At 40.0% G+C, this 144,179-nt stretch overlaps 1 protein-coding gene and 3 pseudogenes across 4 annotated transcripts; 1 reads left to right on the top strand and 3 right to left on the bottom strand.

Annotated features, from left to right (window-relative positions):
* Nucleotides 1-24,241: 24,241 nt before the first annotated feature.
* LOC123634799 lies at nucleotides 24,242-32,594 on the bottom strand (annotated as a pseudogene).
* On the bottom strand, nucleotides 30,052-104,733 carry LOC123635150 (T-cell surface glycoprotein CD1b-like). 4 transcript variants are annotated; one of them, XM_045547025.1, is made up of 9 exons: nucleotides 104,581-104,733; nucleotides 104,203-104,283; nucleotides 103,109-103,387; nucleotides 102,642-102,920; nucleotides 102,159-102,252; nucleotides 38,587-38,791; nucleotides 32,354-32,650; nucleotides 31,464-31,742; nucleotides 30,052-30,349 (listed from the first exon to the last, which is right to left on the bottom strand). In XM_045547025.1, the coding sequence occupies exons 1-7, from the start codon at nucleotides 104,639-104,641 to the stop codon at nucleotides 32,636-32,638; spliced, it is 1,014 nt and encodes a 337-aa protein (XP_045402981.1). In that variant the 5' UTR covers nucleotides 104,642-104,733; the 3' UTR covers nucleotides 30,052-30,349; nucleotides 31,464-31,742; nucleotides 32,354-32,635. The 4 variants fall into 4 exon arrangements, with proteins under 4 accessions (XP_045402981.1, XP_045402979.1, XP_045402978.1 ...); XM_045547023.1 differs by having other exon boundaries at nucleotides 102,159-102,210; nucleotides 104,017-104,283; XM_045547022.1 differs by having other exon boundaries at nucleotides 104,017-104,283.
* A 3,211-nt stretch (nucleotides 104,734-107,944) lies between these two features.
* Nucleotides 107,945-110,508, top strand: LOC123634800 (annotated as a pseudogene).
* A 30,100-nt stretch (nucleotides 110,509-140,608) lies between these two features.
* Nucleotides 140,609-142,578, bottom strand: LOC123634801 (annotated as a pseudogene).
* Between the last annotated feature and the right edge of the window lie 1,601 nt (nucleotides 142,579-144,179).

Here is a 144,179-nt window from a genome sequence, read left to right on the forward strand (position 1 = left end):
TGGTTGTCTCCCAGAATCTGTTTTTCATCTTCTCTAGAATAAACCTAACCCCAATTAATAGCAGTATAGAATAAAAGCTACCTTTCTTAGCCACTCTTTGAGCTGGTCATGGTCATATGATTACAATCTAGCCAATGGAGTGTATAACTTCTACAAAGGACTTCTACAAAGGAAGGGAAAGGCTCACCTCTTCCCTTCCTCCTTTTTGGGTGGCTAAAAGGGAGGTTTGATGGGGGAACTCTGGCAGTCATCTCAGATTAGGGATGACCTTTTGAATGAGGACCAACCATGGTAAAGACCAAAAGAAAACAAGCCAAAAAATAAAAACTCCACTCAAACAAAAGAAGAAACTGGGAACCAAGTTCCTCATACCATGGAATGCCATAACAACCTGCACTGACTACTTCCAGTCTTTCTTTTTTTATTTCAAAATATTAAGGTTGTACAAATATTTTTGTTACATGGATACCTTTTATAATGCTTAAGTTAAGGCTTTTGGTGTGCCTGTCACCAGAATAGTGCTCATTGTACCCCATAGGTAAGTTTTTATGCCTCACACCCCTCTCACCATACCCTCTTCTTGGTTTCCATTGCCCTTTATATCTCTTTGTGTCCGTGTTTACCAATCATTTCACTCCCACTTATTGGTGAAAACATATGGTGTTTGTTTTACCATTGCTAAGATAATTTGCTTAGGATAATAGTCTCCTGTTTCATTGAAGTTGCTGCAAAAGACAGTTTTAATTTTTTTATGGCTGAGCAGTACTCCATGGTGTGTGTGTGTGTGTGTGTGTGTGTGTGTGTGTGTATGTATGTATATGTATAATCACGTTTTCTTTTTCCACTTGTGAATTGATGGGCACTTAGGTTGATTCCACATCCTTGCAATTGTGAACTGTGCTGAAATAAACATTCAAATGCAGCTGTCTTGTTGATAAAATGACTTCTTTTCCTTTGGGTAGGTACCTAGCAGTGGGATTGCTATATCAAATGGTAGGTAGGTCTACATTTATTTTTTGGAGGAATCTCCATAGCACTTTCTTATTTATTTATTTATTTATATTTTTAGGAGAGACAGGGTCTTGCTCTTGTTCAGGCTTGTGTCGAACTCCTGACCTCAATCAATCCTCCCACCTCGGCCTCCCAGAGTGCTAGGATTATAGGCATGAACCACCAGTCTCCAGTCTCCAGCATCCAGTCTCCATAGTGCTTTCTATAGAGGTTGTACTAATTTGCAGTTTCACCAACAGTGTATAAGCATTCCTTTCTCTCTGTATCCGTACCATTATTTTTCACCTTTTAATAATGTCATTCTAATAGGGATAAGGTGCTATCTCATTGTATTCAATTTTGTATTCCCCTGACAATTAGTGCTGTTGAGCATTTTTTCATATACTTTTTGGCCATTTGTCTATCTTCTTTTAAAAAACTTCTGTGCATGTCTTTTGCCCACTTTTTAGTGAGATGCTTGTTTTATTCTTGCTTTTTATTTCAGTTCTCAGTAGATTCTGTAATAGACAGTCCTTTCTCAGATGCATAGTTTTCGAGTATTTTCTCCCATTCTGTAGGTTGTTTATTCACTGTGTTGAGTATTTCCTTTGTTGTACAGAATCCTTTTAATTTAATTAAGTCTCATTTATTTATTTTTGTTGCTGCTGTATTTGCCTTTGGGGATTCAGTCATAAATTCTTTTCCTAGGCCAATGTCTAAAAGATTATTTTGTTTGTTTTATTGTGGAATATTTTTACTTCCAGTCTTTCTATCAGAGAAATATAATAACATTTTTTAAAATACATTGTTAGCTTGGGTTTTCTGTCACTTGCAGCCACATTTATTCCAAGTAATGCAGGATATTAGCTGAATATCAATTAAATTTTGGTAATAACCTTGGTTTATGAGAGCTTTGCCTTTGGCTCTTTCTTTTTCTGATTGTCATGACCTATAGGGTTTAGCAAATTTTTGGTAATGCGAAATCAAAGTTTTGACAATAACATCCAAGCTATTTGTATGTTAGTTCACTTTACCTGTATATTTTCTAAAGTAGGGGAAAAATGCTACAAAAGAGCTTTAACTTAAAATAAAAAAGAAAAAACAGGGAACCTCAATAAATTATAATAAAACATGGAACAAATTTTTACCTAAATTTTCACTAATTTTGAGTATGATGAAAGGTTAATGTCTATAGTTTAGGAGAACCAGTTCAATTCAGGAGAGAATCAACAAAGGCTTCTAGGGTCTTTGGTAGAAGACAACTGTGGAGAATAAAGATTTGGGAAACAGAGAATGAAATAATGTGTGCAGAATCTTTTGACACAGCCAATGTAAGTGGCTTTTGGCTTTGGAAATTAAGGAATGAGTCTTTGACCTTGTTGGTGTGCAGTAGCCTATATGGTTTAACATGGGTCTTTGACCTTGTTGGCTTGCAGTGTACTACGTGGTTTAACATCACTGGCTTTTATATGTGGTGCAGCTGCCTCTCTACTGTTGTGGCCCGGACAGGCAATTGTAGGACTATGTATCTAGTGTCCATTTCAGGTTTTTTACTGTGACAGATTGCTGCCCATTAGAGTGACTCTGTCCAATGCCAAGTGGCTGTTTTTATGTAGATGAGTGTCTCAGGTCAATTTTTGAGGAAACAGACTCAGATGGGCACGTATCTGCAGAATATTTATTGGGCAGAGCTCTCTAGAGCAACACTAGTAACAGGGAGAGGAAAACAGGACTGAGCGGAGGGAGAAATTGAGCTGTGATGCAGTTGTAACAAGAACCTAACCAATCTCATAAAGAGTTGTGGAGCTAGGATGGCCCTTCAAAGGTTTTCTAAATTGAGGTAATTTTTGGAGTGGGACCCATCTGTGAGTGGTCAGTACTTCAGTACTCCCTGAAGCTGATTCTGAGGACTGAGCACATTTGTCCTGAAAAGGGTATACTGGTAGCTGACCACAGCATCCACTAAAGCAAGAATGCGTTCTTATGGAAGTAAGCGTTTCCTTAACAGAGCTTAAGTAAGCGCCTAAACCTCACAAACAGAGCCAATATTGAAAACACAGGCCACAAGGCCTAAGCAAATCTTGGGAAATGTGCATAGAATTCTATCAGCAATGGCCTTCAACCAGGCAGCCTCAGCATGAAACCCTGAGACACATATTCTATTAATGGAATCAGAGCTCTTGGATATAGATTTTTTAAAAAACAGCAGGAAGCAAAATAATTAGTGCCAGTTTTTGCCTTGACTTTCATTCCAGACTAGGGATACAACCTACATGAGATGTCTCAAGTGTGCTTTGTCTCCTATATTATTTTGAAGGGAGTTTGGGTCAAGAAAGAGACCTGTAAAGGAATTAGCCTCGAATTTATGTGGCTTGTACAGAGGCTCATATACCATCTCCCACTGCATAATCTCAAGTTGCCTCTACCTGTTGCTTAGATTTTTGAGGCACAGGTTGTGGCTTCACACTTATTAGACAAGTTACAAAAGGTGAATATAAAAAAATGATGTGAAGATTCAGGGATATGACAATGCCATCATGCACGGAAAATGCAATTGACAACATCTAAAAATGTTTGTGAAAAACCTGTGATGTTCCTTATTTTTTGATCCATTCTCATTCTTTTAAAAATTTTGGTAGTAAAAGATCGCATAAAAGTTTATCTCTAAATGGTGTTTTAAAAATATCATACAAGAATGGCATTACTTTTCATCATTGATGCTTCACAAACTACAGATTTTTTATTTTGACTCCAAATCCTTCTACATAACAGGGAAAACAGTGGTGGACTAGAGGCAGCCAGCCAGCTCTCCGTTCTTATGGAAAGAAGCGAGAGGTGCAGGCAGCTGCCTCTATAGGGATCACTCGCCCCAGAAGCAGCATTTTGAATTAATAGAGAAGCAATGTGGGACACTCAGTGTGGAGAAAACATGCTGGGGTGATACATATACAAAGATTAGAGAACGCGAGGAGAACAATGGGAGAACAGAGGATGGGAACACCGTGCTAGCCTTTCTGGGGCAGTGTGGACTCAACTGCAAGTTGGCACCAACCGCCCCCACAGACAGCGACCTGCCTGGAGTCTGCGCAGAGTCGTTGCACTAGACAGGGTTATGGAGATCAGGCAACAGCTAAGGCCATCCTGAACTCCCGTGTGCATGGTGCTCAGTCTACACCTGGTTGGGAAAGGACTGGACTGATATGTGGCTTCCCTGAACATATCCTGGAAATTAAAGCCAGGCACTTCACCCCTAGAGCCCAGCAGGACCTGGGCACGGAATTGAACAGAGAGCAGCAGGTGCCAATTTGAGAGGCTCTGGGCGACCACATCGGGGAGTTCTGGGTGGGGCGTGGAAAACTGTGACCTCTTTGTATGTCTGATCTGGCACCCGTGGGACCCTTGTGCCTAAGAATTAGCCTGCAGCCTCTTGGCCCCCATTCCGCCTTCCAGGCCCCACCCACCTCCTGCCTGCCTGGCCTTGACTCCGCCCACCAGGTGAGGTAGGCTGCCCTCTACATGACCCATGGTCAGAGGGTTTGCTTCCAGCTCTGCCCCTCTTTCTGCTCAGAGACTCTCATGCTGAGGCCAGCAGGCTGTCTGGGTGGCTGCTTCGTCAGGTACTGAATGGACCCTGGAGAGCTCTGTGGTCCCTCGCCACCAGAGCCAACATCAGTCTGCTTGACTTGGCATTGGTCGGACCCCCTGGCCTGCAGAGCAGCCTACTGTGGCTTATTCAGCCAAGACTCCGCCCTCCGGCCACAACTGCCTCCTGCCTGCTTGGCCCTGACCCCGCCCTCCAGGTCACATTGGCCTGCCATCTGCACAGCCCTGCCTTTGGCACAAAGGCCTTGTGGCAGAGGTTCTGCTCAGAACTCCTTCCTAGTCCCAGCTCCTTCCTAGTACCATCTTTGAGTAAACACCCACAACATGGGAACAGGCAGCAACCTTATTCAGCTGCTGTGGTTATTCTGTGGGGAGACCCTGGGTAGAGCAATCCCCACAACACCAGCCTCAGTAAAGAGAGTCTTGTTCAGCTCCCAACTTGAATATCCTACAAGTATCTGGAGAGTTCCCAGCAAGGAACAGGAGCCCTGGAAATCTATTACCCCAGAACTCAGAAAGGAGCGTTCATATGAGAAGGAACCAGAAAAAGTACCCTGGCAACATGAAAATTCAAAATAGATCGACATCCCCAAGAGATCACAAGGGAGCTATAGCAGTGAACTCCAACTACAAGGAGATTGTTGAAATCACAGAAATAGATTCAGAATATGGATGGCAAATAAAAGGTGTGGAATTGGGGAGAAAGTTGAAAACCAACAAAAAGAAGCCCAAAAACTATTTCAGGAAATTAATGAAAAAGTTAAAGGATATAATAGAACTTAGAGAAATGAAAGAGTCTTTTCAGGGATTTTCAAAATGCAGCAGAAAGTTTCAGCAACAGATTAACCAAGAAGAAAACATCTCAGAGTTTGAAGATTTTCACTAACACAAGCATTTAAAGAGGCAGAGATAAGAACAGGGGCCGAACCGATCACTTAAAGAGATACAGGAGTATGTGAAGTGAACAAACATACAAATTATAGGTATCCCTGAGAGAGAAGAAGAAAGTGCTAAAAGCATGGAAAATCTATTTGAGGGAATTATTGTGGAAAACTTACCTACTATTGGGGATGGCCAGAGATCTAGCCAACCAGATACAAGATGGCCACTGAACACTGGGAAGATTCATAGCAAATAGAACATCTCCAAGACACATAATATTCAACCTGGCCAAAGTCAAAGTGAACAAGAAAATTCTACAAGCAGGTAGACATAAGCAACAAGTGGCCTACAAGGGAAAACTCATCAGGATAACAGCAGACTTCTCAGCTACCATTTGATCCAGCAATCCCACTATTGGATATTTACTCAAAGGCAAAAAGACATTCTATAAAAAAGACATCTGCACTTGAATGTTTAAAGTAGGATGATTCACATTTGTAAAAATGTGGAAACAACCCAAGTGCCCATCAATACATGAATGGATTAATAAAATGTGATATATGTATACCATGGAGTACTACTCAGCCATAAAAAGTGGTGAACTAATAACTCTTGTATTATCCTCGACAGAGCTGGAGCCCATTCTTCTAAGTGAAGTATCGGAAGAATGGAAAAACAAACACTGCATGTACTCACCATTAAATTCTTACTAATTGATAAACATTTATGTGCATATGTGGAAGTAACATTCATGAGGATCAGTCAGGTGGGAGGGGAAAGGAGAGGATGGCTAAATTGACACCTAATGGTTGTGGGGCATGCTCTCTGGAGGATGGGCACATTTGTATCTTTGACTTGGGTGGTACAAAGGCAATTTATGTGACCAAAGTATTTGTACCCCCATAATATTCTGAAATAAAAACAAACAAAGGAAAAGAAAATCCTACAAGGTAAAGTTAGTTTTGCTTTGCATATTAGGACTGAAAAACTTCATCACAAAAGCTGAAACCATATAAAATGTTCTCAATAATATGTACTGGAGAAAATTATGATCAACTACTGACCTTCAGAAACTTTTGTCAAAATACTCAAAACTCTCTTACTATTGGTTATAAATATACAGAGAAGTGAAAAATAGTAAGTATAATATTTACTTATCACAATGTAATTTAAAACATTAGAAAGATCCAGAATTAAGATATTTTTTCTCCACAAAAAACTTACCAAGAATGTTTTAAATAGTACTTGCTTTTCCCTCACCATAAATCTTAAAGATACAGAGTATCATTTTATGCCTTAGTGAAATTTCATCTGCCTTCCTAAGTTTATATCAGCCTACAATACATTATACTCTGAGTTTCTGTTCTTGGGGAATATCTCTGAGAGTTCTTCTAATGGCAAGTTTTCTGTTGCTGTTACTTCAATGGGACACCTGCATTCTTTTCACAACAACCACTTTCCTGTTTAGGTTGGTAAGTTTGTCTTCATTCAGTTCCTCTAGCTTTATATTGAGTAGTCTCTGAAACAGTGGCATTATCAACATTCCCACAGTCAGCTTTTTCTTCTGGAACTTCTTTTATATTTAATTCAAATCTGACTTCCAGCATTGTCACTTTTCTTTTCTGAACATTTATCTTTGTTGCCCAATTTCCACTTTCCATTATCCATCCATGTAAGATGTCACATGGATTTATTACTGGGATACAAGGAGACAACACAACTACATGCCATGCTGTCTTTGCACAGAAAAGATTAACAGCCACTGTCAACCTTTGGAATATGCGATGTACTTGCTCACTGATCATGATGTGCATTTGTATTTCCATGGTGATTCATGGACTGAAGAACTAGTAGTAATTTGTGCTTCATGCAATCAGTAGCAGTTAAGATATTGTGGCAAGGGAAATTTGTGCCTTGTTGGGGAATTTGTGTTGTTTAACTCAACCATGATAATTGAGATTTGTTTAAAGTGAAACTGTGAAAAGAAAAGAGTGTCTATTCACAAAAAATGATTACATTGACTGTAGATTCCCTAGCAATGAGTTTTGTGTTTGCTTTCGGTGAGTGACATAGTGCTATTACCATGATGGTACCATTTTTTATTTCTAATTCTTTGGATTGGTCATTTTAAGACAAATAAAATATTTCTTAACTCCAAATTCATGTGAGGGCAAAGCTGTGATTAAATAGTTTTGTTAAAACAATTAAAAAAATTCTAACCAGAGCCTAAGGTGACCCTAAGATTCCTTGTTATCTCTTAGTTCAATTGGATGAGTTTTTCCTAGACCAATTTTATCAAAAGTGTGGTGGAAGCTTTCCCTGTCAACTTCTACCTCTATTAGATGTATCTACTATCTCTGCATATCTAACTCATTACCCACGTGGATACAGTAGTCAAGCCCTTTGTGTACTAACTCTCAGTGACAATGTACTGGGAAGCTCAAGCATCAGCTTATATTTCCCTTTCTAAGTTTTAATGTCATATTTCCTTTTTGCAGATTTCCTTATCTTGTGAGTTCAATATATGCATGTATAAATAATTTTTAAAACTATAGGTGACCCAGTGTATTTATATGTCTTGTAGTTTGTTTGTTTTTCCTTGTCTTCTATCTTGCAGTAAAAATATTTTATCTGTAGTTCAGATGTTTACACACGGAAATCTAAGGATCAAATGAGGCAATACTTTAGGTCTCAAAATTTAGCCAGTGTAGTGCTTAGAATGAACGTGTAGAGAGTTCAGGAAGGCTTGGTGATAAGATAGACAGGAGACCCAAGGACTCAGATAAAGAGTAAGTACAGAACAATATGAGATCACAGAAAAGGAACGAAGCAGAGAAGAGAAAGAAAATACTACACACTCAGAAATGAACCGGCTGAGTGAAAGAATGTTAAAGTTGAGATTGAATTAGACAATATAATCTGCTTCTAATCCCGTCATTTTTCAGTGGGGGATTAATGCTTCTATTATATAAGTGGGCCCATCCAGGAGTTTATCTTAGCTCTCAGGCTGAAACATTGTTGTTTAGGTGGGAGAGGGAGGAGGACACAGGCTACAGATAGAAACTGCTGCTGGGTTCAGAAAGGGGGAGACTCACTTGAATCAGAGCTGAAGGGGAAATGAAAGTCCAGGGAGGAGGCATGTTGTTGTGGGAGTCTTTGGGTTTCCCTAAAGGGGAAGTGGGTGAGGGGGTGAGGTTTCTGATGGTGGCAAAAGGGGTGACAGAGCAGAATGTGAGACTGTGTGAGGTGGGGACGTGTCGTCTGATTTCTGAGGAGAGCTCTCTTTAGGGAGTGGCCAGATAAGAGCCCAGGCAAAGGTGGACAAGAGGATGTGGGGTCCTGTGTAAGGAAAATGTCATACCACAGCCAATCATTGTGCCTTTTGCTGTGGTAACTGGTTCGCTTTTCATCTTCTGTTCTGCTTACCTCTCTTTTTTCATACTACTTGTCCTTCTACCACCCACAGTTGTCCAGAAACACATCTGATTCCATCTCATCCAGAGTCATCCTTTGACAGCCAATCCTGGGCACAAAATCAGGGCTCAGGGTGGCTGGATGAGTTGCAGACGCATGGCCGGGTGAGTGAATCAGGTACAATAATTTTTCTGCATACCTGGTCCAAGAGGAACTTAAGCAATGAGGAGTTGTTAGACCTGGAGATGCTGTTCCCTGTCTACTTCAATGGATTAAGTCAGAAGATTCAAGACCCTGCCAGTCAATTGCAGTTTGAATGTAAGTTCAGTCCACTCAAGTAAGGGAATTTTCCACAGTGTTCTCTTTCTGGGAAATATTCTCTACTCATTTCTGGACCATTTCCCATGATCCTGTCCCCCCACAAATGTCTGCATGCATAAACCTCTCAGGGGATCTTCCACATGTTCACTCCCTCAAATCTCCTGTACACTTGCTACGTTGGCATACTTTTTCCTTATGCTTTTTTCCCTACCCCCGTGGTCTACCTCTGTGGCCCACAATCCACAGGCACACATTGTCCCAGTTTGTGCTTGACTTCCTTAAAATATGATGTCTTCCCTCATTCAATTTCTTCAGAGATCTAGGTCCATAGTCCAACAGCCATTATGAGCAACCTCATGCATCATGGAAAGAAAGCTGTACTGCCACCTCCCTCACTAAGTTACCCCCTCCCTCTACTCTAAATTATGTGGCTCAGCTATCATTTCCTCCTGTAAGTCTCCTGTTAATTCAAGGCATTTATCTCTTATTGCCTATCTTCCCTATCTCTATAATTTTTCTCTATTCCTGATCCAATATATCTTTGGCTCACTCTTAAGCCCATATGAAACCTTCTTGCTCCCCTTCCTGTTAAGGTCCTAGATTTTCATATCATTGCTCTTATTGTTTAAACTTAGCTCTTTTTCTCATTTCTTCCTTCCCCCAGATTTCTTTATAATGCAGACGAAATTTGGCTTTGAGCTGTACTCTAGAGAGAGACCAAAAATCTTCATCCAGCTAGATTTTGAGGTATCTGTTTCTGAGTTTCCAAAACACATCATGAGTGTCATCTCCAGAGGGTGGGAGTAGGGCCCAGATGTCTGTGATCTAGTCAATCCCTATGAAGGCATCAAGGACACAGTGTATAGGCACATAAGAAACACATGTCCCCAGTTTTTCTTGGGTCTCATGCACACAGAGAAGGTGAACTTCCAGAGGGAAGGTGAGTAAAACCCCTTCTTCTAAGAGTTTTCTATTCAAAGCCCACCTTCCCCCTCCTCCTTCAAATATAGGGCAAGAAATAGACGAGGAAAGGGGTTACTGGGTGATGGTTTCCTAGAGGAGGGAAAAAGATAACTGTGCATACGAATGTGGATGTATGTGCCCCTAAGCTGTGTGTGAGTGTCCTCATCAGAATATCTTTGTGTTCTTTGCAGTGAGGCCAGAGGCCTGGCTGTCTGGTAATCCCACCCTTGCGTCTGGCTGGGTATTGCTGGTTTGTGTTTCTCCATTTTCTAACCAAAGCCTCGTTGCGTGACATGGATGTGGAGTGAGCAGGACCAACTGGTCACTAAATGAGATGATAATCTTCCTAATGTTGATGGCACATGGCATCTTCATGTGACTTTGGATGTGGCAGCTGAGGAGGCAGCTGTCCTGTCTTGTCAAGTGAGACACACAGGCATGGGAGGCCAGGACATCATCCTCTACTGGAGTGAGACTGGATGTGGGAAGTGTGAGTAGGGGTCTTTGAGATGAGGAAAGTTGGATGATAGCAGATCTAGGTGAGGGATGTCAGGAAGGAGTGAATACAGGTAATTCAACGAATGGGGGAGTGGGAAAGGGGGACACATAGACACAAGATATTGGGTGTGGGGAGATGTGGAATCCTTTCTTGAGTTGGGATGGGAATAGAGTAACTGAAATAGGATGATTGATGTGACTTGTAGCCAGTACACAAGTCAAGGAGGGAAGTCAGTAGATGGAGTAGAATCAGCAGTGGGGTTAAAGTGACATCCCTGTATCTGTCCAATATCTGCAGGATGCCACCTTCCCATGAACTTGACACCTTGGCAGTGACAGTGCCCCTGATGCTTCTGATAGGTCTTGTGCTGTAGTTTAAGTGGTGATGTGAGTTCCTTGCATTTCCTCCTCTCCTTCCAATTTCTTTGTTCTTCCTTTTCCAGATTAAAAAAAAATGCAGTTGTGGTATTCAAAAGGGACATATCTCAAAACATAAGGTCACAAAACTTTGAACAAAAAAGACTGGAAAAATATACCAAAATAAACCTAGTATGCTTACATTAATATCAGATGAAATCAACTTTGACCCAGAAAAAATAGGTATATATGTTTTTATTTTTACTTCAAAATTTTATGGGGGTACATATGTTTTGGTTACATCATTTGCTTTCGTAGAGTTTGAGTTGAAGTGTTAAGTGTGTCCTTCAGCCAGGTAGTGTGCGTTGTACCCATCAGATGCGAATTTGCCTTTCCAATTTCTTATTCCATATTCCATTTTTGCCTCTCTTAGCTTTGCTCTCCTGACCACTTCACCTTGTCCTCAGTCACCACGTCCAACTTACCCAGGGGCTTCTCCCATATCTGTTCTTCCACAGCTCTGATCAGGACATCCCATGAAACTCCTCCCCATGCCTCCCCCATCATAGGATGGCACAGTGATGACATCCCCTCTACTCTCTATGTAAATTGTTTCTCTTTCTGCCTAACAACCTTTTGTTACTATTTAATTTCTGTAATTTCTGTAATTCTATATAGAGTCGGTTTCTTGCAATCACCATTTTTTTCTATAGTACTCATCCTTCTAGGCCATTTCTAATGTCATTTCCTCCCACAATCTTCGTTGACCAGTAAGAGGGAATCAGTCTTTCCCTCTTGTGAACCCGGAGAGGACTTCAACTGTACTCTGATATGTGCATGTATCACTTCCTCCCCTGCTTTGTAGCCACTTGAGCCTTTCTTCCTTTTTCCATTTTTAAGCTCCTTGGGGGCAAGAATTATGGTAATGGTGCCTTTTCTGCATGTAATATTTGTGAGAGAAAACCAAAACAAAATTAAACAAAACAAAATGACTCATATCTAATTTGGATTATGTATCACGTTGGTAGTTTCCTCTCCTTACATTCCTTCATGACATTGTTGCAGTATTTGAAACATGGGTGCTTCCTTTCTTGTTTAAATGCTTCTTACTTAAGTGAGAAATTGCAGCCTCCTTTAGTTCCCTGCTTTTCTCTCTAAACCTTTAAGTAAAAATGTAGTTTTGCCCCTGGACCTACTTACTTTCTAAATACAGAGAGTCAACTCCATCGAACTTGTTAAAAACACAAATAGAGAGAGAGAGTGTGCAAGTCATGGTTAAGGGTAGCAGGGCAGATATATCACAGAGTGGTTAACAAAAAGAAGCAACAGAGTTGGTCCTCAGGGATGCGGTGGAATCAAGGCAACGAAAGTGCTATATATGGGAGGGAAATACCCAAAAGGCTGTACTATCTGAGGTAGTGTTGGCTTGATTTTAGTCCCTTTAGGTTTCATTTACTAATTCAACTAACATTTGTTAAGCACTGAATACAAAACAGGCAAACACAGTTTCTAAATTTGTGGGGGAGAAAAGAAATGAAATTGTGACCACTTTGCTGAAGTTTCCTTCCTCAATCTCTCCATGTTATTTTTCTTTTTACTGTTTTCATTTTTGTTTCATTTAAAAAAATTTAAGTCAACTTTATTGGTGAATAATTTTCAGTAAATGCCTCTATTTTAATTGTACAGTTCTATTTATCTTGACAAATATATAAGCCCACATTAAAAGTCCATAATCAAAATAGAGAGTTTCATAACCCCTCATATCCATTTGTAGTCAAACTCTTGAATATGCCAAAGTAAAGCTGCAAACTGCTTCTTTTACATGAAAAGGTGGAGGTTCTTTGGTTAATAAGGGAAGAAAAAAGTGTACGCTAAGGTTTCTAAGATCTTCAGTAAGAATGAATCTTCTATCCATAAAATTGTGAAGAAGAAGAAAATTCATGCCTGTTTTGCAGTTATACCTCAAACTGCAAAAGTTATGGTCAGAGCTCATGATCCTGGCTTAGTTAAGATGCAAAAGGCATTAAATTTTTGGGTAGAAGACATGATCAGAAACGTGTTCCAATTGATAGCAAATGGGTTTGTTACTGTCTTTGGTTTTGGGCACCCACTGGGGTCTTGGAACATACCTGTCATAGAAAAGGGCAAATTACTGCATTTTTGGATATTGGCAAAAATCACGCAAACATGCGCGCATGTGAACTCTCACATAAAAATAGTTTGGAAGCCCTTGTATTTTGTGTTTGAAGATTTATTTCTGAAAGTCATTCATGCAGAGGTGATAAAGTCATGGGTAAATTAAGGTTTCTCAAGGTAAGGATATGTAGAGGAAAATCATAAGTTCCAAAAAACCACTGTTGAGGGATGATAATTTGGGAAGAGAAAGAATAAGAGGAGTAAAGAAAACAGAGTAAAGCTGGTGCAAGACATCAGTGATCACAGTAATATTAGAATTTTCAAGCAACTAAAAATTCAAACTAAATTGGTTTAAAGGAAAAATGAAACTTATTAGGTTCATGTAACTAAAATATCCAGAGATAGTTCAAGTCTTGGGAATAGTTGATTCAGGCTTTTGCCCTGTTACTTTATCATTTGCTCTTTATCAGTTCTCTTTATTTGTGTGTTTCATTCCTGGGTCAGATTTTCCTGTGGAGCAAAAATCTATAACAATTTTGGGTACTGAACACATCATACCAGCCAAAGTGAGAACTCCTCTTTCCTGAACCAGGAAACATAGTTCCTAAACTTCAGTTGGATAGCGGCAAATTACATCAGATATAGGCTGTAAGGCAATGTCTGGCTAAATGAAGCCATGAAATTATGATCATTATCTTAGATCTTTGTTTTCATCTGGAGTCAACTTGTCCCCCTAGGGAACATTTAGCAATTTCTGAGGATATATTTGATGTCACAACTGAGGAGATACTGTTGGCATCCAGTGCGTAGAGGCCAGGGATGCTGCTAAATATCCTACAGTGCACAGAACAGCCTTCCTCAACAAGAATTATCTGGCTGAAAATGTCAGTAGTGCAGAGCTTGAGAAACCATTAGTACAAGGGTTCTTAAACTTGAATATAAATAAGAATTTCCTGGAAGTCTTGTTAAAACAGCTCAATGGTTCCCATTCCCATATTTTCTACTTCAGTAGGTTGGGGGGAGAAACTAGTTTTTCTAACAAGCTTCCAGGTGCTAGTGCTGCAGCTAGTTCCTATGTTTCATGATGCATGATTCACAAGCACACAGCAATATCATGGCTATTCTATAAGATGGGGTCCAGTTGGATGTATTTTGGAAAAGTAACCAGTTGCACTAATAGAAGAGGAAGGAAGCTGTGATTTTAACCATTTCCTACACTTCTGATATGCTATAGACCATATTGTCCTAAAATTTACAGATTGGAGAGTTGCTTCTAGTACCCTTGTCTTCCCAAAAATTAGTTTCCTCTGACCTCTCTTCCTAAGTCCTATAAAAATATATCCTCAAATGCTCCTTCATTCTACTACTTTAATAAAAATGAATTAGGACGTTTTAAGATGGACTGTTCTAGAAAACTGTAGAATAAACAAAAAAATGCATAAATGTAATATATATATGCATAAAAATGTGTAAATGTATATAACAATATAACTGAATGATATAGCACAGATATCAAACAAGGACCCTGAAGGCAGGAATAGGCCTCTTAATTCTCTTCCTTGAATATGTCACAATCACCTTGAATTATTACTCCTCACCCATCTGCCTGTCAGTCATACTGCCTGGAAAAATGAGAAGCTGGAGCCCATTTCAATGATTTTGTGAAGTTAGACTATAGTTCCAGTAAGGACAAAGGTGGTTTTCTTCAGAGTTGTTCAGAGTAGACACCAGAAAAGCATAATATGTTTTGGCTAAGTGGAAAATATTTTAGTAAGAACAGGAAGATCTAGAATAGCAACTAAATAGAGAAAAGGAGGAAGGAGATGACTGTCAAAGAAGAACATTAACTTGACCGTCATCAACTCACATAATTTTTATGGAGAAAACGCATTTGCAGGTAAGAGCTCTTGGCAGGGATCCACAAACCAGGATCACTGCCCTCAAAAAACTTCCAAGTAGAAAAGGAAGAATAACAAAAATAACTGCAGAAGGATGGCGGAGTGGAGGTGACCTCCTGGATTCGTGCTCCCGGAGAGGAAGGCATGGATCTCGACCTGCCACAATGCTAGAGTATCGCTCCCCTGCAGGAATGGCGGTGTGAACCCACAGAGAATAACCGTGGGACACAGAGAATAAGAAAAAACGGAGGCGAGTGGGAAATCAGACTGAGATAATTTGGAGAGTGCAGGACAGAAAATAGACAGCGGAGTGCAGGACAACTGTACCCACCTCAACAACGAGTGAAGTGGGTTCAGCCCCACAGCAAAGTGGCTTGTTCTCCCCTCTGACCTAAACACCCACTCAATCAGGGATCTGACTGAAGTTGGTGCAGAATCACCACGGGAGACGTGGAGCTCCGAGGACAGGTGACATAAGCAGGAAGGAGCTTAGACTCTGGGGGGTTTCCGTGGCAATGCAACACTTAAGAGAACAGGTGCGGAACTGTGCTGAGGTGAGGGACTGCGATTGTGAAATATTAAAGCGGGTTTTTTTTTTCTCTTATTCTTCTTCAGCGGCCTCCCTGGCTGGGGAGCTGCTGTGGGCTCTGGCGCCTGCCGAGCTCTGAACATTCTCCCCCAGCACCAGCGATTGGCGGGCGCACGGTCGCCATCTTGGGACCCACAGCATAGCCGCTGCGGATCCATAGGGGAAGTGCGGTTCCCCGCGCGGCTCCCTTTTATAGTCCGTGACCCCACGCCAAGAGCTGTGGCTCTGTATGAACTCTGTGGACAGGAGACATCAGCGGGAAAGAGCTTAGACTCTGGGGGATCCCCGCTGGGACGAAGCAAGTAAAGGGAAAAGGGTCGGAGCTGCGCCAAGGCAAGGGACAGCAATCATGAAATTAATAAGTGGGGTTTCTTTTTTTTTCTCTTTTTCTTCTTCGGCGGCCCCCTGGCCAGGGAGCTGATGTAGGCTGTGGTGCTCTCCGAGCCCCCGACTCTGGCGCCTCCGAGCTCTGAACATTCTACCTCAGTGCCAGAGACCAGCGGGCGTGTGATCGCCATCTTGGGACCCACAGCGTAACCGCTGCAGACCCATACGGGGCCATGCCAGTCCCCACGCAGCTCCCTATTATAGTCAGTGAACCCACGCCAAGAGCTGTGGCTTTATATGAACTCTGTGGACAGGAGACATCAGCGGGAAAGAGCTAAGACTCTTGGTCGAGGAATAACAGGTTTTTTTTTTTTCTTGTTTTCTCTTTTTCCTTTTATTTTTATTCACATGGGTTTTTTAAAAATATTATTATATTTATTATAATTATTAGTTTTTTTGTTTGTGTGTGTGTTTTTTCTTTTTTTTGCTTCTCTTTTTCTTTTTCTTTTTATTCGTATATATTTTTTTCTTTTCTTCTTTTTATTCTATTTCTTTCTTTTTCTTTTCTCCTTTTCGGTGGCCCTCTAGCCCGGGAGCTACTGTATACTCCTGAACTCTCCAGGCCCCCAGCTCTGGTGCCTACCGGACCCTGAACATTCACCCCCAGTGGCAGTGATCTGCTGGTGGGCAGCCACCATTGTCGCGTCCAAAACCTAGCTGCTGCAGAGCCATAGGGTGCCAGATGTTTCCCCAAGGAGCTCCATCCCCTGGTGCGTGGACCCTCTCCAGGTCCCCTTCCTGGGTGTTAACACTGAGTGCTTCCACAGACGCAAGAGTGTGGAGCCTGGACCTTGGGGACATTGGGACAGGGTAGACCTTTGCCCATGGGAGCTGCAGCAGCTGGGGCACTGAGAGAGTGAGGGCACCGCCTCCTCCCCCTAGCCAGTGTCTTTCCTGCGGAAAGAGACAGAAACCACACATCTAGAGGAAGAACCAAAAGACAGGAAAAAAAAAAAAGGAAAAAAAAAAAAGAGAGAGAGAGACTTTCTGCTTGCAAATAGTGTGACTCCTGCCTGTTAAATGAGAGTCCACAACACAGTGACTTAACTTGCCAAACCGGACTTGGGTCAAGCCAGTCCTCTGAGGGTGGACACATCAGAAGCGGTACCCCAACTGAGATAGAAAAAACTCTAAACAACACACAACAGTCTCCCCCTCTGGACAAAGGAAGCAACATACCTAGATTGTTTCACAGCCTAAGAACAGAGTACAAGGTACACTGCTAGCCAGACTAAAGCTGTGAGAAAACATCTAACGATAGATCCATATGGGAAGGGCTCAGCGGAAAACTATGGGGAGCACAAAAAACCAGATGGAAACCTTGCCCCCAAAGAGAAAAACCAGCTCTCCTCCAATTGACACACACCAGATTCAAAATACCAACATGTTACAGGAAGAATTTCAGTTATGGATTATAAATAAGCTAAATAATATACAAGAAAAAATGGATAACCAACACAAAGAAACCACAAAAAAAATCCAGGATTTGGAAGAAAAATTCACTAAGGAAATTGAAATAGTGAAGAAAAACCAAACTGAACTCCTAGAAATGACGAATTTATTCAGGGAGCTACGAAATACAGTGGAAAGTCTCAAGAACAGAGTAGATCAAACAGAAGAAAGAATCTCAGAGATTGAAGATAACTCTTTCTAATTAAATAAGTCAGTCACAGAGATAGAGCAAAGAAATAAGAGAAAAGATCAGAGTCTACAAGAAATGTGAGATTATGTGAAGAAGCCTAACGTGAGGGTTATCGGCATTCCTGAGGGTGAAAAGGTAATAAGCAAGGGCTGGATAAGCTATTTGAAGACATAATAGAGGAAAATTTCCCAGGCCTTGCTAAAACTCTAGATATACAGGTTCAAGAAGCTCAAAGTACCCCTGGGAGATTTGTAGCAAATCGGAAAACACCACGCCACATAGTCATCAGACTGACCAAAATATCCATTAAAGAGACCCTTTTTCGAGCTGTAAGGAGAAAGAAACAAGTAACATACAAAGGGAGGCCCATTAGAATTACGCCAGATTTCTCAACTGAATCTTTACAAGCAAGAAGAAGTTGGGGCCCCATTCTCACTCCTCTGAAACAGAATAATGCCCAGCCTAGAATCTTGTACCCAGCTAAGCTAAGCTTTCTATATGAAGGAGAAATTAAGACATTCTCAGATAAACAAGCACTGAGGGAATTCACCAAGACAAGACCACCCCTCCAAGAAGTACTCAAAAGAGAGTTACACACAGATCAGCACAACAAAGACCCACGAATGTAAAACCACCCCAGAGCTAAAGATCAAATTCTAGCCACCACAATGACTCAAGAGAGAAAACATAGCAATGAAGTTCTACCCAACAAGATGAACGGAAATGTATCCCACTTATGAGTTCTCTCACTAAATGTCAATGGCCTGAATTCCCCACTCAAGAGACATAGACTGGGTCAATGGATAAAAAAAACACAAACCAAGTATCTGCTGTCTTCAGGAAACTCACCTAACCTGCAAAGATGCATTTAGACTGAAAATGAAAGGATGGAAATTGATATTTCAAGCAAACAGTACCCAAAAGAAAGATGGTGTGGCAGTTTTAATTTCCAATAACTTAGTCTTTAAACCAACAAAAGTAATAAAAGAGAAAGACGGTTACTACTTACTGGTGAAAGGCACAATTCTACAAGAATACATAACCATACTTAATATATATGCACCCAACCTAGGCACACCCAGATTCATAAAGCAAACCCTACTTGATCTGAACCAAATGATAGACAACAATACTGTATTAGCTGGAAACTTTAACACCCCACTGACAGCACAGGACAGATCCTCCAAACAGAAAATAAGCAAAGAAATAGTAGACTTAAACAGAATGCTAGAACAAATAGGCCTGACTGACATCTACAGGACATTCTACCCGAAATCCACTGAATATACATTCTTCTCATCAGCTACCGGGACATTTTCTAAGATTGACCATATCCTAGGACATAAAGCATGTCTTAAAAAATTTCAAAAAACAGAAATCAAACCATGCATCTTCTCAGATCACAGTGGAATAAAAGTAATAATGAACCCTAACAGAAACTCCCATTCCTACTCAAAGTCACGGAAGCTGAACAACCTTGTCCTGAACAACTATTTTGTAAAGGAAGAAATCAAGTCAGAAATCAAAACATTCTTTGAATTAAATGCCAATGAGACACAACTTATCAAAATCTATGGAACACAGCTAAAGCAGTCCTGAGAGGAAAATTCATTTCCATAAATGCCTATATCAAAAAGACAGAAAACTTACAAATAGACAATTTGATGAATAGACTCAAAGAGCTGGAGAAAGAAGAACAGACTGACCCCAAATCCAGCAGAATGTGAGAAATTATTGAGGTCAAATCAAATTAAATGAACAGGACAACAAAAATACTATAAGGGAAATCAATAAAACAAAATTTGGTTCTTTGAAAAGATAAACAAAATAGACACACCACTGGCTAGACTAACGAAGAGCGGAAAAGAAAAATCTCTAATAACTTCCATCAGGAACATGAAAGGAGAAATCACGACTGAAGCCACAGAGATACATGACAAAATCTATGAATTTAACAAAAATCTTTATGTGCACAAATTGGAAAATGAGGAGGAAATGGACAAATTTTTAGAAACACACAGCCTTCCCAAGCTCAATCAGGAAGAAATAGAATTCCTGAATAGATAAATATCAAGAACTGAAATTGAAACAGCAATATAAAACCTTCCCAAAAAGAAAAGACCTGGTCCAGATGGGTTCACATCCGAATTTTACCACACATACAAAGATGAACCGGTGCCCATCCTACATAAACTATTCTCCAATATCGAGAAGGATGGAATTCTCCCCAACACTTTTTACCAAGCCAATATAACATTGATACCAAAACCAGGAAAGGACGCAACAAAAAAAGAAAACTACAGAGCAATTTCTCTCATGAACATAGATGCAAAAATTCTCAATAAAATCCTAGCAAATCGTATCCAAGTGCTTATTAAAAAAATAATTCATCACGACCAAGTAGGCTTCATCCCAGAGATGCAGGGGTGGTTCAACATACGAAAATCTATAAATGTAATTCACCACATAAATAGAAGCAAAAATAAAGACCCTATGATCCTCTCAATAGATGCAGAAAAAGCATTTGACAAAATTCAACACCCTTTTATGATAAGAACGCTTAACAAAATAGGCATAAATGGGACCTACCTAAAAATGATACAAGCCATATAAGACAAACCCACAGCCAACATCCTACTGAATGGGGAAAAATTGAGAGCATTCCCACTGAGAGCTGGAACCAGACAAGGCTGCCCACTGTCCCCATTACTTTTCAACATAGTATTGGAAGTCCCTGCGAGAGCTATCAGGCAAGAGAGCAGAATCAAGGGAGTCCAAATAGGGAAAGAAGAGATCAAACTCTCACTCTTCACTGATGATGTGATGTTATATCTGGAAAACCCCAAGGACTCAATGAAGAGACTCCTGGAATTAATTAATGAATTCAGTAGAGTCTCAGGTTATAAAATCAATACACACAAATCAGAGGCATTCATATATGCCAAAAACATTCAATCAGAGAACCAAATTAAGGACTTAATACCCTTCAAAATAGCAACAAAGAAAATAAAATATCTAGGAATATATTTAACTAAAGAGGTAAAGGGCCTCCATAGAGAGAACTATGAAACACTAAGGAAGGAAATTGCAGAACACGTAAATAGGTGGAAAACTATACCATGCTGGTGGATTGGAAGAATCAACATTGTTAAAATGTCTATACTACCCAAAGTAATCTATAGATTCAATTCAATTCCTATTAAATTACCAACATCATTTTTCACAGATTTAGAAAAAATAATTATACACTTTGTATGGAATCAGAGAAGACCGCGTATAGCAAAAGCAATTTTAAGCAATAAAAACAAAATGGGAGGTACTAATTTGCCAGACTTCAAACTATACTACAAGGCTGTGGTTCTTAAAATTGCCTGGTATTGGCACAAGTGCAGGGACACAGACCAGTGGAACAGACCAGAAAACCCAAATATAAAACCATCCTCATATAGCCATCTAATCTTTGACAAAATAGACAAAAACATACTCTGGGGACAAGAATCCCTATTCGATAAATAGTGCTGGGAAAACTGGATAGCCACACTTAGAAGACTGAAATAGGACCCACAGATTTCACCTCTCACAAAAATCAAATCATGGTGGATAACAGATTTAAACCTTAAATGGGAAATGATTAGAATTCTAGAAGAAAATGTAGGAAAGACTCTTACAGACATTGGTCTAGGCAAAGAATTTATGAAGAAAACCCCTAAGGCAATCACAGCAACAACAAAAATAAATGAATGGGACCTGATTAAATTAAAAAGCTTCTGCACAGCCAAAGAAACAGTCACAAAAATAAACAGACAGCCTACAGAATGGGAAAACATTTTCACATACTACAGATCATAATAAGTCTGATAACAAGAAACTATTTAGAACTCAGGAAAATCAGCAAGAAAAAATCAAACAATCCTATCAAAAATTGGGCAAATGACATGAATAGAAATTTTTCAAAAGAAGATATAAGAATGGCTAACAAACATATGAAAAAATGCTCAGCATCCCTAATCATCAGGGAAATGGAAATCAAAACCACAATGAGATACCACTTAACTCCGGTGAGAATGGCCTGTATCAAAAAATCCCAAAACAACACATGTTGGCGTGGATGCAGAGAGAGAGGAACACTCATACACTGTTGGTGGCAATGCATACTAGTGCCACCCCTGTGGAAAGCATTATGGAGATACCTTAAACAGATTCAGGTAGACCTACCATTCGATCCAGCAATCCCATCATTGGGCATCTATCCAGAAGACCAAAAGTCATTCTATAACAAAGACACCTGTACCCGAATGTTTATAGCAGCACAATTCACAATCGCAAAGATGTGGAAACAACCCAAGTGCCCATCAATCCACGAGTAGGTTAGTAAACTGTGGTATATGTATACCATGGAGTATTACTCAGCTATAAGAAATAACAGTGATGCGACATCCCTTTCCTTCTCCTGGAGAGAATTGGAACTCATTATCTTAAGTGAAGTATCCAAAGAATGGAAAAACAAACATCACATGTACTCACCAGAGAATTGGTTTCCCTGATCATCACCTAAATGCACATCGGGGAAGTATACCAATTGGATATCAGACTGAGATGGGGGATAGGGGGATGGGATGGGTGTATGCCTACATGATGAGTGCGTTGTGCACTGTCTGGGGAATGGTCATGCTTGAAGGTGCTGACTCGGGGAGGTGGAGGGGAGGGGATGGAGGTATGACTACATGGTCAGTGGCAGGCGCACTGTCTGGAGATTGGACACGCTTGAGGCTCTGACTCAGGGGGATGGGTGGGACACGGACAGTGTATATAACCTGAGCTTTTGTACCCCCATGAAGAGCTGAAAGAAAAAAACAAAAAGAATTTCAAAATCCAAAAAAATTAATAAATAAATAACTGCAATGCTGTGGGTGCAGAATAAGTGGTTCTCTTGGTGATACCAGACAAGGGATTGTTACTTCCATTATATTAATAGCACTGGGAAAGGCCTCCTAGAGGAAGAATCTTCTCAGATGGACTTTGAGGGATCGAAAGTCAACCAGGCAGAGACAGAGAAATTACATAAAAAATACCTTGCATATATGTGGTACAATTGTCCCAACATAAGTATATTTAGCTACTTTGACAAATGATATTTAAGTAGAAGCAGAGAAAGAAAATTATTAAAATACAAAGCGAAAGAGAAGTCACCATTAAGTGTATCTACCATATTTCATTTATTTTGAGACAATCTTTCCTACATTTTAATATATAAGACATAGATCATACTATCGGTACACTCTTATAATAAATTGTCAGTTTTAAATAATTTTTCTGATGATGTTTAAGTCATAATTTGTCTTCAAATCTATGAACACTGCATTTTGATAAAATATGATGATAATTTGTTGAAATATGATTAGAATGGCACCTGGGTTGACATCTTGGGATTCTAGGCTTCTTGATGCCTATTCGAAATGGGAGAGGAGATAGGACAGGGGTTCAAGGGTTATTCTGAAATGACCTGTTAAAATGACAAGAACAAAGGGCTGTATTTAAGAGGTGTTTGTACTTCCATGTTCGTAGCAACATTATTCACAATAGCTAGAGGTGGGAACAAGTCAAATGTCCATAGATGGATGAATGAGTGAACTAAATGTGTCTCTTACCTACAATGCAATATTATTCAGGACTTAAAAGGAAGGAAACTTATCACATGCTACAACCTAGATGAACCTTGAGGGCCTCATGCTAAGTGAAATCAGCCAGCCACAAAAAGACAATTACAGTGTGATTCCACTTATATGAGATACCCAGAGTCGTCAGAATCACAGGTACAGAAAGTAGAATGACCTTAGCCAGTGTCAGGGGAAGGGGGGGGAAGGGGAATTGCTGTTTCATAGGAAAAGAGTTCCCATTTAGAGGGATGAAAGGGTGAAAGTGTTCTGGAGATTGCTTGCATAACACTGTGAATGCACTTAACTCCACTGAAGTGTACACTTAAAATGGTAAATTTTGTTATGTGTATTTTAACAGGATTAAAAAATATATCTCCACATGATGGAGATGGGAGCTGGGGGAAGAGTTTGGTGGAAAGAATCAGGCTAAGGCAATGAAATAGATAAAATGGCTGAAAAGGTTGTGAGAGTGGACAGAAAAGAAAGATTAAAACAAGCAAACAAAGAAAAACAACTCACTGGTGCCTCATATACCATAATGCAAGGCACAGCAAAGAATCAAGGAGGGCACTATTATAGTCAAAGAGATGAAGCCTTTGGAGATGGGGTGTCCTGGTAATTGGGAGAGGACAAAAGGATGTTACTTAAAATCCCACCCACTGAATTCCCTGGCCATCCTTTGCCCACGTGAGTGTCAGCACCTCCATTCAGCTGCTTCCAATGTATGGTCATCTCCAACTCCCTCTCTCACATTCCTGAGGCCATCCATCTATCTTTTGATCCCTCCAGCTCCAAATCACATAATCTGTGAGTCCTTCATTGTTATCTCTTCTTTAACTTGGATCGTCTATTTTTATTCCTGTTGGGACTGGGGTCCCAGAAATGAATCCACGTACCTCTCTCCCTCTTTCATCTGTCAAGTCCCATCCTTCCCCAGTGCCTGCCTCTCTGCCTGAGGACCGCCTCCTCCCATGTCCAGCCTGGGACCCAGCCCTTTCTCACCCCAGTGGAGGATGATGTCCTGGCCCTCTAGACTGCTGTGCTTCACCCGACAAGACAGGCCTGCCACCTCCCCAGCTGCCACATCCAGGGTCGCTCGGAGATACCATGTCCAGTCAGCATTGGGCAGGAGGTCACTGTGCTGAGTGCCCGGCTGCTCCTGCTCACCCCGCATCCACCTCACCCACACGGGCCTTGGGTAGAATCCAGAGATGTGACACACCAGCAGCAGATGGCCAGGCCCGGGACTGGGGCCACTGGATAGCCAGGCCTCGGGCTTCACTGGGACAGGAAGGGGCAGTGAGAGTGTCGTATCATGACTCAAATTCAGATCACAGGGACTCAGAAGCCCCCAAGCTTTGACAGTAACCATTTTAGTGCTTTGGGATCTAACAAGTTTGTTGATTAAGTCCCTGTCCTTCTTAGGTACCTTCCTACTCTTGAGCTTAGAGGAGGTGGTGGGTGGCAAGTGAAACAGAGAACAGGACTAACCTTGCTTTTGCAACTCTGGTTTCCCTGCATTGAGGATGCCCAAGAGATACCGGGGACAGGTGTCAAAGAGTAGCTTCATCACAATATTGGTGGCAGCACATTGTTCCATTATTAGTTTTCAGAGTTGCTGTGCCCTGCTCCCTCCCTCTGGGGCAGGCATGTATGTATTTTTCTCAAAGCTCAGGAAATCCAATCCTCCTTCAGCTTGCCTGAGGGATGTTACTATGGAACCCTCAGAACGTAGCTCACAGCCTGCTATGGCCTGGGCCTCAAAGGGGTCTAGGTAGAAGGAAATCAGAGAACAAGTTATTAAACATAAATAACAAAGGAAGCCATGATAAAAGGACCTAGTATTTCATATATTTTATATTTTATATTTATATTTATGTATTTTATATTTTAGACAGGGATAAAGTTCCTGGATGTGAAATGATGAACCAAGCCCCAATTATAGTACATAGAGATTTTCAGAAAGAAGAGTATTGGGAAAGCTGTGCATGTCATGAATGGGGGATATGGTAACAGCTGGGGAGGGGGAGGCAGAGCATGATGCAGTCCAGAGAGCAGAATTACAGCGTGAGCCAGAGGACCACAGAAAGAGGAGATGCAGGAAGCAGATGACTGAAGAGATGGTTCAGAGGAGGAAGCCACTCTGTAGGTCACTCAGGCCCAGGGTAGAAGTAAGGGCCCTTGAGGAGCAAGGTTCACATAAGACAAAGCGGGAGTTGGATACCAATGGGGAGCACTGATCTGTCAGAGAAGAGTCAGAAGCTGCTGGAATCCAGAATACAGTGTGAGGCTATGGAGTTAGGGAGAGACTGCCCTAGAAGAGCTTGTGTATGCAGTTGGGTAAAGCAGAAAGGAGGAGAGAAGGATCAGAGGGATAAACAACTTCCAAAAAGAGAGTAAAAAGTCCTTGGGAATCTTCGCAGTTTAGGGAATTGGACTCACATTTCACCTAGAGTTGTCTGGCAAGACTCTGTATATGTTGAATATATTCATAGATGTTGGCTCGGAATATCTTCTCCAGTTTGGCAATCTCCTTGTCACTGAAGTTGCCCTTGGACCAGGACTTCAGGAGTATTGCGGTGCCCGAGTCACTGTCCCAGCCATGAATCTGCAAACCATCCAACCAGCCTGAACCTTGATTGTGTGCCCAGGTGCTGTTGGCAAAGGACGAGATTCAGATGACATGGAAAGAGGTTGGTCCCTGGAAGGCTGTGAAGAGTAGAACAAGACTGTGAAGAAAAAAAGGAGAAGCAGGAGGGAGTGAGAGAGAATGGAAATTGAAAAGATCTGGAGAACAAGAACCTACAGTCTGAAGAACACATAAAACCTGACACATTTGACTGCCCCAGGGACTCAGGCTCCAGCCCCAACACCCATAAAGGCACAAGACGGCTGGAGACAGCAGGGCTTAGACCTATTATGTCCAAGTGCACCCGGGTAAGTGCAGCATGCTGTTACCCAAGACCCCTGCACCAGTGCTGGGAGTTGCCAGAATGACTATTACCATCCTCACTGTCACCAACTGGGAAGAGAACTGCTAACAATTGAAATGGCAGAAGCAGCATTTCACTGGGAGATGGAGCTTATGACTCGCAGAGTTGGTGTTTGATCTCTGATTTCAGCAAATGTTTTTGTCAATAGCTTGTAGTGACTTCCTCTCTTCCAATTGACAAATCTCTTCCTCATTCAAATTGTACTTCAGAGAAAAAAATGTGCCTTCTATAACCCTGAGCCTCATACCCCGCCTCTCATTCCCCTCCAGCCCTGATTTCTAGACTTTCTCTTACCTCCCTGACCTATAGCTGCTGTCTGTGTCCCCCATTTCCTTCAGACCAGCTTGGAAAAGCCCCCATGTGATTCTGAAAGGTCGTTTCACCTTCTTCAGCCTCTATTTCCACATCTGTAATATAAGAGGGTGGTACTATACAATCTCTTAGCTTCTAGTCTGCTTTAACATAGAAAGAGTGTTCTGGTTTACCCACCCAAGTCAGCCTTCCTCCCTCCCTGTTGCCCTGACTTCTCTGACCCTCTGTCATTGCCCCTTCCTAATGTTCTCAATGTCTCTGCTTTCTTGTCTCACCCTCCTTGCCTGATGTCCCTTGCCCTACATTCTTTATCTGGTTGTGTGTGAGTGTGTGTGTGTCTGTTTGTGTGGTTATGAATGTGTTGATATTCACTTACATGAAGGCAAAGCATTTTAAATGTCATGTGTACTACAGAGCTACAGACCCAAATCCTAGAATCAAATATCATAAATACTTCTATTTATAATCCAGGCAGATTTATCTTATACCATAGCAATTTTTGAGTGCAAATGGCATTTTCTTCTAGTATGTGACCTTCTCTTTAGTAGTTCTTGATCTTTGGCATTTTAATTTTTTTTCACTGTTTTTTTTTTATTTCAGCATACTATGGGGGTACAAATGTTTAGGTTACATATATTGTCCTTGTTCCCCTGCCCCGAGTCAGAGCTTCAAGCCTGCCTATCCCCCAGACAGTGCACATGATTCAAGTGCAAGCATTCAGCACAATGATTGGATAAAGATGAAGTGCTGAAACACAATCCAAAATTAAATATTCATCAAAAAGAAAAAAAAACTAGCAGTGTCTGTTTGGTGGAACATGCTGGTATTATCCACTAACGCTTCATGAAACCTGGTCAACAACCACAGCGGATGTCTGCTGCAACCTCTTGGATGAAATGATAGGGATGCTTGCAATTAAGCAGCCAAGATCAGTCAATACAGAAAGGCTAACCCTGTTGCAAGACAATGCTTGACTACATGTTGCACAAACAACACTGCTCAAACTAGAGGGTGGACTTGGAAACTCTCTGGTATCCATCATGTTCACCAGACTTTGTGCCAACTGACTACCACTTCTTCCGGGCTTTGGACCACTTTTTGCCAGGAAAAATATTCAATTTACAAGCAACTGTGGAAAACACCTTTCGCCATCTCATTGCCACTCCCTCTCCAGGCTTCTTCACTGCCAGCATAAGCAAGCTACCATTAAGATGGCAAAACTGTGTTGATAGTTCAGGACATACTTTGATTAATTGTATGCCTTCTTGTTTGAGATACAATAAACTATACTTTTGATTCAAACTCGGACATTTCCTAGTTAATGACCCAATATTATTATTATTATCATAACTATTATTATTATTTATACTACCTGCAAATCTAAAACCTATCAGCTAAAGACTGGTGTCACTAATATCTCCTCTGGCAAGTCAAACTTGAATGTCATTTGTGAATTCAACAAAACTATTTTTAATTACCCAATATATGTTAGACTATCATCTAGGCACTGGAATATAAATGTCAGCAGAATAGATAAAATCCAGGATGTTACAGTGCTCATATTTTAGATGAAAAAGTCAATAAATACATAAAAATAAATAAGGTAATTTCAAATAAATTCAGTATTCAAGATAATCAAAGAATATTGGAATCAAATATGACTGAGGCGAAGTGTGCTACCCTACTTAGAATGATCAGTAAAGGTCTGTCTAGGGAGGTGACACTTGAGGTGAGAAGAAGCTCAACATAAACAAGGGATAGAAAGAAATCTAGTGTCACAGAAGCATAATATGCAATGGCAGAAAGATTGGACACAGTGACAGAGAAGTCAGTGTAGCCATATCAAGGGTTCAAGAATTATTGAGACCAAAAAAACTAGAGTCATGAGGCAATGTCTATTTAAATGGGAAACATCACAAATATATTTTCACCACAGTCCTTGTGCCAGAAACTGAAAAGTCCCTACTTGAACCTCTTGATTTTCATAAAGGTGAACCCCAGTGGACTTACACCATGTGATGAAACTCTGACATTCATCATTTATTACTCACAGACAACCCCTTAAAATTCCACCTTCCTCTCTGGACTCTAGTGGCCTGCCTCTAGATAGGCTGTCTGAATATGTTCTACAGAAGGTGGTGGACTCTCAACAGTGGAAAGGCTGGCCTCAATGGCTGTCTATGGGTAAGAGTGCAGCCTGGCCATGTGATTATGGAACCTTGTCTGATAACTTGAAAATGCCCAGCATAGAATTTTAAAGTTCCACTAAAAATCTACATAATCTGCTCAATTATTCCATCCAAGGGAAGAGGTTGACTGAACATCTATAAGAACTCTGCACCAGAACAGCTTTCTGCTTTCCAATAGGTTCAATCAAATGTATCTCAACTAACTAGATAATTGAAGAATGCACATTAAAAACTAAACAAAAAACAAACTGTAAATAATAATGATAACAATAATAATAAACCAAAATAACAAAAAGAAGCAAACACAAAGCTTAACTGGCAACTGATCACTATTTTCCTTCATTGCCTAAACCTGGTCCTGCATATTACCATTGTCCTGCACCCCCATGTTGTCTTCTTGCTCAGAATATGAATTTCTCCCCTGAATATGTGCATCCACAAAGACACACATAAACACACAGAGTCTCAGGGAGTTAGGAATGTCAGTTCAACCCTGGCCTCACTTTGACAAGAGACATCTAATATGCTATTATTGTCTCTAAATATCGCTGAAGGAGAATTACCCCAATCACTGTGGAGTCTGAGGCACCCACCTGTCTCCTGTCCCATTGGTGAGAGACAGAGGGAGAGAGGAAGGGTTTTAATAAAAGCAGAATCAAATGATGCAGGGATGGCAAAGAGGGAATGGACTAAGACAATATCACTTGATCTGACACCCAATTTATTTGTCAGCATTTATTGGGAAACAGTACCTTCAGGCAGAACCACTTACATAATTTGTGCAAAACAAAAATGTAGTGTCTCTTTTTTGAACATGATTAAGAATTCAAAGATGACAACAGCGGAGCATTGAACCTCACATGAGTTCCTTCAGAGCATGAGATCCCATGTGCCTGCACAGGTCATGTGCTTATAAAGCTGGCCCTGAATTCAGACAAGACTGTTGGTCATGAATATAGACACAAACATGTAAATCGTACTTTCAAACAACTGAGAGAAAAGAAAAGAGCAAAACTTTAATAACTACTATTCAGAGTAGGAAGAGATGAGTGTATGTATGAAGATTTGTTCAATTTGGGGGAGTACAGAGGAGCTTTCAATTGAGTAATCCTGGAAAGCTGCATGAGATAAAGGCATCTGAATTATAATTGGAAGGATCAATAGTGAAGAATAGGCATGCAGCCAAAGCAGAAAAGATACTGCTGGAAGATGAGAAAAAAAACAAAAACAAAAACAAAAAACACATATTGCTAAAGGGACCAGTATCTTTGCTACAACAAACTGTTTTAATAAAATAATACTTATTTATTACACATAAACATATTTAAAATACAGACAAGGATTTTATGTTTAAGATGAAACTAATGTTATCAGAGTTGGTTTATCATGTTTTCCACTTCTTCAAGATCCACGATTGTTGTGCCAAGCAGATCTTATGTCCTGAACCCCTGGTGTTCATTGGCTCCCATGGGAAAAGCAGTGCAGGAAACATGGGGAGAAATAAAGTTCCAGTCTGAGCTGTGGGAAAAGAAGATGATCTTAATCTCAAGAAGGAAAATCAGAGAGAAAGAGGGAAGGAAAAAGTAAGATAGAAAATAGAATAAAGGGTTAGTTAGAGGTTGAAGAAACAAGGGACACAAAAAGGCTTACCATTGTTTTTAAATCATGACTCAACTACAACCAACATAACCAGAGTAACTACGACCATCAAACAGATCAATATCAGGAGGATGGGATATCCCCCTGGTTGGTGACAAAATACAAATGTCAATCCATAAAATATTCTCGGTCCCACCACAGCTCAGCCTTCTCATTTCACAAAGGGGAGCTCCTGGAGTCTTCATTTGTACTTTCTAGAGCCCTCATTTTAATTCCTCCCCAACCCTCTTCCATCAAATCATCAGTTCATCCCTTCTTTTCTCTTTAGTATCTCTTAATCCCCTACTTCCATTGTTTTTCAAATTTAACTGCAGTCATTTTCTGCCCTTCTTAATATGGATTCTCCCAATTTCATCCTTCTTGTGCCAGGCATCCTACCCATTTCCTCTGCTCCTCACAAAAGCACTAGGGCTGTCTTCCATGACTTCCCAGCTGGACCCAGCTCTTTCTCACCCCAGTGGATGATTATGTCATGGTCCCCAAATTTACTGTGCTTCACCCTACAAGACAGGCCAGCTGCATCCACAGCCACCACATCCAGGGTTGGTTGGAGGAACCATGTCCCATCAGCATTGGGCAGGAGGTCACTGTGCCGAGTGTCAGATTGCTCCTGCTCTCCCCGTATCCACCTCACCCAAACAGGCTTTGAGTAGAATCCTGAGATGTGACACACCAGCAGCAGATGGCCAGGCCCGGGACTGGAGCCACTGGACACCCAGCCTCTGTCTTCACCGGACACGAGAAGATAGGGAGAAATGGAATTTAAGGGGAATCCCAAGCCAGAGCTCAGGGATTCAGGTGCTTTAGAAGTTTGAGCAATCACTACTTTCTCTTGTGTAAGAAACAATCTTAAACTCAAACATCTAAACCTGTAGCCTCTCATTATGTGTTTCAAAATGATAATGAGAATGGGCAAATTGAAGTACAAAAGTTAAAGCACTAGGACTAAAAGAGGAGCGAGAGTTGGGCTCACCTTGTCTTTCCAGGTCTGACTTTCCCCCTACAAGGAGGCCTGCCAGAAATCGAGGGCAGGTGTGACCAGGAATGCTCTGCAGTATTTCTTTAATATCTCAGTAATGATTGAGCACCTTGCAGACATTCTGGGCCCGAGTCCCTGCTGCTGGAGATGGCACCCAGGAACTTCCTTGGAAACTGAGGAAATCTGATCCTTGATATGCCCCATTTATGAAGATTTCTCAGGCCTTTCCAGCGTGCATTTTATACCCAGCTGACATGTGGACCTCGAAGGGGTCTGAAGAAAGAGAGGAAAGAGAGAATCAATATGAAAAGAATGACAAGAAAGAAAAATAAACAATTTAGAGAGTAATGAGATTCAAGGGAAGGAAAATTTGCTAGGAAATCATATGGAAGACTAGAGTTTAGGTGGAAAACGGGAAAGAAATTTGAGGAAAACAAATTTGAGGATAATAAAGGTACATTGAAATAATTATTGGGGAAGGGATAGATGGGAAGTCTAGTCTAGAAGAATTCATACCAGACATTTAGGTACAGGACAGGCCTCATGAACACTCAGGCTAAAGAGAAAAGAGGCCAGAAAACTGGGTGGGAAAGAGTAAGTCTGAGGCCAGCAATGACAGTCCGAAAATCAAGAACAGAAAACCATTTCAAGGAGCCAGAACCTGAGGGTACATACCAGAGGCATGTGGAGGTATGTACATGCAGGCCCTGCCCTGTATATTGGGAGGGGAGTGATGGGTGCAGTAAAGGAGGGAGTGGCAGACAAAGGGAGACAGGAAATGAGGTCAGGAAGGTTGGATGATGCTCAGAGATTGTACAATATATTCCCCTTTGGAAAGTGGTTGGAGCCCCGGGCAAATTATTAGCTCAGAACAATGAACTCACGTTCAAACTGAAATTGGCTGGCAAAGGGCTTAAATTCCCTGGCAAAACCATGGAAGTACAACTGGAGCAGCACCGGAAAGTTCTTCAACTCCTCTTTGTTAAGATATCCCTGGGACCATGGCCACAGAGAGAGGATGGTGCCCACGATGCCATCCCAGGAGTGAGTCTGCAGCTCACCCAGCCAGCCAGAGCCTTGGGTGTGCGCCCAGCTGTGGTTGGCAAACCAGGAGATCTGGAGCATGTGGGAGGAGACGGGCTCTTCTGCTGCTGGATGATGGGATCCTAGAGCTTCGGGTGCTGAGAGAGAGGGGAATGGCAAATGGAGAGAGTGTAAAGAGATGCCACCAGAAGAAGAAGAGCCCAGAGAGAAGAGGAAGGGTGGAGATAGTTACTCGTATTCCAGTACCACTTTTCCCCTGGGCCGAATTCCTATCCCCAAAATCAGAGACAGAAATTGAGACTATAGACAAGAATTCTGGGCCTGGAAGTAGCCTGGAGGGCAGACGCTAGGGGCATCCTAGAGCAGCACCGCTCACTTTCCCAGGTCCTCTCCAGAGCTTCCTCTCCACCTTCCTGTGCCCTACTCTAGGTATCCTTCCTCCTGAGCTCTTCTTACCCACTGTGCTCTCCCCAGGGTAGCAAAGCTCCCTAAAGAGGAGCAGGAGCAGGAGCAAGAGCAGCACTGGAGCTCTGTAAAGGAACGGTGTCTCTGCAGGACACCTGCCTTCAGAACTCAGAGAACAGCACCCCTCCCCACACCCCCTCTCACTGTCATCCCACTTCCCTTCCCACACACAGACAAACCTCTCCCTCTGCCCACTTCCCTACAAGAGAAGCCCCACTGCCTCCCTTTGCCACAGCCTCCCACGGGGTCTCTCACTTCCCCTCCATCTCTCCCACTGTCTGGCTTCCAGGTTTTCTCCCTGCTCTTGTCTACATCTGCCCAACCTCCTCTATTGCACTAACTGCTGGAAAAGGAGTCCTGGCTTAGAACAAAGTCTGTGATCTGGCTAAAAAAATGTACTAGCTTTTGAATTTGCAGAAATCAAATCCACACTTAGGTTGTAAATGTTCTCATCTGTGAGAAGTGATGAAATTCACTAGATGGTACCCAGTGACCTGTCCAGCAGTCTCCTTGCTCCTGCCTCTCTGTGGCCTTCCCCTCCACCTGTCTGCCACCCGCCTCCTTTCTCCCTCTGTTGGTCTTCCCTGCTTTGCTCTACTAACCCATCATTTTTGCCTCCGTGTCTAATTTTGCTCTTCTCACATGCCCTGCCTGTTCTCCCTGTGCCCTCAGTCTCTCCTCTGTTTCATCACTCTGCTCTTCTCAAATAATTATCAGAAGACACTAAACATCCCGAGTGCAGCTAAAGAAATGCCCTTTTGCTCAGTTTCCTCAGCCAGACCACCTGTCACTGTAGAAATAGTCCATGAGTGGACTTGCCATGGAGATGGGAAGTGGGAGGGCATGTGGATTCACCCTTGTTGTATGGGTTGGTCTGGAGGGAGCACACAGGAGCCTCGGATCCCCACCCAAATGACAGGAGCATGTCTAGAAGCCTCTGGGCTAGCTTCACCTTGGCAAGGAAGAGAGCAAGGGCAGGCCTGAAGGCTCCCCTTTACAGTTCATGGCCTGGAAGCACAGGTATTGAGTCTTTATTTTTGTTCCTTTTTTATTAATATTTGTTATGATAGCCTGAAGGTGGTTGAAATGCCATTCCTTTGTTTGACTTTCATGCATTTACTCAAATGGCATGTACTCAGAGGCCACCTAGCTTCAAAAAATTACCAGACACTGAGAAAACATAACACAAAATCCAACCACAATCCTCTACTTTCTTTCAGAAAAGGCTTACAGAAGAGTGGTCAGAATTGTGAAAAAAAGTTGTAAACCCAGTATTATCTTAGTCTTGTTCCTAAATTCAAGGGTTAAAGAAAAATCTTATAAAATTTCAGACAAAAAATACCAGCTATTTACAAAGAAGAGAATGGCACTGGCTTTGGATGCCTCATGTGTGATGCAGTGGGAAAATATTGCAGGATTCTCAGGTAAGGTTGGTGATCCTAAATTCTTTACTCAGGTAAATTATTATTCTCCTACAAGGAAAAAATTAATCCATGTATCAATACTCAACACTCAATATTGAACTCAAAAAATTATTCCATATAACAACAAATCAAAAATTAATTTGAATGAAGAACTGAAGAAGTGATGCAAAAAAGACTGCTATAAAATTATTTTCAAAAATAGAGTTATCTCTGAATAATTTTTTAGCATGTACTTCTTAAATTTAACATATTTGTTTGGTATTTAAGAAAAAAAGTTAATAATTAGGGAATTAAATTTCATGTTATTTTACCAAAATGTGGGGAGGCAGATGAAAACAAAGGAGAAAAACAAGCTTTACTTTAAATCATGTCTTATTAGTTATGAAGTGGAATAAAAAATGCAGGCAATTAGAAAAATTGGTTATGTTATGATGTTTGTAGAAGACTAGGTTAAATCAAAGAGACAGAAAGCACAAACATCTTGCTCATATCTCCCAAACACTTAAAATGTCAAAAAAAATGTGTTTTCTTTTAAAAAATAAGCCAATGTATTATTATGTTGGAAATCAATAAAGGAATCCAACTGCTGATAAGAAATGTTCCAGAAGGTCTTCAGAAATGGAAAGCACATAGATGGTTTCAAATCTACAGCCTCAAATGCATGCAAAAAACAAAAAAATACAAAATAAGGGGATGTCTATAAAAAATTATACATATAAATTAAAACATACAAAATTTAATGGTAATTAATTAGATAATTAATTATTACCACTAGTTTTCCTGAGTTTCACACTTCAAGAGAATTTGGGCCCATGACGGTAACCCAAGAACTGCTCTCTTAGCAGAATGGTTTGTTTGCTGGAGAGACACCTCAGCCTGGAAACACATACTGTCAGGGCGCAGTCTGAATTACTGGTTCTTGGTGTGTTCATGGTTCAAGAAGGACCAGACACACTCCAAAGTAAGGCAAGCACAAAAATGAGGTTTAGTGAGGGAGAAAGGTAGGATTATAGAGCAAGAGCAAGATATAGGCTTACGGAGCAAGATACAAACCCGACAGATGATGGCCCCATCCACTGTTGTAGCAAAAGAGAGAGAGCTTGGTCTTGGTCTGGGTCTTGTTTTATTGTGCCTGGATAGGGACCTCCCCATGGCTCAGATATCACCATGGTACCACTTTCATCAGACGGTTTGGAGTTAAATGATCACAGTCTTACTGTGCATGCAGATCTCCCATAAGGTTCTCTGAGAGCCCATTTTGAGGGGTGAAGTGCAAAGGAACCCACTTTCATCCCTAGGAGTCCCAGAACTCCCTACTATCTACATAACAAAACTGTACTTACAGGATAAGAGCAGGGACTCAGGCAACTAGACCTCCTGCAGCACTTCCTTTGTTCTTGCTAGAATGGAAGGGTCAATTGTATCGCATGCCCAGAGAGGCTGGGGAGGTTATTTTGAGTGGTAGTCTCCTAGTTCCAGGAAGCTTGGGTCAATTGGACATATTTATTTTAAATTTTATCCCAAAAAATAAAATAAAGCATAAGATCTTATGTATTTTACTAAAGAATAATCAAAAGGGTAAATGTCTTGCTATATAGTAAAATATATTAGAGAGTTGGAATTAGAACAGATGAAAGATGTATAGAGATTTATAATATAGAAGTGCGTACTGGAGCTATGGGACCAAATAAAAGAGCCAAGACAAGAGAAGTAAGAAAGCCCTGTTTATGGGACGTAATGCATGTCATGCTAAAGAATTGCCTTTTGTTTCTCAAGCAAGTGAAGCATGTTAAACATGAGAATGATGTGGCTAAGTTGATATTTAGGAAAATTTTCTAAATCCCAGTGAGATCCACTAGAGAATGTATTAGAGGGCGATAAGACCAAGAGAGCAGATGACTTTAGTGCAGTAGTGAGAATGGAGAGGAGTGAAAATAACAAATATATTATGAATGTAATTGGCATTAATCTAATAACTGTGACTGGGAGGAGATAAAGTGGTGCCATACTCGAAGGCAGAGAACACAGGTTTGGGAAAGACAGGACTGAGATGTACAGTTCAGTTTGGGCCATGTTGAGACTGAGGCTCCAGTAGGAGGTAGTTGGGTGGTTCCTGGCACGTCAGTTTTGCATGGACTATACAGACCCCTGTAAGCACATGGTGCCACAGAAAGAACTGTGGACTTCTACAAATTTGCTCATCCCCTGCAAATTATACTTTTAAGTTAAATATAATAATATTACCATCTGCGTCTTAGAGAATGTTCACGTATCTTAAAGTATGTTCATTTAGTCATTCTTTCATTCATTAAATATTTATTGAGTGAGCATTTACTACATGCCAGACATTTTGTTAGGAACTGAAAATATGATAGCAGATTAAATTAAGAGTGGGGAGAATGGTATATAATTCTTGTCCTGATAGAGTTTAGCCTGAGTAAAAAGAATCATACAAATGAATACACAAACACAATTGTCATACGTGTTGAATTTAGAAGCATACAGCGTTGTAATAACAAATGACAGGAAAAACAGACCACGTCACAGAGGTCAAAAGATTTCCAGCAAGTGAAGATAGACCTGAGATCTGAGGGAAGAATAGGAGTAAAACTGGAAAGCAGAACACAGTACATGCAAACACCCAATAAACAGAGGGACTGTATTGTAAGGTTGGTGGGGGGCCGTGTAACCCCCTCCCCTGCTACAAACCCCTCTGCCCTAAGCAGTGAGTCAGCTCCACTTTTCTGCTTGAACAAACAACTGCCCCAGCCACATCCTGTGACTGGCAGCACACCCAGCCCCCACGCTGTCTACCAGACCCTGGAGACATCCTGTTGCAGCCCCAGAGACATCCTGGTTTCTGAGAACTTGATAATCCACTTGAACAGCACCTAAAAAGCAAGCCCCCCTCCACTTATGCCCCTCACCGCATATAAATACCCTTGCCTCAGTCCCAGACAACTGGGACTTCCCCAGTCCCTGGAGTGTTCCACTATTTCCCCGGGCCCAGGAACCTCGCCCGGGACCCTCCCTTGGGATTCCTTACCCTCACCGTAGAACATTCCAATAAAACCTCTTTACTTAACCCTTTCAACGCTGCTCGTCTTTCTTTCTCTGGTGCCGACCATCCAAAAACCTTACATGTATCACATCTGAGGAACTAAAAAAGGCTGCAGTTTACATCAATTTCATGATACAAAATTTTCAAATATTACTAAAATCTGCTTCTCTGTTTTAAGTATATCTTCTCTTGAAAAACAAGGGCAAAAGATGATTTGAACATGATCATGATTTGAATTCTGTAATATAATCTAGAGAAAGTTGTCTCATGCCCACATTTAAGTAAAATGTTCAGGAGATCTGTCATCTGATAAAAGACACCTGCAAATTTCAGACAAACTCAGTAACGGATGTGTCAGAGCTCATTCTCCTACCAAGCTATTGAGTTATCAGGTCCCTATGTGCTGGTAAGCCAACATTTGCAGAATATCCTCTTTGGTAAACTCTGGGTAACACATGATCTCCCTCCCTGCCACCCCACCATGTTAGGCAGATGGAAGCTAATGCTTACATACTTCACTAATGGTACGCCTCCACCCAGAAGGCCTCCAAAGCCATTTGAAACATCCAGATAGACCTCTGCTGAAGTTATTTTTTATCTGTACATGACACTAAATTCTTAGGTAAGTGGGATTGTTCAGAATGCATTCTAAGACCATGAAGACAAAGAAGTGCTGCAGCAAGTCTGACCCCTTAATTACTCCAGTGCAGGGAATTTGAGAATGGTGAAATAAGAAGTTTTGGTGAATCCTCTCTGCCCAGACAATGCTAAGACTGGACAGAATTTTCAAAAACAATTATTTCGAGACTCTGGAAATAGATCAAAGACATACAATAAATGGAGAGTTGTTTATTCTAGAACACTACTGAACTTGGGGTAAGCACACCTTTAAGCACATCTCCTCCACATGCCAAGTACCTTCACTGCATTGTACCAGTGCAGGGAAGGCCATGGAAACCAGAAGCTTCCCTGCTGGAGTGGCTAAGTTAATTGAGAGATGAGTAAGTGAAGAAACAAATCTGGGAGCATCATCAGAAAGAGAGGCAAACTCTGGCAAACAAATGGGAAAGGTTAAGTTCCCGGCTAGCCTGAGGGGATAATACTCAATGGGCAAGCAACATACCTGCAGACCAGCCAGACAGGCTAGAGAGAGGTCCTGGGAACAAAATATCCATGGTCTTGAGACTTGAGAAGCTCCCACATGTTCCTGGATATCTGGAAGGATCTGTGCATGTGCGAGGCTGCACACATGCTCAAGGAGACCAGAAATCACCATCCCTGGCTTTCTGCAACTCCCTGGATGAAGGAAGGTGAGGCTCGTGCAGGTCCTACGAGGAGACACAAAAAAGTGGGGCAAAAAGTAAAAGTCAAGGCAGACTTGCAAATTTCCTGAACTTGGAATGGATTTGTCAACCCAAGCAAAGATCCATTTGCCAAGGCTAGAAACCTTACTGGCTCAAAGTGTTTGAGCACAACCTCAGACCAGTCACTGGGTGACCACTAAGCTATGTTGACATAGGGGTGACCTCTAAGAAACCAGGCTTTTTAGGAAAACAAGAATTTTTTAAAATGATCCGAGACATCAGCAGCTGCAAAATGTGGGGGAATCACAGACTGTACAGAATTAGTGCAGGTGAGTCACCAAACATACAAACAAACAAGCTCAATAGCAATAGCGATGAAGGAATCAGAATCAACATATCATATGATCTATGACATTCATTTTTCAATAACAAAAAAGAGGCCTGGGAACAAAGAGGAACTCTGACTGTACACAGAAAGAAAAAAAGAAATGAATAGAAACTGCCTTTGACATTGCTCACATTTTAGACTTAGTAGAAAGACTTCAAAGCTCCCGTTACATATATTCAAAGACCAAATCTCATGTAAGACTTAAAGGAAACAACAGTGAAGCATTAAATAGAGCATATTATTAAAGAAACAGGTTATTTTTATTAAAAAATGAAACCAAAAAGAAATTCTAAAGTCAAAGTTATGATTAATTTTTAGCAGGATGCAAGATAAACATGCCAAAGTCAAATATATTTCTATATACTAACCATAAATTATCCAAAATGAAATTAGGGAAGTGATTTCGTTCACAAAAGTCTAAAAAAGCATACAATATCTAAGAACTAATTTAATAAAAGAAATGTAAGTTATGTGTACTGAAAACTACAAAATATGGCTAAGAGAAGTTAAAGATCTAAACAAATGAAGGATCATTTCATACATTGATACTAGTATGAAAAATAGTAACAATAAATTAAAAGAATAAAATTAACAAAAATGTAAAATATGTATTCATTTTATATCTATATATGGTATAAACAACTCACTTTGTTTTTTTTTCCTATTAAGTGTTTTTGTGTTTTTTATATTGTTTCCTTTTTTTGTTGAATATTATTTTGAGTAAGTAGAGTTTAATGGGAAATTATATACTATGGTATTACTACATTTATTTGCCAGGTTGTTTATGTAATCTAGCTAAGTTACTTAATTATTTTCATTTTAAGTCAATTTCTACTTCTTAATTTATTCTGTGAACAAAACTATGCCATCGCAAATAATGATATTTTCATCATCATTATTTTTATCCTTTATTTTTATTTACCTATAGGCAATGACAGACAACATTGTCCTGTTTCTACTTTTAATGTTTAATTTTACAATTTTTTTTGTAATTAAGTGTATTTTCTATACTTCGGTTATAGCTACTCTAAACCATATAAGGAAATTCAGTTTTACTCCAGACTGGTAAAATGTTTTCTTTTTTAAAATCAATATATGTTTAATTTTATTGAGTGCTTTATCAGCCCTCAATAAAACTAAATATGATCTGCAAATCCTCTTAAAATAGACAAGTACATTAATGAATATTCTAATGGTCGATAGCTCTTACACTCTTGGTAAAAACACTATGTGATAGGTATAAATGTTTTTTTTTTTTTATTTCAGCTCATCATGGGGGTACAAAAGCTCAGGTTATATATATATATGTTGTCCATGTCCCGCCCAACCCCCTAAGTCAGAGCCTCAAGCGTGTCCATTCTCCAGACAATGCGCCTGGCACTCACCATGTAGTCATTCCTCCATCCCCTCCGCCCACCCCACTCCTCCCCGAGTCAGCACCTTCAAGCATGACCATTCCCCAGATTGTGCGCAGCACACTCATCATGTAGGCATACACCCATCCCCTTCCCCCCTCCCCCGCCTCAGTCTGATATCCAGTTGGTATCATTCCCTGATGTGCATTTAGGTGATGATCAGGGAAACCAATTTTCTGGTGAGTACATGTGATGCTTGTTTTTCCATTCTTGGGATACTTCACTTAATAGAATGGGTTCCAACTCTCTCCAGGAGAACCAAAGAGATGTTGTATCACCGTTATTTCTTCTAGCTGAGTAATACTCCATGGTACACATACACCACAATTTACTAATCCATTCATGAATTGATGGGCATTTGGGTTGTTTCCATATTTTTGCAATTGTGAATTGTGCTGCTATAAACATTCGGGTACAGATATCTTTTTCATAGAATGACTTTTGTTCCTTTGGGTAGATGCCCAATAATGGAATTGCTGGATCGAATGGTAGGTCTACTTGAATCTGTTTAAGGTATCTCCATAATGCTTTCCACAGGGGTTGCACTGGTTTGCACTCCCACCAGCAGTGTATGAGTGTTCCTGTCTCTCTGCATCCATGACAACATGTGTTGTTTTGGGACTTTTTGATAAAGGCCATTCTCACTATAGTTAACTAATATCTCATTGTGGTTTTGATTTGCATTTCCCTGGTGATTAGGGATGTGGAGCATTTTTTCATATGTTTGTTAGCCATTCTTATATCTTCTTTTGAAAAATTTCTATTCATGTCCTTTGCCCACTTTTTGATATGGTTGTTTGATTTTTTCTTGGTGATTTTCCTGAGTTCTAAATAGATTATTGTTATCAGTCTTTTATCTGATGTGTAGTATGCGAAAATTTTTTCCCATTCTGTAAGTTGTCTGTTTATTTTCGTGACTGTTTCTTTGGCTGTGCAGAAGCAGAACATGTAAATAGGTGGAAAACAATACCATGCTCATGGATCGGAAGAATCAACGTTGTTAAAATGTCTATACTACCCAAAGTAATCTACAGATTCAATGCAATCCCTATTAAATTACCAACATCATTTTTCACAGATTTAGAAAAAATAATTATACACTTTGTATGGAATCAGAGAAGACCCTGTATAGCAAAACAATTTTGAGCAATAAAAAGAAAATAGGAGGTATTAATTTGCCAAACTTCAAACTATACTACAAGGCTGTGGTTCTTAAAACTGCCTGGTATTGACACAAGTGCAGGGACACAGACCAATGGAACAGGACAGAAAATCCAAATATATAACCATACTCATATAGCCATCTAATCTTTGACAAAATAGACAAAATCATACTCTGGGGACAAGAATCCCTATTCAATAAATGGTGCTGGGAAAACTGGATAGCCACATGTAGAAGACTGAAACAGGACCCACAGATTTCACAAAAGTCAAATCACGGTGGATAACAGATTTAAACCTTAAATGGGAAAAGATTAGAATTCTAGAAGAAAATGTAGGAAAGACTCTTACAGACATTGGTCTAGGGAAAGAATTTATGAAGAAGATCCCTAAGGCAATCACAGATTTTTTGTTTTTCTTCCTTTTCTACTTGGAAGTTCTTTGGGGGCAGTGATCCTTGTTTGTGGATCCCTGCCAAGAGCTCTTACCTGCAAATGCATTTTCTCTGTAAAAATTATCTGAGTTGTTGACTGTCAAGTTAATGATCTTCTTTAAGAGTTATCTGCTTCCTTCTTTTTCTCTGTTTAGTTGCTATTCTAGATCTTCCTCTTCTGACTAAAATACTTTCCCCTTAGCCAAAAAATATTATATTTTTCTGGTTTCTGCTCTGAACTCCTCTGGAGAAAGCCACCTTTGTCCTTACTACAATTACAGTGTAACTTCAAAGAGTCATTGTAATGGAATCCTGCTTCCCATTTGTTCAGGGAGAATGAGTGAGAGGCAAGATGGATGAGGAGTAATCGTTCAGGGGCATTGTGACATATTCAAGAAAAAGCATTAAGAGGGCTGTTCCTGCCCTCAGGGTCCTTGTTTGATATCTGTGCTATATCATTCAATTATATTTTTGATTTACATTTACCTTGATGCATTTTGTGTTTATTCTACACTTTTCTAGAACAGTCCATCTTAAAACATCCTAATTCATTTTCAATAAAACAGTAGGAGGAAGGGGGATTTGAGGATATGTTTTTATAGAACTTAAGGAAGGGAGGTCAGGGGAAACAGTAGTTTTGGGGAAGCCAGGGGTAATAGAAGCAACTCTGTGATATGTAAATTTGGACAATATGGTCTTTAGGGTTTGAGAAGTGTAGAAAACGGTTGAAATCACAGCTTCCCCCCCATTACTACAACTGGTTACTTCTCAGGAATACATTCAACTGGACCCCATCCTATAGAGTAGCCATGCTATTGCTGTGTGCTTATAAACCATGCAATGTGGAACACAGGAATGTGAACTATGAACTAGCTGCAGCAATAGCACCTGGAAGCTTGCTAGAATCACTAATTGCTACCCTCCAACCTAGTGAATTAGAGAATATGGGAATGGAACTGATAATCTGTTTTAACAAGGCTTCCAGGAAATTCTTATTTATATTGAAGTTTGAGAACCCTTGATTCTAATGGTTTCTCAACCTTTGCACTGCTGACATTTTGGGCCAGGTAATTCTTGTTGAGAAAGGCTGTTCTGTGCACTGTAGGATGTTTAGCAGCATCCCTGGCCTCTACCCACTAGATGCCAATAGTATCTCTTCAGTTGTGACATCAAATATAACCTTAGACATTGCTAAATGTTCCCTAGGAGGACAAGTTGACCCCAGATAAAAACCAAGATCTAAGGTAGTGATCATAATTTCATGCCTTAATTTAGCCAGAATAATTGCCTTATAGCATATATCTGATGTAATTTGGCCTGATCCAACTGAAGTCTAGGATTTATGTTTGTTGGCTGAGGAAAGAGGAGTTCTCACTTTGGCTGGTATGGTGTGTGCAATGCCCAAAATTGCTATTGAATTTTGCTTCACAGGAAAAGCTTGCCCAGGAATGAAGCACATAAATCAAGGAATCAGATAAAGAGCAAATTATAAGGTAACAGGGCCAGAACCTGAATCAACTATACCTGAGACTTGAACTACCTCTGGGTATTTTAGTTACATGGAGCTAACAAGTTTTGTTTTTCCTTTTAAATCAATTGAGTTTGAAGTTTTTGTTGCTTGAAAATTCTGATATTACTGTGATCACTGATGTCTTACACCAGATTTTTCACATTTTTGTTATATCTTTCCTCTGTTTTCTTTACTGCTTTTATTCTTTCTCTTCCCAAATTACCACCCCTCAACAGTGGTTTTTTGAACTTACGATTTTCCTCTACATATCCTTACCTTGAGAAACCTTAATTTACCCATGACTTTATCACCTCTGCATGAATGACTTTCAGAAATAAATCTTCAAACACAAAATACAAGGGCTTCCAAACTATTTTTATGTGAGAGGGCACATGCATGCATGCTTGCGTGATTTTTGCCAATATACAAAAATGCAGTAATTTGCCCTTTTCTATGATAGGTATGTTCCAAGACCCCAGTGGGTGCCCAAAACCAAAGACAGTAACAAACCCATTTGCTATCACTTGGAACATGTTTCTGATCATGTCTTCTACCCAAAAATTTAATGCCTTTTGCATCTTAACTAAGCCAGGATCATGAGCTGTGACCATAACTTTTGCAGTTTGAGGTATAACTGCAAAACAGGCATGAATTTTCTTCTTCTTCACAATTTTATGGATAGAAGATTAATTCTTACTGAAGATCTTAGAAACCTTAGTGTATACTTTTTTCTTCCCTTATTAACCAAAGAACCTTCACCTTTTCATGTAAAAGAAGCAGTTTGCAGCTTTACTTTGGCATATTCAAGAATTTGACTACAAATGGATATGAGGAGGTATGAAACTCTCTATTTTGATTATGGACTTTTAATGTGGGCTTATATATTTGTCAAGATAAATAGAACTGTACAATTAAAATAGAGGCATTTACTGAAAATTATTCACCAATAAAGTTGACTTAAATTTTTTTAAATGAAACAAAAATGAAAACAGTAAAAAGAAAAATAACATGGAGAGATTGAGGAAGGAAACTTCACCAAAGTGGACACAATTTCATTTCTTTTCTCCCCCACAAATTTAGAAACTGTGTTTGCCTGTTTTGTGTTCAGTGCTTAACAAATGATAGTTGAATTAATAAATGAAACCTAAAGGGACTAAAATCTAGCCAGCACTATCTCAAACACTACAGCCTTTTGGGTGATTTCCCTGCCATATATAGCACTTTCGTTGCCTTGATTCCACTGCAACCCTGAGGACCAACTCTGTTGCTTCTTTTTGTTAACCACTCTGTGACATATCTGCCCTGCTACCCTTCACACATGACTTGCACACTCTCTCTCTATATTTGTGTTTGTAACAAGTTGGATGGAGTTGGCTCTGTGTATTAAGAAAATAAGTATGTCCAGGGGCAAAACTGCATTTTTACTTAAAAGTTTAGGGAGAAGAGCAGGGAACTGAAGGAGGCTGCAATTTCTCGCCTAAGTAAGAAGCATTTAAACAAGAAAGGAAGCACCCATGTTTCAAATGCTGCAACAATGTCAGGAAGGAATGTAAGGAGAGGAAACTACAAAGGTGATAGTTAATCCAAATTAGATATGAGTCGTTTTGTTTTGTTTCATTTTGTTTTGGTTTTCTCTTACAAATATTACATGCAGGAAAGGCACCATTATCATAATTCTTGCCCCCAAGGAGCTGAAAAATGGAAAAAGGAAGAAAGACCCAAGTGTTTGCAAAGCAGGGGAGGAAGTGATACATGAACATATCAGAGTACAGTTGAAGTCCTCTCTGGGTTCAGAGAAGGGAAAGACCGATTCCCTCTTACAGGTCAAGGAAGATTGTGGGAGGAAATGACATTAGAAATGGACTTTGAAGGATGAGTACTATAGAAAAAATGGTGATTGCAAGAGACCCACTCTATATAGAATTACCGAAATTAAATAGTAACAAATGATTGTTAGGCAGAAAGAGAAACAATTTGCGTAGCGAGTAGAGGGGATGTCAACACTGTGCTATCCTACAATGGGGGAGGCCTGGAGAGGAGTCTTTTGGGATGTCCTGATCAGAGCTGTGGAAGAACAGATATGGGAGAAGCCCCTGGTAAGTTGGACGTGGTGACTGAGGACAAGGTGGAGTGGTCAGGAGAGGAAAGCTAAGAGGGTAAAAATGGAATGTGGAATAAGAAATTGGAAAGGCAAATTCGCATCTGATGGGTACAATGCACACTACCTGGCTGAAGGGCACACTTAAAACTTCAACTCAAACTCTACAAAAGCAAATGATGTAACCAAAACATATGTACGCCCATAAAATTTTGAAGTAAAAATAAAAATATATATACCTATTTTTTCTGTGTCAAAGTTGACTTCATCTGATATTAATGCAAGCATACTAGGTTTATTTTGGTATATTTTTCCAGTTTGTTTTGTTCAATGTTTTGTGACCTTTTGTTTTGAGGTATGTCCCTTTTGAATACCAGAATTGTATTTTTTTTTTTTTTAATCTGGAAGAAAAAAGAAAGAAGAAATTGGAAGGAGAGGAGGAAATGCAAGGAACTCACATCACCACTTAAACCACAGCACAAGACCTATCAGAAGCATCAGGGGCACTGTCACTGCCAAGGTGTCAAGTTCATGGGAAGGTGGCATCCTGCAGATATTGGAGAGATACAGGAATATCACTTTAACCCCACTGCTGATTCTACTCCATCTACTGACTTCCCTCCTTGACTTGTGTACTGGCTACAAGTCACATCAATCATCCTATTTCAGTTACTCTATTCCCATCTCAACTCAAGAAAGGATTCCGCATCTCCCCACACCCCGTATGTTGTATCTATGTGTCCCCCTTTCCCACTCCTCCATTCACTGAATTACCTATATTCACTCCTTCCTGACATCCCTCACCTAGATCTGCTATCATCCAACTTTCCTCATCTCAAAGACCCCTACTCACACTTCCCACATCCAGTCTCACTCCAGTAAAGGATGATGTCCTGGCCTACCAAGCCTGTGTAGCTCACTTGACAAGACAGGACAGCTGCCTCCTCAGCTGCTACATCCAGAGTCACATGAAGATGCCATGTGCCATTAACATTAGGAAGAGTATCATCTCATTTAATGAGCAGTTGGTCCTGCTCACTCCACATCCATGTCATGCAAAGAGGCTTTGGTTAGAAAACGGAGAAAAACAAACCAGCAATACCCAGCCAGATGCAAGAGTGGGATTACCAGACAGCCAGGCCTCTGGCCTCACTGCAAAGAACACAAAGGTATTCAGATGAGGACACTCACACACAGTTTAGGGGCACATATATCCACATTCTTATGCACAGTTATCTTTTTCCCTCCTCTAGGAAACTATCACCCAGTAATCCCTCTCCTTGTCTTTTTCTTGCCCTATATTTGAAGGAGGTGGGGGGAAGGTGGGCTTTGAATTGAAAACTCTTAGAAGAAGGGGTTAAACTAATCTTCCCTCTGGAGGTTCACCTTCTCTGCATGCAGGAGATCCAAGAGAAACCGGGGACATGTGTTTCTTACGTGCCTAAACAGTGTGTCCTTGATGCCTTCATAGGGATTGACTAGATCACAGACATCTGGGCCCTACTCCCACCCTCTGGAGATGACACTCATGGTGTGTTTTGGAAACTCAGAAGCAGATACCTCAAAATCTAGCTGGATGAAGATTTTTGGTCTCTCTCTAGAGTACAGCTCACAGCCAAATTTCAACTGTATTATAAAGGGATCTGAGGGAAGGAAGAAATGAGAAAATGAGTTAAGATTAAAAAATAAGAGCAATGATATGAAAATGTAGGACCTTAACAGGAAGTGGAGCAAGAAGGTTTCATATGGGCTTAAGAATGAGCCAAAGATATATTGGATGAGTAATAGAGAAAAATTATAGAGATAGGGAAGATAGGCAATAAGAGATAAATGCCTTGAATTAACAGGAGATTTACAGGAGGAAATGATAGCTGAGCCACATAATTTAGCATAGAGGGAGGGGGTAACTTAGCGAGGGAGGTGGCAGTACAGCTTTCTTTCCATGATGTATGAGGTTGCTCATAATGGCTGTTGGACTATGGACATAGATCTGTGAAGAAATGGAATGAGGGAAGAGATCATATTTTAAGGAAGTCAAGCACAAACTGGGACAATGTGTGCCTGTAGATTGTGGGCCACAGAGGTAGACCACAGGGGGTAGGGAAAAAAGCATAAGGAAAAAGTATGCCAACGTAGCAAGCATACAGGAGATTTGAGGGAGTGAACATGTGGAAGATCCCCTGAGAGGTTTATGCATGCAGACATTTGTGGGGGGACAGGATCATGGGAAATGGTCCAGAAATGAGTAGAGAATATTTCCCAGAAAGAGAACACTGTGGAAAATTCCCTTACTTGAGTTGACTGAACTTACATTCAAACTGCAATTGACTGGCAGGGTCTTGAAACTTCCGACTTAGTCCATTGAAGTAGACAGGGAACAGCATATCCAGGTCTAACAACTCCTCATTGCTTGAGTTCCTCTTGGACCAGGTGTGCAGGAAAATTTTTGTGCCTGAGTCTCTCTTCTGGCCAAGAGTCTGCAACTCATCCAGCCACCCTGAGCCCTGATTTTGTGCCCAGGATTGGCTGGCAAAGCATGGCTATGGATGAGATGGAATGAGATGTGTTCCTGGACAGCTCTGGGTGGTGGAAGGACAAGTAGTATGAAAAAAGAGAGGTAAGCAGAACAAACAGAAGACGAAAAGTGAACCAGTTACCACAGAGAAAGGCATAATGACTGGCTGTGGTATGACATTTTCGTTACACAGGACCCCACATCCTCTTGTCCACCTTTGCCTGGGCTCTTATCTGGCCACTCCCTAAAGAGAGCTCTCCTCAGAACTCAGAGGACATATCCCCACCTCACACGGTCTCGCACTCTGCTCTGTCACCCATTTTTCCACCAGTAGAAACCTCACCCTCCTCCCACTTCCCCTTTAGGGCAACCAAAAGACTCCCACAACCACATGCCTCTTCCCCAGATTTTTGTTTTCCCTTCATCTCTGATTCAAGTGAGTCTCCCCCTTTGTCACCGCCAGTAGCAGTTTCTATCTGTAGCCTGTGTCCTCCTCCCTCTCCCACCTAAACAACAAAGTTTTAGCCTGAGAGCTAGGACAAACTCCTGGATGGGCCCACTTATATAATAGAAGCATTAATCCCCCACTGAAAAATGACGGGATTAGAAGCAGATGATATTGTCTAATTCAATCTCACCTTTAACATTCTTTCACTCGGCCAGTTCATTTCTGAGTGTGTAGTATTTTCTTTCTCTTCTCTGCTTCCTTCCTTTCCTGTGATCCCATATTGTTCTATACTTATTCTTTATCTGAGTCCTTGGGTCTCCTGTCTATCTTATCACCAAGACTTCCTGAACTCTCTACACGTTCATTCTAAGCACCACACTGTCTAAATTTTGAGACCTAAAGTATTGCCTCATTTGATCCTTAGATTTCCATGTGTAAACATCTGAACTACAGACAAAATATTTTTACTTCAAGATAGAAGACAAGGAAAAACAAACAAACTACAAGACATATAAATACACTGGGTCACCTATAGTTTTAAAAATTATTTATACATGCATATATTGAACCCACAAGAAGAGGAAATCTGCAAAAAGGAAATAAGACATTAAAACTTAGAAAGGGAAATATAAGCTGATGCTTGAGCTTCCCAGTACATTGTCACTGAGAGTTAGTACACAAAGGGCTTGACTACTGTATCCACATGGGTAATGAGTTAGTCTTGAGACCACATAATAGAGATAGAAGTTGACAGGGAAAGCTTCCACCACACTTTTGATAAAATTGGTCTAGGAAAAACTCATCCAATTGAACTAAGAGATAACAAGGAATCTTGGGGTCACCTTAGGCTCTGGGTAGAATTTTTCTAATTGTTCTAACAAAACTATTTAATCACAGCTTTGCCCTCACATGAATTTGGAGTTAAGAAATATTTTATTTGTCTTAAAATGACCAATCCAAACAATTAGAAATAAAAAATGGTACCAAGCTGATGATAGCACTGTGTCACTCAGCAAAATCAAACACAAAACCCTTTGCTAGGGAATCTACAGTCAATGTAATGATCTTCTCTGTGAATAGACAGTATTTTCTTTTCACAGTTTCACGATGAACAAATCTCAGTTATCATGGTTGAGTTAAACAACATAAATTCTGCAACAACATGGCACAAATTTCCCTTACCACAGTGTCTGAACTGCTAGTAATTGCAGGAAGCACAAACTACTACTAGCTCTTCAGTCCATGAATCACCACGGAAATACAATGCACATCACAATCAGTGAGCAATTACATCACATATTCCAAAGGTTGTCAGTGGCTGTTAATCTTTTCTGTGCAAAGACAGCATGGCATGTAGTTGTGTTGTATCCTTGTATCCCAGTAATAAATCCATGTGACATCTTACATGGATGGATAATGGAAAGTGGAAATTGGGCAACAAGATGGAAGTGTAGAAAAGAAAAGTGACAATGCTGGAAGTCAGATTTGAATTAAATGTAAAAGAAGTTCCTGAAGAAAGAGCTGACTGTGGGAATGTTGATAATGCTACTGTTTCAGAGACTTCTCTATATAAAGCTAGAGGAACTGAATGAAGACAAACTTACTAACCTAAACAGGAAAGTGGTTGTTCTGAAAAGCATCAGGTGTCCCATGTAAGTGACAGCAACAGAAAACTTGCCATTAGAAGAACTCTCAGAGATATTCCCCAAGAACAAAAACTTAGAGTATAATATATTGGAGGCAGATACAAACTTAGAAAGGATGATGAAAATTCACTAAGGCATAAAATGATATTCCGTACCTTTAAGATTCATGGTGAGGCGAAAGCAAGTACTATTTAAAACATTCTTGGTAAGTTTTTACGGAGAAGAAAAATCTTAATTCTGGATATTTCTAATGTTTTAAATTACATTGTGATAAGTAAATATTAATGTTACTCTTTTTCACTTCTCTATATATTTATAACCAATAGTAAGAGAGTTTTGAGTATTTTGACAAAAATTTCTGAAGGTCAAAGGGTGATCATAATACTTTCCACTACATATTATTGAGAACCTTTTATATGGTTTCAGCTTTTGTGATGAAGTTTTTCAGTCCTGATTAATATGCAAAGCAAAACTAACTTTATCTTATAGGATTTGTTTTTTTTCTTGTTTGTTTGTTTTTATTTCAGAATATTATGTGGGCACAAATACTTTGCTCACATAAATTGCCTTTGTACCACCCAAGTCAAAGCTACTAGTGTGCCCATCCTCCAGACAGCATGACCCACACCCATCCTCTCCCACCTGACAGATCCCAGTGAATGTTATTTCCAAATGTGCACTTAAATGTTTATCGATTAGTATCAGTTTAATGGTGAGTACATGTGGTGTTTGTTTTTCTATTCTTCTGTACTTAGCCTAGAAAAATGGGTTCCAGATCTGTCCAGGATAATACAAGAGCTATTAGTTCACCACTTTTTATGGCAGAGTAGTACTCCATGGTATACATATATCACATTTTATTAATCCATTCATGTATTGATGGGCACTTGGGTTGTTCCACATCTTTACAAATGTGAATTGTGCTGCTTTAAACATTTGAGTGCAGATGTCTTTTTAATAGAATGCTTTTTGCCTTTGGGTAAATATCCAATAATGGGATTGTTGGATCAAATGATAGCTGAGAAGTCTGCTGTTATCCTGATGGGTTTTCCCCTGCATGTCAGTGGTTGCTTATGTCTACCTGCTTGTAGAATTTTCTTTTTCACTTTGACTTTGGCCAGGTTGAATACTATGTGTCTTGGAGATGTTCTGTTTGCTATGAATCTTCCCAGTGTTCAATGGCCATCTTGTATCTGGTTGTCTAGATCTCTGGCCATCCCCAATTCTGGGCAACTTTTCTACAATAATTCCCTCAAATAGATTTTCCAAGCTTGTAGCACTTTCTTCTTCTCTCTCAGGGATACCTATAATTTGTATGTTTGTTCACTTCACATAGTCCTGTATCTCTCTAAGTGATCCGTTCAGCCCTTGTTCTCTTCTTTGTCTCTTTAAATGCTTGTGTTAGTGAAAATCTTCAAACTCTGAGATGTTTTCTTCTTGGTTGAATCTGTTGCTGAAACTTCCTGCTGCATTTTGAAATACCCTGAAAAGACTCTTACATTTCCCTAAGTTCTATTATGTCCTAATTTTGTCAAGCTCTTTAACTTTTTCATTAATTTCCTGAAATAGTTTTTGGGCTTCTTTTTGTTGGTTTTCAACTTTTTCCTCAATTCCACTCATCTTATTTGCCATCCATATTATGAATCCATTTCTGTGATTTCAATCATCTCCTTGTGGTTGGAGTTCACTGCTATAGCTCCCTTGTGATCTCTTGGGGGTGTCAATCTATTATGATGTTTCATGTTGCCAGGGTTCTTTTTTTGGTTTCTTCTCATCTGAACACTCCGTTCTCAGTTCTGGGGTAATAGGTTTGCAGGGCTCCTGTTCCTTTCTGGGAACTCTGCAGATACTTGTAGTATATTCAAGTTGGGAGCTGAACAAGACTCTCTTTACTGAGGCTGGTTTTGTGGGGATTGCTCTACCCAGGGTCTTCCCACAGAGTGACCACAGCAGCTAAAAAACAATTGCTGCGGGTTCCCGAGTTGTGGGTATTTACCCAAAGAGGCTGCAGTGTCCCTTGTGGGGTTTTGGACTTTGGAGCAGCTCATCCAGCCCTGGTTTTGTGGTGCAGGCTGTGGGGTGGGATCTTGGGGTCCAGAAGTGGCACTGGAGACTTGGGGATGGTGTCTGGGGCCTGGCAAGATTTCTGGAGGCTCAGGGGTGGAGCCTCAGGCTGTGAGTGAGAGCTCTTAGCTGGGACTGGGAAGGAACTGTGAGCAGAACCTCTGCCACAAGGCCTCGGTGGCAAAGTCGGGGCTGTGCCGATGGCAGGCCAATGTGACCCTGAGGCGGGGTCAGGGCCAAGCAGGCAGGAGGCAGTTGTGGAGGGAGGGCAGAGTCTGGCTGTACAAGCCTCAGGCAGCTGCTCTGTAGACCAGGGGATTCCGCCAATGCCAAGTCAGGCAGGCTGAGATTTGCTCCAGTGGTGAGGGACCTCACAGCTCTCCACGGCCCATCCAGGGCCTGCCGAAGCAGCCACCCAGAGCCTCTCAGGTCGAAGCCTGCTGGCCCCAGCATGAAAGCCTCTGAGCAGGAACTGGGGTAGATCTGGAAGCAAACCCTCTGACCAGGGGTCATGCAGAGGGCACCCCCTGAGACCTGGTGGGTGGAGTCAAGGCCAGGCAGGCAGGAGGTGGGTGGGGCCTGGAGGGCAGGATGCTGGCCCAGAGGCTGTAGGCTACTTCTTAGGCACAAGGGTCCCACGGGTGCCAGATCAGACATACAGAGAGATCACAGTTTTCCACGGCCCACCCAGAACTCTCCGAAGTGGTCGCCCAGAGCCTCTCAAGTCGGCGACTGCTGCTCTCTGTTCAATTCCGTGCCCAGGTCCCGCTGGGCTCTAGGGGTGAAGTGCCTGGCTTTAATTTCCAGGATACGTTCAGGGAAGCCACAGATCAGTCCAGTCCTTTCCCAACCAGGTGTAGACTTAGCACCATGCACACGGGAGTTCAGAATGGCCTTAGCTGTTGCCTGATCTCCATAGCCCTGTCTAGTGCAACGACTCTGCACAGACTCCAGGCAGGTCGCTGTCTGTGGGGGCGGTTGGTGCCAACTTGCAGTTGAGTCCACACTGCCCCAGAAAGGCTAGCACGGTGTTCCCGTCCTCTATTCTCCCATTGTTCTCCTCGCGTTCTCTAATCTTTGTATATGTGTCACCCTGTCACCTTTTTCTCCACACTGAGTGTCCCACATTGCTTCTCTATAAATTCAAAATGCTGCTTCTGGGGCGAGTGATCCCTATAGAGGCAGCTGCCTGTACCTCTCGCTTCTTTCTGTAAGAAGGGAGAGCTGGCTGGCTGCCTCTAGTCCACCACTGTGTTCCCTGTTATTTAGAAGGATTTGGAGTCAAAATAAAAAATCTGTAGTTTGTGAAGCATCAATGATGAAAAGTAATGCCACTCTTGTATGATATTATAAAAAAACATTTAGAGATAAACTTTTATGATATCTTTTACTACCAAAATTTTAAAAAGTATGTGAATGGATCCAAAAATAAGGAACATCACAGGTTTTTCACATTTTTAGATGTTGTCAATTGCATTTTCCATGCATGATGGCATTGTCATATCCCTGAATCTTCAAATCATTTTTTTATATTCACCTTTTGTAACTTGTCTAATAAGTGTGAAGCCACAACCTGTGCCTCAAAAATCTAAGCAACAGGTAGAGGCAACTTGAGACTATGCAGTGGGAGATGGCATCTGAGCCTCTGTACAAGCCACATAAATTCAAGGCTAATTCCTTCACAGGTCTCTTTCTTGACTCAAATTCCCTTCAAAATAATATAGGAGACAAAGCACACTTGAGACATCTCATGTAGGTTGTATCCCTAGTCTGGAATGAAAATCAAGGCAAAAACTGGCACTAATTATTTTGCTTCCTGCTGTTTTAAAAAAATTTATATCCAAGACCTATGATTCCATTGATAGAATATGTGTCTCAGGGTTTCATGCTGAGGCTGCCTGGTTGAAGGCCATTGCTGATAGAATTCTATGCACATTTCCCAAGATTTGCTTAGGCTTTGTGGCCTGTGTTTTTAATCCTGGCTCTGTTTGTGAGGTTTGGGTTCTCACTTAAGCTCCATTAAGGGAATCCTTACTTCCATAAGAATACACTCTTGCTCTAGTGGATGCTGTGGTCCGCTACTAGTATACACTTTTCAGGACAAATGTGCTCAGTCTTTGGACCTCAGCTTCAGAGAGTTGTGAAGTACTGACCACTCACAGATGGGTCCCACTCCAAAAATTACCTCAATTTAGAAAACCTTTGAAGGGCCATCCTAGCTCCACAACTCTTTATGAGATTGGTTAGGTTCTTGTTACAACTGCATCACATTTCAATTTCTCCCTCTTCTCAGTCCTGCTTTCCTCTCCCTGTTACTAGGGTTGCTGAAGATAGCTCTGCCCAATAAATATTCTGCAGATACGTGCCCATCTGAGTCTGTCTCCTCATAAATTGACCTCAGACATTCATCTACATAAAAACAGCCACTTGACATTGGAGAGACTCATCCTAATGGGCAGCAATCTGTGACAGTAAAAAACCTGATATGGACACTAGACATATAGCCCTACAATTGCCTGTCCAGGCCACAATAGTAGAGAGGCAGTTGTATAGGTTATAAAAGCCAGTGATGTTGAACTATGTAATCCACTGCAAGCCAAAATGGTCAAAGACCCATGTTAAATCTTACATGCCACTGCACACCAATGAGGTCAAAGACTCATGACTTAATTTCCAAAGCCAAAGGCCCCTTACATTGGCTGTGTCAAAAAATTCTGCATACATTATTTAATTTTGTTTCCACAATTTGTTTTTGTTCTACTCTTTTTTTTTTTAGTTTCATCATATTATGGGGGTACAAAAGTTTAGGTTACGTATATTGCCCTTGCCCCCTCTGACCCCCTGAATCAGAGCTTCAAGCAGGTCCATCCCCTAGATGGTGCACGTTGCACTCATTATGTATGTATATACCCATCCCGTGCCCCTCTAACATCTGCTCAACACCCGATTAATGTTATTCCTAAATGTGCTCCTAGGTGATGATCAGTGAAACCAATAAGATGGTGAGTACATATGGTACTTAGTTTTCTATTCTTGGTATACTTCACTTAGTAGAATGGGTTCCAGCTCTATCCAGGAAAATACGAGAGGTGCTATATCACTTTTGTTTCTTATAGCTCAGTAGTACTCCACGGTATACATATACCACATTTTATTAATCCACTCATGTATTGATGAACACTTGGGTTGCTTCCACATCTTTGAAATTGTGAATTGCGCTGCTATAAACATTCAAGTGCAGATGTCTTTTTCCTTTTGGGTAGATGCCCAGTAATGTGATTGATGAATCAAATGGTAGGTCTACTTGTATCTGTTTAAGGAATCTCCATATTGTTTTCCACAGAGGTTGCACTAGTTTGCAGTCCCACCAGCAGTGTATGAGCGTTTCTATTTCTCTGCATCCACACCAACATTTATTGTTTTGTGACTTTTTCATAAAGGTCATTCTCACTGGAGATAAGTGATATCTCATTGTGGTTTTTATTTGCATTTCCCTGATGATTAGAGATGTTGAGGATTTTTTCATATGTTGGCCATTCTTCTGTCTTCTTTTGAAAAATTTCTATTCATGTCCTTTGCCCACTTTTTGATAGGGTTTTTTGATTTTTTTCTTGCTGATTTTCCTGAGTTCTAAATAGATTCTTGTTATCAGCCCTTTATCAGATGTGTAGTCTGCGAAATTTTTTCCCATTCTGTAGGTTGTCTGTTTGCTCTTGTGACAGTTTCTTTGGCTGTGCAGAAGCTTTTTAATTTGATGAGGTCCCATTTATTTATTTTTGTTGTTGCTGTGATTGCCTTTGGGGTTTTCTTCATAAATTCTTTGCCTAGGCCAATGTCTATAAAAGTTTTCCCCAATTTTCTTCTAGAATTCTAATAATTTCACACCTTAGGTTTAAGTCTGTCATCCACCATGATTTCATTTTTGTGAGAGGTGAAAGGTGTGGGTCCTGTTTCAGTCTTCTACATGTGGCTATCCAGTTTGTGCCAGCACCATTTATTGAATTAGGAATCTTTTCCCCAGTGCATGTTTTTGTCTGTTTTGTAAAAGATTAGATGGCTATATGAGGATAGTTTTATATCTGGGTTCTCAGTTCTGTTGCACTGGTCTGTGTCTCTGTTCTTTTGACAATACCAAGCTGATTTAATAACCACAGCCTTGTAGTATAGTTCGAAATCTGGTAAATTAATACCTCCCATTTTCTTCTTATTGCCTAAAATTGTTTTTGCTAAATGGAGTCTTCTCTGGTACCATACAAAGCATAAAATTATTTTTTTCTATTCTGTGAAAAATGATGTTGATAATTTAATAGGGATTCAATGGAATCTGTGGATCACTTTGGATAGTGTAGACATTTTAACAATGTTGATTCTGCCGTCCCACGAGCCTGGTATGGTTTTCCACCTGTTTACATCTTCTGCTATTTCCTACCTTAGTGTTCCATAGTTCTCCCTGTAGAGGTCTTTTACCTCCTTAGTTAAATATATTCCTAGGTACACTATTTTCTTTGTTGTTATTGTGAATTGTATTGAGTCTTTCATTTGGTTCTCAGTTTGACTGTTGGTGTATAGGAATGCCGCTGACTTGTGTAATCTGAATTGTAACCTGAGACTTTGCTGAATTTGTTTATTGTTGTCTCATTGCAGAATCTTTGGGGTTTTCTAGATATAAGATCATATCATCACAAAAGAGAGGTAGTTTGACCTCTTCTCTTCTCATTTAGATGTCCTTGATTTACTTCTCTTGTCTGATTGACCTGGCTAGGTCTTCCAGCACTATGTTGAATCTCAGTGGGGGCAGTGGGCAATTTTGTCTGGTTCCAGTTCTAAGTGGGAATGCTTTCAATTTTTCCCCATTCAGTATGATGTTGGCTGTGGGTTTTTCATATATGGCTTGTATCACTTTTAGGTAGGTCCCATCTATGCCTATTTTGTTAAGTGTTCTTATAATAAAAGGGCATTAAATTTTGTCAAATGCTTTTTCTGCATCAATTGAGAGGATTATATGGTCTTTGTTTTTGCATCTATTTATGTGGTGAATTACATTTATAGATTTTTGTATGTTGAACCATCCCTGCATCCCTAGGATGAAGCTCACTTGGTTTTGAGGGATCATTTTTTTGATAAGCACTTGGATTCGGTTTGTTAGGAGTTTGTTGAGAATTTTTGCATCTATATTCATAAGTGGTACTGGTCAGTAGCTTTCTTTTTTGTTCTGATCTTTCCTGGTTTTGACATCAAGGTGATGTTGGCTTTATATAATGTGTTGGGGAGTATTCCTTCCTACTCAGTGTTGTGGAATAATTTCTGCAGGGTAGGATCCAGTTCTTTGTATGTCTGGTAAAATTTGGGTGTGAAAGAGTCTGGTCCAGGACTTTTGTTTTTAGGAAGGTTTTTTTTATTGCTGTTTCATTTTTGGTACTTGATATTGGTGTGTTAAGGAATTCTATTTCTTCCTGCTTGAGCATAGGGAGGCTGTGTGTTTCGTAGAAATTGTCCATTTCCTCCACATTTTCCAGTTTATGTGCATATAGGTTTATATTGTATTCATAGATGATATTATGTATTTTTATGGCATCAGTTGTAATTTCTCCTTTTTGAATCCTAAAGGAGCTTATCAGAGTTCTTTATTTTCTGCTTCTAGTTAATCTAGCCAGAGGCATGTCAATTTTGTTTATTTTTCAAAGAACCAACTTTGTGGTTTATTAATCTGTATAGATTTTTATTATCAATTTCATTTAGTTCTGCTATGATCTTTATTTCTTTTCTTCTGCTGGGTTTGGGGTCAATTTGCTCATCCTTTTCCAGTTCTTTGAGACAATTAATTAGATTTTTTACTTGTGATCTTTCTGTCTTTTGGATGTATGCATTTATGGATATAAATTTTCCTCTCAGGACTGCTTTAGCTGTGTCCCACAAATTTTGATAACTTATATCTCTTTTATCATTTAGTCAAAGAATCTTTTGATTTCCATCTTGATTTCTTCCTTAACACAATAATGGTTCAACAGAGGGTTGTTTAGTTTCCATGACTTTGTGCAGAGATGAGAGTTTCTGTTGGAGTTGATTTCTAATTTATTCCAAAGTAGTCTGAGAAGATGCATGGCATAATTTCTGTTTTTTAAATTTTTTTGAGTGATGCTTGTGTCCTAGGATATGGTTAATCTTAGAGAATGTCCCATGAACTGTTGAAAAAACTTATATTCAGTGGTTTCAGGTAGAATATTATGTAAATGTCAGTCAGTCCCATTTGTCTAGAGTGCTGTTTCATTGTTTCTTTGTTTATTTTATGTTTGGAGGATTTGTCCTGTTCTGTCAGAGGAGTGCTGAAATCTCCAGATATTATGGTGTTCTTGTTTATCATTTTGTTTAGACCAAGTAGGATTTGCTTTATGAATCTGTGTGCACCTGAGTTAGGTGCATAAATATTTAGAATTGTTATGTTTTCTTTTTGAATTGTACTTTTCACCATTATATAGTGACCCTCGCTGTCATTCATTTCTTTTGTTGATATGAGGACTAAGTTATCTGAAATCAAAACCTACACACCAATTTTCTATTAGCTTCCATTTGCTTTAAATATTGTTTCACATCCCTTTGCTTGAGTCTGAATGCATCCTTTGGGTTAGATGTGTTTCCTGAAGACAGCAGATACTTGGCTTTTGTATACTTATCCATTCATCCAGCCTATGTCTCTTTAGTGGGCAGTTCAAACCATTCACATTTATTGAGAGAATTGATAAGTGGAGCAGATTTCCATTCATCCTGTTGAGTTAAATTTTGTTGCTTTGTTTTGTCTCTTGTGCCATTGTGGTATCTGACCTTTGATTTTTAGCTTTTGGATGATTTTACATTGGTGAGTGTTTATTGTGCTGACCCATATGTAATACTGTTTTGAGTACTTCCTGGAGGGCAGATCTTGTCTTGATGAATTCCCTCAGTCTTTGCTTATCTGAGAAGGTCTTCATATTTCCTTCATATACAAAACTTAGTTTTGCAGGGTACAGGATTCTTGGCTGGGCATATTCTACTTGAGAAGAGTGAGAATGCAGCCCTGGTCTCTTCTTGCTTGTAAGGTCTCAGTTGAGAGTTTTGACATTATTCTAATGGGTTTTCCTTTATAGGTTACCTGCTTCTTTTAACTTACAGCTCATAGAAGGCCTCTGGTGGTTATTTTGGTCAGTCTGATGACTGTGTTTTGTGGTGTCTTCCTGTTTGTGATGAATCTTCCAGGAGTCCTTTGAGGTTCTTGTACCTATATATCCAGATTTTTAGCAAGGCTGGGAAATTTTCCTCTATTATATCCTTAAATAACTTATCAAACCCTTGTGTATTTCCTTCTTCACTTTCAGGGATGCGTATGATTCTCACATTAGGCCTCTTCACATAATCCCACATTTCTTGTAGGCATTGCTCTTTTATTTCTCTGCTCTATCTCCATGACTGACTTATTTAATTGAAAGGTTATCTTCATTCCCTGAGATTGTTTCTTCTGTTTGCTTTACCCTGTTCTTGAGGCTTTCCACTGTGTTTTGTAACTCCTTGAATAAAATCTTCATTTCAAGAAGTTCTGTTTGATTTTTCTTTAATATTTCGATATCTTTAGTGAATTTTTCTTCCAAATCCTGGATTTTTTTTGTGGTTTCTTTCTGTTGATTATCCTTATTTTCTTGCATATATTTAGTTTTCTTAAAATCCATGTTTGAGATTCTTCTTCTGTCATTTTAGTGTGCTGAGTTTGGTTGATATTCGTTGTTGGAGAGCTGGTGTTCCCCTTTGGGGGTGTCCTTTCTGTTTGATTCTTCATACTTCCAGGGTTCTTTCACTGATTCATTTCTATCTGAATTAGCTGTTGCTCCTTAACTTTAGATTTTTGTTTGAATAATGACAGGCCTTGTTTAGTCTTTAAGCCAGTAGGTGGTGTTTGTGGGTGAGATTTGACCACACCCCATATGATGAGTCATTAGATGTACTTAAAGTGTGTGCAGAATGGCTTCCCTGTCAGTAGGTGGCACTTGCTGGGAGAAGCAGCCTCCAGTGCTGTTTTTGGGTCCTGTAACCAGCTCTTGTTCCTCTGGAGAGGTACTCTAGTGTCTCAGGTGGAGGATGGTGCCCTGGGACTTCCAGGTGTGTCCTTACTCTTCACCTCAGTAGGAACAGTTGGGGGAGTGAGTTTGGGTGGAGCTAGGTTGGGTGAGCCTGCTGTCAAGAACAACAAATGCTGTTAGCAGAGGTCAAAGTTCTTTTGTCTGCTTCTTGGCAAAGGTGTCAGGGAGTGTCTTCCATGGCCCCACTCAGCCCAAAAGTCTGTGTGTGCAGGTGGGGCTATTTGAGACCTGCAATCTGGAGCAGGCCTTGCTCCTTTACACTCTCTCCTATTCCACAGTATCTCACAGGTCTCTGCCAACAGGCAGGACCACAAGCCAGTGAATATTCCCTGGCTGTGATGTGGGCTGGGAGGGTCCCACCAAGATGGCAGGCTGAGCTGTGTGCATGGCCCTCCAATGGGAGCAGGGTTGCCCCACAAGCATGCTGTTCTCCCCCGAAGGCACACACACCTCAGTAGGCTCATTCACAAATATCCCATGTGTGCCCCAGGGCAATGTGATCGAGACCTGAGTGTATGGGATCTGGTCTGCAGGCCTGTCCCCTGGGCCCTGGAAATCAATCCCTGACGCTGCCAGGGAGAGGAGTGCTGGTTTTAAGTCACCCATGGGGTGCCCAAGCTGGATGGATGTCTGTCCATTTCGGGTTTTGCCCAGCTCTCCTGGAGTCACCAGGCAAGTGGCACCTGGGATGGCTGGCTGGTATGGAGCTCACAGTCTGAGTACCCCTCAGTCTGCGGTAGGGCTCCAAAAGGATAGGCCCCATTCCCTGCAGATGACTCCACGTGGTGGCTAAATTTTCTCTCTCGGCAGCTGCAGGTAGCAAAGGGGAAGGGGAGAATGAAGTAATATGGCGCCTGCCAGTCGGCTCAGGTTTGTGGGGCAGGAGGTACCCCAAGGGAGCTGGGAGCCTGACGTCTTGTCTGCAAGAGGGTCACCACTCACTGGTGGCAGCCATTTCTGGACTGGTGTTGGGAGGTCTCTCCAACCACTCAAGAGCCCAACAGCAATCCAAGATGCAAGGGAGGGGAAATTTAACTGCTCCACCTACCCTTGTTGCTGGTCTCTGAGGCTCTTGGGGGCCTTTCTCCTTCTGTCCTACATGACTTAATCTGAGTATTTGACTTTCTTAGTGTGCAGGCCTACGTTTTTTAACACAAGTCTTTAACCTTGTTGATGTTCGGTGGCCTACATGATTTAAGATCACTGGCTTTTATATGCTGTATAGCTGTCTGTCTACTGTTATGGCCTGGACAGGCAATTGTAGAACTCTGTATCTAGTGGCCATTTGAGGTTTTTTACTGTGACAAGTTGTTGCCCCTTAGGATGACTGTGTCTAATGTCAAGTGGCTGTTTTTATGTGGATGAGTGTCTCAGGTCAATTTATGAGAAAACAGACTCAGATGGACATCTTCTTGCAGAATATTTATTGGGGAGTGCTCTCTCGAGCAACACTAGTAACAGGGAGAGGAAAGCAGGACTGAGCCAAGGGAGAAATTGAACTGTGATGCAGTTGTAACACAAGACCCAATTAATCACATACAAAGTTGTGGAGCTAGGATGGCCCTTCTGAGGTTTCCTAAAACGAGGTAATGGGGTCATAGTTTTTACTTCCACATTTGAAGAGGCCTTTCCCCAGGGAAGGAAAATCCTCTTAGGCAAAGTAGGTCGCTTCAACAGAAGGCAATTTTTGGAGTGTGACCCATCTCACTGTGACTGCTGTGTGGTCAGCAGTCAATATTCCCTGAAGCTGAGGACTGAACACATTTGTGTTGAAAGGGTATACTGTTACCTGACCACACCATCCACTAGAGCAAGAGTGTGTTCTTATGGAAGTAAGGATTTCCTTAATGGAGCTTAAGTAAGCATCCAAACCTCACAGAGACAATTTTGAAAACAGAGGCCAAAAGCCCCAAGAAATCTTAGGAAATGTGCATAGAATTCTCTAAACAAATACATTCAGTTATGCTGTCTCAGCACGAAATTGTGAGACAAAATTTCTATTAATGGAATCAGAGAGCTCTTAGAAATTTTTTTAAAATAGCGAGCAATAAAATAATTGGTGGCAGTTTTTGCCTTGACTTTCAGTACAGACTAAGGATTCAACCTAGATGAGATTCCTCAAATTTAGTTTGTCTGCTATATTATTTTGAAGTGGCTTTAAGGTCAAGAAGGAGACCAGTGAAGGAATCAGCCTTGAATTTATGTGGCTTGTACAGAGGCTCAGTTGTCATCTCCCACTCCATAGTCTCAAGTTGCTTGTGCCTGTTGTTGCTTAGATTTCTGAGTCACAAAATATGGCTTAACAGATAATAGACAAGTTACAAAAGGTGAATATAAACAAAAATGTTTTGAAGATTCAAGGATATGACAATGCCATCACGCACGGAAAATATAATTGACCACATCTAAAAATGCTTCAGAAAATTCTGTGGTATTCTATGTTCCTTGATTTATTAAAATTCTTTTTAAAATTTTGATAGTAAAAGATATACTAAAAGTTTATCTCTAAATGGTTTTAAAAAATATCATATGAGTAGTATTACATTTCAGTCTTAACATTGGATTGTATTACAGATACAAATATAAAATAAAAACCATTGTTGAATATATGATGAGGAAGTTAAGCTGATACCACCATGTTACTAGGAATTCAGTTTGTGGTAGTCTGCAAGACTTCCTTTGAAATTTTGAAGATATTAATAAAATGATGGATTGTACAAAATAAGCCAAAAGTATAGATTTTTTTCCAAAACATCGATGTCTAAACTGGTGTACTTAGCACTGGTTTGGCATGATATTTAAGTAAAATAAATACCATAAGCAGAGTGGTATTTGAATTCCTATTCAATGTATATAACCCCTTGCAAACTTCTAAAGATTAAGAGATTCTTTAAGTAAAAGTGAAGGGGTAGTATCCATAAGAGGCCATCACTGAAGCTTGAGAAACTACAGTTTTTTAATTTTGACAATAATTCCTACAATATAAACTTAGTTTTGCTTTGCATGTTAGTGTAGGACTGAAATACTTCCTCATGAAACCTGAAACCTTGAAACAGTTCTTAATAATACATATTGGGGAAAATTATGGACACCCTCTAACCTTCAGAAATTTTTGTCCAAATACTCAAAACTGTCTTACTGTTGGTTATAAATATATAGAGAAGTGAAAAAATAGTAAAACTAATATTTAGTTAGCACATTGTAATTTAAAACATTAGAAACATCCAGAATTAAGATTTTTTTCTCATAAACACTTACCAAGAAGGTTTTGAACATTACTTGCCTTCTTCTCACCATATAACTTAAATATATGGAGTATCACTTTATGCCTTAATTAACTTTCATTCTCCTTTCTAGTTTTGGACTAACTTCTAATATTTTATACTCTGAGTTTTTGTTCATGGGGAATATTTCTGAGAGTTCTTTTAATGGGAAATTTTCTGTTGGTGTCACTGCAATGGGACACCTGCATCCTTTTCACAACAACCACTCTCCTGTTTAGGTTGGTAAGTTTGTCTTCATTCAGTTCCTCTAACTTTATACTGAGAAGTCTCTGAAACAATGGCATTATCAACATTCCCACAGTCAGCTCTTTCTTCTGGAACTTCTTTTATATTTAATTCAAATCTGACTTCTAGCATTGCCACTTTTCTTTTCTACACTTTCATCTTGTTGCCCAATTTCCATTTCCTATTATCCATCCATGTAAGATGTCACACGGATTTATTACTGGGATACAAGGAGACAACATAACTGCATGCTATGCTGTCTTTGCACAGAAAAGATTAACAGCCACTGACAACCTTTGGAATATGTGATGTAATTGCTCACTGATTATGATGTGCATTTGTATTTCCGTGGGGATTCATGGACTGAAGGGCTAGTGGTAATTTGTACTTCATGCAATTATTAGCAGTTAAGATACTGTGGCAACGGAAATTTGTGCCATGTTGTTGGGGGATTTGTTTTGTTTAACTCAACCATGATAATTGAGATTTGTTAGTATTGTAACCATATGAAGGAAATACTATCTGTATCAGGAAAAGAAAATTATACATTGAGTTCAGATCCCTAGCAATAAGTTTGTGTTTGCTTCTACTGAGTGACATAGTGCCATTACCAGCTTGGTACTCTTTTTATTGATAATTTTTTTGGATTGGGCTTTTCAAAACAAATAGAGTATTATTTTTAACTCCAAATTCATGTGAGGACAAACCTTTGATTAAAAAGTTTTTTAAGAGCAATTAAAAAATTCTATCCAGAGTCTAAGGTGACCCCAAGATTCCTTGTTATCTTTTGGTTCAATTGGATTCATTTTACAGTTAGGGATGAATGCTTCTAAGAAGTGGTGTTTATCCTAGTTCTCAGGCTGAAACCTATTTGTTGTTATAGATTGAAGAGGGAAGAGGACACAGGCTAGAAACAGGAACTGCCACTGGAGGCCAGAAAAGGGGGAGAATCAGTTGAATCAGAGCTGAAGGGAAAATGAAAAGCCCTACGAGAGGCATGTGGTTGTGGGGGGCTATGGGTTCCTCTGATGGGGAAATGGAAGGTGGTAAGGTTTCTGCTGGTGGGAAAGGGGATGACAAAGCAGAGTGTGAGACTGTGTGTGGTGGGGATATGTCCTCTGAGTTCCAGGTAGAGTTCTTTCTCTAGGGGTCCAAAGTCACCAGTGGGAGTGGCCAGATAAAGCCTAGGCAAAGGTGGACTCAAGAATGCCTGTGGACTATGCACTGACAGGGTGTGGAGGGGGAACTTTGGGAAGGCTGGTGACAGAGGAAGAGCACTGGGCTTCTCCAGGATAGCTGAGAGCCCCTGCTCAGCCTGGGTTCTAATCATAGGGTGTCCCATCCATCTCAGATTGTTCTTTGAGGATTTTGTGTGTCCAGAGAGCCTATCTAACCACTCCCTTCTCTCTCCTTTGAATTTTCATATGTATTTCAGATCTTGTATCTCTATGTAGAAGTATTCACTATTTCAAAGAGTCCCCCTCCTTTTTTTTTTAGAGATGGAATCTTTCTGTGCTGCCCAGGGTGATCTCAAATTCCCAGCCCAAGCGATCCTCCCACCTTGGCCTCCCAAAGTGCTGGGATTATAGGCATAAGCCACCACATGTGGCCACAGTTTCCCATCGTATACTCCCTGTTTCTTTTCTTTTTGGGGATTCATATACTTAAACCTTTCTGTATAAAATTGGCTCACTGAAGAGTTTGGATTGAGGGGCAAGGGATGGCAGATTAGTGGTGACCTCCTGGATCACTGCTCCCAGAGAAGGAGCTGAGGAACTCAAATGGCTACACATGAGTGGATCACTCCCCCTAAGGATAGCATTGTGAAAATGCTGAGAAACAGCATGAGTCACGCAGCATAGGGAAAAAAAGGTGAAAGGGTCATATGATCCCAAAGACTGGAGAGTTGGAGATATACAATAGAGAATAGAGTGCAGGAGGGCCATGCCCACTCAGCTAGCCAGTGCAGTGCAATCTGACCCACAGGAGGATGCTCAGCTCCCCCACAGACCTCCGCACCCACTCAGACAAGGACTCTCCTGAAGTCGGTTCAAGGTCGTGGCATGGGATGACAGGCTCTGTGGAGAGGAGACAATAGTGGGAAACATTTTGAACTTCCCAGTGCTCTGTGCTGGGACCACACTGGGTTGAGGGAGAGTCTAGTCTGAGTGATTACTTCCTACAACCACAGGAGGGAGTTTGGATACCTGCACCTTGCCTCTGGTGGTCAGTGGGACCGGAGCACAGGAGGGAAATGCTGTAAAGGGGGCTCTGTCCATGGAAATCGCTGATGATTCTTCTGGCTCAGGGTGAGATAGAAAGATTAAGACTCTCTGCCAGACAGACGCAAGACTGCAGGACTATGATGCAGACGGGACAGCTGGCGACATATTGATGCAGCCTCTTGGACTGGCATCTGACAACTCCTGAGTGGTCACCCTCACCACTAGCTCTTCAGGGGCAGGTGGCTTCCATTTTGGGGCTACACAGCCCAGAGTTGCTGTGGTACAGAGTGGTTTTGGGCCATACCTCTACCCCAGCCTAGGGATTTTGGCATTGGGAATCGCGGGCTCCACCCTTGAAAGTGTGGAGAAGAGAGAAAAGCCACTTTCTCTGTGTGGCTGGCATGAATCTGCAGGACTTTGGTACTGAAAGATAGTCAGTGACCTATTGATTTGGGTAGCCAGGCCGGTGTTGGCAGGTAAATCTTGAGTGCTCCCTCCCAATGCTAGTTCTTCAGGGGTGGGTGGCTGCCATCTGTGGGGTCCACAGTCTGGAGATACTATGCCACACAGTACTTTTGGGCAGCACCCCTCCCCCAGCTCGGGGACTTTCACACTATTCACAGAAGGCTCCACCCTTGGAGGTCAGAAGTGAGAAAAGCCACTTTTTTCTGTGCAACTTATGTGAATCTACAGGACTTTGGTACTGTGAAATAGTTAGCAGCCTATTGATTCAAAGTGCTGGACCATCTTAGATCATCTAATAAGAACATAACTCCAGGACTTGCTCTCTGGATCCAGGTGGCCACCAGCATTGAGGGTTTGGTTTGTGGATAGGGAAGGAAAAACCTGGCCAGAGAGTTCAGCAGTTGCACCAATTGACCCTTCTCATCAGGAGTAGCCTGCCAAGTATGGTGGAAGAGCCCTGAATAACATATTGGTGGCTTCCCTGAGCAGCAGATCAAACAGCCATAGAAGCACACATGCACTCAGGCTTGCAGGCAGCAGCTGCAATCTATCTTGCCCTTACCCCCACCATAAGGGGGGATGGCATCCAAGTAACCCTGTCGAGAGTGACAGAGACCCTCTCAAAGATCAGAGCATTTGTATACCCCATCTGGGGGACCAGAACCTACCACAGAGACATCAGATTACCTTGATAACGTGCTCCTCCATGCAGACTACAATCAATGACAGAGAAGGTAACCCCATAGCGTAACACAGTGCCTTCCATCTAAAAGTATTAGAGGGCAGTAGAGTCATACCCACAAGTGCAAGACCAGAGGTAACCTAAGTTTCTAAAATACCTCTAAGGCAATACAGGACCAGCGTGTCACTCCCCAGCATTGTCAAGGAATGACCCTTGGGGACTTGAAGAGAGGGCCATAAATCACTCCTAGCACCCCCAGTTCTAGACCAAGTAGCCTGATGGGAAATAATCAGCAAAAAAATGCAGGAAATATGAAAGCTCAGAGAGAAAAATCACCTCCAAAAGAAATCATTAGACCCTGAACAATAGCTACCAACTTAAATGAAATGATTAAAATGACAGAGGAAGAATTCTGAATATGGATTGTAAGATTGAAAGATTCAATGGGATTGAAGAGAAAAATAGAAGCCCAGAACAAAGAAGCCACAAGAACAATACAGGAAATGAATGAAAAATTCTCTTAAAAAATTGAAATATTACAAAAGAACCAAACAGAAATACTGGAAATCAAAGAGATATTCAAGGAACTACAAAACACAGTGGAAAGCCTTAAGAATAGGAAGGATCATGCAAACAAAAGAATGTCAGAGCTTGAAGATAATGCTTATGTGCTAAACATATCAGATAAAGAAAAGAAAACAGTACAGGAGATATGTACAAAACATACTAGAAATGTGAGATCATGTAAAGAAAACATGAAGATTATAAGCACCCAGGAGAGAGAAGAAGAAAATACAGAAGGGCTAGAAAATCTGTTTCTTAGGATAATGGAGAAAAACTTACCTGGTCTAACCAGAAATATAGATATCCAGAGACAAGAAGCACACAGAACTCCGGGAGACTCAATGGGAAAAGGCAATTACGACATCACTTAGTTATTAGGCTGGCCATAATAAATATAAAAGAAACAATTCTTTGAGCAGTAAGATGAAATCAGCAGATAACCTACAAAGGAAAACCTATCAGACTAACTGTAGACTTCACAACTGAAACCTTATAAGCCAGAAGGAACTGGGGACCTATCCTCAATCTTCTGAAACAGAATAATGGCCAACCTAGAATTCTTTACCTGGCAAAACTAAGCTTCATCTATGAGGGTGAAATAGAGGCTTTCCCAGACAAACAATCACTGATGGAATTTACAAAGACTAGACCTGCCCTGAATGAAATACTCAGACCTGCATTATATACTGAACAGCACAATAGAAACCCATCAAAGTAAAATCACTTAGGAGTTAAAGCCCAGAACCTTGATTCCACAATGGCTCGAGAGGTAAAACAAAACAATAAGAATTTATCCAACAGTATGTACAGAAATATTCCCCAAATATAAATTCTCTCAATAAAAGTGAGTGGCGCGAATTGTCCACTGAAGAGACATAGACTGGCTGAGTGGATTAAAAAAAACACAAGTCAAGTATCTGCCAGTTCCAGGAAATGTATCTTACCCACAAAGATGCTTTCATACTCAAGGTAAAGGGCTGGAAAACAAACTTCCAGGCAAATGAAAACTAAAAGAAAGCTAGGGTAAAGAAAAAACAAAAATGGCCACTATATAATGGTAGAGGAAAAAATCCAACAAAACTTAACAAATTTTTAATATTTATGCACCTAACACAGGAGTGCCCAGATACCTAAAGCAAACCGTACTTGATGCAAATAACATGATAAATAGTAATGTCATAGCAACTGGGGATTTCAATACCCCACTGACTGAACTGAACAGATCTTCAAAGCAGAAAATAACCAAAGAAGCAATGGACTTAAAAAAAAGCTCTAGGACAAATGGGTCTAACAGACATATGCAGAACATTCCACCCAAACAAAGCTGAATATACATTCTTCTCATCAGCTCATGGAACATTCTTTAAAATCAATCACATCCTAGGGCACAAATCATATCTCAAAAAATTAAAAACCTATTATACTATGTACCTTCTCAGTCCACAGTGGTATAAAATTAGAGATAAATTCCAACAGAAACACTCACCACCTCACAAATTCATGGAAATTAAACAATCTATTGCTGAATGACTACTTGGTCAGGGAGGAGATCCAGATAGAAATCAAAAGATTCTTTGAACTAAATGATAATGGCGACACAAGTAATCAAAGTCTGTGTGATACAGCAAAAGCATTCCTGAGAGGAGAACTAATAGCATTTGTAGAGATTGTTCAGCATCTCTACCAGTGTCACTGGGCAACAAAGAATGCTCCAGACCACAATCTCAGGCTGAAGGAGGAGGGGAGACTATTTTCATTTCAAAGAGCTCCTGAACCTTTCCAAATCTTTGTATGTATTATAAGGAAAGCTATATGTGTTAACAGTAAAGAACATATAGAGAAAATCTTTGGTGTAATATACTAAGCATATTGTTGTAAACAAGTCTATTTAGTGATATAAATTAAACTTATAATTATCTTGTTGTTCCTTAAGGCCGTAAAGAAAAGGGCAGGGACCCAACACCAGTCATCTTTCCATACATTCCAAAGCCTGCTGTGTGCAGCCGGGTGATAACAATCATATCACAAGTTTTGTTTACAGGACTGCCAGATTTCCACCGTTTTCACAGTCCTTTTACCCAGGCCTTTATGTCTTTTCTAATATCCTCTACATCTCCCCCTTTCTTATTATAATTAAATTGTTCTTCATGATAGATATTGAAGGCCATGTAAGTGTCCAGCTTCTGCTTGTGTGCAGTCATGCGGCGAATCATAGAAATCAATTGTTTGCAGAGTGCTAGAAACAGAAAACAAGAGTATGATAATTCCAGCCATGATACAAATTCTAATATTAAGTCCTGTAAACCATTGATTGTGGTCTAACCAAGCAAAGCTACTTTAAAACTTTTGTAAAGTTTTCATTTGTAAAATTGAATGGAGTTGTTGTATTTGATTTTGTAGTTGATTTTCCAATTGTAGTACTTGAGATTGTAAATGAAATTTGAAGCCCCCCTGAAGATTAGATTTTACCATGCTCCAAGTGGATTTGTTATATGGTAAGGATGTAACACACTGTGTGTGATATTTCCAATCACATTGCAGGCCTTGATGAGTAATAAATGCTTGTTGGTGGTCTCCGACCCATTCTGTGACCAATCCAAGTACTTGTACTCTAGCCGATATGCCTCTATCAATTTCCGTTTGTTCTTGCATTTCATGTGTAACATTTACCAGAACTAATTCCACTACAGCTGCCGAATGTATTGACTCAGTAAGAGATGTGGCAGCCACCGTTGTAGTAGTAAGGATAATAATAGCTGAAACTAAGAAAGCAGTAAGAGTAGTCAGAAGGTGTGTGTGGCTAATTTTTGTTAAGGCAGACTGTAAGACCTGTAAGGAAGATTCTCCTTGCCATGTCCTTGTTAAATTGACAGGAACCCAGGCTTGTGCTTTTCTTTTTAACATAAGTATATAAGTGATATTAAGATTAGTAACATTTTGTAATGTAATACAAGAACTATTCCAAGAAGGACTCTCACAAGACATATTATAATAGGTATTAACTTGAGTTATATTAGAAGGTTTTAGTCCAAAAAAGAAAACATAAGGTTGAGTGGTACATATCATGACTGAATCACTGACATTATTGTTTAAAAACAGTGTATGCATGTTAGTGTGGTTAGTATAATTGCCATGGGATAACACATGATTAAAAAATGGCAACCCCATTCTGCATATTTTGGTATGGATAGAACCCATATGAATGCTGTCTGTGAGTTGAAGAACAGAACCTGAAAATCCATGTTCACTCCAAGTAATGGAATAATTAGATGGGCTACCAATTTTTAATTCTCAACAATTGATAAGGTGGAAAAACAAATAGGATCGTTACTGGCAGTAAATAGTATGAAATCAATATTATGTAACCATTCAATATGTGACATTAATGGTTCTGATGCTGGTAGCCAAATGCCACCAGTACACCCTGTGTCATTAGAAGACAAGGGAGGATCTACATCCCATCATGTAAGTACAGGAAATAAAGGTGGGTTTAATAAATGGCTCCAATTAACTGTGGCATCTGCTGAAGACAGCAATGACCATCCTAGAAGGAGTAGAAACCATCATCCTACCTGTTCAGAAGCCTCACCTATGATGGCCAAATATGTCAAAAATGGATTTTCTGCTGTCAGGTAATCCCCAGCATAATTATTGTCACCACCTTTTGATCAAACCTCTTCAATTGTCTCCAGGTTATGTCAGGAGCTTGTCTCATCCTGGTCAACATTATCCTTTGTTGTTCCAGGGTCAGATTCTTCACCTGTGCATTGGGGTTTTCTGGTGTTCTCCAGCTCATGGTATAGCTTCACCCTTTTTGTAGGGACCTACTCTGGACCTGTTTCTCAAGAAACACAAACTGCACCTCTGCTCCATGTCAATACCAGAAAAGGTCCTTGCCGTAAATTATTAACCCAGTCTTTAACCAATACTTTCTTTTGATTTAATTGATTAGAATTATGTTTTCCCAATCTACAGTCCATAGCAGTATAGCCATCATCTCCAATATTAAGAAAATTTAAAGTAAATAATGTTTTAGTTATTTATTGTCTAGGTGATAGTCCTTTGTTCCCCCTTTTTTGTTTTAATAGATAAGCTTTTAAGGTATGGTATGCATGTTCCACTAATGCTTGTCTGGAAGAATTGTAGGGTATACCTGTGATATGTTTAATTTTCCAATTTTGAAGGGTAGAATTATATTTTTTCAATAAATAGCAAGGGCCATTTTCCATTTTTATAATTTTGGGTAATCCTAAAACTGTGTTCCAATAAATGTGGGATAGCATGACAGCTAGTTTCCTGAGACAAGGGCGTGGCATGATTGAAGCCTGAATGTGTATCAACAGTAATGTATATATATTTAAGATGTCCAAACTGAGGTAATTGTGTAAAATCAGTTTGCCAAATATCATTTGGCAACTGTCTTCGTGTGTTTGTTTCAAGACCCATTGTTATAGGGGACAAAGAGAATTGTTGACAATCAGGACAAGTTTTAACAATCAGTTTTGCCTGAGCTACAGTAACAGGATAAAGTTTTTTCAATGTCTTAGCATTTTAATGAAAGAAGTTATGATCTAAGCATGCCCGGTGAAAGGCTGTAGTTATCTTGGGCAAGGAGACATAATTGATTAGATACAATATTGTAAACAAAAGTATTGCTGTCTGTAAGTGGCCCAGGTAAGGAAGTATGTGACCTAATATGTGTAATAAAAGGTGGATGACAACTTTTAGAAAATAAGGTATGTAAATAAATAAAAAAATGCAATAAACTTTTCTTAGGAGTGACAAGATGGCTGAGTGGAGGTGACCTCCTGGATTCGTGCTCCCGGAGAGGAAGGCATGGATCTCGGCCTGCCACAATGCTAGAGGATCACACCCCCACAAGAACAGCAGTGTGAACCCATAGAGAATCAATGTGGGACACAGAGAACAAGAACAAACAGAGGTGAACGGGAAATAGGATCGAGATAATTTGGAGAGTGCGGGACGGACAATAGACGGTGGAGTGTGGGATGGCTGTACCCGCCTCACCAACGAGTGAGGCGGGTTCAGCCCCACAGCAAAGCGGCTTGTTCTCCCCACTGACCTTCACACCCACTCAATCAGGGATCTGACTGAAGTCGGTGCAGAATCACTGCAGGAGACGTGGAGCTCTGTGGACAGGTGACATCAGCGGGAAACAGCTTAGATTCTAGGGGATCTCCATGGGGATGCAACACTTAAAGGGAAAGGTGCGGAACTGCGCTAAGGCAAGGGGCCGTGAAGGGTCGCGGAATTACAGATTTCTTTTGTTTTCCTTCTTCGGTGGCCCTCTAGCAGGGGAGCTGCTGTGGGCTCCAGTGCTCGCCAGGCTCCCGGCTCTGGCACCTGCCAAGCTCTGGACATTCTTCTTCCCCAGCACCAGCAATCGGTGGTTGTGTGGTCACCATCTTGGGGTCCACAGCCTAACCCCTGTGGAACCATAAGGTGCCGCACGGTGCCCTGGGCGGCTCCCTTCCCTAGTCTGTGAACCCATGCCAAGAGCTCTGGCTTTGTATGAACTCTGTGGACAGGAGACATCAGTGGGAAACAGCTTAGACTCTAGGGGATCTCTGCAGGGATAAAACGCTTAAAGGGAAAGGGGCGGAACTTCGCTAAGGCCAGGGGCAATGAAGGGTCACGGAATTATAGATTTCTTTTTCTTTTTCTTCTTCGGCGGCCCTCTAGCCAGGGAGCTGCTGTGGGCTCTGGTGCTCACTGGGTCCCCGCTTCTGGCACCTGCCAAGCTCTGGACATTCTACCCCAGTGCAGGCCATCGGTGGGCACGTGGTCGCCATCTTGGGGTCCACAGACTAGTGGCTGCGAAACCATAGGGTGTGGGCGGCTCCCTCCCCTAGTCTGTGAACCCATGCCAAAAGCTCTGGCTTTGTATGAACTCTGTGGACAGAAGACATCAACGAGAAACAGCTTAGACTCTAGGGAATCTCCACCGGGATGCGGCTCTCAAAGGGAGAGGGACAGAACTGTGCTAAGGCAAAAAGCAGTGAAGGGTCAATGAATTACAGATTTTTTTTTTAAATTTTTCTTTTTATTCTTCGGCGGCCCTCTGGCTAGGGAACTACTGTGGGCTCCAGTGCTCGCCAGGCCCCCGGCCCTGGTGCCTGCCAGACTCTGGACATTCTCCCCCACCACCGGTGATCTGCAGGCACACGGTCACCATCTTGGGGTCCACAGCATCTTGGGGTCCACAGCCTAGCCACTGCAGAACCATATGGTGCCGGGTGGCTCCCCAGGTGGCTCCCTCCCCTAGTCCGTGAACCCATGCCAAGAGCTCTAGCTTTGTATGAACTCTGTGGACAGGAGACATCAGCGGGAAACAGCTTGGACTCTGGGGAATCTCCATGGGGACGCGGCGCCTAAGGGGAAAGGGGCAGAACTGCGCTGGGGTGAAGGGCCACGGGGGGGTGGTGGAATTACAGATTCTTTTTTCTTTTTTTCTTCTCTTTTTTCTTTCTCGGCAGCCCTCTAGCCGGGGAGTTGCTGTGGGCTCCGGTGCTCGCCAGGCCCCCCGCACTGGTGCCTGTCGGACTCTGAACATTCTTCCCCAGCACCAGTGATCTGCAGGCATGTGGTCGCCATCTTGGGGTCCACAGTCTAGCCACTGCGGAACTATAGGGTGCCGGGCGACTCTCTCCCCTAGTCCATGAACCCACGCCAAGAGCTCTGGCTTTGTATGAACACTGTGGATAGGAGACATCAGCAGGAAATAGCTTAGACTCTAGGGGATCTCTGCGGGGACGCAGCACTTAAAGGGAAAGGGGCAGAACTGCACTAAGGCAAAAAGCCGTGAAGGGTCGCGGAATTACAGATTTTTTTTTTTTCTTTTCTCTTTGGCGGCCCTCTAGCTGGGGAACTACTGTGGGCTCCGGTGCTCACCAGGCCCCTGGCCTTGGTGCCTGCCAGACTCTGAACATTCTCCCCCAGCACCGGAGATCTGCAGGTGCGCAGTCACCATCTTGGGGTCCGCAGCCGCTAGGCTGCGGAACCATAGGGTGCTGGGCGGCTCCCCGGGGGCTCCCTTCTCTAGTCTGTGAACCCACGCTAAGAGCTCTGGCTTTGTATGAACTCTGTGGACAGAAGACATCAACGGGAAACAGCTTAGACTCTAGGCGATCTCCGCCAGGACGCAGTTCTCAAAGGGAGAGGGACGGAACTGCGCTAAGGCAAAAAGCAATGAAGGGTCACCAAATTACAGATTTTTTTTTTCTTTTTTTATTCTTCGGGGGTCCTCTAGCTGGGGAAATACTGCAGGCTTCTGTGCTTGCCAGGCCCCCGGCCCTGGTGCCTGCCGAACTCTGAACACTCTTCCCCAGCACTGGCGATCTGCGGACGGGCAGTTGCCATCTTGAGGTCTACAGCCTAGCCGCTGCGGAACCATAGGGTGCCGGGCGGCTCCCCAGGAAGCTCCCTCCCCTAGTCCATGAACCCGCGCCAAGAGCTCTGGCTTTGTATGAACTCGGTAGACAAATGTCATGAATAGGAAACAGCTTAGAATCTAGGGGATCTCCACCAGGACGGCACTTAGAGGGAGAGGGACGGAGCTGCACTAAGGGGAAAGGCAGCGAAGAGTCACAGAATTACAGATTTTTTTTTCTTTTGTTCTTTTCCTCTTTCTTTTTGGCGACCCTCTAGCCGGGGAGATACTCTGTACTCCTGAGCTCGCCAGGCCCCCAGCTCTGGTGCCTGTTGGACCCTGAACTTTCACCCCCAGGGCCAGTGATCTGTGGATGGACAGTCACCATTGGGGTGTCCAAGGCTTAGCTGCTACGGAGCCATAGAGTGCCGGGCGGCTCCCTGGGTGGCTCCCTCCCCTGGTCTATGGACCCTCTCTAGGAACCCCGCCCGTGCGTGAACACTGAGTGCTTCCCCAGAAACAAGAGTGTGGAGCATGGACCTTGGGGACATTGGGACACCTCAGAACTTTGCCTGTGGGAGCTGCAGCAGCTGGGGCACTGAGCAAGCAAGGGCACCGCCTCCTCCCCCTAGCCAGTGTCTTTCCTGGGGAAAGAGACAGAAACCACCCCTCTAGAAGAAGAACCAAAAAACAGGAAAAAAAAAAAAAAAGAGAGAGAGAGAGACTTTCTGCCTGCAACTATTGTGAATCCTGCCTGCTAACTGAAAGTCCACAACAAAGTGACTTAATTTGCCAAACCGGTCTTAGGTCAAACCAATCCTCTGGGGCTGGACCCATCAGAAGCAGCCCCCGAATGGACATAGAAAAAACTCTAAACAATACACAACAGTCTCCCCCTCTGCACAAAGGAAGCAACATAAATAGATTGTTTCACAGCCTAAGAACAGAGTACAAGGTATGCTGCTAGCCAGACTAAAGCTGTGAGAAAAGATCTAACGATAGATCCATATGGGAAGGGCTCGGTGGAAAAATATGGGGAGCACAAACAATCAAACGGAAACCTCATCCCCAAAGAGAAATACCAGCCCTTTACCAATTGACACAAACCAGATTCAAAGTACCAACATGTTACAGGAAGAATTTCAGTTATGGATTATAAATAAGCTGAATAATAAACAAGAAGAAATGGATAATCAACACAAAGAAACCACAAAAAAAATCCAGGATTTGGAAGAAAAATTCACTAAGGAAATTGAAATATTGAAGAAAAACCAAACTGAACTCCTAGAAATGAAGAATTTATTCAGGGAGCTACAAAACACAGTGGAAAGTCTCAAGAGCAGGGTAGATCAAACAGAAGAAAGAATCTCAGAGATTGAAGATAACTCTTTCTAATTAAATAAGTCAGTCACAGAGATAGAGCAAAGAAGAAAAAGGATCAGAGTCTACAAGAAATGTGGGATTATGTGAAGAAGCCTAAAGTGAGAGTTATCGGCATTCCTGAGAGTGAAGAAGATAATAAGCAAGGGCTGGATAGGCTATTTGAAGACATAATAGAGGAAAATTTCCCAGGCCTTGCTAAAACTCTAGATATACAGGTTCAAGAAGCTTAAAGAACCCCTGGGAGATTCATACCAAATAGGAAAACACCACGCCATGTAGTCATCAGACTGACCAAAATATCCACTGAAGAGACCCTTCTTTGAGCTGTAAGGAAAAAGAAACAAGTAACTTACAAAGGAAAGCCCATTAGAATTACGCCAGATTTCTCAACTGAAGCCTTACAAACAAGAAGTGGTTGGGGTCCCATTCTGATGCTTCTGAAACAGAATAATGCCCAGTCTAGAATCTTGTACCCAGCTAAGATAAGTTTTCTATACGAAGGAGAAATTAAGACATTCTCAGATAAACAAGGACTGAGGGAATTCACCAAGACAAGACCAGCCCTCCAAGAAGTACTCAAAAGAGAGTTACACACGGATAAGCACAAGAAAGACCCATGAATGTAAAACTACTCAAGAGCTAAAGATCATATTCCAGCCACCACAATGGCTCAAGAGAGAAAACATAGCAATGAAGTTATACCCAACAAGATGAACAGAAATCTGTCCCACTTATCAATTCTCTCAATAAATGTGAATGGCTTGCATTCCCCACTCAAGAGACATAGACTGGCCCAATGGATTAAAAAAACACAAACCAAGTATCTGCTGTCTTCAGGAAACTCACCTAACCTGAAAAGATGCATTTAGACTGAAAATAAAAGGATGGAAATCGATATTTCAAGTAAATGGTATCCAAAAGAAAGCTGGAATAGCAGTTTTAATTTCCAGTAAATTAGTTTTCAAACCAACAGAAGTAATGAAAGACAAAGATGTTTACTATATACTGGTGAAAGGCACAATTCAACAAGAAGACATGAGTATATTTAATATATATGCACCCAACTTAGGTTCACTCAGATTCATAAAGCAGACCCTACTTGATCTGAACCAAATGATAGTCAACAATAATGTAATAGCTGGAGACTTTAACACTCCACCGACAGTACAGCACAGATCCTCCAAACAGAAAATAAGCAAACAAATAATGGACTTAAATAGAATGCTAGAACAAATGGGCCTGACTGACATCTACAGGACATTGTATCCAAAGTCCACTGAATATAAATTCTTCTCAGCAGCTCATGGGACATTCTCTAAGATTGACCATATCCTGGGACATAAAACATGTCTTAAAAAATTAAAAAAAAATAGAATTTATACCATACATCTTCTCAGATCACAGCAGAATAAAAGTAATAATGAATCCTAACAGAAACTCTCATTCCTACTCAAAGTCATGGAAGCTAAACAACCTTCTCTTGAATGATTACTTTATAAAGGAAGAAATCAAGTCAGAAATCAAAACATTCTTTGAATAAAATGACAATTGAGACACAACTTATCAAAATCTATGGGACACAGATAAAGCAGTCCTGAGAGGATAATTCATTTCCATAAATGCCTATATCAAAAAGACAGAAAACTTACAAACAGACAACCTAATGAATAGACTCAAAGAGCTGGAGAAAGAAGAATAGACTTACCCCAAAACCAGCAGAAGGCGAGAAATTATTAAGATCAAATCAGAATTGAATGAACAGGACAACCAAAATACCATAAGGGAATTTAATAAAACAAAAAATTTGTTCTTTGAAAAGATAAACAAAATAGACACATCTCTGGCTAGACTAACCAAGAGTGGAAAAGAAAAGTCTCTAATAACCTCCATCAGAACATGAAAGGAGAAATCACAACCGATGCCACAGAGATACACGATATCATCTATGAATTCTACAAGAATCTTTATGCGCACAAACTGGAAAATGTGGAGGAAATAGACAATTTTTTAGAAACACATAGACTTCCCAAGCTCTATCAGGAAGAAATAGAATTCCTGAATAGACCAATATCAAGAACTGAAATCAAAACAGCAATAGAAAACCTTCCCAAAAAGAAAAGCACTGGTCCATATGGGTTGACACCCGAAGTTTACCACACATACAAAGAAGAACTGGTGCCCATCTTACATGAACTATTCTCCAATATCGAGAAGGATGGAATTCTCCCCAACAGGTTTTACCAAGCCAATATAACATTGATACCGAAACCAGGAAAGAGTTCAACCAAAAAGAAAACAACACACCAATTTCTCTCATGAATATAGATGCAAAAATTCTCAATAAAATCCTAGCAAATTTTATCCAAGTGCTTATCAAAAAAATAATTCATCACAACCAAGTGGGCTTCATCCCAGAGATGCAGGGGTGGTTCAGCATACATAAATCTATAAATGTAATTCACCACATAAATAGAAACAAAAATAAAGACCATATGATCCTCTCAATAGATGCAGAAAAAGCATTTGACAAAATTCAATACTCTTTTATGATAAGAACGCTTAACATAATAGGCATAAATGGAACCTATCTAAAAATGATGCAAGCCATATAAGACAAACCCACAGCCAACATCATACTAAATAGGGAAAAATTGAAAGCATTCCCACTGAGAACTGGAACCAGACAAGGCTTCCCACTGTCCCCATTGCTTTTCAAGATAGTATTGGAAGTCCTTGCGAGAGCTATCAGGCAAGAGAGCAGAATCAAGGGAGTCCAAATAGGGAAAGAAGAGATCAAACTCTCACTCTTTGCTGATGATATATTATATCTAGAAAACCCCAAGGATTCAACCAAGAGACTCCTGGAATTGATCAATGAATTCAGTAAAGTCTCAGGATACAAAATCAATACACACAAATCAGAGGCATTCATATATGCCAATAACATTCAATCGGAGAACCAAATTAAGGACTCAATACCCTTCAAAATAGCAACAAAGAAAATAAAATATCTAGGAATATATTTATCTAAAAAGGTAAAGGACTTCTATAGGGAGAACTATGAAACACTGACGAAGGAAATCGCAGAACATGTAAATAGGTGGAAAACCATACCATGCTCATGGATTGGAAGAATCAACATTGTTAAAATGTCTATACTACCCAAAGTTATCTACAGATTCAATGCAATCCCTATTAAATTACCAACATCATTTTTCACGGATTTAGAAAAATAATTATACGCTTTGTATGGAATCAGAGAAGACACCGTATAGCAAAAGCAATTTTAAGCAATAAAAACAAAATGGGAGGTATTAATTTGCCAGACTTCAAACTATACTACAAGGGTGTGGTTCTTAAAACTGCCTGGTATTGGCACAAGTGCAGGGACACAGACCAGTGGAACAGAACAGAAAATCCAAATATAAAACCATCCTCATATAGCCATCTAATCTTTGACAAAATAGACAAAAACATACTCTGGGGACAAGAATCCCTATTCAATAAATGGTGCTGGGAAAACTGGATAGCCCCATGTAGAAGACTGAAACAGGACCCTCAGATTTCACCTCTCACAAAAATCAAATCACGGTGGATAACAGATTTAAACCTTAAATGGGAAATGATTAGAATTCTAGAAGAAAATGTAGGAAAGACTCTTACAAACATTGGTCTAGGCAAAGAATTTTTGAAGAAGATCCCTAAGGCAATCACAGCAACAACAAAAATAAATGAATGGGACCTGATTAAATTAAAAAGCTTCTGCACAGCCAAAGAAACAGTCACGAAAATAAACAGACAGCCTACAGAATGGGAAAAAATTTTTGCATACTACACATCAGATAAAGGACTGATAACAGGAATCTATTTAGAACTCAGGAAAATCAGGAAGAAAAAAATCAAACAACCCTATCAAAAAGTGGGGAAATGACATGGATAGACATTTTTCAAAAGAAGATATAAGAATGGCTAACAAACATATGAAAAAATGCTCAACATCCCTAATCATCAGGGAAATGGAAATCAAAACCACAATGAGATGTCACTTAACTCCGGTGAGAATGGCCTTTATCAAAAAGTCCCAAAACAACACATGTTGACGTGGATACAGAGAGATAGAAACACTCATACATTGTTGGTGGGAATGCAAACTAGTGCAACCCCTGTGTAAAGCATTATGGAGATTACCTTAAACAGATTCAAGTAGACATACCATTCAATCCAGCAATCCCATTATTGGGCATCTACCCAAAGGAACAAAAGTCATTCTGTAGCAAAGACACCTGTACCCGAATGTTTATAGCAGCACAGTTGACAATTACAAAGACGTTGAAACAACCCAAATGCCCATCAATTCATGAATGGATTAATAAAATGTGGTATATGTATACTATGGAGTATTACTCAGCTAGAAGCAATAACAGTGATACAACATCTCTTTGGTTCTTCTGAAGAGAGTTGGAACCCATTCTATTAAGTGAAGTATCCCAAGAATGGAAAAACAAGCATCACATGTACTCACCAGAAAATTGGTTTCCCTGATCATCACCTAAATGCACAGCAGGGAATGATACTAAATGGATATCAGACTGAGGCGGGGGTGAGGGGAAGGGATGGGTGTATGCTTACATGAAGTGTGCGTTGCACACCGTCTGGGGAATGGTCATGCTTGAAGGTGCTGACTCGAGGAGGTGTGGGGTGGAAAGAGGTCATGGAGGTATGACTACATGGTGAGTGCCAGGTGCACTGTCTGGTGAATGGACACCCTTGAGGCTCTGACTCAGGAGGATGGTCGGGACATGGGCAATGTATATAACCTGAGCTTTTGTACCCTCATGATGAGTTGAAATAAAAAAAAATAGAAATAAACTTTTGTTATATATGTCCTTAATAACGTTGGTATCAAGGTTTTGTAGAGCATGAACACCATACTGAGTATCACTAATAATATTGATAGAGATGTTAGGAAAGGCATTTAATGCTAGTATTAAAGCTCCAATTTGAGCTTGTTGAGTGGATTGGAAAGCTTTCTTATGTAAGTAATTCCATTTGGCATCTTTCCAAGGTATGGCTACTTTTCCTGTTTTGACAGAGCCATCTGTGAAGATGGTCTTAGCACCTGTGATAAGGGTAGATTTTAAAATACTAGGCAAGGTGATAGGAATACTTTGATAAAACTGTAATAATTTGGATGAAGGATAATTGATTAGTAAATGCCTAAGATTATCTGAAAGAGCACATTGCCATTTTAAGTCTTGAGCTAACAGAGTGTCTAAATTTTGTTGATCTAAAGGAATATATATGTGCACTGGGTCATATCTGAAAACTGAATGCAGCATGTTCTTTCTTTTTGTGTAATATGAGCTAATCTGTCTGTAACTTTATTAAAAGTTCTTTTATATGTGTGGCCTAAAAATATCCATTCTAAACAGTGTAACTCTGTTGTAAACTGCCCTAACATACCAGATGGGCTATGCTTGGTATTAAAGAGGGAAAGATCCATGGGATAAGACGGGTTAATTCTAGATAAGAAACAACCTTTTAATTTTTCCTCCACTGATGATAATTCCTGTAATTCTTGTTCAGATAGAGCGAGAGAGCATGAGGGAAATTTAAGTCTTAGTTACCTTTTAAAATATTAAATAAATGTGTTAATTCCCCTGTAGTAATACCCAGGATGAGATGTACCCAATTTATTTGTCCCAGTAGCTGTTGTAAAGAGTTTAAAGTAAGAGGTTGAAGAATATTTATTTTTGTAAATTGTGGGTGAATACTTCTGTGTGTTACAATATATCCTAAATATTTCCACAGAGTAAAAGTTTGCACCTTTTCTGGTGCAATATGTAATCCTTGTTCTCGAGTAACTTGAGTTACTTTCTCATAGGCTTGTACATCTTTCTGTGTGGTAGCTGCAGCAAATAAGATATCATCCATATAATGGAATATTTTTGTATTTGGAAACATCTGTCAAACAGCCTGTAGGGCCTTATGAACAGAATATTGACAGATGGTAGGGCTATGCATCATTCCCGGAGGCAGATGTTTCCAGTGATATCTGGCTACTGATTCTTGATGGTTGATCACAGGTACTGTAAAGGCAAATTTTTCTTTATCATTAAAGAAACAGCCTTTAAGAACTATGTCTATTAATAACCAATTTTCTGGGATCATAACTGGGGAGGGCAGTCCAGGTTGTAAAGGGCCCATAGGTTTCATAATAGCATTAGTAGCTCTAAGATCATGCAATAATTTCCATTTTCCAGATTTTTTATGTATAACAAAGATAGGAGTATTCCAAGGTGTATTAGATTCTTCTATATGATTGGCTGTTAACTGTTCTTGAATGAGTTCCCTGAGATGTAGAAGTTTTTCAGCTTTAATGGGCCACTGCTTAACTGATACCAGTTTATTTGTTTTCCATTGTAGCTTTAAAGGATGAATTAAAGCAGTGGCTCCTCCTATAAAGGGGAAATAGAAAGTTGTGTCCCCACTGTTGAAGTAAATCTCTTTCCCATAAGGAGAAGGGAATATTCGTAGCAAAAGGTTGGATATTGGCCTGTTTACCGGCCCTTCACATATAAGATGAAAGGTACTTAAATTGGGGATTTGATAACCCTGACACCTTGAACCGTAACAGGGGCATAGATCATAAACCATTCAATAGGCCAATGTTGAGAAGCTATAATAGATTTGCCTGCTCCTGTGTCTATAATTCCATGAAATTGTTTTCCTTTAATAGTGACTATTAATTGAGCCCTCTCTATAGTTACTGGAGTTGACCAAAAGGCAGTAGAACCGTAATGATTGAATCCTTCATTGCTTCTTTGTTTATTTTGGGCATTTCCCTGTAAATCAAGAATTAAAAAGAGTTGATCTATTTGTGTTCCTGCTGGTAAAACATGAAGACCTACAGTTTTTATCGTTACTTTGATTTCTCCACAATAATTGGAGTCAATTATTGCGGGTTAAACTTGTACTCTTTTTAAAATCCAACTAGATCTCCCTAATAACGGCCTGAAAAATCCTTTAGGTAGCAGCCCAAAGATTCTTGTGGTGATATGGTACACTTTATTTTCTTTCTTAAGAACTATCTCCTCTATTGTTGAGAGGTCCAACACTGTACTACTGGTTGTTGTGGCAGAGAGGTCTGCAATGGTATTTCATTGGCCAGGGCTGGAGAAACTTGACTGGCCAATGCCCCCCAGACATTTTTCCAGTACCTGGCTGGCCAGTACCCCCTTCAAGTTTCCCTGGATAGGATTACCATCTTCACCAAATACAGATTGGCACTGATTAGCCCCATGTTTGCCCTTTCCACACTTCGGGCAGATTTTAGAAAGCTGTTTTTCTTTACCCAAATAATTCCTCTTGTTATTGTTCCATGATTGTTTACAATTTTTTGCTAAATGGCGACATTTTCCACAATTATAGCAAGCACCTCCTTGCATGACAGCGGCAAAGGTTTGAGCTAAATGACTAGTGGTGCCCACATGTTGCCAGGCCTCTATAAAAGCTGCTACATCTGAGGAGGAGGTATGGATGAGAGCTAATGCTGTTTGACAACCTTATTAGCATTTTCATAAGCTAATTGTAAGATGAGAAGCTTAGCGACATCTTAGGCACTTGTGTATCCATCGCTATGTGCAGTCTACTGAGAAAATCAATATAAGGTTTAGTAGCGCCTTGTCTTATAGTAACAAATGATCCCTGTGTTTGACTAATAGAGATATGTTTTCATGCTTGAATGGCTAAGGCTGAACACTGAACAAATAGTGTAGTGTCAGCCTGAGTGTCAGCTTGAACTGGAGCATAGACACCACTGCCTTGAAACATTTCCATAGTAATTGGTATTCCATGACCTAAATTTTGCAAGGATTGTTGAATAGCCAAGTAATTATATTCCATAAGCCATAGCACACGTTCTGCTGATGAAACTGGAACACGAACTAATGTTTTTCAGTCCAAAGGAGTCATTTCATAACTATTTCCCAATGCCTAAACAATACTGGTGATAAATGGAGATTGAGGGCCATTTTCACAGCTACTCTTTATTAGCTCCTTAAACACAGTAAAAGGGAGAGTTTCATGTTGTTTCCTATTATTTCTTACCACAACAGGGAACGCAGCCATAAAGGCTTCAGGGTCTCCTGATTTTAACCCTTCTTTTAGACAACCCTCAATCAAGGAGGGTCATGGCCCCAATTAGTTTCTGAAGATACTTTAGGCGGTGGTGGAGTCCAAGGAGGTGGTTCATGATAAGTACCTCCTGATAATGGGATAAGAGGTGGCGAAGGAGGATAAGCCATAGGGGCAGATGGCTGGGCTTTTTCCTGCTTTTTTAATGGCAGTGGACATGGCAATTCCTTTTGATCTGACTCATCAGAATCAAAAGCCATTGAAGACTCAGGTTTATCAATAGGCTTCCCTGCTTGTTCATGAGGCACCCCCTCCACTTTAGCTAAAAGGGGGCAATCTGGATCATTATGTTCTATTATATATAATGGATAAACAGCATTGCATACTAAGCTCCAGGTTGTTAGTATTGTAACATTAGTCATAAGACCCTGTTTAATTTGTTTCTTTAAAACTCATCCTGCCTGTTCCCAGAGCTCAAGGTCAAGTGTAGCAGCATCTGGAAAGCAAGGACAATGTTCATGAACCAGTAGTAATAATTGTTGTAATGCCTTTGGTTCCATTGTACATTGAATTGCTTTTAATAGTTGTAAAGTTGTACAGTATAATTTCTGTTCTTTGGAGAGTTAATGACCCATGACTCATAATTAAATGATAAAATTCCCCTGTAGTATTACATGCTTCAGTCCCATCCTCTTATATAGTTGGGATTGCCCCTTATAGGGATTCCCCGTTAGTCTATCAAAACTTCTCCACATGTGAGTTGGCCAAATGACATCAGGGTCACCAATTGTAAAGATCATCCAGTGTCTCTACCAGTGTCACGGTGCAATGAAGAGTGCTCCAGACCACAATCTGAGGCTGAAGGAGGAAGACAGACACTTTTCCTTTCAAAAAACTCTCAAACCTCTCCAAACCTCCATATTTGTTTTAGGGAAGGGTATATGTGTTTACAGTAAAGAACAAATAGAGAAAATCTTTGGTGTCATATAGTAAGCATATTGTTGTAAGCAAGTATATTTAGTGATATACATTAAACTTATAATTATCTTGTTATTTCCTTGTTGTTCCCTAAGACCATAAAGAAAAGTGTAGGGAGCTAACACCAGTCACACTTTCATACATTCCAAACCTGCTGTGTGCAGGCAGATGATAACAATTATATCCCAAGTCCTATTTGCAGGACTGTGATATACCTACCTTTTTCACATGTCCTTTACTCAGTCCTTTATGCGTTTTCTAATTTCCTCTACAGCATTAAATGCTCACATCAAAAAGACCGAAAGTTCAAAAATTAATAAAGTAATAATCCACTTCAAGGTAATGGAAAAGGAAGAGCAAATCAATTCTAAACCTACTAGAAGAAAAAAAATAACTGAAATCAGAGTAGAACTATATGAAATCAAGACAAAAGAACTATACAGAAGATTAATAAAACTAAGAGTTTGTCTTCTGAAAAGATAAACAAAATTGACAGCCCTCTTGGTAGATTGACAAGAACTAGAGAGGAAATGACTCCAATAAGATCAAGTAGAAAGGAAAAATGAGAGGTCACTAGAGACAAAACAGAAATACAAAACATTATCCTTGAATATTATAAAAATGTATATGCCAAAAAACTAGAAAACATGGAAGAAATGGACAAATTCTAAGAAACACACAACCTCCCTAGGCTCAAACAAGAAGAAATAGAATTTCTGAACAGACTAATATCAAGCACAGGAATTGAAGAGGCAATACAAATCTTCCAATAACAAAAAAAGACCCAGAACAAATTAATTCACACCTGAATGTTGCCAAACTTACAAGGAAGAACTCATACCTATACTATAGAAGTTATTTCAGAAGATTGAGAAGGATGGCATCCTCCCAAACACATTCTATGAAGCCACTGTCACCTTGACACCAAAGCCAGGAAAGGACACAACAAAAAATTAAAACTACAGACCAATATCCCTCATTAATATAAATGCAAATATCCTAAATAAAATCTTAGCAAACTGAATCCAACAGCACATCAAAAATAATAATATGTCATGAGCAGGTGGGCTTTATCCCAGAGATGCAAGGATGGTTCAACATATGCAAATCTATAAATGGAATTCACCACATTCATAAAAGCAAGAACAAAGACCATATGATTCTCTCAATAGATGCAGAAAAAGCATTTGATAAAATCCAGCAAACTTTTATGGTAAAAATTCTTAACAAAATAAGTATAGATGGGGTATACCTCAAAATTATTAAAGCCATATACAATAAACCCACGGCAAATATCATACTGAATGGAGAAAAATTGAAAGCGTTCCTGCTTAGAACTGGATCCAGACAAAGTTGCTAACTATCTGCACTTATATTCAACATAATGCTGGAAGTCCATACCAGAGCAATCAGAAAAGAGAGGGGAATTAAGGGTGTCCAAATGGGGATGATATGATATATCTAGAAAATCCCAAGGATTCAACCAAGAGACTCATGGAATTGATAAAAGAATTCAGTAAAGCCTTGTGATACAAAATCAATGCACACAAATCAGTGGCATACATATATGCCAATAACTGTCAAGCTTAAAATGAAATCAAAGATGCAGCACCATTGACAATAGCATCAAAGAAAATTAAATATTTAGGAATACACTTAATGATGGAGTTGAGAGACCTATATAGGGAGAACTACAAAACACTGAGAAAAGAAATTGTAGAAGATGACAATGGAAAATCTTATCATACTCTTGGATTGGTAGAATCAATATTGCTAAAATGTCCATACTACCTAACGTGATCTACAGAATCAATGCAATCCCTACCAAAATGCCATCATCATTATTTACAGATCTAGAAAAAAATAATTCTATGCTTCTTATGGAACCAGAGAAGACCTTGTATAGCCAAAGCAATCTTAAGCAAAAAGAACAAATTGGGAGGCATGAGTGTACCAGACTTCAAGCTTTACTACAAAGCTATAATAACCAAAACAACATCGTAATGGTACAAGAACAGAGATACAGACCTTTGGAACAGGACTGAGAACCCAGGCATAAAACCATCCTCATATTGTCATCTAATCTCTGACAAAGTAGACAAAAATATACAGTGAGGAAAAGATTCTCTATTCAATAAATCGTGCTGGGAAAAGTAGATAACCACATGCAGAAGATGGAAACTGGATCCCTACTTCTCACCTCTCACAAAAAGCAACGCACTGATGGATGATAGACTTAAACCTAAGGCATGAAACCTTAAGAATTCTAGAAGAAAATGTTGGGAAAACTCTTATAGACATTGGCCTAAGCAAAGAACTTATGAAAAAAAACCCCAAAGAAATCACAGAAGCAACAAAAATAAATAAATGGGACCCAATCAAATTAAAAAGCTCTGCATAGGCAAGGAAACTATCATTAGAGAGAACACACAACTTACAGAATGGGAGAAAGTATTTGCATGCTACACATCTGACAAAGGGCTGATAAGAACCTATATAGAACTTAAGAAAATTCACAAGAATATATGAAACAACCCCATCAAAAAATGCACAAAGAATATGAAGAGAAACTTCTCAAAAGAAGACAGAATAAGCAAACACATAAAAAAGCGCTCAACTTCTCTAATGATTAGGGAAATACAAATCAAAACCACAATGAGATATCATCTAACTCCAGTGAGAATGGCCTTTATCAGAAAGTCTCCAAGCAACAAATGCTTGCATGGATGTGGAGAGATTGGAACACTTACACTGCTGGTGGAACTGTAAACTTGTACAACCCCTGTTGAAAGTAATTGGGATATACCTCAAAGAGCTAGCAATAGAAATACCATTTGATCCAGCAATCCCACTACTAGGCATCTACCAAAAGATAAAAGGGATATTCTATAATAAAGAAATCTGCACTCGAATGTTTTAGCAGCACAATTCGCTATTCAAAGATGTGGAAACAACCCAAGTGCCTATCAATAAATGAGTGGATTAATAAAATGTGGCATATGTATACTGTGGAATACTACTTAACTACAAAAAACAGTGGTGAACTAGGACCTCTTATGTTATCCTGGCTAGAGCTTCATCCAATCCTTTTAAATGAGGTATCATAAGAATGGAAAAACAAGCACCACATGTAATCACCATTAAATTGGTACTAACTTATTAACACTAAGGTGCTCATGTGGTAGTAATATTCATTGAGTGCTGGTCAGGTGGGGGAGGGGTGGGTAAACTCACAACAAATGGATATGAAGCACACTTTATGGGGAAAGGGCACACTTGTCACTCTGGCTTGGGCAAGGCTTAGGCATTATGTGTAACGAAAATATTTGTACCCCCATAATATTCTTAAATAAAAAAATAAAATGTAATATATACATAGATGCAAAAAAAGGGAAGAGTTGGGATTATTTTTTTCATGAACGTAATTGAAATATTTTAAGCATGACACTGACATGCTCAGGTTCTCATTTCATGTAGCAACTCTGAGGCAGAGAGCTGCATAGATATGGAGAGATGTGGACTGTAATGTACAGGTAGGAATAGTGGCCATGATCTATGTCACACACGATGAAAGAAGGATTATGTGTATTTGGAGTCAGAGAGGAAAAGCCAGATTTCCATAATTTATGGATAGTATGGAAATAAATGACATGGTGACTGTGGCACCTAAGGAGAGGGGAGTTTGCAAATAATGCAGATTTCTAGGTTTCTGTTTGAATAAAATATCTGTTGCCTGTCATTTCAAAATTCTCTTATATATTATTTGTTTCTTTTCTGTTGCTGCTCTCAGAATCCTTTGTTTTAACCTTTGAGAGTTAAAAGGCATGTCTTGGGATAGTTCTATTTGGCATGAATTTGATTCATGACTTTTGACCTTCCTTTACTTGGGTATTTATGTCTGTCTTCAGTTTGGAGTGTTTTAAGTTATTATCTTTCAATACATTTTCCACCTCTTTGTCTTTCTCTTACCCTTGTTGAACTCCAATGACCAAAATATTTACTCTTTTGATGTTATTCCATAGGCCTTGTAAACTTTCTTTGTTCATTTTTATTCTTTTTCTCCTTTGGCTCTGTATTTTCAAATAGTTTACCTTTGAATTCACTGATTCTTTCTTTTGTTTGATCAAATCTACTGTTGATGCTCTTTATTGCATTTTTTATTTCATTCACTGTATTTTTTATCTCTAGGATTTTGTGTGATTTTGGAATTATTTCAATCTTTTTTGAAGTTCTCTCCTAAATTTCTGAATTGTTTCTCTGTTTTTTTGTTGTTATTGTTGTTTGTTTGTTTACTGAGCTTGAGAGAGCATATATCTCCATCACTTTAGGGTCCATAATTGTGTCTTGTTTTTTCCCTTTGGTGAGATCATAATTCCCTGATTATTTTTAATGGTTGTGGAGTACATTAATGTCTGTGCATTGAAGTTAGGTATTTATTCTTTATACTCTGGCCTATTTTTCTTCATTTGGCCTGTCTGAAATTTAACCAGAGTGAATGCTGTTAGGGTCCATGACTGCTGTGGCCATTTCAGCACTAGAGGGAACCCTAAGCTCAGGTTTGCTGTGAGTCTTGTGAGAGCTGCAAGGTTGTCATGGAGACCTAGGCTGGATGGGCCTAGGGAAGACTTAAGGAGGGCACCCACGCTGTGTGAGAAAGCTGACAGGGACCTAAGACTAGAAGCCTGTCCCATTGACACAGACTACTTCATATTTCCTGGCAGATCTCTGCAGTATTGGGACCATTACCCAACTGCATTGAGAGGGGCTGCTTCTCGATTCTGTGTCCCCTTAGTATCCTCTATGGGACAGCAGTTGATAGGTTCACTCTAGTGGCCCAGACATGTATGCTTCCATGCAGTTTGCTATATGGGCAGGGGAGTTCCTTGACTGCACTGAGAAAGTCTAGAGCTGAGACTGTGCCCCCTCAGGATCCACTGTAGTATGGATGCCAGTGGCCCTACCTGGTAGCTCAAGTAGATGCACAATCCCAGTAGTTCCTGCCCCTGTGAACAGGAGAGCTCCTTCCCCAACTGCAGTGAGAGTGGCTGGAGCTGAGACTGCATCCACTCAGGATCTGACGTGAGACAAATATTTGTGGGCCCATCAAAGAGCTTCAGAAGATTGGGTATTTCCTAGGCTGTAAGATGTGGGGAAGTTTCCCTCTGGGTCTTTGTGCAAGAAATAATAAGCTGGCACCTCAGCTGAGGGAGGCTGGAAACAAGTTTCAGGGTACCTTTGAGATCCCCTGCCAAGATCAGTGTTGGTGCGCAGACGAGCCTTTCTGCTGAGTCACGAGTACACGATTCCTTGTGGACCCCTTGGCAGATGGTTTTGCTTCCAGCCTTAAGGCAAAATTGGGCTGTAGTCAAGCTTTTTAGGTAATGGGTCTGTTTCTGGGTTTGAGATCTGAAACATCATTGGTCAGTCTGCTACCCTGGTTCTCATCTGTAGTGTCAAAACTGTATTCCTAGGACTTTGGCTCAACTAAGGTTTTATCACTTCCTATGTGATTCCTGAGGCTCCCACAGAGAAACTTTTGTCTGGAGATGGGTGTACAATTTGTGTTGTTGTGGGGGGATATCATTGGGTTACCTGCTATTCTGCCATCTTTCTGACCTAGTATTTATATTTTTATTCTAAGATTGTCATAGGTATACTGTAGAATAAGGGGAATACGTATTTACATTGATTGATTTGGAACCAGGATTTTCTAGGTGGGGGAATAGAGAAGAAGTGAGATAGATGAATAAAAACTCTTGATTCTGAATTGAACTGAAAGTATAAGTATGAGCTCATCGTGGTATTTATCCTTACTAAACCCACAAGCTATTTTTTTAGGTTTGCCCCCTTGAAAGGCTTAGAAACCAGGACTAACCTAAATTATGGTTTCCACATCATGTTTTCCCACTAGAAGGGACCAGAAATCCTTGGAGAATTGGCTAATTTCTAATGTGGGGCAGGAAGTTTCTGCAAGAGCCATGAACAACATCTGAACGTAAGAAAGTAATGGAGTCTTCAATAATGGAGGCATATTGAAAGAATTCAAGGGCAGCTGACTTGAAAAGGATTTCTCTGTCACAGATGGGACAATTTGAACTCCAATGAACACAATTACTATGATAGAGCAAGCATTTCAAATAAGTTGAAATTTATGAATATCCAGTTATGCAAAAAAATTTATTAGTCACCTGTGAAAGATGCCATATAAACCATTCATTGTCTTGAAAACTCACAAATAAATGAAAAATAGGAAGTATTTTTATTCTTTGATTACTTCAGGGTAATGAGGGAGTTCTTGAAGAGAATATATCTTTTTGGTAACAAATAAATGAAGAATGTATAATACTTTTTTTACCCCTAGGTCATTTATTTATAAGATATAGCCCAAGGACACTTTGAGGTCCCTGCTGCCCTGCCAGAGGGTACACAGTTAAAAATAATTTCTATAACAAGGCTTAGATCTTTTTTTTTTTTTTGAGACAGAGTCTCACTCTTTTGCCCAGGCTGGAGAGCTGTGGCATCAGCCTAGCTCACAGCCACCTCGAACTCCTGGGGTCAAGCAATCCTTCTGCCTCAGCCTCCTAAGTAGCTGGGAGTATAGGCATGCACCACCATGCCTGGCTAATTTTTCTCTATATATTTTTAGCTGTCCATATAATTAATTTCTATTATTAGTAGATATGGGGTTTCACTCTTGCTCAGGCCGGTCTCGAACTCCTGAGCTCAAACAATCCACCTGCCTCGGCTTCGCAGAGTGCTATGATTACAGGTGTGAGCCACCGTGCCTGGCCAATGCTTAGATCTTATTTAACTTTTTCATTTTCTTCATCTCACGAGTGTTCATCGTTCCTCAGAGACTATATGAAATGTGATATTGCATCAGACTGAATGTCAAAGCAGATATAAAAATGTAGCTCTTTTCTATTAAGCCAGACATTAAAGAGAATTGCAAAAGTGTAAAGAAAAGGAGGTTTAAAGCCACCCTTCTCTTTAAATGTTTAGAAAAAATTTAAAAACTAAGATTTTATTATTGTGGACGTGTAATCAATATTTTATTTTATATAAGTTTATAAATATTTTAATAATTTATTAGTTTTTTCTTCTAAAACATAAGTATCTAGCTGCCTATCTAGAGATATATTTTGTATACATTTTATGCAAAGAAAAGTCATTTTTTCATTCTAGCAAAATATACATTCACAAGATTTACCATCTTCGCCATTTTGAGGTACACAGTTCTGTGCCATTAAGTACATTCACATTATTGTGCAATCCTCAATAACTTTTACATGTGTAAAATGCATAGAAGTGTTGAGACCTATTGACCTAGGTAATGAATGAAGATCACTAAATATCATATACCTGTTGTGAGATATACACAGTATAATAAAATTTCAATCTGATCGCATCATGAATATAGCAATATAAATAAAGAGGCTAAAGGGCATGTAAAATAGCATAATATCTACGAGGATAGTGGCATAGCTATGTGATCAGCAAATTCAGACTATGAACAATTAGACAAGAAGAATGATGCAATTTCTTAAAAAGCAAATTCTAGGATAAAAATGAGAGAAGATATCTATAGATTAATAGAGATTTATGAGATATATCAACTAGTTTTAATGCATGGGCCTTATTCCTATTGTACTTTAATAAATGAAGTGTAAAAAATAATTTATGAGACAGTTGGGAAAACTTTGAATACTGATTAGATATTTAATGATATTAAGGAATCTTTAATTTATACATATGATAATGTAATTGTGGTTGTATATAAAAAATAAACTTTATATTTTAGAAATACATGTTGAAATATTTATGGATGAAATATGATTATCTGAAATTTATTTCAATCATGAGTGGATTCATTATTCAAAGTTGTCTCATGAACATATGGGTTCTTTATATGGCTTTCTCTATCTTTGCACATATAAAATTACTAATTAAAAAGTTGAAAAGGAGTCATTTGTTACCCTTGGTTTCAAGTCACTTAGTAGGTGGCTCAGTTAACAGAGTGACTATTGCAATATGGCAGGGCTTGTGTTCAAGTAACCCTTATTTTGCTTAATAGTGGCACCAAAGCACAAGAATAATGATGCTGGAAATTTGAATATGCCAAAGAGAAGCTGTAAAATGCTTCCTTTATGTGAAAAGGTGAAAATTCTTTACTAATGAGGAAAGGAAAAAAATGTATGCTGAGGTTACTAAGATCTTCAGTAAGAATGCATCTTTTATTGATGAAACTGTGAAGAAGAAAAAAATTCATGCTTGTTTGCTGTTGGACCTCAAACTGCAAAAGTTATTTTTACTGCTGATAATCACTGCTTAGTTAAGATGGAAAAGGTATTAAATTTGTGGGTGGAAGACATGAACAGAAATGTGATCCGGAGGAGAGAAGATGGCGGAGTGGAGGTGACCTCCTGGATTTGTGCTCCCGGAGAGGAAGGTGTGGATCTCCACCTGCCACAACGCTAGAGGATTGCTTCTCCACAGGAACGGTGGGGTGAACCCACGGAGAATCACCGTGGGACACGGGGAACAGGAAAAAACAGAGGCGAGTGGGAAATCAGACCGAGATAGTTTGGAGAGTGCAGGACGGAAAACAGACAGTGGAGTGCGGGACGGCCGTGCCCGCCTCACCGGCGAGTGGGGCGGGTTCAGCCCCACAGCAAAGCGGCTTGATCTCCCCACTGACCCCCCACATCCACTCGGTCAGGGATCTGACTAAAATTGGTGCAGAATCACCACTGGAGACGTGGAGCTCCGAGGACAGGTGACATAGGCGGGAGAGAGCTTGGACTGGGGTGGGTCTCCGCGGTGCCCTATCTCTTAAAGGGACAGACGCGGACCTGCACTGAGGCGAGGGGCCGTGAGCGTGAAATATTAAAGCGGGACTTTTTTGCTCTTTTCTTGCCATACGGCGGCTTTCTAGCTGGGGAGCTGCTGTGGGCCCTGGCGCCTGCCGAGCTCTGAACGCTCTCCCCCGGCGCCTGCGACTGGCGGACGCGTGGTCGCCAAATCGGTTCCCACAGCTAAGCGGAAAGGACCTTGGACTCCAGCGGGTCTCCGTGGTGCCCGATCTCTTAAAGGGACAGACGCGAACCTGCACCGAGGCGAGGGGCTGCGACCACGAAATATTAAAGAGGGATTTTTTTTTATCTCTCTCTTTCTTTCTTTCTTTCTCTTTCCTTTCTTGTTTTCTCTTTCTTCTTCTTGTTATTCATATTGTGTCTCTTTTTTTTTTTTCTTTTTTCCTTTCTTTTTCTTTTCTCCTTTCCGGTGGCCCTCCAGCCCAGGAGCTACTGTATACTCCTGAGTGCTCCAGACCCCCAGCTCTGATTCCTATCAGACCCTGAAAATTGCCCCCCAGTGCCAGTGATCTGCGGGTGGGCAGCAACAATTGTGTGGGCCAAGGTCTAAGTGCTGCAGAGCCATAGGGTGCCAGGCGGCTCCCCAGGAGGCTCCATCCCCTGATCCATAGACCCTATCCAGGTCCCCTTCCCAGGTGTGAACACTGAGTGCTTCCCCAGAAGCAAGAGTGTGGACCCCGGACCTTGGGAACACAGGGACTGTGTAGACCTTTGCCCGTGGGAGCTGCAGCAGCTGGGGCACTGAGTGAGTGAGGGCACTGCCTCCTCCACCTAGCCAGTGTCTTTCCTGCAGAAAGAGACAGAAACCACACATCCAGAGGAAGAACCAAAAGACAGGGGGAAAAAAAAAAAGAAAAAGAGAGGGAGAAGAGGCTTTCTGCTTGCAAATAGTGTGAATCCTGCCTACTAACTGAAAGTCCAAAACACAGTGATTTAACTTGCCAAACTGGTCTTAGGTCAAGCCAACCCTCTGGGGGTGGACCCATCAGAAGCAGTCCCCCAACTGAGATTAAAAAAAAAAAAACTCTAAACAACACACAACAGTCTCCCCCTGTAGATAAAAGAAGCAACATACCTAGACTGTTTCACAGCCTAAGAACAGAGTACAAGACGTGCTGTTAACTAGACTAAAGCTGTGAGAAAAGATCTAACGATAGAGCCAGATGGGAAGGGCTCAGCGGAAAAATATGGGGAGCACAAAAAACCAAATGGAAACCTCGCCCCCAAAGAGAAATACCAACTCTCCTCCAATTGGCACAAGCCAGTTTCAGAATACCAACATGTTACCAGAAGAAATTCAGTCTTGGGTTATAAATAAGCTGAATGATATACCAGAAAAAATTGATATCCAACGCAAAGAAACCGCAAAAAAATTCCAGGATTTGGAAGAAAAATTCACTAAAGAAATAGACATATTGAAGAAAAACCAAACTGAACTCCTAGAAATGAGGGATTTATTCAGGGAGCTACAAAACACAGTGGAAAGTCTCAAGAACAGGGTAGATCAAATAGAAGACAGAATCTCAGAGATCGAAGATAACTCTTTCCAATTAAATAAGACAGTCACAGAGATAGAGCAAAGAAATAAGAAAAAAGATCAGAGTCTTCAAGAAATGTGGGATTATGTGAAGAAACCTAACGTGAGAGTTATAAGCATCCCTGAGAGTGAAGAAGATAATAAGCAAGGGCTGGATAAACTATTTGAAGACATAATAGAAGAAAATTTCCCAGGCCTTGCTAAAACTTTAGATATACAGGTTCAAGAAGCTCAAAGAACCCCTGGTAGATTCATAGCAAATAGGAAAACACCACGCCACGTAGTCGTCAGACTGACCAAAATATCCACTAAAGAGACCCTTCTTCAAGCTGTAAGGAGAAAGAAACAAGTAACATACAACGGGAGACCCATTAGAATTATGCCAGATTTCTCAACTGAATCTTTACAAGCAAGAAGAAATTGGGGCCCCATTCTCACTCTTCTGAAACAGAATAATGCCAAGCCTAGAATCTTGTACCCAGCTAAGCTAAGCTTTCTGCATGAAGGAAAAATTAAGACATTCTCAGATAAACAAGGACTGAGGGAATTCACCAAGACAAGACCACCCGTCCAAGAAGTACTCAAAAGAGAGTTACACATGGATCATCACAACAAAGTCCCACAAATGTAAAACCACCCAAGAGCTGAAGATCAAATTCTAGCCACCACAATGGCTCAAGAGAGAAAACATATCAATGAAGTTCTACTCAATAAGATAAACAAAAATCTATCCCAATTATCAGTTCTCTCACTAAATGTCAATGGCCTGAATTCCCCACTCAAGAGACATAGACTGGGCCAATGGATAAAAAAACACAAACCAAGTATCTGCTGCCTTCAGGAAACTCACTTAACCGGCAAAGATACATTTAGACTGAAAATCAAAGGATGGAACTTGATATTTCAAGCAAATGGTAGCCAAAAGAAAGCTGGTGTGGCAGTTTTAGTTTCCAATAACTTAGTTTTTAAACCAACAAAAGTAATAAAAGAGAAAGATGGTTACTACATACTGGTGAAAGGCACAATTCAACAAGAAGACATAACCATACTTAATATATATGCACCCAATCTAGGCGCACCCAGATTCATAAAGCAAATGCTACTCGATCTAAACCAAATGATAGACAACAACACTTTAATAATTGGAGACTTTAACACCCCACTGACAGCACAGGACAGATCCTCCAAGCAGAAAATAAGCAAAGACATAGTAGACTTAAACAGAATGCTAGAACAAATGGGCCTGACTGACATCTACAGGACATTCTACCTGAAATCCACTGAATATACATTCTTCTCATCACCTCATGGGACATTTTCCAAGATTGACCATATCCTAGGTCATAAAGCAAGCCTTAAAAAAATTAAAAAAATAGAAATCATACCCTGCATCTTCTCAGACCACAATGGAATAAAAATAATAATGAACCCTAACAGGAACTCTCATTCCTACTCAAAGTCATGGAAGCTAAACAACCTTCTCCTGAATAACAATTTTGTAAAGGAGGAAATTAAGTCAGAGATCAAAACATTCTTTGAATTAAATGACAAAGGTGACACAACTTATCAAAATCTATGGGATGCAGCTAAAGCAGTCCTGAGAGGAAAATTCATCTCCATAAATGCCTATTTCAAAAAGACAGACAACTTACAAATAGACAACTTAATGAATAGACTCAAAGAGCTGGAGAAAGAAGAACAGACTGACTCCAAACCCAGCAGAAGGCGAGAAATTATTAAGATCAAATCAGAATTAAATGAAAAGGACAAAAAAAAATACTATAAGGGAAATTAATAAAACAAAAATTTGGTTCTTTGAAAAGGTAAATAAAATAGACACACCACAGGCTAGACTAACCAAGAGCAGAAAAGAAAAATCTTTAATAACTTCCATCAGGAACATGAAAGGAGAAATCACAACCGAAGCCACAGAGATACATGACATTATCTCTGAATATTACAAAAATATTTATGCACACAAATTGGAAAATGAGGAGGAAATGGACAAATTTTTAGAAACACACAGCCTTCCCAAGCTCAATCAGGAAGAAATAGAATTCCTGAATAGACCAATATCAAGAACTGAAATTGAAACAGCAATAAAAAACCTTCCAAAAAGAAAAGCCCTGGTCCACATGGGTTCACACCTGAATTTTACCATACATACAAAGATGAACTGGTGCCCATCCTACATAAACTATTCTTCAATATTGAGAAGGATGGAATTCTCCCCAACACATTCTGCCAAGCCAATATAACCTTGATACCAAAACCAGGAAAGGATGCACCAAAAAAAGAAAACCAATTTCTCTCATGAACGTAGATACAAAAATTCTCAATAAAATCCTAGCAAATCGTATCCAAGTGCTGATTAAAAAAAAATTCATCACGACCAAGTAGTCTTCATCCCAGAGATGCAGGGGTGGTTCAACATACGAAAATCTACAAATGTAATTAACCACATAAATAGAAGCAAAAATAAAGACCATATGACCCTCTCAACAGATGCAGAAAAAGCATTTGACAAAATTCAACACCCTGTTATGATAAAAACACTTAACAACATAGGCATAATTGGGACGTACCTAAAAATAATACAAGCCATATATGACAAACCCACAGCCAACACAAGTGGGGGGGGAGGGGATGGAGGTATGACTACATGATGAGTGCCAGGTGCACTGTCTGGAGAATGAGAACGGACGCGCTTGGGACTCTGACTCGGGGGGATGGGCGGGATATGGACAGTGTATATGACCTGAACTTATGTGCCCCCATGATGAGCTGAAATTAAAAAAAAAAAAAGGAAAGAAAGAAATGGGTTTGGTACTCTCTGTGGCTTCAGGCACCCATAGGGGTGTTGCAACATATCCACTGTGGAAAACGGCAAACTGCTGTACGTATATATATTGGCAAAAATCACACAAACATGTACACATGCACATGCACTCTCACACAAAGATAATTTGGAAGCCCTTGCATTTTGTGCTTGAAAATCTACTTCTGAAAGTCATTCATGGAGAGGTCATAAAGTCATTAGTAAATTAATGTTTCTTAAGGTAAGAACACTTAGAGGAAAATCGTAAGTTAATAAAACCACTGTTGGGGGATGATAATTTGGGAAGAGAAAAAATAAGAAGAAAAAGAAAACAGAGGAAAGACATAAGAATAATATGGAAAAGCTGGTGCAAGATATCAGTGATCACATCAATATCAGAATTTTAAAGCAACTTTGAAGTGATATCACAAAATTCAAACTCAATTGGTTCAAAAGGAAAAGTGAAACTCATTACCTTCATGTAACTAAAATATTCAGAGGTTGTTCAAGTCTCAGGTATAGTTGATGTTGTAGGCTTTGGTCCTGTCGTCTTGTCATTTGCTGTTTGATACGTTTTCTTATTTGTGAGCTTCATTCTTGGACCAGCTTTACTTATTGAACAAAATTCTATAGCAGTTTTGGGCTTTGCACACATCATACCAGCCAGACAAAGTGAGAACTCCTCTTCCCTCAACTAGGAAACATAAATCCTAGACTTCACTTGGATCAGGCCAAATTAGATCAGATATACTCTATGAGTCAATTATTCTGCCTAAACAGGGGCATGAAATTATGTTATTATCTTAGATTTTGTTTTTCATCTAGGTCAATTTGTGCTCCTAGGGAACATTTAGCAATGTCTGAAAATATATTTGATGTCACAAGTGAGGAGATACTATGGGCATCTAATGGGTAGAGGCCATGGATGCTTCTAAACCTCCTACAGTGCACAGAACAGTTTTCCTCAACCAGAATTACCTGACCCAAAATGTCAATAGTACAGAGGTTGAGAAATCATTAGAACAAGGGTTCTCAAACTTGAATATAAATCAGAATCACCTGGAAGCCTTGTTAAAACAGATCCCTAGTTCCCATTCCCATATTTTCTGATTCAGTAGGTTGGGGAGGTTGTAGTAATTTGTTTTTCTAGCAAACTTCCAGGTGCTATTGCTGCAGCTAGTTCATAGTTCACATTCCTAAGTTCCACACTGCATGGTTCACAAGCATACAGCAATAGCATGGCTACTCAATAAGATGGAGTCCAGTTGAATGTATTCCTGAGAAGTAAGCAGTTTTATTAATAGAAAGGGGGAAGCTGTGATTTCACCCTTTTGCTACACTTCTTAAATTCTAAAGACCATATTGTTCTAAAATTTACAGATCAGAGAATTGCAACTAGTACACCTGGCTTCCCCAAAACTAAGCTTCCCCTGGCCTCCGTTCCTAAGTTCTAATAAAATATATCCTCAAAATCTGCCTTCCCCCTACTATTTTATTCAAAATGAATTAAGATGTTTTAAGATGGACTCTTCTAGAAAAATATAGAATAAAAAAATGAGTACAGGTAAACGTAAATCAGAAATATAACTGAATGAAGCAGCACAGATATCAAACAAGGACCCTGAAGGCAGGAACAGCCCTCTTAATTCTTTTCCTTGAATATATCACAACCCCCCTGAACTATAACTCCTCACCCACCCTGCCTCTCACTCATTCTCCCTGGAAAACTGAGAAGCAGGAGCTCATTCCAATGACGGTTTGAAGTTAGACTGTAGTTGTAGTAAGGACAATGGTGTTTTTCTCCAGAGCAGTTCAGAGAAGAAACCAGAAAAGCATTATATTTTTTGCCTAAGTAGAAAAATTTTAGTAAGAAGAAGAAGATCTAGAATATCAACAGAAAGAAAGAAGGAAGGAGATGACTCTCAAGGAAGACCATGAACTTGACACTCAACAACTCAGATAATTTTTATGGAGAAAATGTATTTGCAGGTAAGGGCTCTTGGCAGGGATCCACAAACAGGAATCACTGCCCTCAAGTAACTTTCAAGTTCAACATTAAGTGTATCTACCATATTTCATTTATTCTGAGACATTCTTTCTTACATTTTAATATATAAGACATAGATCATGCTACTGATACAGTCTTATAATAAATTCACAGTTTTAAATAATTTTTCTGCTGGTGTTTAATTTGCAACTTATCTTAAAATCTATGAACACTTCATTTTGATAAAATATGATGATAATTTGATGAACTATGATGAGAATGACACCTGGGTTGACATCTTGGGATTCTAGGCTTCTTGGTGTTTATTCCAAATGGGAGAGCAGATATGATGGGAGCTCAAGGAATATCTCGATATGATCTGTTAAAACCACATGAACAAAGAGCTCTATATAAGAGGTATTTATTTGTACACTGATGTTCATAGCAACATGATTCACAATATTTAGAGTTGGGAGCAAGTCAAATGTCCATAGACGGATGAATGGATGAACTAAATGTATCACTTACCTACAATAGAATATTATTCCGGACTTAAAAGGAAGGAAACCCTGTCACATGCTACAACATGGATGAACCTTGAGGGCCTCATGCTAAGTGAATTCAGCCAGTCACAAAAAGACAGTTACAGTGTGATTCCACTTATATGAGGTACCCAGAGTAGTCAAATTCACAGAAACAGAAAGTAGAATGATCTTAGCCAGGGCCGGGGGAGGCATGAGGGGCAAATGGGGAATTTCTGTTTCATAGGAAAAGAGTTCCTGTTTTGAGGGATGAAAGAGTTCTGGAAACTGCTGGCATAAAAATGTGAATGCACTTAACTCTACTGAACTGTACATTTAAAAATGCAAAGAGGGTAAATTTTGTTATGTGTATTTTAACATATTAAAAAATACATCTCCACATAAAGGAGATGGGAGTTCGGGGGAAAGAGTTTGCTGGAAAGATTGAGGCTAAGGCAATGAAATGGATCAATGTATGGAAAAGAGTGGGAGGGTATCAGAAAAGAAAGATTAAAAACAAACAAACAAAAAATAACTCACCGGCGCCTCTTATACCATAATGCAAGGCACACCAAAAGGATCAAGGAAGGCACTATTATTGCCAAAAAGATGCAACCAGTGGAGATGGGGTGTCCTGGCAATTGGGAGAGGACAAAAGGATGTCACTTTAAATCCCACCCACTCGATCCCCTGGCCATCCTTTGCCCACCTGAGTGTCAGCACCTCCATTCAGCTGCTCCCAATGTATGGTCATCCCCAACTCCCTCTCTCACATTCCTGAGGCCATCCATCTATATTTGATCCCTCTAGCTCCAACTCACATAATCTATGAGTCCTTTATTCTTATGTCTTCTATAACTTGGCTCCTCTATTTTTATTCCTGTTGGGACTGAAGTCCCACATATGAATGAATCTATCCCTCTCCCTCTTTCCTCTGTCAAGCTCCATCCTTCCCCAGTGCTTGCCTCTCTGCCTGAGGACCACCTCCTCCCATGTCCAGCCTGGGACCCAGCCCTTTCTCACCCCAGTAGAGGATGATGTCCTGGCCCTCTAGACTGCTGTGCTTCACCCGACAAGACAGGCCAGCCGCCTCCCCAGCTGCCACATCCAGGGTCACTCGGAGATACCACGTCCAGTCAGCGTTGGGCAGGAGGTCACTGTGCTGAGTGCCTGGGTGGTCCTGCTCACCCTGCATCCACCTCACCCGCACAGGCTTTGGATAGAATCCTGAGACATGGCACACCAGCAGCAGACGGCCAGGCCCGGGACTGGGACCACTGGACAACCAGGCCTCGGGCTTTACTGGGGCAGGAAGGGGCAGTGAGAGTGTCGTATCATGACTCAAATTCAGACCTCAGGGACTCAGAATCCAAACTTGGACAGTGAAGGCATCCACTGCTTTGGGATCTGAATAACTTGTTGATTAAGCCCCTATCCTACTCTTGAGCTTAGAGGAGGCAGTGGGAAGTGAAATATACAGCAGGACTAACCTTGCCTTTGCAATTCTGCCTTCCCTGAATAGAGGACGCTCAAGAGATATCGGGGGCAGATTTCTAAGAGGAGCTTCTTCACAATGTAGATGGCAATTTTATATTGCATGATTAGTGCACAGAATATCCGTGACCTGATGCCACCTTCTGGGGCAGGCACACATGTATCATTCTCGAAGCTCAGGAAGTCCAATCCTCCTAAAGCTCCCCTCAAGAAGCTTACTATGGAACCTCCAGCATGTCGCTCACAGCCTGCTATGCCCTGGATCTGAAACGGGTCTAGGTAGAAGGCAAACAGAGAACAAGTTATTAAACATAAATAAGAAAAAAAGCCATGAGTAAAGGACCTAGTATTTTATATTTAGGTGTGGATAAATTTCTTGGATGTGAAATGAGGAGCCAAACCCCAAATACAGTACATAGAGATTTTCAGAAACAAGAGCTTCAGGAATGCTGCGCATACCATGAATTGGGGGATATGGTAGTAGTTGGTGGAGGTGGGAGGCAGAGTGTGATGCAGACTAGAGAGCACATTTCAGCATGAGGCATAGGACCACAGCAAGGGGAGACACAGGGAGGAGAGCACTAGCAGACAGATCAGAGGAGAAAGCCATATTGTAGGTCACTCAGGCACAGGGTAGGAGTAAGGGCCCTTGAGGAGCAAGGTCCACATAAGACACACCAAGAGTTGGTTACCAATGGAGAGCCCTAATCTCTCAGAGAAGAGTCAGAGGCAGCCAGAATCTGGAATACAGTGTGGAGTCAGTGAGAGATTGCTCTAGAAGAGTGTGTGCATGCAGTTGGGTAAAGCAGAAAGGAGGGGAGAAGGATCAGAGAGATTAGCAGCTTGCAAAGAGAGAGAGAAAAAAGTCCTTGGGAGTCTTTGCAGTTCAGGGGACTGGACTCACATTCCAGCTGGAATTCACTGGCATACCCCTGTATTTCTTGAGTAAATAGAAAAAAGTAGACTTGGAATAGCTCCTCCAGCTCAGCAACCTCTTCATCACTGATGTTGCCCTTGGACCAGGGCTTCAGGAATATGGCAGTGCCCAAGTCACTGTCCCAGCCTTGAATCTGCAAATCATCCAACCAACCTGAACCTTGATTGTGTGCCCAGGTGCTGTTGGCAAAGGATGAAATCTGGATGACCCGGAAAGAGGTTGGTCCCTGGAAGGCTGTGAAGAGTAGAAGAACAAGACTGTGAAGAGAAAGGGAGAAGCAGGAGGGAGTGAGAGAGAATGGAAATTGAAAAGATCCAGAGAACAAGAACCTACAGTCTGAAGAACACATAAAGGCTGACACATTTGACTGCCCCAGGGACTCAGGCTCCAGCCCCAACACCCATAGAGGCAGAAGAGGGCTGGAGACAGCAGGGCTCAGACTCTTCATGTCCAAGTGCACCTGGGTGAGCGCAGCATGCTTTTATCCAAGACCCCTGAACCAGTGCTGGGAGCTGCCAGAGTGACTCTTACCATCTTCGCTGTCACCACCTGGGAAGAGAACTGCTAACAGTTGAAATGGAAGAAGCAGCATTTCAGTGGGAGATGGAACTTCTGACTAGCAAAGCTGGTGTTTGACATCTGATTGCAGCAAACCCTTTTTCTCATAGCTTGTAGTGACTTCCTCTTTTCCAACTGACAAATCTCTTTCTCATGCAAATTGCATTTCAGAGAAAAAATGTGCCTCCCATAACCCTCAGCCTTATACCCTGCCTTCTTGCCCCACCCTGGCCCTTACTTCTAGACTTTCTCTTACCTCCCTGACTTCCACCTGCTGTCTGTGTCCTCAGCTTTTTTCAAACCACCTTGGAAAAGCCACCATGTGATACTGAACGGTTATTTTACCTTCTTTAGCCTCTATTCCCACATATATAAAATAAGAGGGTTACATTATACAATTGCTTAACTTCTAGTCTTCTTTAACCTAGAAGGAATGTTTGGTTTATCCACCCAATCAGTCTCCATTCCTCCCTGATGCCCTGTCTTCTCTTGCCCTCTGTCATTGCCCCTTCCTAATGTTCTCAATGTCTCCTCTTTCTTGTTTCACTCTCCTTGCATAATGGCTCTAAGCATACATTCTAATCTGTTGTGTGTCAATGTGTGTATATTTTTGTGTGTATATATGTGTGTGTTGACAGTCACTTACACGAAGGCATTTTACACACCTTACATGAAGCATTTTAAATGCCATGTGTAGTATAAAACTACAGACACAAATCCCAGAATCAGATATTATAAATTCTGCCATTTATAATCCAGGCAAATTTATCTTAGACCATAGCAATTACTGAGGGACAAATGATATTTGCTACTGGTATATGACCTTCTGTTCAGTACCTCTTTTTTTTTTTTTTTTTTTTTTTTTTTTAGACAGAGTATCTCTTTGTTGCCTAGGCTAGAGTGAGTGCCTTGGCATTAGCCTAGCTCACAGGAACCTCAAACTCCTGGGCTTAAGTGATCCTACTGCTTCAGCCTCCCGAGTAACTGGGACTACAGGTATGCACCACCATGCCCAGCTAATTTTTATTATATATATATTTTTAGTTGGCCAGATAATTTCTTTCTATTTTTAGTAGAGACGGGGTCTCACTCTTGCTCAGGCTGGTCTCGAACTCCTGGCCTCGAGCGATACACCCACCTCGGCCTCCCAGAGTGCTGGGATTACAGGTGTGAGGCACCCTGCCCGGCTTCAGCAGCTCTTGACCTTTGGGGTTTTGATATTTTAAAATTCACAATATTACGGGGGTACCAACATTTTAGTTACATGAGTTGCTTTTTTACCATTTGAGTCAGAGTTATATGGGTGCCCTTCGCCCACATGGTGTGTATTATACCCATTAGTTTTGAATTTACCCATCTCCTGCTCCCTCTCTCTCCTACTTGATTTCAATTGAGTTTTACTTCCATCTGTACACATACATGAGTGTTGATCAATTAATTCCAATTCAATAGTGAGTATATGTGCTGTCTGTTTTTCTATTCTTGCCCTGCTTCTCTTAGTAGAATGGTCTCCCATTGCATCCAGGTTGTTATAAAAGGTATTGCTTCAGTATTATTTATGGCTGAGTAGTACTCCATGGTATACATATAGTATATTTTATTAATTCACTCATGTATTCATGGACACTTGGGTTGATTCCACATCTCTGTGATTGTGAATTGTGTTGCTATAAACATTGGATACAGGTGGTTTTGGATAAAATGACTTTTTCCCCCTTTTTGTAAATACCCAATAGTGGCATTGCTGGATCAAATGGTAAGTATACCTTTAGCTCTTGGAGGTATCTCCATCATACTACTTTCCATAGAGGTTGTACTAGTTTGCAGTCCCACCAACAGCATATAAATGTTCCTTTCTCTCCACATCCATGCCGGCATCTGTTGTTTTGGGACTTTTTAATAAAAGTCATTCTCACTGGATTTAGGTGATATCTCCTCGTGGTTTTGATCTGCGTTTCCCTGATGATTCAAGATATTGAGCATTTTTCCATATGTTTATTTGCCATTGGTCTATCTTCTTTTGAAAAGGGTCTGTTCATGCCTTTTGCCTACTTTTCAATGGGGTTATTTGATCTTTTCATACTGATTTGCTTGAGTTCTTTGTAGATTCTAATTATTAGCCCTTTTTGGATGCATAGCATGAAAATATTATCTCTGATTCTGTAGGTTGTGTATTTGTTCTGCTGATTCTTTCCTAGGCTGTGCAGAAGCTTTTTAATTTAATCAGATCTCATTTATAATATTAATTTTTGTTGTTGGTGTCATTGCCTTTTGGGTCTTCTTCATAAATTCTTTCCCTAGGCCAATATCTGCAAGAGTTTTTCCAACATTTTCCTCTAGAATTCTTATAGTACCATGCCTTAGGTTTAACTGTTTTATCCATCATGAATTAATTTTTGTGGTGAGTGGTGAGAGGCGAGGGCTCTCTTTTAGTCTTCAACATGTGGCTATCCAATTTCCCAGCACCATTTATCGAATAGGGTTTTATTTTCAGGTGTATGTTTTTGCCTACTTTTTCAAAAGTCAGATGACAATATGAGGATGATTTTATATCTTGGTTCTCTGTTCTGATCGATTGTTCTATGTCTCAGTTCTTGTGTCATTACCATGCTGTTTTGGTTACTATAGCCTTGTAGTATAGCTTGAAATCTGCACTCAGTACACCTATTGTCTTCTGATACTGAGATTTGAGAAGAGTAGAGTAATGAAACAGACGAGAGATTGAAGGGACAGGAAGAACAGCCAGGGCATGTGAGAAGGGCAAATGTAGATAGGGAGGCAAAAATGATGAGTCAGTAGAGCAAAACAGCAAGAACAAGAAGAGGGAGAAAGAAAGCCAGGTGGCAGAAAGGTAGAGGGGAAGACCACAGAGAGGCAGGAACAAGGAGACTGCTGAATGTGTTCCTGGGTCCCATTGACCCACTTCCATCACTTCAAACAGATGAGAACATTTACAACCCAAGGGTATTTGATTTCTGCAAGGCCAAAAGCTACTACATATTTTAGTGATAACAGAGACTTTGTTCTAAGCCAGGACTCCTTTTCCAGCAGTTAGTGCAATAAAGGAGGTTGGGCAGATGTAGACATAAGCAGGGAGAAAACCTGGAAGCCAGACAGTGGGAGAGATGGAGGGGAAGTGAGAGACCCTGTGGGAGGCTGTGGCAAAGGGAGGCAGTGGGGCTTTTCCTGTAGAGGCGTGGGCAGAGGGAGAGGTTTGTCTGTGTGTGGGAAGCGAAGTGGTATGACAGTGCTAGAAGGTGTAGGGAGGGGTGCTGATGTCTGTGTTCCAAGGGAAGGTGTCCTGCCTGGGCACAGTTCACCTGACAGAGCTCCAGTGATGCACCTACTACTGCTCCTGCTCCTGCTCCTCTTCAGGGAACTTTGCTGCCCTGGGGAGAGCACAGCAGGTAGGAAGAGCTCAGGTGGGAGGATACCTAGAGTCGGGCAGGAAGGTGGAAGGGAAGCTCTGGGAAGGCCCTGAGAAAGGGAGCAGTGCTGCTCTAGGGTGTCCATGGCATAGGCCTTCCAGGCTACTTCCAGGCCCAGAATTCTTGTCTACAGTCTCAGTTTCTGTTTCTGATTTTGGGGAGAGGAATTTGGCCCAGGGGAAAAGCGGTACTGGAATATATGTAATTATTTCCATCCTTCCTCTCCTCTGTGGGCTCCTCTTCTTCCTGTGGCATCTCATCTCCCATCCCTTTACACTCTCTCCACTTGCCATTCCCCTCTCTCTCAGCTCCCCAAGCTCTAGGATCCCATCACCCAGCAGCAGTGGAAGCTCTCTCCTTCCACATGCTCCAGATCTCCTCCTTTGCAAACCACAGCTGGGTGCACATCCCGGGCCCAGGCTGGGTGGGTGAGCTGCAGACTCACTCCTGGGATGGCATCATGGGAACCATCTGCTTTCTGAGATCATGGTCTCAGGGAGACTGCAGCAAGGAGGAGCTGAAGAACTTACAGGTGCTGCTCCAGGTGTACTTGTGTGGTTTTTCCAGGGAAGTACAGACCTTTGCCAGTCAATTTCAGTTTGAATGTGAGTTCATTGTTATAAGCTGATAATTTGCCCAAGGGCTCCAACCATCTTTCAAAGGAGAAGATAGTATGTAAATCCTGACCCTCATCCTTCCTTCCTGACCTTGTTTCCTGTCTCCCTTTGTCTCCCACTCCCTCCTCTGCTGTACTAATCACTATTTCCCCCCAATATACAGTGCAGAGCCTGCATGTATTGATGGTTGCATGCCCCTGAATGTACCCTCAAGTTCTGGCTCCCTGGAATGGTTGTCTGTTGTTGATCTTCTGCCAGTAATTTCTGACCTCAGACTCAGTCGTTCCTCCCCAGGTTTCTGGCCTCTTTCCTCTTTGGCCTGAGTGTCCTTGTGGCCTGTCTTATAGCTACCACTCTCATATGAGTTCTTCCAAACAAGCCTTCCACAATAATTATTTCAAAGTACCTTTATAATATTCAAATTTTCTTTCCACAAATTTCCTTCCCCTTTTTCACCTAAACTCTAGTCTTTCATATGATTTCTCAGCAAATTTTCCTTTCTTTGAATCCCTTTACTCTCTAAATTGTTTATTTTTCTTTCCTGTCATTCTTTCCATATTGATTCTCTCTTTCTCTCTCTACCCTCAGACCCCTTTGAGGTCCACATGTCAGCCAGCTATAAAATGTATGCTGACAAGGCCTGAGAAATCTTCATAAATGGGACATATCAAGGATCAGATTTCCTCAGTTTCCAAGGAAGTTCCTGGGTGCCATCTCCAGCAGCAGGGTCTGGGGTCCAGAAAGTCTGCAAGGTGCTCAATCACTACCGAGATATTAAAGAAATAGTGCAGAGCATTCTTGGTCACACCTGCCCTCAATTTCTGGCAGGCCTCCTTGTAGCGGGAAAGTCAGACCTAGAAAGACAAGGTGAGCCCAACTCTTGCTCCTCTTCTTGTCCTAGTGCTTTAACTTTTGTACTTCAATTTGCCTGTTCTCATTATCATTTTGAAACACATAATGAGAGGCTATAGGGTTAGATGTGTGGGTTTAGGATTGTTTCTTACACAAGAGAAAGAGGTGATTACTCAAACTTCTAAAGCACCTGAGTCCCTGAGCTCTGACTTGGGGTTTCCCTTAAATTCCATTTCTCCCCGTCTTCTCTTTTCCAGTGAAGACAGAGGCTGGGTGTCCACAGGCCCTAATCTCGGGCCTGGCTGTCTGCTCCTGGTGTGCGACGTCTCAGGATTCAACCCAAAGCCTATGTGGGTGAGGTGCATGTGAGGTGAGCGGGAGCAGTCGGGCACTCGGCACAGTGATCTCCTGCCCAATGCTGATGGGACATGGTTCCTCCAAGCAACCCTGGATGTGGCAGCTGGGGAGGCGGCTGGCCTGTTTTGTCGGGTGAAGCACAGCAGTCTCAGGGGCCATGATATAATCATCCACTGGGGTGAGAATGGGCTGGGACCCATCTGGGAAGTTATGCAAGACAGTCCTATGGCTTTTTTGAGGAGCAGAGGAAATGGTGAGTATGCCTGGCACAAGAAGGATGAAATTGGGAGAATCCAAATAAAAAAGGGTAGGGAATGACAGCAGTTAAATTTGAATAAAATGGAAGTAGGGGATTAGAGGTAACAAAGAGAAAAAGAAGGAATGAACTGGTGACTTGATTGAAGAGGGTTGGGGAGGAATTAAAATGAGGGCTCTAGAAAGTACAGATGAGGAGTCTAGGAGGTTTCACCCTTGTGAAATGAAAAGGCTCAGCTGTGGTGTGACAGAGAGTATTTTGTGGGTTGACATTTGTATTTTGTCACCAACCAGGTGGATACTCCATCCTTCTGATACTGATCGGTTTGACAGTCTTAGTTATCTTGGTCATGTTCCCTGTAGTTGACTCATGGTTTGAAAAACAATGGTAAGCCTTTTTGTGTTCTTTGTTTCTTCAACGTCTAGTTAACTAATTCTTTTATTTTCTGTCTTCTTTTTTCCTTCCTCCTTTCTCTCTGATTTCCGTTCTTGAGATTAAGATCGTCTTCCTTTCCAACAGCTCAAATTGGAACTTTCTCTCTCCCTATGTTTCCAGTGCTTTACTATCGATTCTTCAAACTATGATTCAGATGCCTCATTCTCATGGAAGCGTTCCAGGATTACCCAATTGAAAGCTCCTCTGTACTCCCCCAAATTGAAATGATCTTCATAAACACACTTATTTCTTCTTATTAAGAAAAGTTAGGTTTTTGCTCTCATCTCTTCCCTGAGTTGTTTGAAAGTAGGATATAAGTGTTTGTGTCTGTATTCATGAACAAAAGCCTTGTCTGAATTCAGGGCCATTTTTATAAGCACATGACCCAGGCAGGCACATGGGATCTCATGCTCTGAAGGGACTCATGTGAAGTTCTATGCTCCGCTGTTGTCATCTTGAAATCCTTAATAGTTTTCAAAAAAGAGACACTGATTTTCCTTTTGCATAAATTATGTAACTGGTTCTGCCTGAAGGTAATATTTCCCAATAAATGCTGACAAATAAATTCAGTGTCAGATCAAGTGATATTGTCTTAGTACATTCCCTCTTTGACATCCATGCATCATTTGATTCTGCTCTTATTAAAACACTTCCTGTCTCCCTTTGTCTCTCACCAAGGGGGTAGGAGACAGATGAGTGTCTCAGACTTCACAGTGATTGGGGTGTTATTTGACTTTCAGGGAAATTTAGAGACAATAATAACATATGAGATGTCTCTTGTCAAAGTGAGGTCAGGGTTGAACTGGCATTCCTACTTCCCCGAGATTGTGTGTGTTTATGTGTGTCTTTGTGGATGTGCACATTCAGCGGAGAAATTCATATTCTGATAAAGAAGAAGCCATGGGGTTTGAGGACAATTGTAATGTTCAGGGCCAGGGTAAGACAATGAACGAAAATAGTGATTGGATGCCAGTTAAGCTATATGTTTGCTTCTCTTTGTTATTTTGTTTTATTATTATTGCTATTATTTACAGTTTGTTTTTTCTTTAGTTTTTAATGCGCATTCCTAAATTATCTAATTAATTGAGATACATTTGATTGAACCCTTTGGAAAGGAGAAAGCTGTTTGTATGCAGAGTTCACATAGATGTTCAGTCAACCTCTTCCATTGGATGGGATAGTTGAGCAGATTATATATATATTTTTAGTGGAACTTTATAACTCTATGGTGGGCATTTTCAGGTTATCAGACAAGGTTTTATGATCACATATCCAGGCTGCACTCTTACCCATGGACAGGCATTGAGGCCAGCCTTTCCACTATTGAGAGTCCACCACCTTCTGTAGAACATATTGAGACAGCCTATCTAGAGCTAGGCCACTAGAGTCCAGAGAGGAAGGTGGAATTTTAAGGGGTTGTTTGGAGCAATAAAAGATGAAAGTCAGGGTTTCATCACATGATGTAAGTCCACTGCGGATGACCTTTATCAAAATGAAGAGGCTGAAATAGGGACCAGTTTCTGGTATAAGGTGTGTAGTAAAAATATATTACTGATGTATCCCATTTGAATAGACTTTGCCCCATGACTCTAGTTTTTTTTGGTCACAATAATTCTTAAACCCTTGATATGGCTACACTGACTTCTCTGTCACTGTGTCCAATCTTTCTGCCATTGCATATTAGGCTTCTGTGACAATAGATTTCTTTTTGTCTCTCACTGATGTTGAGCTTCTTCTCACCTCAAGTGTCATCTCCATAGACAGACCTTTACTGATCATTCTAAGTAAAGTAGCACACTTCACCTCAGTCATATTTTATTCCAATGCTCTTTGATTATCTTGAATACTTAATTTATTTAAAATTATCCTATTTATTTTATGTATTTATTGTCTTTGTCATCTAAAATATGAGCACTGTAACATCCTGGATTTTATCTATTCTGCTAACATTTATATCCCACTGCCTAGATGATAGCCTAACATATATTGGGTAATTAAAAATACTTTTATTGAATTCACAAATGACATTCAAGTTTGACTTTCCAGAGGAAATATTAGTGACACCAGTCTCTATCTGATAGGTTGTAGATTTGCAGGTACTATAATAATAATAATAGTAATGATAGTTCATTAAATATAAACTGTCTAATTTTGAATCAAAAGTTTAGTTTATTATATCTCAAATAAGAAACTATACAATTAATCAAAGTGTCAACCTAAACTATTGACACAGTTTTGCCATCTTAATGGTAGCTTGTTTATGTCAGCAGTGAAGAAGTCTGGAGAGGGAGTGGCAATGAGGTAGCGAAAGGTGTTTTCCACAGCTTGTTGTGAATTGAATATTTTTCCTTGCAAGAAGTGATCCAAAGCCTGGAAGAAGTGGTAGTCAGTTGGCACAAGGTCTGGTGAACATGGTGGATACCAGAGAGTTTCCAACTCTAGCCTCTAGTTTGAGCAGTGTTGTTTGTGCAACATGTGGTTGAGCGTTGTCTTGCATCATGGTTAGCCTTTCTGTATTGAGCAATCTCGGCTGCTTAATTGTAAGCATCCTCATCATTTCATCCAAGAGGTTGATTGACCAGGTTTCATGAAGCTTTAGTGGATAATACCAGCACTGTTCCACCAAACAGACACTACTAGTTTTTTTTTGATGAATATTTAATTTTGGACTGTGTTTCAGCACTTTATCTTTACCCAATCACTGTTCTGAACACTTGAGATTGTCAAAAAGAATCCATTTTTCAGCACATGTAACAATACAGTGTAGAAATGGTTTGCCTTTATGTCGCGACAGCAAACAAAGGCAAGCTTCAAGACGATTTCTCTTGTGATGCTCATTTAATTCATGTGGTACCCAGGTATCCAGCCTTTTTACTGTGCTGATTTGTTTCAAATGGTCTGATATTGTTGGAATAGTAACATCAATCCTTGCTGCTAATTCACGCTTAGGTTGAGATGAATTCACTTCCACTACAGCTTTTAGCTCATCATTATCCACTTTGGTCTCAGGTCACCCATGTGGTTCATTTTGAAGATTAAAGTCACAAGGATGGAACTTCTCAAACCATTGACATGCTGTACATTTTTTAGCCATATCCTTCATTGATATTTCTTGCTGTCTGTGCTGCATTGATTCCAAGAGGAAACTCATATTCAAAAATACCATGAAGTTTTGACTTATCCATGGTTTCACAAAAATTGCTCTAAAAAAAATTTGATAGATCTTCACAAGCCAAACCATGTGTTTTAAAGAATGAGGATGTACTTTCACAAGAAAAATAAACCAAGAAGTGTCAAAGTGAAATATGAGAGATATCAACCGTCAGACTTAATAGTTAAGGAAATTGGACATTTCAAACTGCCACCATCACTGAAAGTGTAGGTGCATCCTTGACATTGATCACAGATAGTAAAATGGTCACTCTCAGTCCTCTCTTTCCTTCACATTATTGCCTTTACAGTTATGGCAAGATTCTAAGATACAGATATGAACTTAGGAAGGAGGCGGTGATGCCAGAGCATCTTTTCAGAATTCTCTGTAGTATAAGAGGCAAGCTCAGTGAGCCACAAAGGGCGGCTTTGGGTTTCTTGTCTGCTGTACATGGAATCTCATAGGGAAAGATTACTGTTGTCTAGTGATTTTCAGAATACTCTGGGTTTCTGAACAAAATAGCTTAATGCATTCTAATTCAATTTCTGAGAAGGTGCCGTAGTTGAGAAGTGGGCATATATTTGTGTCAGGCACAAGTTATACCTCCTCTGCAGGCAACAGATATGGACTATCTGCACATATACATTGCTGTACCCCATAAATTGGCATGGAAGAGTTCAAGAAAACCCTGAGGACAGGTGACCATTTTGCAAGAAATACCAGCTCAGCAGGATTTAGAGAAGTTTAAATGTTGGTCCACAACAGTGTCAGAGAAACTCTGGGTCACTGTTGCAGTGTAAACCTTTGGGCTGGGTAATTATATCAGAAAGGGAGAAGGATTTGGTACTTAAGAGCAAAATATGTAATTGATTTGCCCTGAGGCAGAGGTGTCACCTAGTACTGTTAACTGTATCATTCTGCCTGGAACCCTAGAGTATGATACTTATTGTTGTAGAGGGCCAGGGTGGTTTTCTCAATAGTTAGGGATGGATGACACTTTCCATTCTCCCCAGGTATAAAAGAAAGAAGGTAATCTGCTCTGTTGACAGTTCAGACCGGACTTTACTGTGTTCTGTTGTGAACACAAAAACAGTAGAAACGATGGAGGGTAGGTTTGGAAGAAGAGATGGAGTGAGTATTCTTGGAGGTCAGTAAATGTCTCTGGGAGTGGCACTAACTGTGGGAGGGAGGATGCAGTAGGACTGATGGAATCAGAATATGCTGGGGCCTAACCTCAGAAGAGCATGGTAGCAACAGGCCCTGGATAAACCATGGCCTTGGAGAATGCCTGTCTGGTATCTTCTATCTAACGAATGAGGTAAGCCGAATGTATAAAAGACTTGATCAAGTGGAGCAACATGAACTTAAACAGGAGTTCAGGGCTCCAGGTTCATCACCTATAAATGAAGAAAGATAAATCTGCAGCACCTGCTATGGAGCCTGTGTTCAAGGGAAGAGGTGTGGTTAAAGGCACAGGGCTGCTACCTCCAGTTACCCACAGAAGGTACCTATGGATTTCGGGGACTTAGAGTTTGCCCTTAAGGAATTAAAACCAATTCATAATCTTTCCTCATTTATCATTTTCTCATTCTCACTTTCTTCTATAAATGGTCCCATCATTTTTTTAGTTTCTCTTGATTGAAACTCTCTTTTGTTTGTTTCGTCATTCTTGCTGAATAGCAAGTCACCAAAGCCTCCTTCTCCTATGTTTTGGCTCTTTTTCCATGAATCTGATCCAAGTGTGAACAGCACTAACAAAAATGTGACACAAATTAGTAATCCCATTATCAATATTGTGATAATGCTCACATATTGACCATCAGCTCTACGTGACAGCACATAAGAGAAATATCCATTTTTTTTGTTTAGTTCTTTTTATTCTAGAAAATAACTGTTTTATGTATCTGACAGTATAATATTTAATCCTCATGAAAAAGTTCTTCTTTAATATTAATGAAACTGAAACTTAGAGAAGCTTACAAACTACACTTGCTTTTTCCAACGTGGACAACTAAGGAAATACCATTTTATAGTTAAAGCTGATTAAATAATCAAAATCATTTGAATAAAACATGCTGTAGGCCAGACACTCTTGTCCTTACTTTACATGTATTAACTCATGTAATCTTCATGACAATCCTGAGCAGGTACTATTTCCATTTCATAGATGAGATGACAAAGATCATATAATTAGTAAGTATTTTAGGCAGTTCTGCTCCAAATTCTGTGCCTTAACTACTACACTACACATTCAACAGATGATTAGAAAAAAGAAAAGGTTATTTTTACACAGGTGATCACATACCCTCTCTGGTTCAAAAATGATTCTAAAGTGGCATTTATAGAGGAATTTGTAGCTTTAATCATATTTATTTGGAAAGAAGACAGAATAAAAACGTGAGTTAAGATTTTAATTGCTAGAAGCTAGAAAAGTAACAACAAAAGTAATAAAAAATTAGAAGGATGAAAATTAAGTTAAAAGCACTAATTGCTGAAAGGGAAAGCAAAAGAAAAAAATGATAAAGGTGACTGAGAACACTCACTAATTAAAGGATTTTTTTTTTCAGAGACAGGATTTTGCTCTGTTGCCTAGGGTGGAGTGCAGTGGCTTGATCACAGCTCACGGTAACCTCCAAATCCTAGCCTCAAATGTTCTTTGTATCTCAACTTCTAAAAGATTTTATTTGAGAACACTAATGAATCCACTTCTCTCAAACATGATAAAGTAATAAATATTAGAAAAATAGACATATTAACGATGGAGTAATATACACATTAAATTAAGAAAATGTAATCTATAATTTATATTAACATATTTATCACAGATAAAATTAAAAATTTTATTTAAAAAATCCCAGAAGAGGAAGAAAACCTGAATATATAACTAATTGTAAAAAGAAAATGAATTAGTAGTCAAAATTCTTACTAGTCTTACAAGGTCTTCCAACCAAACTACACTGAATAACAGATAATTATATTCCATATACATTGTTCTAAGTAGAGAAAAAGATGGAAAACAATCCCGGCTAAATGAGATATAATGTTCAGGATGTCAAACCCAGGACGTTCTATAGAAAAGAAATATTAAAATAATAACTATCAGCTAATCTCATTTATGTATACAGACTCAAAAAATTATGTATATAGAGTCAAATAAAATATTTGCAAATAGAAACCAGCATTAAATGAAGTGAAATGTATCTATAGGATGCAAGGATTTTTTACCACTGAAAATCTATTAATAGAATCACTTACTTCAACAATTAAGGTAGAAAGACCATGTAATCATCTCTAGAGTTATACAAAAAGCATTTGATATATTCAAATGTCCTTTCTGGTAAAACATTACCAAATCAGAATAGATGAAAACTTAAAATGTGTGGTCAAATGTAGCTACAGACAGCCTATGTGAAATATATTTAATTTTGAATCTTTACAAGCATTCCAATGAAAATCAAAAAGAAGACATCTGGTTACTATCATCACTATTCAACAGACTACTGAAAATCCTATATAATCCAGTAAAGCAAGGAAAGTAAAAAGGCATGAAAGTAGAAATTAAAGACAAAATTATCATTAATTGTAGACGATAATTGTGTACAAAAAGAATAAAAAGAACAGCATATTGGAAATAATAAGAGAGCTGAAGAATTAACCCACATATAAATTTAACATTTGAATAAGTACTGTAAGAATTTCAAGGGAGTAGATTTTTTTCAGACGATGTGATTTTCTATCTAGAAAACTAATAAAATACAAAGCAAACCATTAGAACTAATATAAAAATTTAGCAATGTATCAAGGCACAAAATAAGTATAAAAGATTGATAGTCCTTTTTAATACAATAAGTACATTATAATAAAAATATACACAAATATGTATACAATAGCAACAAAATCTATGAAATAGTTAAAAATTAACTAAAGGAAGAATATGTAAGAATTCTGTAGAGAAATTCTAAAATCTATTAAAGGTCCTAAAACTATTATATTAAAAGTCATATTTGATTACTTATGAAACAACTTGCTATTATAAAAAATTATAATTCTCTTTATATTATTCTATAACATCAATAAATTTCTAATTGAAATTCCAGCTGGAATTTCAGAGGTACTCAGTAAACTCATTTTTACATTCTATGGAAGTATGATTGACTACAAGTGTCTAAATTATTTTTGAAAGAGAAGAGCCAAGGTTTGTTTGCAAAGGAATGAAATAACAAGAGCAATTGACAATGCTAAGAAATTAGTACTACATAAAGTAGCAGAGTATTTTTATGACCTATTGGTGGGGAATTACTTCTTAAATTAAGTCACCAAATTGGAAACTCTATTAAAAATAGTTGGGTTTTACTTTTTAAAATGAAGGATTTCTCTTCATCAAAGTACATACTGAACAAAACTAATGGGTGGACAATTGAGAGAAGTATTTGGAATACTAAAAATGAAGTAGGTACATATACACACATATGTATGTAAATAGATACAGATTTGACATATGTATACATAATCGATAAACATCTCCAAATTCATGAGGAAAAGTGAAATGACCAAAAAATTACAAAATGAGCAAAATATATGAACAAGCCATTCACAGAAGATAGAAAGTAATAAGCATATGAATTATACTCAAACTCACTAGTAATTAGAGAGATGCAAATTAAAACAAGATATCATTTTACACAACCAAATTGGGATAATCAGAAAGCTGGAGAAGCAGAGTGTTTGCAGGGAGGTGGGATAGGTAGGCATCCTCGTGCACTGATGGTGCTGAAGTGATTGTGGAGAGCATGTGGAAATATCTTGTCTAACGATGTATATGTTGACCCTGAAATCCCAATTCTGAATGTATGTGATAGAAAATGTTCACACAATTCCATGAGGGAACATATATAAAGAAGTTTATCACAACATTTTTATGGTACTGAGGTGTTGGAAGCATACTAGATGTTCATCTGTTGGCACACATAAGGAAAACGTGGTAGGTGAACACCATGGGATTCTACACAGCAGTTAGGAACAAGAGAACAGACTTCTGGGGAGGTCTTTAACAGAGCTGAATGGATGCATTACTTCGTGAAGCATAAAGGATACTACCTTTGTGGAGACTAAAGCTGTATGGATCAAATAACATCACATTTTATAACACACAAACAGAAGGATGGTGCACTAAGACATGAGAATGTAGGGAAGAAAGGAAATGGGGATATTAAGGGATAAATAAAGAAATCAAATGGTTTACAAAAGACCTGCTCAGACTCGATGACATCCATGAGCAAGAAATGGCAGAGAATGGTTAACTCAAATTTGCAGTTAATATTCCAAAGACAGAGGATAATACAACAAAACAAACATTGGAAAATTATGCTCTACAGAATAAAGAGACAGATTTGGGATTAATGGATTATTACCTTGTCAGGGAAAAATCATAAAAATGCATGACACTGTATAAAACACTTATATGTCTAAGTACAGAATCAAAATATCTGTAACATTAAAATTCTGAAAATGATTTGGAGGCTGACATACATTGTAGAATGTATCCTTATGTTATTCTTTTTTGTGGCTGAATAATCTTGCATTTTCCATGCACTCATACAACAATTTAAGCTTCATCTGTTTATGGGCATTTGTGTATTTATGTTATAAATAATGCTGCTATGAACATTTGAGTAGATCTTTCTTCAAGAATATTTTTCACTTTTCTTTTTCTTTTTTTCAGCTCATCATGGGGGTACATAAGTTCATGTTAAGTGAAAGAAGGCAGAAACAAACTGTCACATACACTCTGGGTCCTTTTATATGCTGTGTCCATGATAGGCAAATCCATAGAAGCAGAAAGCAGATGGAAGGTTACTACATTATGGGGTGGAGAATGGGGAGTCATCATGAATGCATTTGGTATGCTTTCTGGGGTGATGAAAAGGTCTTGAAACTAAAGACAGCTGGTGGTTGCACAACATTGTGAATACAATAAATGCCACTACAGTGTATACTTTATATAGGCTCATTGCATGTTATATAACTTTTGCCTGAATTTTCAAATGTCAGCACTTCCTGACTTACTCTACAGATTTAATCCAACCCTTGTCAAAATACACACTGGCTTCTGTGAAGACTGACCAGCTTATCCTAAAACTCATACAGAGATGCAAGGGATTCAGAATAGCCAAAATAGTCTGGAAAAAGAGCAACGAACTTGGAGAACTCATACTTTGTAATATGAAAACTTAATGAAAAGCTACAGTAATTAAGACTTCAAGATACTGCACAACTGGCATAAGGACAGACGTATAGATCAATGGAGTAGAATTGAGAACCCAAGAATAAACCCTCACATTTGTAGTCTATCAGTTTTTGACAAGGATGCCAAGACAATTCAATAGAGAAAAACTAGCCTCTCAATGAATAATACAGTGATGACAGGATTCATCACTGTTACCTGATTGACAGCAGCCTCCAAGACTTTATCTGTGCAAATTCATTTTAGGTTACACTCAATTAAACCTTCCCTCTTCCATCTACCTACTTCTCCCACCACACACTTCTACACCTGTACATAAACCACTCAAACCATCTAAAAACTCCCCTCCTATACCTCACCGAAAATATTTTCAGGTCATTTCTATCTGCAGGACATTGAGGAAGCCCACGTATGTTGAGCCATTCTTTTCCATTCTTCCATACACTATATCCAATGATGCTGCCCATCTTCATCTAATGTCATTATATTTTCTATTTTCTAACTACTTTGTAATTATTTCCATTTCATATGGAAAGTGCATTCTATTCTCTTCAGGGAGATTATTTTTATTTAAAGAAGTCTATGCATTGTACCTATGAGACAATTTAATTGTGCATTTTCTATAATGCTTAGTGCAGATTCATAAATACAATATGTATTTTATATGCTTGCCAAGAATTAAGGCCTGACTATTTAGACACAAATACATTAAAGAACTACTCAATGAACCACACAACGCACAAACAATCAAATAACTGTTGCTAACATTTTACCTGCTCCATTTTGATCAGGAAACAATCAATAAAGTCCCGAGGATTATTAAAAAAAAAATTCTGAAAATGTTTTTTTTTGTAATTAGTGTTATCAAAAACTGCACATTGAGATGAATTTTATATTCTACCATGTGGCAGTAGAGATTAAAATGATGTTTCACCATCTTTATTACTTACAATTTGATATCTTAAGGTTCCCAAACCTTTAAGCAGCTTACCTGTGCATACTTAAATTCAGAATAACTTGTTAGTTCTAAAACTAATTAAAATTTTACTTACCAAAATACCCTGGCAAGATGGCTGACTAGAGACATAGGTTACCAGATCATCTCAGAAAGAAGAGAAAGTTTCAGGTGAAAAAACCTAGCCCAGGTGGAATACTGAGGGAAGAGTGTCAGAACCAACCAGAGATCTCTGAAGAAGAAATTACAGAGCAGAACAAGAAGGAGCAAAGTTTTGGCAGAGATCAAACTCCCAAGAAAATTTGGAGCCCTGTAGAAAGTGTAGATGAGGGTTTTTATTTGTCTTCCCCTCATGCCTGTGGCAGATAGCCAGGTCCTGAACTGTTGGAGAGCCCCTCTACCCTCAAAGCCGAAACACTGCTGCCCGCAGAGAACTGAGAACTTCTTAAGAACAGAGCACTGTGCTACCAGCCTGCACAAGGTTCCTTTCCCACACCAGAGACCCAAGGTGAGGCAGTAGGAACCATATTGAAGGTACACCCATAAGGGCCTCTATGCTACTCAGGTAGCCTCAGTTCCCTGTTTCCTTGTCACTGGACTCCACGCAGACATTCCCCAGTACCCACATGGAGTATGACAACCACAAAGTTCCAGGGGGATATAAGAGAGCTCTGGGATTCTCCTACCCTTTGGGGACAGGAGAGTGCGGTGAACCACAATGCTTTCTAGGACAAAGAAAGCAGAGCATGTGCTCTCCTCCACCTGAGAGCCCATCACTCATGATCCGAAGTGGTCTGCCCCCTCTCAGTGGAGTTATGGGTGCAGAGCAGAGTCCACAGGGCATGAGAGTGTTCCCACCCTAGTCTAGTCCCAGGTTTGAAAGATGAGTGGCACTCCCACTAATGTGCCCGCTGCACCTGGGTTTTGCATAGAGGGTGCAGCTCATTTCCTTCCCTTCACAGAGAGGCAGAGTTCTTTGCAGGTGTCTTGAACAGGGAATCTCAGCTCTTGGGTTTTCACACTACTAGAGCCACAGCTAACATTCCCCAGCAGACACTTGAACTGCAATAGCCTCAGAAGGCTGGTGGGTCCCAGGGAAACTGTGCAATTCCCAGAACTTGGACAATCAGTGCAGGCCACTTCCAGGGGAGAGGAGAGTACAGTAAGCCACGGGGCCCTTTATGGACAAAGGAGACCAGAGAGCTAGCTCTCCTCCATTCAGAGTCTTTTCCCGTCCATCCGCTCCCCAACTCACTGCTGCCAGCACAGCCACAGCCGTTCCTGCCTGAGGAAGAGGCCAGGCCAGGGCAGTGGAAGTGGCTATGCCCCTCAATAATATGCCCACCACAGCCAGACTTCCATGGAGAGTGGGGCTCATGCCTTTCCCTTTGAAAAGCCATGGTTTCCTGCACTGCAGTAAAGGCAAATGAAAAGCTGCCTATTTCAGGACTTTTGGGTGGAACCAGTTTGGGCAGAGCCTGTTTGGTCAGAGATCTGTGGGTCAGGCCCTTTCTGAGGCCTGTGGCTACATTATGTCCTGGATGAAAAAGACAGTGTCTATCCGAACTGAAAGTCATCTGAACGGAAATTCACAAATCCCAGGACAGTAGTGTGATAGAGACAGAGAGAGCTGTGCCTCCCTACCAGAGCTGGGAGCTGGTTCACTCCCCCCTCTCCCTCCAGCAATTCCTGACAGATAATGTGGGGAAATTCAACTCAAGCTCCTTGGCTACCCTCACCAGGATAGTACTTCCACCTATCATTGGGCTGTACAAGGGAGCTTGGCAGTCCTGCTCAGCTTTGCCCCACTGCCCCTAGGGCTGAGCAGGGCACCAGGACAGTAGCATTCCACAGGCCACCTGATCACCTGAGAAAACTGAGATCAAGCACACGCCCACCTGCTCCTGCTGCAGCCAGCTCTTACATAAGTGCCACCTACTGGCCTGGTGGTTGAACTGCAGCCTAGTACTTTTTCTACCATAGCTGACATCTGAGAATGGCATTGCTCACTGCACAAAGACTATCAATAACCAAGGAATATAGACAGCGCCTTGGCTCCCGGAAACTATCCCAAGTGAAAGCTAAACACACAAGCATGACATACATTTCAGACACATTCCTAGGTGGGGACAAAACATAATAAATAAAATAATAATAAAAACTTAAAAAATTGTATCCAAACAAAAGTATGCTCAAAATAAGAAGGAACAGCTTCCTCAGATGAGAAGCAACCAATGTAAGCACCATGGCAATATGAGCAAACAGACTGTTTTGACACCTCAAAGGATCACAGTAGCTCTCTAGCAATGAATCCTAATTAGAAGGAAAATGCTGACATGACAGATTAAGAATTCAGAACATGGATCATAGGGAAGCTCAAGGAAATCCAAGAGAAAATTGAAACCAATGGAAAGAAATGAAAAGAATAATTTAGGACATGAATGAAAAATTTACTATAGAAATAGATATATTTTAAAAAATCAAACAGAACTTCTGGAAGTGAAAGAAACATTGATGAATTTATAAAATTTAGTTGAAAGCTCAAACAACAGAGTAGACCAAGCTGAAGAAAAAAATTACAGAGCTTGAAGAGAAGTCTTTTGAATTAACCCAGTCAGACAAAAATCTGGAAATAAGAATTAAAAAAAGGAACAAAGTCTTTGAGAGGTACTAGATTCCATAAAATGCTCAAACCTAAAAATAGTAGGTATTCCTTAGTGATGGGATTAAGACCACTGGGACTTAGGGATGCTATGTCTGAGGCTGTGAGAGGACAGAAGGTGAAGGAATAGCCTGAGCAGAAGCCTGAAATACGGGCAGATGTTATCTGCCTAGTTGGGGGACATATATCAGCGATCTGGGAGTACAGCAAAGCATACTCCAACCTCAGACCCTAAGGGGTCTCATGCCTGAAAAGCCATGGAGCGGCCTGACATGAAAAGTTCTCATGGCTGTAGAGGTGGATTGCCATATGTGAGCCCGGGAGAAGGGTCTTCAGGCTTTCATTCTTAGAACACTGGGCCAAGTTCCTTCTCTCCCTTTCTCTGCACAATGCCTCAGTTAATGTAAAACCAGTCTCCCAGTGGAAAGCCTATAGTTTCTTTGTTCCTTGATCAAAGGGGTCATGGCTACTGAAGTTAGAAGATTGATATCCATGTACATAGCTTGAGCCTGGGATAAAATTAGCTAGTTTACCTTGATCAAAAGTGTTGTATCTACTGAAGAATTATGTGGTTTTCCCTTCTAGAAAAAAGAAGGAAATTAGCTAGGGAACTTTGTGATTTTGGGGGGATCCCTGAGACCTTTCATCATTGTATCCCATGATTTTTTCAGATGAGATCACTGTATTTTGAAGCATGGCAAAGAGAATAAAAACAAGTGCTGGGTTTCAGTCACTGCCACCTTGGCACCAACATTACTGGTGGTCCCCTTATTTCCCTGCTCTTTTAAATACTATTTCTCTGTCTGTGTTTCTGTTTATCTCTTGCAACACATTCTGCCAGGGGACCCTATCTTTATTGGGGATGTCATGAACCCCCGATACCTTAGGGAGAAGAAGAAAAAGAAAGAGATGAGGAAAACCTACTTAAAGGAAGAATTGAGGAATATTTCCCTGGTCTGCCTAGAGATTTAGACATCCGGATGCAAGAAGCTCAAAGAACACCTGGGTCATTCATAATGAAAGGGTCATCACAAAGGCATATAGGCTATCTAAAGCCAATGTGAGGGAAAGAATTCCAAGGACAAAGGGAGAAAAACATCAAATAACTTATAAAGAAAACCAATCAGACTAATAGCAGACTTCTCATCAGAAACTTTACAAACTGCAAGGGATTGGGGTTCTGTCTTCAGCCTTCTCAAATAGAACATTTTCAGCCAAGAATTTTGGATACTGCAAAACTAAGTTTCATAAATGAAAGAGAAATAAAGCCTTTCCTAGGCAAGCAAACAAAGAGGGAATTTGTTACCACTGGACTTTCCCTATAAGAAATGCTCAAAGCAGTCCTAAATATCAAAATAAAAGACTGAAAGGAAAAAACTCACAGGGCTTAAAAAGAGTAACACAATGGAGAATACAAAGCAGCTAATCAAAAACCAACAAAATGACTGTAATAGTACCTCACATATGAATAATAACTTCAGATGTAAATGGTCTAAATACCCCACTTAAAGATATTGATTGTCAGAATGGATGAAAAAATATAACTCAAATGTCGACTGCCTTCTAGAGAGCCACTTAATTTGCAAAGATTCTTTTGAACATAAAGTTAAGGTGTTCAAAAATGTTATCCAGGCAGATAATATCCCAAAGTGAGCAGGAATAGCTATTATTGTAGCAGATTTTAAATCAACAATTGTAAAAAGAGAGAAAGTAAATCATTATATAACAATAAAAGGACCAACCCAACAAGAAGATATAAACATCAGAAATATATATGCACCTAACTCTGCAGCTCCAAGATTCATAAAACCAATACTATTAATCTGAAGAAAAGAGAAAAATAGCAATACAATACTCATGGGAGACTTAAACCCTCCACTGGCAGCATTAGAGAGATCATTATTGAGGTATAATGTCAACAAAGAAACCCTGGAGTTAAACTGGACTCTAGAAAAAGTGGACCTAACAGACATTTACAGAACATTCTACACAGCTACAGAATATACATTATTGTCATCAGACATGGAATATTCACCATGATAACCACAAAATAAGTCTCAATAAATTAAAAGAAATATAAATCATATCAAATGTCCTCTCAGAGCACAGTGGAATAAACATAGACATCAATTTCAAAAGGAAATCTCAAAAGTATTAAAAATACTTGGAAATTAAACAATCTGTTCCAGAATAATCTTTGGGTCAAGATGATATGAATATAGAAATTTAAAAAATGTGAAACTGATGCTAACAGTAATACAAGTTATCAAACCTGTGGGATATCGCAAAAGCAGTGCTAAGAGAAAAGTTTATGTTGCTAACTGCCTACATTAAAAAGACAGAAAGTTTACAAATTGACAACCTAACCTGTCACCCCAAGGAATTAGAGAAACAGGAATAAAGCAAAACTAAACCTAGCAGAAGAAAAGAAATAACAAGTTCAGAGTCGAACTAAATGAAACTGAAACCAAAAATCATTATCTTATAGTATCAATAAAACAAATTGTTGTAGGTTGGGTGCAGTGGTTCATGTATGCAATACCAGTATTTTGGGAGGCTGAGGTGGGAGGATCACCTGAGGCCAGGAGTTCAAGACCAGCCTTAGAAATATAATGAGACCCCATCTCTGCCCCCCACTAAAAAATATTAACCACGTTGTGGTGCATACTTATAGTCCCAGCTACTTGGGAGGCTGAGGTGGGAGGATCACTTGAGCCCAGGAGTTTTAGGTTTCAGTGAGCTATGATCACACCACTGCATTCCAACCTGGGTAACAGAGTGAGACCCTGTCTCTAAAAAAAAAAGTTTATTTTGTCAAAAGATACACAAAATTGATAGAACCTAGCTGGATTAAAAGAAGAAGAAGAAGAAGGAAGAAGAAGAAAGAAGAATAAAGAAGAAGAAGAATAAAGAAGACGAAGACGAAGAAGAAGAAGAAGAAGAAGAAGAAGAAGAAGAAGAAGAAGAAGAAGAAGAAGAGGGAGAAGAAGGAGAAGAAGAAGGAGAAGAAGAAGGAAGAAAAAGAAGAAGAAAGAAGAAGAAGAAGAAAGAAGAAGAAGAAGAAGAAGAAGAAGAAGAAGAAGAAGAAGAAGAAGAAGAAGAAGAAGAAGAAAAGAGGATTCACATAAGCTCAATCAGAAATGAAAAAGGAGACATCCTGACTGTTAGCATAGAAATATAAAAGATCATCTGAGAGTACTATGCACATCTTTATGTAGACAAACTAGAATACCTAGAGGAAGTGGACAAATTTCTGGAAACATACAACCTCTCACAGTTGAATGAAGAAGAAATGGAAACCCTTAACAGACAAATGAGATTGAATAAGCTATAAAAAAATCTCTTGGAAAAAACAAAAAAGCTCAGGACCTGACCATTAACAGCTGAATTCTACCAGACGTTCATAGAAGAACTGACAGCAATTCTACTAAATGTGTTGCAAAAGATCAAGAAGGAGGGAATCCTTTGTAACTCATGCTATGAAGGCAGTATCTCCCTGATACTAAATCTACGAAAGGTGACAACAAAAAAGAAAACTATAGACCCATGTCCCTTGTGAATATAGATACCAAAATCCTTAAGGAAATATTAACAAATTGAATCCAAAAGTGCATCAAAAAGAGAATTCACCGCAGTCAAGTAGGTTTCATCCCATGGATGCAAGAATGGTTCAATATACGCAATTAATAAATGTGATTCACCATATAAAGAGAATTAAAAAAAACCTTATGATCAATGCAGAAAAAGCATTTGGTAAAATTCAATATCCCTCCCTGAGCGCTCAGAAAACTAGGCATAGAAGGAACATAGTGCAAAATAATAAAATCCATACATGACAAACCCACAGCCATCATCATACTGAATGGGGAAAATAACTGGAATTCCAGTTCACCTTTAGCCCTGGAATACTACTCAGCCTTAAAAATGGTGGAGTAGTACCTCTCTACTAACCTGGATGGAACTGGAGACCATTCTTCTAAGTGAAGTATTGCAAAAATGGAAAAACAAACACCACATATATGCATATGAAATTGGAACTAATCATTCAACAATCATGGACATATACTTAAGTTAAACTGAATAGAAACCAAACAGGTGGGAAGAGGAAGGAGCGGGTGAGTAAGTTCACACTTAACAGGTACAATGTGTGCTATCTGGGTGATGAGCACACATATATAACTTTAAGTCAAACTGCACAAAAGCAATTCATGTAACCAAAACGTTTGTGCCCCTGTAATATTCTGAAATACAAAAATAAAGTGATTTAAGAAAAAATTAAACTTGAAAAAGACAAGGATACTTACTTTCACCACTTTCATTCAACACAATACTGCAGGTTCTTATCAGAGCAATCAGGCAAGAGAAAGTAATAGTGGGCAGCCGACTTGGAAAAGAGGAAGTCAAACTATCTCTGCTTTTAGGTGGTATGATCTCATGCCTAGAAAACCCTAAAGCCTCCTGCAAAAGACTCCTAAAACTAATAAATGAATTCAGTAAAGTTTTAGGATACAAAATCAACATACACAAATCAGTAGCAATGCCATACACCAACAATGACCAAGCTGAGAATAAAGTCAAGAGTTCAGTCCCATTTACAAGAGCTAGAAATAAACAGACAAACAAACAAACAAACCGAAAACTCTAGGAATATACTCAACCACGGAAGTGAAAGATCTCTACAAGGACGTTGCAAAACACTCATGAATGAAATCATAGATGACACAAATACATGGAAAATTATCCCATGATTCTGGATTAGAAGAATCAATATTGTATAAATAAGCATACTGCCCAAAGCCATCTAGACATTCAATGCAATCCCTATTAAAACACCAATGTCATTTTCACAGAATTATAAAAACAATTCTAACATTTGTATAGGACCAAAAAAAGGGCCTGAATAGCCAAAGCAATACCATGCAAAAAGAACAAATTTGGAGGCATCCTAATAAGAGGCTTGAATTTGTACTGCAAGGCAATAGTAACCAAAACAGCATGGTACTAATATAAAAGTAAACATATATAGTAATGGAACAGAATAGAGAACCCAAAAATAAAACCATATACCTACAACCAACTGATCTTCAACAAAGCAAACAAAAACATACAGTGGGGAAAAAACACTGTATTCAATAAATGGTGCTGTGAAAATCGGAAAGCCACATGGAGAAGAATTATACCTATCTTTTACTGTGCACAAAAATTAACTCAAGATTGACCAAATACTTAAATGTAACACTTGAAACTATAAAATTCTGGAAGAAAACTTAGGAAAACAATATTGGTCACTGGCCTATGGCGTGGGCAAAGAATTTGTGAATAAGACTCCAAAAGCAAAACAACAAAAATAAATAAGGGTTAGTTCTACTTGTAGCTCTTTGAGATATTTCCATATTACTTTCCACAGAGGTTGTACTAGTTTGCAGTCCCACCAGCAGTGTATGAGCATTCCTATCTCTCTGCATCCATACCAACATTTGTTGTTTTGGGACTTCTTCATAAAGGCCATTCTCCCTGGAGATAAGTGATATCTCATCGTGGTTTTGATTTGAATTTCCCTGATGATTAGAGATGTTGAACTGGAGCCCATTCTACTAAGTGAAGAATCACAAGAATGGAAAAAGAAGCATCATATGTACTCACCACAAAATTTGCATTAACTGACTTAATTGAGCAACACTTAAGTGCACATATTGTGGTAACATTCACTGGGTGTCAGGCAGATGGCAGGGGAGGAGGGTATGGGTATATTGACACCTAATGGGTGCAGCGTGCACTGTCTAGGGGATGGAAAGGATTGAAGCTGTGACTCAGGTGGGGCAAAGGCAATATATGTAGCCTAAACATTTGTACCTCGTAATATCCTGAAATAAAAAATAAATTCATTAATTAAAAAATAAATAAATAAGTGAAATTTAATTAAACTGAAAAGCTTCTGCACAGCAAGAGAAACAGTCAACAAAGTAAAAAGACAACTTACAGAGTGGGAAAAAATATTCACAAATTATACCTCTGACAAAGGTCTAACATCTAGAAGCTATAATGAACACAAACAGAGCAGCAATAAAAAGACCAATAAGCCCACTAAAAAGTGGGCAAAAAACATGAATATATATTTTTCAAAAAAAAGATATACAAATGGCCAAGAAACATGAAAAAATGGTCAACCTAACTAATCATCATGGAAATGACAATTAAAACCAAGGGGTACTACCTTAGCCTTGTCAGAATGGCCATTAATAAAAGGTCAAAAAACAATAGATATTGGCACAGATGCAATGAAAAGGGAATGTTTATACAGTGTTGGTGGGACTTCAAATTAGTACAATCTCTATGGAATGGTGTATGGAGATTCCTCAAAGGAATAAATGTAGACCTACCATGAGACCAGCAATCCCACTGCTAGCTATCTACCTGAAGAAAAAGAAGTCATTTTATCAAAAAGACACCTGCACTCATATTTTTATTGCAGCACAATTCACAATTGCAAGGTTATGGAACCAACCCAAGTGCCCATCAACTGAGGAGTGGATGAAGAAAAAAAAAGAAGAAAATGTGTTATATATACAGCATAAAAATGTCGCATATATACAGCATGAAGTAGTGCTCATACATAAAAAAATGAAATAATGGCTTTTCCAGTAACTTGGATTGAACTGAAGGCCATTATGCTAAGTGAAGTAATTCAGAGATGGAAAATCAAACACTAAATATTCTCTCTTGTAAGTGGGAACTAAGCTATGGGTACTTAGGGGCATGGTAAGTGGTACAATGGACATTGGAGACTCAGAACGAGGGAGGGTGGAAATAAGGTGAGGGAAGAAAAACTACTTATGGTTGCAACGTACACTATTCTGGTGACAGGCACTCTAAAAACCTAGACACCACTACTGTACAGTTCATCCATGTAACCAAACACCACTTGTATTCCTAAATATATTAAAATAAAAAATGGAATAAAATGATAAAGTCTCTAAAAAATTACTTAGAAAAGCAAGCACATAATATTAAAATATGTCAATAATAATATAAGAATAGTGTTCAGGGAAATATATGGCAAATAAAATAAAATGAAGACAAGAATGGAGTAAATTTTTTAAAATGTGTCATGTTATACTCCATATACAGTGGTTATTAGAGGACAATAAGATGAATAAGATAAAGTCATTTACATACTCACAGTGTCTAGAAGATACAGATAATAATTTGCTCAGGAGAATATAGCTACTCCTGTTCCTGAAGCCACAAGAAAATTTCTCCCATCAGTTCCTATAGCAGAGAAACCGTTTAATGTAGTGAGTATTCTCAGGAAAGTTCTTTCAACAAATTTTATGAGGTCCATAGGTCTGGTTGTTATTAAGTATCTTTTAAAATTATTTCTATATTAATTTTTATTTCAGCATATTATGGGGGTAGAAATGTTTAGGTGACGTATATTGCCCTTGCCCCACCCCCTGAGTCAGAGCTTCAAGCGTTTCCATCTCCCAGATGGTGTGCACTGCACCCATTAGGTGTGTATATACCCCTCCCCTTCTCCCTACTCTCATCTGCCCAACACTCAATGAATGTTATTACTATATGTGCACTTAAGTGTTGATTAGTTAAAAACAATCTGATGGTGAGTACATGCTCTGCTTATTTTTCTATTCTTGGGATACTTCATTTAGTAGAATGGGCTCCAGCTCTATTCAGGATTATGCAAGAGATACTATATCACCATTGTTTTTTGTGGCTGACTGGAACTCCATGGTATAATCCATTCATGTATTGATGGGCACTTGGGTTGTTTCCACATCTTTGCAATTGTGAATTGTGCTGCTATAAACAATCAAGTGCAGATGTCTTTTGTATAGAATGTATTTTGTTCTTTTGGTAGATGCCCAATAATGGGATTGCTGGATCAAATGGTAGTTCTACTTGTATCTCTTTGAGGTGTCTCCATATTGCCTCCCACAGAGGTTGCACTAGTTTGCAGTCCCACCAGCAGCGTATGAGTGTTCCTATCTCTCCGCAACCACAGCCATATTTATTTTTTGGGACTTTTTGATAAAAGCCAATCACACTGGAGATAAATGAGATCTCATTGTGGTTTTGATTTGCATTTCCCTCATGATTAGAAATGTTGAGCATTTTTTCATCTGTTTGTTAGCCGTTAGTCTATCTTCTTTCAAAAAGTTTCTGTTCATGTCCTTTGCCCATGTTTTGATAGGGTTGTTTGATTTTTTTCTTGCTGATTTTCCTCAGTTCCATATAGATTCTTGTTATCAGCCCTTTATCAGATGTGTAACATGCGAATATTTTCTCCCATTCTGTAGGTTGTCCGTTTGCTCTCATGGTAGTTTCCTTGGCTATACAGAAGCTTTTCAATTTGATCAGGTCCCATTTATTTGTTTTTGCTGTTGGTGTGATTGCCTTTGGGGTCTTCTTCATAAATTCTTTGCCTAGGCCGATGTCTATAAGAGTTTTTCCAACATTTTCTTCTTGAATTCTTATAGATTCACACCTTAGGTTTAAGTCTATTTTCCACTGTGAGTAGATTTTTGTGAGAGGTGAAAAGTACCCGTCCTGTTTCAGTCTTCTACATGTGGCTATCCAGTTTTCCCAGCACCATTTACTGAACAAGGGTTATTTTTCCCAGTGTATGTTTTGTCTGCTTTGTCAAAGATTAGATGGTTATATGAGGATGGTTTTATATCTGGGTTCTCAGTTCAGTTCCATTGGTCTATGTCTTGGTTCTTGTGTCATTATTATGCTGTTTTGGTTACTATAGCCTCGTAGTATAGCTTGAAATCTGGTACATTGATGTCTTCCGATTTGTTCTTTTTGTTTAAGGTTGCTTTGGCTATTCGGGGTCTTTTCTGGTTCCATATGAAGCACAGGTTTTATTTTTTCTAGATCTGCAACAAATGACATTGGCATTTTAGTGGCAATTGCACTGAATCTGTAAATCACTTTGGGTAGTATAGACATTTTGACAATGTTGATTCTGCTGACCCATAAGCATGGTATGGTTTTCCACATGTTTATGTCCTCTGCTATTTTCTTCCTCAGTGTTTTGTAGTTCTCCCTGTAGAGGTCTTTTCCCTCCTTGGTTAAATGTATTCCTAGGTACTTTATTTTCTTTGTTGCTATTGTGAAGGGTAGTGAGTCTTTGATTTGGTTCTCAGTTTAATGGTTGTTGGTATATAGTAATGCTACTGATTTCTGTATGTTAATTTTGTAACCTGAGACTTTGCTGAATTTTTTTTATCAATTCTAGTAGTCCCATGGCAGAATCTTTGGGGTTTTATAGATATAAGATTATATCATCAGCCAAGAGAGATAGTTTGACCTCTTCTGTCCCCATTTGGATGCCCTTGATTTGCTTCTTTTGTCTGATTGCTCTGGCTAGGACTTCCAGCACTATGTTGAATAAAAGCGGTGATAGAAGGCAACCTTGTCTGTTCCCAGTTCTAAGTGGGAATGCTTTCAATTTTTCCCCATTCAGTATGATCTTGGCTGTGGGTTTGTCATATATGGCTTGTATCATTTTTAGTTAAGTCCCGTCTATGCCTATTTTGTTAAGTGTTCTTATCATAAAATGGTGTTGTATTTTGTTGAATGCTTTTCCTTCATCTATTGAGAGGATCATATGGTCTTTGTTTTTGCATCTGTTTATGCGGTGAATTACATTTATAGATTTGCATATGTTGAACCATCCCTGCACCTCTGGGATGAAGCCCACTTGACTATGATGTATTATTTTTTTGATAAGCACCTGAATTCGGTTTGGTAGGATTTTCTTGAGAATTTTTGCATCTATATTCATAAGAGACATTGGTCTGTAGCTTTCTCTTTTTGTTGCTTCCTTTCCTGGTTTTGGTATCTGGGTGATGTTGGCTTCATAAGTCTCTGTTTTTATTTCAAAGTACTATGGGGATACAAATATTTTTGGTTCCATGATTACATTTATAATGCTTGAGTCATGGTTGTAAGTGTGCCTGTCACCCAGATAGACAGTGTTCATTGCACCCTTAGATAGGTTTTCTGCCAACCCCTCCTTCTTCTCCCCCCTCCCCACTGCTTGATTTCCATTCAGTTTTACTTCCATCTATGTGCATGCATGCTCATCAGTTATTAAGCCTCTTTAAGTAGGCTTGTGGGTAAAAACTGGAAATAGCATTTCAACACAACACAACAGGATCTGGTCCAGGAGTGTGGCTTTCTGATGTTCTGGCAAGCTCAAGAGTAGATTTTGTGTTTTATATAATAATGAATAAATTATAAGTACAATTATAATTAAATATTCCATCAGTATCAATTAAATGTTGAGCTAATTTAATTCACCTTTGAGCAGTAGCAACTTTGGATCATGTATTCTAACATATACCTTATGTAAAACTATTTTATATTATCTATTAAAGGCAGCAGATTTCATAATCAGTTGACCTGTGGGCGGAATGGGCAATTGAACATTCCATGTGGCTTTTGGAGATCTACTCAAGGACTAGCACCCATAGGGAGCACCTAGATTCTTCTTGAGATATAATTTTGATTTTGTTCTATTGAAAAGGCACTGGTTCACCTAACTCTAACTACCTCCATCTGAATGTATGCCCAATTCTACTTCAGAGAGAATGCCAGGTACTGCTTTAGACAGGAAAGTATTTAAAACAGCTATAAATCTTAATATGGGTATAAAGTGTCCTGAGAAAAGCACGGTGGGTCCTTCAACTATTATTTACAGATTACCCATTCAAATAAAATTTGTTACCAACTATACACCTATGTACCTAAATGGATAGATGGCTTGCCAAGTGGAATTATATGGCAGAGACCAGTGGCTGTCTCCAAGATTCTTTTTTCTTCTTGTCTAGAATAAATCAGCCCTCAGTTATTTGCTGGATAGATTAAAAGCTACCTGTCCCAGCCACTCTTTGAGCTGGTCATTGTCACATGATTACAATCTAGCCAATGGAGTGTATAACTTCTGCAAAGTGCCTTCAGTTGCCATCTCCCGTTAAATAGTATCAAGGTGCCTATACCTGTTGATACTTAGATTTCTGAGGCACAAATTGTGGCTTGACACATAATAGACAAGTTACAAAAGGCGAATATGAACAAAAATGATTTGAAGATTCAAGGATATGAAAATGCCACCATGCATGGAAAATATAATTGACACCATGTAAAAATGATTGAGAAAATTCTATGGTTTCTATATTTCTTTTTAAAATTTTGGTAGGAAAAGATATCATAAAAGTTTATCTCTAAATGGTTTATAAAATATCATACGAGTAGTATTTCTTTTCCGTCTTAACAAAACATTGGATAGTATTGCAAATACAAATATAGAATTAAAGCCATCATTGAACATATGAGGAAGTTAAGCTGATACCATCATGTTACTAGGAATTCAGTTTGTGGTAGTCTGCAATACTTCTTAAGAAATTTTGAAGATATCAATAAAATGATGAATTCTATAAAACAGGCCAAAGTATACATACTTTCTAAAGTATTTACTTCTAAACTGATGTGCCTAGCACTGGTTTGGGATGATACTTAAGTAAAATAAATATGACAACCAGAATGATATTAGACTTCCAATTCAATGTATATAATTCTTAATAAGCTTCAAAGGAATGAGAAATTCTTTAAATACAAGTGAAGGGATAATATCCATAAGAAGACATCATTAATGTCTCACAAACCATAGTTTTTTGATTTTAACTCCAAATCCTACAACATATAGTTAGTTTTTGTTTGCATGTTGGTGCAGGATGGAAAAACTTAATCATGTACATGATTCTCAATAAAACATAGTGGGGAAAATTATGATCACCTTCTAACCTTCAGAAATTTTTGTCAAAATACTCAAAACTCTCTTACTGTTGGTAATAAATATATAGAAAAGTGAAAAAATAGTAAAACTAGTATCTACTTAGCATACTGTAATTCAAAACCTTAGAAACAACCAGAATTAAGATTTTTTCTCTGTAAAAACTTACCAACAGTGTTTTAAAGAGTACTTGCCTTCTTCTCACCATATAACTTAAAGATATGGAGTATTGTTTTACACCTTAGTGAATTTTCATTCCCCTTTCTAGGTTTGGACCAGCTTCCAATATTTTATACTCTGAGATTTTGTTCTTGGGGAGTATCTCTAAAAGTTCGTCTAATGGGAAGTTTTCTGTTGGCATCACTTCAATGAGACACCTGCATTCTTTTAACAACAGCCACTTTCCTGTTTAGGTTGGTAAATTTGCCTTCATTCCATTCCTCTGGCTTTATATTGAGAAATCTCCGAAACAGCGGCATTATCAACATTCCCACAGTCACCTATTTCTTCTGCAACTTCTTTTGTATTTAATTCAAATCTGACTTCTAGCATTGCCACTTTTTTATACTTTCATTTTTGTTGCCCAATTTCCACTTTCTATTATCCATCCATGTAAGATGTCACATGTAATTATTACAGGGATACAAGGAGACAACACAACTGGATGCTATGCTGTCTTTGCACAGAAAAGATTAACAGCCACTGACAACCTTTCGAATACTTGATGTAATTGTTCACTGATTATGATGTGCATTTGTATTTTCATGGTGATTTACAGACTGAAAAGCTAGTAGAAGTTTGTATTTCATGAAATTACTAGCAGTGAAGATACTGTGGCAACTGAAATTTGTGCCATGTTGTGGGGGGATTTGTTATATTTAACTGAACCATGATAATTGAGATTTGTGAATATTGAAACTGTGTGAAGAAAAGACTCTCTACATAAGAAAAAGATGATTACATTGACTGTAGACCCCCCAGAAATCAGTTTTGTGTTTGCTTCTGCTGAGTGACATAGTGCCATTACCAGCTTGGTACTTCTTTTTATTGCTGGTTTTTTTGGATTGGGCACTTTAAAACAAGTAGAATATTTTTTCACTCTACATTCACATGAGGGCAATCCTGTGATTAAAATGTTTTGTAAGAACAATTACAAAATTCTACCCAGAGCCTAAGGTGACCCCAAGATTCCTTGTTGTCTTTTGGTTCAATTGGATGGGTTTTTTCCTAGACCAATTTTATCAAAGGTGTGGTGGAAGTTTTCCCTTTCAACTTGCACCTTTATTAGGTGGTCTCAAGACTACCTTATTACCCATGTGGATACTGTAGTCAAAGTCCTTGGGAAGTCTCAGTGACAATGTCCTTGGAAGCTCAAATGTCAGCTTCTGTTTCCCTCTCTAAGTTTTAATTTTTACTTCTTGAATATTTCTTTATCTTGTGAGTTCAATGTATGCATGTATAAATAATTTTTAAAATATTATTTTAAAAATACTAATTTTGAGAATATTACCCATTATATCCATATATTTTATAGTTTTATTTTTTCCTGTTCTTCTATCTTGTAATAAAAATATCTTGCCCGTAGTTCATATGTTTACACACAAAAATCTAACGATCAAGTAATAATGTAATGCTTTAGGTCTCAAATGAGGACAAGGAAACAGAGAAGAGAAAGAAAAGCCTATGGAAAGAAAATGAACAGGAGCACAGGCCAAGTCAGAGGATGTTAATGTTGAAATTGAATTAAAGAATATCAAGTTCTTCCAATCCCATCATTTTACATTGGGGGATTAATGCCTCTAGGAAGTAGTTCATCCAGGAATTTATCCTAGCTCTCAGGCTGAAATCTTTTTGTTGTTTTAGATGGGAAAGGGAGGAGGACACATGTTAGAAACAGGAACTGCTACTGGAGGCCAGAAAGGGGGAGAGTCACTTGAATCAGAGCTTAAGGGTAAATGAAAGTCCTGTAAGTGGCATGTGGTTCTGGGATGCCGTGGGCTTTCTCTAACTGCAGAATGGAAGCAGTGAGGTTTCTGCTGGTGGGAAAGGGGATGACAGAGCAGAGTGTGAAACTCTGTGGGGTGGGGATATGTTGTATGAGTTCTGGGGAGAGTGGTCTGTATAGGGGGGAGTGGCCAGATAAAAGCCCAGGCAAATGTGGACATAAGGATGTCTGTGGCCTGTGCCCTGACAGGGTAAGGAGAGGGAACTTGGGAAAGTCTGGTTATAGAGGAAGAGCATGGGGCTCCCCCAGGATAGCTGAGACCCCCTGCTCAGATTCTAATCATAGTGTGTCACACTCATCTCAGATAACTTTTTAAGGATTTTGTGTGTCCGAATACTCTAACTAACCCCTTTCTTTTCTCTCCACTGAATTTTATATAAATTTCAGATTGTAATATTGATATTTAGAAGTATTCAGTAGTATAAAGAGTTCCTTTTATTATTTTTGAGATGGGATCTTGCTATTTTGCCCAGGCTTGTCTCAAATTGGCCTCAACTGATCCTCCCGCCTTGGCCACCCAAAGTGGTGGGATTATAGGGGTAAGCCACCACATTTGGCCACAGTTTCACTTCTTACACTCCCTTCTTTCTCCCTTTTTGGTGTTTGATATGCACAAATCTTTGCGTATAACATTGGCACACTTAAGAGTTTGGATTATTTTTTTTATGCAAGCAATTGAAGTATTTTAAGCATGACATTGACATGCTCATGTTTTCATTCCTTGTAGCAACTCTAAGGCAGAGAGATGCATAGAAATGGATTGTAACATACAGGCAGGGATTGTGACCATGATCTATGTCACACATGATGAAATAAGGACTGTGTCATTGAGGTCAGAGAGGAAAAGCCAGATTATGGAAATTAAAGACAGAAATGACGTGGTGACTGTGGTACCAAAAGAGAGGAAGTTTGCAAAGAATGTAGATTTCTAGGTTTCTGTTTAGATGAACAGTCTGCTGCCCGTTATTTAAAAATACCCTTAGGTATTGTTTGCTTCTTTTCTGTTACTGTTCTCAGAATCCTGTGTTTTGACCTTTGAGAGTTAAAAAGGATGTCTTGGGGTAGTTCTATTTGGAATGAATCTGATTGATGTCCTTTGACCCTCCTTTACTATTATGCATGTCTTTCTCCAGTATAGAGAATTTTCTGTTATCTTTCCATAAATTTTCTACCTCTTTGTCTTCTCTGTCCCCTCTGGAATGCCAATGACCAAAATATTTACTTTTTTGATAGTATTCCATAGATCCTGTAAGCCTTTTTTATACCTTTTTATTCTTTTTCTCCTTTGGCTCTGTATTTTCAAATAGTGTATCTTTGATCTCACTGATTCTTTCTTCTATTTGATCAAGTCTACTATTGATGTTGTCTATTGCATTTTTTACTTCATTCATTGTATTTTTTATTTCTAGAATTTTTGTGTGATTTTGAAAATTATTTCAATGTTTTTTGAAATTCTGTCATAACTTTCTGAATTGTTTCTCTGCGTTTTATTGAAGTTCACTGAGCTTATTTAACACAGCTATTTGGGAATCCTTGTCTGAGAGAGCATATATCTCCATCACTGTAGAGCCATTATTTGTGTCTTTTCTTGTCTTTTGGTGAGGTCATAATTCCCTGATTATTTTTAATGCTTGTGGAGTATATTAATGTCTCTGCATTGAAGAGTTAGGTATTTATTCCAGACTTCATAGTCTGGCCTATTTTTCTTCATTTGGCCTGTCTCAAATTTAAGCAGACTGAATGTTGTTCGAGTCCATGACTGTTGCAGCCACTTCAGCACTAGAGGGAACCCTAAGCTCAGGTTTGCTGTGAGTCTCATGAGGGCTGCAAGCTTGTCAGGGGGCCTCAGCCTGGATAGGCCTGGGGAATACCTAAGGAGGATACCCAGGCTGTGTGAGAAAGCTGACAGGGACCTAAGACTGGAGTCCTGCCCCACCGACACAGACTTGTTTATATTTCTTAGCAGATCTCTGGACTTTTGGGACCACTGCCCAACTGCACTGAGAGGAGCTGTTTCTGCCAAGTGGTGACAGGCGGCAGGCATTTTTCTCTAATCCCCACTTCGTTTCCCTCCCTGGGTGTCAAGACATCTGTCACCCGTGGTGGGCTTAGCTGCCCTGGGCCGGACTCTAGCTTCCCCGTGCAGGGATGTTTCTCGAACCGGCTGCCAGCCTCTGGCAGGGGAATATCAGAGCCCGCCGCGCCTTCCTGCACCTGTAGATCGGTGATGGGCACCAGGGCCACTCCTGGCCTCCTCCCGGAGGGTTGGCGCGCCTGGAATGGAGGAAACAGGTGCTCCCTCCCCACCCTTCCCCCTCGCCGGGCCAGTGGCAGGCCACACTCCTCGGTCCCCTTTCCCACGGGGTCCACCTCCACCTCCAGGGATGCGGTCCCACAGTGCGCTTTGCACCAGTGGAGACCAGCAGTGGACGCAGAACTGATGTGGGCCGGCTGTATCGTGACTATCCCACTCACCGCCAGTAGGGGTCTTTCTCTTATTCCATTAACTTTATCCCAGATCTTTAACCTCGATTAGGTCATTAAATATAGTGCCCCAACTTGAATGAAACAAGGGAATCGAACATTTTCTACCCAATAACCCAACACATATGGGATCTTGTCCCATTTACCTGACTTTTGACAAAATAATTTCAGTTATGAAACAATACAATTTAGATTGCATTTTAACAACACCTCTTTCCACGCTCCAGCACATACATTGGAATACGATAAAACCATTTTCCTTAGACGTAGGTTCACAGCTATAAGTTAAGCATTCAGCTAAAATTTTTCCCAAGGGACTTTTAGAGGGAACTTTTCTATGTTACAACAAAACTTTACAAACACAGACAATTCCGAGAATCCCGAACACAAAATGCCACTGCCGAACAAATGGGAACCACAAATGAGAACCAAATTCTCAATTGAGAATCAGCATCTCCCAATCCAAGGGGACAAAGGAGAAACAAATTCTCTCAGACAAGAGAAACAACTTCTCCCAATTTTTTCTGGTTCCCTGGGAACAGCAAATGAGCTCAATCCAAACCAGGTTCCCAAGCCCCAGTAACGTGCTACATTTCCACCCACAAACAGCACCTCTAAACCAACAGGGAGGTCTGCAAATCCCCCCAAGTGGGTGGAAACAGGATCTCGGCATCCTGGAGGACTTTACTTACAAATGGCTGTGGCTGTCAAGACACTTCCCAAATCTGTTTCTGTCCCTACAAATCATAGGTCAGGTTGGTTGGGGCTGCGTCCACTGGGAAAGAAAGAAATGGAGCTTCTTAGAGCTAATCACACCCCAGCATGTGCATAGAAATACCTTACTTTCTTACACAAAAGGGTGATGCTCCCACCCTTGCCTTGACGTGGAGTTGCTCCCAGCCCCTTCTAGCAGTAGCAGGGTGCCATTCTACCTGGAAGCCATGGCCCAAACAAGGGATGCCAAATTTGTTATTGAAAGCTCTGCCACTTGTCCACAAGGCTGAGTCAAGGTAAGGACAAGTGGTTTGAGGAAGAAGGAAAGAAACGTTTTTGTTACTTTTCCAGCAAAGAAGGAGGATGGAGACTCCTGTCCGAAATGCCATTGTCCTCACTTCCTACTCATGAGCTTAGAGGATGTGGTGGGAAGTGAAATAGAGAGCAGGACTAACCTTGCCTTTGAAGGTCTGCCTTCCCTTCATCGAGGATGCCCAAGAGATATCAGGGGCACGTCTTGAAGAGGAGCTTCTTGACAATATCAATGACATATTGATATTTCATGATGCTTCTGCAGAATTGTTGTGTCCTCCTCCCATCCCTTGGGGAGGGCACAAATGCATCATTCTTGAAGCTCAGGAAATCCAATCCTCCTAAAGCTCCCCTCAAGAAGCTTACTATGGAACCTCCAGCATGTAGCTCACAGCCTGCTATGCCCTGGATCTCAAAGGGGTCTCAGTTAAAGGAAAACATAGAAGAAGCTATTAAACACAAATAAGAAAGAAAGGCATGAGAAAAGGAGCTATAATTTTAGATTTTGGGGGTTAAAGTTTTGGATGTGAAATGATGAACCAAACCCCAATTACAGTATGTAGAGATTTTCAGAAGAAGAGCATTGGGAAAGCTGTGCATGTCATGAAGGGGGGATATGATAAAAGTGGGGTAGCTGGGAGGCAGAGTGTGATGCAGTCCAAAGAGCAGCATTTCAGCACCAGCCAGAGGACCACAGCAAGAGGGTATGCAGAGAGGAGATGACTGAAGAGACAGATCAGAGGAGGAAGCCACACTGTAGGTCACTCAGTCACTCAGGGCAGAAGTAAGGGCCTTTGAGGAGCAAAGTCCACATAAGACAAAGCAGGAGTTGGTTACCAACAGGAAGCCATAATCTCTCAGAGAAGAGTCAGAAACAGCCAGAATCGAGAATACGGTGGGGAGGTGTGGAGTCAGCGAGATACTGCTCTAGAAGAGTGTGTGCATGCACTTGGGTAAAGCAGAAAGGAAGGGAGAAAGATCAGTGGGATTAGCAGCTTGCAAAAAGAGAGAGAAGAATGTCCTTGGGAATCTTTGCAGTTCAGGGGACTGGACTCACATTCCAGCTGGAATTCACTGGCATACCCCTGTATTTCTTGAGTAAATAGAAAAAAGTAGACTTGGAATAGCTCCTCCAGCTCAGCAACCTCCTCATCACTGATGTAGGCCTTGGACCAGGGCTTCAGGAGTATTGCAGTGCCTGAGTCACCGTCCCAGTCATGAGTCTGCAAATCATCCAACCAGCCTGAACCTTGATTGTGTGCCCAGGTGGTGTTGGCAAAGGACGAGATCTGGATGACATGGAAAGAGTTTGGTCCCTGGAAGGCTGTGAAGAGTGAAAGAACAAGACTGTGAAGAGAAAGGGAGAAGTAGGAGGGAGTGAGAGAGAATGGAAATGGAAAACACCGAGAGAACAAGACCCTTGATTCTGAAGAATGCATAAAGCCTGACACATTTGGTTGCCCCAGTGTCTCAGGCTCCAGCTTCAGTACCCAAAAAGGCAGAAGAGGGCTGGAGACACCAGGGCTCAGACTTTTCATGTCCAAGTGCACCTGGGTGAGTGCAGCATGCCTTACCCAAGACCCCTGCACCAGTGCTGGGAGCTGCCAGAGTGAATCTTACCATCCTCACTGTCACCATCTGCGAAGAGAACTGCTAACAGTTGAAATGGTAGAAGCATCATTTACTGGGAAATGAAACTTCTGACTAGCAGAGCTGGTGTTTGATCTTTGATTTTAGGAAACTTTTTTTCTCAGTAGGTGTAATGACTTTCTGTCTTCCAACTCACAAATGTCTTCCTCATCCAAATTGGATTTCAGGTAAAAAATGTGCTGCCCATAGCCCTGAGCCTTATACCCTGCCTCTCACTCCCCCTCCAGCCCTGACTTCTAGACTTTGTCTTACCTCCCTGACCTCCAGCTGCTGTCTGAGTCCTCCACTTCTTTCAGACCACCTTGGAAAAACTCCCACGTGATTCTGAAAGGTCTTTTCACCTTCCTTGGCCCTTATTCCCACATCTGTAAAGTAAGAGGTTGATATTGAACAATCACTTACCTTCCAGTCTGCTTTAACCTAGAAGGAACATTTTGGTTTCTCCACTGAAGTCAGTCTTCCTTCCTCCCTGCTGCCCTGTCTTCTCTGGCCCTCTGTCATTGCTCCTTCCTAATGTTCTCAATGTCTCTTCTTTCTTATCTCACCCTCCTTTCCCGATGTCTTTTACTCTACATTCTAATTTGGCTCTGTGTGTGTGTGTGTGTGTGTGTGTGTGTGTGTGTGTGTGTGTTGATATTCACTAACATGAAGGAAGGCATTTAAAATGCCATGTGTAACCTTGGAACTACAGACCTAAATCCCAGAATCATATATAATAAATGCTGCTATTTATAATCCACACAAAATTATGTTATACTATAGCAATTACTGAGGGGCAAATGGCATTTGCTATTGGTATATGATTTTTTCTTTAGTAGCTCTTGACTTTTGGAGTTTTGATCAACAAATATTTATGAAATAAGCAGAACTTTAGGAGCTGTTCTGTATGTACCTCTAGACTTAGTCAAACATAACTTTTTGGATAAGTTTCTATAAGCATTAGAGCCTTATTCTCTTTTTGCAGTGTCTCACAAGCTCTGTCTACAGTTATACCTTCCTATCACCACGTAAGGCATTAATAAGAGAGCAAAGAGGCTGTCATTTTTTATACCAAAAATTCAGAGATGTTTGTTATAAGATGTCATCTCCTATCTTCTCTTTATATGTCACAAATTTTGACAATATGTTTAGAATCCACAGACTGAAAAATTTGGACTTTAACCAATATGTTGTTTTAAGGATGATTTTTAAATTTTCTCCAATTAGGAAAAAATTACAGACTATGAATGATCATGCATAGATCTACATATCATACAGAAATGTGGTGGCAAATAATTTCAAATGTATGGGTGTGTCACCAACTGATTCTATTATTTAGATGAGAAAATTAAAAATGAGTAATGTGTCATTCTCTGTTCCTGGAAAGAAATGGTTCACAATATTAATAAGAGTAACCTGCATCCAAAATTATTGCCTAATTGGAAAGTCCAGAATAGCTCTCCAAATTTCTAAGTATTTATCTCTTATCAATATTCCCAGACTCCAAGACATGATAGAAGCTAATCCACTCTTTGGGTACCAGCCATAGACAATAGCAGAGACTTAACATTAGCTGTCACTGACATGAACATTATTTTTTTTTCTTCATAAGCCTTTTATTTTGATAGAACACCAAATACAGAATTCAGGGAA

Source organism: Lemur catta, chromosome 3 (genome assembly GCF_020740605.2).
Source record: "Lemur catta isolate mLemCat1 chromosome 3, mLemCat1.pri, whole genome shotgun sequence".
Classification (NCBI taxonomy): Eukaryota; Metazoa; Chordata; class Mammalia; order Primates; family Lemuridae; genus Lemur; species Lemur catta.

Coding starts and splice junctions, on each gene's coding strand:
- LOC123635150 (XM_045547022.1), bottom strand. CDS start 104,641: ATGCTGCTTCTTCCATTTCAACTGTTAGCAGTTCTCTTCCCAGGTGGT. Junction 104,284..104,580: donor AGGTGGTGACAGCGAAGATG/GTAAGAGTCACT, acceptor TACTCTTCACAG/CCTTCCAGGGACCAACCTCT. Junction 38,792..102,158: donor TTATGGTATAAGAGGCGCCG/GTGAGTTATTTT, acceptor GTCTCCTCGTAG/GACCTGCACGAGCCTCACCT.